General features: G+C 44.3%; 2 protein-coding genes across 4 annotated transcripts; one reads left to right on the forward strand and one right to left on the reverse strand.

The window, feature by feature from the left end:
• Positions 1 to 17,080: 17,080 nt before the first annotated feature.
• On the reverse strand, positions 17,081 to 74,857 carry ALDH7A1 (aldehyde dehydrogenase 7 family member A1). Its single transcript, XM_077291183.1, has 18 exons — positions 74,462 to 74,857; positions 70,196 to 70,249; positions 66,647 to 66,712; positions 64,703 to 64,783; positions 63,887 to 64,010; positions 58,226 to 58,358; positions 57,359 to 57,403; positions 53,201 to 53,278; positions 48,814 to 48,911; positions 42,290 to 42,331; positions 39,061 to 39,155; positions 38,880 to 38,964; positions 36,264 to 36,370; positions 36,076 to 36,192; positions 34,421 to 34,518; positions 23,172 to 23,245; positions 19,373 to 19,448; positions 17,081 to 17,460 (listed from the first exon to the last, which is right to left on the reverse strand). The coding sequence occupies exons 1-18, from the start codon at positions 74,651 to 74,653 to the stop codon at positions 17,406 to 17,408; spliced, it is 1,620 nt and encodes a 539-aa protein (XP_077147298.1). The 5' UTR covers positions 74,654 to 74,857; the 3' UTR covers positions 17,081 to 17,405.
• Positions 74,858 to 107,732: 32,875 nt separating this feature from the next.
• LOC143808475 (uncharacterized) lies at positions 107,733 to 117,269 on the forward strand. Of its 3 annotated transcripts, none has more exons than XM_077291198.1 (2): positions 107,733 to 108,081; positions 113,970 to 117,268. In XM_077291198.1, the coding sequence occupies exon 2, from the start codon at positions 113,978 to 113,980 to the stop codon at positions 116,099 to 116,101; it is 2,124 nt and encodes a 707-aa protein (XP_077147313.1). In that variant the 5' UTR covers positions 107,733 to 108,081; positions 113,970 to 113,977; the 3' UTR covers positions 116,102 to 117,268. The 3 variants fall into 3 exon arrangements, with proteins under 3 accessions (XP_077147313.1, XP_077147320.1, XP_077147329.1); XM_077291205.1 differs by lacking the exon at positions 107,733 to 108,081 and adding an exon at positions 108,928 to 109,069 and having other exon boundaries at positions 113,970 to 117,269; XM_077291214.1 differs by lacking the exon at positions 107,733 to 108,081 and adding an exon at positions 108,977 to 109,080 and having other exon boundaries at positions 113,970 to 117,269.
• The last annotated feature ends 26,910 nt before the right edge of the window (positions 117,270 to 144,179 follow it).

A 144,179-nucleotide genomic window follows, 5' to 3' on the forward strand; every position in this document is an offset into this window, starting at 1 on the left:
ATCCAAACCTCTATTTGCCCATGATGTACAGCTCTGTAGCCGGCACCTGATATCTTGGGATCTTTGTATCACTGACCCAGTGTTTATTTTTAGTCCATTTGACTGTTTTACACGTGCTCCTTTTATATTTATCTGTTTTTGTGTACTATTTGGCATTAATAAAAACAATTTTGTATTTTCTATAATTAGCTATGACTCAGTTCTTTTTTTCTATATATTGCTAATGTTGAGTCGCTAAAATTTCTAATATGCAATTAGCATATAGGTGTAGATTTGCACATCGTCCTGCATACTTATAATAATGGTTTGGAGAGGTTATATATTATTCCTGTCATCTGTGTTTTTCACAGCTTCTGGCTCCAAAATAACCATGGACTATAAAGCACGTGAGCAGTCGTGGCTTACACGTATTGATGAGGTCTTTTGTGATAAGCCCAAGTTACCGGTGGCAGGTGGTGGCAGGGACACACATATGGCAATTAAAAAACTCAAAGACTTATTACACAGACGCACCCGAATTTGGTGGAATAGAGCATTTTTATCTAAATATATAGAAACAGGCCTTATACCTAGGGGCCTAAGGGTTCAGGTGTTCCCTTCATTTGAAATAGACGACCTAGTTTTCCGGCAAAAATGGGTAGAATGTGCCAACTTGTGCTCTAAAGGATATATGGAATTATTGGCCCAACTTAATAAGGATACTATAGACCAGCTGGATAAAGAGATTGAAATAGCTCAAAATAATCTCAAGCAGGATTTATCTGAAGCTGAACTACAGGCACTAAATCGGGAAATAGACAATGATTTTCAAAAATGGGAGAAGGAAATATGCACAATAAAAACTACAAAATTCCAGAGAGATGTGGGAGATAGACAGACCAATACGGTGTATAAGTGGAATCGTAAATCACGCCGGCCAATGCGTGGACAGAGGAGAAGGTCAACAGCATCGATATCTGCGACATCTTGTGTGTCGAGTGAGGAATCCTCCAAATCACTAAAATCCATGTTGGATCCCCACAATATGATCCCTAACAGAGAGGCCTCGGTGACTAAACGAAAAATCACACAACCCAACCAACAGGATAAGAGGAATAGGAATACTCATTTGCAGGTAATCAACCTGTCCACTCACATACTTACACAACCTCAAATTGAGGTCCTTTCAAAGGGCTTGACATTTTCTCCTGTTAATAACTATAATTCGTTTACAGCCATAAAGGATCTCTTTCTATTTTCAAGAAAGTTGATCCTCAAGAAACTGCATACAAAAGGGATGGGTGAGCAGTCTGTGGATGAGAGGGCAGAAGAGGAGGCTCTCCATGCCCTTGAGGAATTACTTAATGAACAAGAGCCCACGTGCACAGGTACGTTCCCTCAGTCAGTCTACCCGCGCTCCACCCGATTTCCCCCTTTGTCAGCCTGCCCAGCGGTTGACATCTTTACAAGGCTGGTAATGGAGGACTTCAGACATATATCTGAAACATGGGGTCGTGATAACCTTACCAGCCTTCAACATGCCGCCCTTGTGGAATTGAAAAACTACAAGGATGTGGTTATAAAGCCGGCTGACAAGGGGGGAAACATTGTTATTTGGCCCCAACATTTATATGAGAGAGAGGCATCTAGACAGTTGAAAGATAAAACTACATATTCTCGTCTTGATCGTAACCCTGTTGTGGCCTTTAGTGCGGAATTGGAAATGATATTACAGCAGGCATTTGACAAAGGAATTATCCCCAAAAAAGTTTTAGAGGGACTATTAATCAAATTCCCTAGGATCCCAACAATCTATTTTATACCTAAGATCCACAAAGATCCATCTGAGCCACCTGGTCGACCCATTGTCTCCGGCATAGGGGGGCTGTGCGAACCAATATGTAAATTCATAGACTATTATCTTAGACCACTTGTTGAGTCGCTGCCCTCCTATGCCCGGGATACGATGGATGTCCTTGCCAGGATTGATGGTATGACTCTGGATCAGGATATGCTGTTGGTTACAGCTGATGTGGAGTCGCTGTACACGTGCATCCGGCATCATGATGGTCTTGAGGCCTGCCGCTTTTTTCTCTCCACGAGCAACTGGGGTGGCCCTATGTGTGATCTTATACTTGAACTGCTGCAGTTTGCCCTGTCACACAATTTTTTTGTATTTCGTGATGTGTTTTATTTACAGAAGTGCGGCACTGCCATGGGGGCGGCCTGTGCGCCCTCGTTCGCTAATCTCTTCCTGGGATTCTGGGAGAGGAGCGTTTTTGGCGGGGAGGGTGCCCAGGCCGCGGACCATGTGCAGTGCTGGCTTAGATATATTGATGATTTATTTATAGTCTGGCAGGGCACTGAACATCAGCTGCAGCAGTTTATGGATGGCTTGAATTCAAATGCATATAACATCAAGTTAACTTACAAACATAGCAGGACCGAGCTGGACTTCCTTGATATCAAAATATTGGTGGATGAACGTCTACAATTACAAACTGACGTTTATCGGAAGCCCACCTCGGTCAATGCGCTTTTACATGCGGGATCGAGCCACCCAGTGAGCACTATTAGGGCCATACCGGTGGGTCAATTTTTGCGCATTAGGCGCATCTGCTCGTCGGAGGAGGGATTTGAGCGGCAGGCGGATGACCTGAGTGATAGGTTCCGGATGCGCGGGTACAGCGGCAGGAACATCAAAAAGGGATATATGCGTGCTAAGAGAAGCAGCCGTGCTGCACTCCTACATCCACAAGTGAAGATCAAAACAGGACAGGACCAGATTAGGTTCATCTCAACATACAACGGGCGGTGGGGACAGATGAGGGAGTGTCTCCAACGCCATTGAAATGTATTACATACTGACTCGGTCCTTGCTGGATGTTTACCCAAAAACCCTCTTATGACGGCAAGGAGGAGCCAAAATTTGGCTGATATCCTTGTCCATAGTCACTATGCCCCAGAAATTCCTAATTTCTTCAACTCCCGAGGTCCCCCTCAGGGATGCTTTCCCTGTGGTACATGCGTTGCCTGCAAAAATATCTTAAGGACCACCACTTTCACCTCAGCTGATGGTGCAAAAAACTTTTCTATTAAACAATATATCACCTGTGCTACTACACAGGTGATATATTATGCCACGTGTGGATGTCCCAAAATTTATATCGGCCTGACATCACGCCAATTAAGAATACGCACACGGGAACATGTGCGTGACATTCAGGTGGCAGCCTCTATAACGGATCTTACTTTACTAAAAACTATCCCTAAACATTACAAGTTATTTCATCATTGTAATCCAAAAACCTTCATGGTCAGAGGCATTCAACACGTCCGCAGTGGCATCCGTGGTGGAGATATAAAACGACTTTTAGCACAAAAGGAATGCAGGTGGATCACCATTTTGGGGACAATGTCCCCTAACGGACTTAATGAATCACAGGGATTTGCTTCTTTCCTCTAGTCATATTTATGCGTCTTTTTGCCTGAGTGTGTGCCCTGCCACCTTCTCTGCCATTGGTTTGTTTTTAAAGGCTGGTTTTACTTTTTTGTTTTGGTTTACTTTTTTATTTCCTGTTTAACTACTATATTGTTTTGTCTTTTTTCTATTAAGTGATGATATCCTGTTATATTTCGCCTGTATGACTCCAGTGGTGATCGCCATGATGGCTGAAAAACTACCTTATCCATATTTACCGGACTTTGTTTGCAAGAGCCTGAAGCCGGAAATTCCATATATTGGTGTCCATACTTTGGACTAGAAAAATGGACTATATTATGATTCTCTATAATTGAACTATCGGCATTCGACTCTGTTAATTGCTAGATATATGATAAGTATAGAAACCAATGCATGATATATGTAACTTCTTTTTTGCATACATCACTTGTATTTCCTTGATATGGAGATATTGGATTTCTTGCTGTAATATCCCTAATTTAGCCCCATCATAATATAAACCGCTGTGCGTTTTGTAATTATACGCACCATATAATGCCGCTATTCAGCTTCACTTGGCCCGGCTTGGTTGCCTGGTAACGCGGTGACGCTGGCCGTCCCGTGTGGCCGGATCCGGATGGGCGGGGCGGGGGCGCAGCGGCGCCGGCTTCTGTATACTTGGTTGCCTGGTGACGGCTAGACGTCGGCCGCCCCAGCTGACTAGGTCCGGATGTCCGGTGCTGCTGCGCGCCGGTCCCGCCCTCTGTGTATCTGGTCGCTGGGTAACGGCGAAACTCCGCCCGCTGTATGTGACCGGATCCACTTTGATTAATCCGGTGTATGATGTATATGGTTGCGCACATGCGCGCAAAGTCTATTCACATTGGTGCTTATCATCCAGGTGACTGTGTGTCACCAATATAAATACAGGAACCATCACCTTTGCTAGCCACACCCCCTGAAGAAGGTCATCTCGTACTGGAACGTGCGTTGGGGAATTGGTCCCGGCTCCAGTGCTCTGCATCATGACGGGTAATGTAATTTGACTTAGACCTTTTACATTCTGTTTCTTTGTGCCACCAATGTTTACTGTTTTACCAGAAATATGAAGGCAGTATAGGTGTTGTGATTTATCCAGGGGTAGCAATTAAGCACCTATAGGAATATCCTGTTCTTTAAAGCACCTAGTTACATCTGCCCCCTTTTTCTTATTATTACCTATATGGTGACACATCCAAACCTCTATTTGCCCATGATGTACAGCTCTGTAGCCGGCACCTGATATCTTGGGATCTTTGTATCACTGACCCAGTGTTTATTTTTAGTCCATTTGACTGTTTTACACGTGCTCCTTTTATATTTATCTGTTTTTGTGTACTATTTGGCATTAATAAAAACAATTTTGTATTTTCTATAATTAGCTATGACTCAGTTCTTTTTTTCTATATATTGCTAATGTTTAGTCGCTAAAATTTCTAATATGCAATTAGCATATAGGTGTAGATTTGCACATCGTCCTGCATACTTATAATAATGGTTTGGAGAGGTTATATATTATCCCTGTACCTTTTGCAGAATATCAGTCGGTCCCTGATGTTTTTTCTGGAGAGAAGTGGCTTCTTTGCTGCCCTCCTTGAAACCAGGCCTTGCTCAAAGTGTCTCCGCCTCACAGTGCGTGCAGAAGCACTCACACCAGACTGCTGCCATTCCTGAGCAAGCTTGGCACTGCTGGGAGTCCGATCCCGCAGCTGAAACAGCTTGCTGGTCTTTCTTGGGCGCCCTGGAGCCTTTTTGACAACAATGGAAGCTCTCTCCTTGAAGTTCTTGATGCGATAGATTGTTGACTGAGGTGCAATCTTTGTAGCTGCGATACTCTTCCGTGTTAGGCCATTTTTGTGCAGTGCAATGATGGCTGCACGTGTTTCTTTAGAGATAACCATGGTTAACTGAAGAGAAACAATGATACCAAGCACCAGCCTCCTTTTAAAGTGTCCAGTGATGTCATTCTTACTTAATCATGACTGATTGATCGCCAGCCCTGTCCACATCAACACCCACACCTGTGTTAATGGATCAATCACTAAAACGATGTTAGCTGCTCCTTTTAAGGCAGGACTGCAATGATGTTGAAATGTGTTTCGGGGGTTAAAGTTCATTTTCTGGGCAAATATTGACTTTGCAAGTACAGTAATTGCTGTTAAGCTGATCACTCTGACATTCAGGAGTATATGCAAATTGCCATTAGAAAAAATGAAGCAGTAGACTTTGGAAAAATTAATATTTGTCTCATTCTCAAAATTTTTGTCCATGACTGTATACTGTGTCCTGACAGGCACTGCTGTGCAACGCCAGAACTCCATCAGTGGTCAGGTGTCTGATACTGAACACCAGCTGTCAGGACCCAGCTTAGCTTACAAGTCTGTTACTGTGAGGATGGATGGCCAGCTCCCAAACAGGAGAAGGTGCAGGGCCTAGTACACACCTGACTGCTTCTGCCTCCCCGATAGAACTTGCTATACCAAAACTGTGCTCATCTCTGCCTCTCCTCCTGCCGAGTGCAGCACTGATTGTAGCTGCATAGTGGAGGCAGAAGTCAGTCGTGTACTACAGACCCACTCAGCATCTTCTCTGTCTGGTCACCAGCTGCCCGCAGTGTAAGCAAATGTACAATGGTAGACTAGAGTGGACACAGCAGGGAGCCCCTCTATGGCTGGGGGCCCTGGGCAACTGCCCAGTAGTCTACCCCTAACGTCGGCCCTGATCTCTTAATCCAGAATTATATTCAGATGCCATTGGTGTTGTGTTAAAGGGGATGTTCAGGTTGAAATGAAAGGTCTGCAGTCGACTGCCGAACTGTGACAGTGTATGATGTGCACAATCTCACACTTTCCCTGTACTTCCCATGCCGGTGGGCGATCCGATGACAACTAGCCTCATCTCAATTCTCTACTGAGAAAAATATGTAAGAGCAGGAATCTAGTCAGTACATGAGCACATGAGGAGCACAGACACAAACACTGCAGACTTTACACTTTTGCCCATATAATCCCCTTAATGAGATTTTAATTTGCATTTACCTAAAGCCATTCCTATACAAAAAAAAAAGGAAAAAATAAAAATCAGAACAAAAAAAAGAAATGAACATTGTCCCCCAAAGGGAAAAAAAATGTGAAATAAGTAATGCTGTATTTATTTTCATAGAAAAATATGAAGCCCACCATGACACATTCATACCGTATGTGCTGGTCATTTATTTGTAAGTTGATATCAGGGAGTGAAGAGCTGTAGATACTTTTCCATTATATTCTAGAGCAGTTAGTACATAAATAATTTTTTTCATACAAGTGCCCTAAAAGTTGTAAGTGGCATTTTTAGCATACAATAATGGGTAACAATTTGTCGTTGCTCATCTGTGGTACGGACGGGGTGGTGGAGGGGGAGATCAGGTGAATTGGCCTCCGGGCAGTGAAAATAAATTCCCTTCTTTCTAGACCTGTGGAAGAAGTCGTTCTAGCTTTACCACCATGTTACTGCACAGGTTGCAGTTCTTCCTAGTCAAGCACTGCAGACAATTGCTCTGTAGAGTGGAGGCTTCCTATCCAGAGGTTATTATTTGTTATTTATTAAATGAAGGTGTAACAATATAATGGAAGTAAATATCATCTCTTCTCTAGATCTTTTTGATAGCAGCATGTAATTGTAAGATTTAACTCCTTGGCACTATCTGCTGAATTTATAAGACACTAATGAAAAGCTTGTGTGTTAATCTGCTATGTACAGTACAGTGAGGCATAGGAGGCTACAGGACTGTCATGGCTGGCAGGGGCATAACAGAATGCCTGTCTGTAGGACCCCGACAGACAGAGAATGTTTTCCCATTTTCAATTCTGTGGATTATTCGGATGCTGAGTAAGACTCATGCAGTGAGTGGAGAACAACACAGCTTTCCAGGAACAGTGTTTTTATCCTCTAAATGAATATGCTGTAATTAGAAGTGGTGCAGAACGTTTCACAAAATGTCAATTGCAGGGCTAGCACTGTAAGGGTAGCTTAACAGTATGGTTTTGCACCATGTCAGGCACATAAGTTCGGAAGGTGTGTACTCGACTGTTGGCATCCATCCTGACTATATCATATAATATACTTTTTTTTTTTGCACTGGACCTTTCTATAATCTGTTGTGCTTTCCTATACAGTTAAATGGTATGCAGTCACATAGCAGGAATATGGAGGCCAAAAAAGCCAGATTACTTACCGCCGGTAATACTCTTTTGAGTCCACGACAGCACCCACTGAGAGAGAATCCACCCCTAGTAACAGGAAACCTACCTAAATAAAAGGGGCAGTCCCCCTAGCCCCCTCAATTGGATGACAGAGAATGAGAGGAACCGCCAAGCAAGATTTAGTCCATTGCCATAGCAGGACATTCAATGTAAAATAAACATACACATACATACACACACACACACATATACACACACACATTCACACACCTGTGTACAAACATACAAATCACCACCCAGAGTGAGCTATGCTCAACCATAAAAACTAAGGGATGGACGTGAGTGGGTGCGGTCGTGGACTCCATAAAATAGTATTACCGGTAAGTAATCTGGCTTTTTATCCTCGCCACGACAGCACCCACAGAGACTTTCAGAGGACCATCACCTGGGAGGGACCACCGTGTTGAGGACAGATCTCCCGAAAACCAAGTCAGAGGACGATAAATCAAGCTTATAATGACTATAAAATATAGATGGCGAAGACCATGTTGCAGCCTCACATATGAGATCAATCAGAATTTCTGCCTTCTCAGCCCAGGAGGATGCCATAGCCCATGCTGAATGTGCCTTTATCCCATCCGAAGGACTTTCACCCTTTGCCGAGTAGGAGAGACAGATTGCATCTCTGATCCATTGGGACAAGGTGTTCTTCGTGACCCCAGGCCCCTTCTTGTGGGCCCGAAAGGACACAAAGCCCTGCTCTGCCTCCAGGGATGAGCCATGTCTATATAAATCAGGACAGCTCTCCTCACATCTAAGGTGTGAAATCTCTCTTCCTCAGGAGTTGAAGGATTATCAAAAAAGGAGGGAAGATCTCCCGACTTCTATGAAATCTGGAGGCTACCTTAGGGAGGTATGAAGGGTCTGGCTTCAAAACTACCCTATCCTGAGATACTAACAGGAAGGGAGGATCAATCGATAGAGCCTGAATGTCGCTCACTCTTCTAGCAGAAGTTAAAGCAACTAATAAGGCCGTCTTCAATTAAATGTTTTAAAGAAACAGTCTAAGGGTTCAAACGGAGGCCCTGTCAGGGCATCAAGGACTAGGTCAAGTCCCAAGGGGGCGTGTAATGTGCACCGGGTTGCTACGCTCACATGCTGAAATAAAACGTACAACCCACCTATCCCCTGTAATATTGTGACCATACCGGGCTCCAAGAGCTGAGATCTGAACCTTTAGTGTATTAACTGAAAGACCCAGCTCCTGTCCCCCCTGCAGGAACTCCAGAATGGCAGTAATAGGTACCTCTTTAGAGAAGGTCCTCATATGAAAATTAAGGAACTTCCTCCACACTCTACTATAAATCCGAGAAGGTCCTCATATGAAAATTAAGGAACTTCCTCCACACTCTACTATAAATCCTTGTCATGGATTCCTTCCTACTCTGCAGAAGGGCATCAGACTGCTAGAGAACTACCTTATCCTTTCAATTGCCTCAAGTTCCACGCCGTCAAGAGTAGACCCTTCACCTGAGAATGAAGGAATGGGCCCTGAGAGAGCAGGTCCGGATCTGATGGGAGGATCCACAGGTCGTAAATGGGCATGGCTCTGAGCCATGAAAACCTAGGCCTCTTGGGCCAAAACGGAGAGATGAGGATCACCCTCGCCCTCTCCTCCCTGATGACCAATGGGAGTACCACCATCGGGGGAAACGCATATGCCAGATGAAAAGGCCAAGGGGACTGGAGGGAAATCGACTATTTCCGGCCGGTCTGCTCTGTTCAGAGAGGCAAACCTTCTGACTTCTGTTTGCTCGGGTAGCGAACACGTCTATTTCCGGAAGCCCCCACAAGTCCACTATCTTTCTGGAGATGCGATGACAGAGTCCATTCCCCCTGATGCAAGGTATGGCGACTGAGGAAGTCTGCTCTGAAATTGTCCACTCCTCTGATGTGAAGGGCTGATCGAGATAAGAGATGGGATTCGGCCAGCTCGAGGATCCCCTGTGCCGTAGACATCAGAGCCCATGATCGCGTTCCACCTAGAAGTCATTGGTTTTTTCTATGGATCCCTCCCTGGACTAAGCTATCACCTAAATAAGCCCCCCCAACCAAAAGCGACTAGCATCAGTGGTTACCACCCTCGAGGGTCTCACCACCCACGGAACCCCATCTTGATCTAGCCACCATAATAGGGAGTTAACTACCTCCGATGACAATGTTATCTTGTCATCTAGTCTACCCTGCAGCCACTCCTTCCTCTTGAGCACCTTATGCTGCAGATGTCTAACATGAAACTGGGCCCACTGGACCACCGGAATGCAGGATGTAAGGGAGCCCAGGAGGGACATAACCTTCAGATGTCTCTGAGAGAGGCTATCTATTGCCGTCCTCACATTGCGCATTATTGCCAACATTTTTACCTCTGGGAGGAGGCATTCTGGCTTTCAGAATCTAGATGCAGGCCCTGGATGGTTTGAAGAGTTACCGGGACCAGTCTGGACTTGACCCAGTTGATCATCCATACCAAAGCCTGCAGGGATGAAATTGTGTCAGCAAGTCGATTCTCACATTGGGAGGCAGATCTTCCTACCACTAGGAAGTCATTTAAGTATGAAACTATCAACGTGTCCTTCAACTGCACAAAAGCCATCACTTCCAGCATTAACTTGGTGAAGATCCATGGATAGACCAAAGGGCATAGCCATAAACTGAAAATGACGGATGTGACCCTCCATGATGACTGCCACTGAGAAATTGCTGGAACTCGGCATGAATTGGCAGATGATAATAAGCATCCTTCAAGTCAAGCATCTGGGAAGCAAAAGTTTAATGGCTGATCTTAAAGATTCCATCTTGAAGGTATGGGACCGTATGAAGCTACAGTATTTAACTTCTTTAATGATGGTTCTATATGAACCACCTGGCTTAGAAATCAGAAATAAAGGAGAATAAAATCCCCTCCCCCTCTGATGCCCAAGGACCTCTACAAGCACATGTTTAGATAATAGACCCCTAATTTCCAACTCCAATGCCTCCTGTTGTGCAGGAGACTTTAGAGAAGTCAATGTAAAGGAGTCCGGGGGAATTTGTCCAAATTCTGACTCCAAGCCAGATGAGATGAGGCTTAGGGCTCAGGAATTAGATGTTATTTTTCCCCAATCACGGTAGAAGAATGACAACCTGCCCCCCCACTGGAGGGCCTGGACTAGTGGAACTTGTCTCCGCCTTTGGAGGAAGACCCCCCACAGAGGGCACTTTTCTGTTTGGTCTCTCTATTGCTCCAGCGATCCTGGTTCCTATAGGCTCTCTTCCTACCAAACGGCTGCTTCCTGAAGGCCCTCCTGTAGGATGGGAGAAACTGGTTAGAGAACCCCTTCTATCTTTCTTTGGCCTTGGTGAGGATATTATCAAGCACCTTGCCGAACAGGTACTCACTCTGGCACGGAATTGCGCATAGTTTTGACTTAAGACTGTGCATCCCATTTCCAGCCCTTTAGCCACAAGGCACGGCAAGCAGCATTAGCCAGTCCAGCTGATCTGGCCGCCAATCGTAAGTAGCTTGCGGAGGCATCCGCCAAATAAGCTGTAGCCTCTCTGATCAGAGGGATAGAGGACAGGGACCCTGTTCTTTATCTGCTCCTCCAATTGATCCACTCAAAGCAGCATCGATCTTGCCGTACAAGTGCTTGAGATAGCCGGTTTGAATGTTACAGAACACGTCAGGAAAACCTCCCAATGCATACTGTGGGCTAGGTCCACAGACACAGTTTGGCCCTAGCCCAATATGTAGCACATTTTTAACATGCCAAGCCACGTAGCAAAGTATGCTGTGCACCCGATCTGTGAGAACATGCAAGAGTTTAGTTAAGTAACTCCAAAGATCAACCAAAAGATATTTTTACCTTTGCTCGCTTTCCTGGAGGAAGTAAACTGTCATACACTATGTAGGTTACCACAACATGCATTGCAGTTATTAAAACTGGCTACAATTAGCTGTAACTGCATAAACTTGTTTTACCTAACTAGTTGTAAGAAAGATATAACTAATAAAAGTGCTTTCAATTCCTATCCTTGTAATTGTAAACTAAAGCAACATCCAGAATAGGAGATCTAAGTGGGCTTCCTCTGTCACCCCAGACACACTGCATTATAACTCTGTGGCAGAGTATTGTATTATACGTGGGAGCAATCTCAGTCTATCCCATCTCAAAGCCGCGACATGTCAGCTGTTTTGTACAGCTGACACGTGCGCGCAATGAGCCCATTAACTAGTTAAATGCCGCTGTCAATCGCTGACAGCGGCATTTAACTAGCGCTCCCGGCCAGAAGTACTCACACCGCTGACCCCCGTCACATGATCGGGGGTCATCAGTGCATTGCCATAACAACCAGAGGTCTCCTTGAGACCTCTATGGTTGTTGATGGCCGATTGCTTTGAGCGCCACCCTGTGGTCGGCGTTCAAAGCAACCCTGCATTTCTGCTACATACAGGTGATCTGTGCTTCACCTCTATGTAGCAGAGGCGATCGAGTTGTGCATGCTTCTAGCCTCCTATGCTATTGAAGCATGCCAAAATTTAAAAAAAAAAAAAAAAAGTGTTTAAAAATATATATATATAAAAAAAAAAAAAAAAAAAATGTATACAGTGCCTAAAAGTAGTATTCAACCCCCTGCAGATTTAGCAGGTTTAATAAGATGCAAATAAGTTAGAGCCTTCAAACTTCAAACAAGAGCAGGATTTATTAACAGAAGCATAAATCTTACAAACCAAAAAGTTTTGTTGCTCAGTTAAATTTGTATACATTTTAAACATAAAAGTGTGGGTCAATTATTATTCAACCCCTAGGTTTAATATTTTGTGGAATAACCTTTGTTTGCAATTACAGCTAATAATCATCTTTTATAAGACCTGATCAGGCCGGCACAGGTCTCTGGAGTTATCTTGGCCCACTCCTCCATGCAGATCTTCTCCAAGTTATCTAGGTTCTTTGGGTGTCTCATGTGGACTTTAATCTTGAGCTCCTTCCACAAGTTTTCAATTGGGTTAAGGTCAGGAGACTGACTAGGCCACTGCAACACCTTGATTTTTTGCCTCTTGAACCAGGCCTTGGTTTTCTTGGCTGTGTGCTTTGGGTCGTTGTCTTGTTGGAAGATGAAATGACGACCCATCTTAAGATCCTTGATGGAGGAGCGGAGGTTCTTGGCCAAAATCTCCAGGTAGGCCGTGCTATCCATCTTCCCATGGATGCGGACCAGATGGCCAGGCCCCTTGGCTGAGAAACAGCCCCACAGCATGATGCTGCCACCACCATGCTTGACTGTAGGGATGGTATTCTTGGGGTCGTATGCAGTGCCATCCAGTCTCCAAACGTCACGTGTGTGGTTGGCACCAAAGATCTCGATCTTGGTCTCATCAGACCAGAGAACCTTGAACCAGTCAGTCTCAGAGTCCTCCAAGTGATCATGAGCAAACTGTAGACGAGCCTTGACATGACGCTTTGAAAGTAAAGGTACCTTACGGGCTCGTCTGGAACGGAGACCATTGCGGTGGAGTACGTTACTTATGGTATTGACTGAAACCAATGTCCCCACTGCCAAGAGATCTTCCCGGAGCTCCTTCCTTGTTGTCCTTGGGTTAGCCTTGACTCTTCGGACAAGCCTGGCCTCGGCACGGGAGGAAACTTTCAAAGGCTGTCCAGGCCGTGGAAGGCTAACAGTAGTTCTATAAGCCTTCCACTTCCGGATGATGCTCCCAACAGTGGAGACAGGTAGGCCCCTCCTTGGAAAGGGTTTTGTACCCCTTGCCAGCCTTGTGACCCTCCACAATCTTGTCTCTGATGGCCTTGGAATGCTCCTTTGTCTTTCCCATGTTGACCATGTTTGAGTGCTGTTCACAAGTTTGGGGAGGGTCTTAAATAGTCAGAAAAGGCTGGAAAAAGAGATAATTAATCCAAACATGTGAAGCTCATTGTTCTTTGTGCCTGAACTACTTCTTAATACTTTAGGGGAACCAAACAGAATTCTGGTGGGTTGAGGGGTTGAATAATAAATGACCCTCTGAAAAGACTTTTCCCAATTTAAAAAAAAACAAAACAAAGAAAGAACATTCTTTTTTGCTGCAGTGCATTTCACACTTCCAGGCTGATCTACAGTCCAAATGTCACAATGCCAAGTTAATTCCAAATGTGTAAACCTGCTAAATCTGCAGGGGATTGAATACTACTTGTAGGCACTACCCCCCTTTCGCCCCAATCAAAATAAAACAAACAAAAAAAAAAAAATCAAACCTACACATTTGGTATCACCGCGTTCAGAATCGCCCGATCAATAAAAACAAAGGATTAACCTGATCGCTAAATGGCGTAGCGAGAAGAAAAAATCAAAACGCCAAAATTACGTTTTTTTGGTCGCCGCAACATTGAATTAAAATGCAATAATGGGCGATAAAAAGAACGTATCTGCACCAAAATGGTACCATTAAAAACGCCAGCTCGGCACGCAAAAAATAAGCCCTCACCCAACCCCAGATCACGAAAATTGGAGACACTACGGGTATCGGAAAATGGAGCAATTTTTTTTTTTTTAAGCAAACTTTGGAATTTTTTTTACCACTTAGATAAAAAGAGAACCTAGACATGTTTGGCATCTATGAACTCGTACTGACCTGGAGAATCATAATGGCAGGTTAGTTTTAGCCAAACAACCAACAAGTGTGAGATTGCACTTTTTTTGCAATTTCATCGCACTTGGAATTTATTCCCATTTTCTGTTACACGGCATGGTAAAACCAATGGTATCGTTCAAAAGTACATCTCGTCCCGCAAAAAATAAGCCCTCACATGGCCATATTGACGGAAAAATAAAAAAAGTTATGGCTCTGGGAAGGAGGGGAGTGAAAAACGAAAACTAAAAAGCGGAAAAAGCTCCGTGGGTGAAGGGGTTAATAGCTAACGAAGAGGCCATGGAAATTGGCCCTCCTCCCAGGCTAAGAACAGCAGCCCTCAGCTGCCACAGAAACAGCACATCAATAAGATGCACCAAATCTGGCGTTTAGCTTCACTCTTCCAACTTGCCCTGTGGCAGTGGCAAGTGGGGTAATATTTGTGGGGTTGATGTCACCTTTGTGGAGATTAGTAATGGAGAAGCGTCTAATAAAATCCTTTATTTGAAATAAAACTCAGCACTTTAAAACATATAAAAATAAAAATCAAAAGGTTATACTCACCTTACACCTAATCCACTGATGCCTATGTCCCCTGTAAAAAATAAAAAATAATAAACAACCATATCCCTCAGCTGTCCCACAGGGATCCAGATTATTTGATAGCGGTCACATCAGTAATGCGACCACTAACCCCGCCAGCCAAAACACACTGACAGGAACATAAATCGCTCCTGCTGTATCTAGAACTGAACTTCCATGAGAAAGTTCATTGGAGTTCATAGCTGAACCACAGTGAACTCACTTACAGCACAGCTGCGTAAGAACTTTCTCACGCAGTGGGCGGTACCATAAGTGAGGTCACCAGGGTTCATCAGCTTTGAATTTTGCTTTACTTTCTCACATCAGCTCAGCACTTACATGCTGCAGGAGAGATTCTGGTCCTGTCTGTGTTCCGGCTGGGGTGGATAGCGGTCATATCACTGATGTGATCACTATCCAAATCATCCTGATCGTTGTGGGACAGTATGGATTATCTTCACATTGGCTAGGTCAGGGATATGGTTGTTTTTTATTAATTTTTTTTTTTTAAGGGGAAATGGGCATTGTTGGATTAGGCATAAGGCGAGTACAATGGCTCTTATTTTTACTTCAAAATATAAGGAGTGTATGTCTTTCTTTCAAATAAAGGATTTTATTAAGGCTTATAGACGCCTCTCCATTACGATCCTGTGGGCTTGATGCCAGTGGCCATAAATCAGCTGACATTTACCCCACTACCATTACCCCACTTGCCACCGCACTAGGACAAGTGGGAAGATCCGGGCAAAGCAACAGAATTGGTGCATTTAATACATGCACCTTTTCTGGGGTGGCTGTGCGCTGTCATTTTTAGGCTGCCATGGTGGGGAGGGGGCAACATCCTTGGCCCCATAACAGCCTGAGAATACCAGAACCCAGGTCTCTGCTTTAGCTTGGCTGGCAAAAATTTTGGTGGTGGAGGGTTTAACGCATGCCATTTTTAAAATTCTTTAAAACAATATGAAAAGAAAAAAAAAAAAAACCGGCATGGGGACATGGGGACCCCTCTATTCTTGATAACCAGCCATGATGTAGCTTGCACTGTTTATAAAAAAAAATAGAAACAGGAGTTCATGTTTTAAATGTACTTATAGCACAGGCGCCGATAGTAGTGCCTGCTCTTGCTGTTTTCAGTGAGAGCAGGCAAAGGCTGATGGGAGTAGTACTCATCAGCCGACACCAGTGACCGAAGGTAAACTTTTTACTGCTGGTTGCAGCGGCTGTCTCACGCTGTTTTCTGACAGTGTTGGAACCACAGCTCTCTGACCTGCGGTAATGATCTTACCGCTGATCAGAGTCAGTGTATGCCTAGCTGTCATGCAGATGACAGCGTGGCAAACAGATGTCTGGGCTCCCCACTCATCTGAATGGGGTCCAGGTACCTTTCTAGTACTCAAATCGAATGTCAATTTAGTTGTTTGGCCGATCCCACTGGACCCAAACATCCACGGGTTTGCCCATCACTACTCCTGATGCTGCTTTGTTACATCAACATGCAAAGTGTTGATTCTTCTCCTCAAACAAGTGTCTGTTTGGGGTTGACACGGAGAATGAGTGGCCCCTGTGCGCAGCTCCTCCCTATTCACAGACAGCCCATAATTGTGACAATCCGGTGACCTCAAAGATTCACTGCTACTCCTTTGGCAAAAAGGGTTGCCAATTCCAAATTTATCTGGACGGGTAATCAAAAAAATAAATAAATAAAAAAATCGGCTAGACAAATATTTTTTATTGATTCATTGGAGAACAATTATCAGAATTTTCAGCTGTAGAAAAAGGTCTTCTAAATTAAGATATCAGCTGCAATCACTATATTTTGACTGCAATTATTTTAACCTGTATGGTTTGTTGAGCTTTAAAAAAAACAAACAAAAAAAAACACGGATTCCGCAATTTGTTTTTTTACACTTTTTTTTTTTGCAGACAAGGCAAAAAGTGACCAGTTTTTAAAGGACTGTCCTGCAATTTCTGGTTGGTAGGCAATCCTGATTATGCCACCCGTCTGGAGTACATAGTCTTTCTGGTGATGGAGGTTTATGCTGGATCAGATAATTTGTAGCGTTTACCTGTAGACACAAGGAGACGTACTATGGAATTTGCAGTAATCCCACTATAGATTTTAAAAGGTGAATGTGCACTTATAAAAAAGGACGGTTTGAGAGGAACAGGAAAGAAACACCACACCAAACATAAGCCACAAAAGAAATGTTTTATACTAAAAGTTCAATTTGTAATGTACAAACTGTTGACTATGGAACAGAAAGTGATCCGGCAGTCATCGAAAAATCACTGATCAAGTTAAGCGATTGCTTCTAGCAGGATTCCCAGCGAATATGTCGTGTACTGTAGCTGTGGTAATGCTGATGAAAGAACGGGTGCTAATCATTTTCTTGTCGCTATACATACTCATTTCAAGGTTTTATCTAAGAGATCAATACTGAATTCATGGCTCCACATTATGGCTGATTGTTGACCATGACTCCTGAAGGTTGTAAGAGCGTCATCTAGGGATAATTCACTGGAACTTTATGCCTTGAGCTAATGGCAAATCCTTGCTGTAGTTGATTGTACTGGAAAGAAGATAGAAAATAGTTTTAAAAAATGCTCAATCATAAGCTTTGGAGCCTCAGCCCAATTACTGTAAAGACCCCAATTCTATTTCATTAATCCTCTGTTCTCAGCACATTTAATTGACAAATTAAAAAAAACAAAACAAAAAAAACACCACTTAGGCTGCTTTCACACTAGCGTCGGTACGGGGCCATCGCGCTGCGTCGGCCCGACGTACCGACGCATACTGTGCAAAAAAATGCCCGACGTTGGCAGTGAAAGCAGTCTTAAGACGCTTCCGCTGCTTCATTGTAAGGTCCGGGGAGGAGGGGGTGGAGTTTTGGCCGCGCATGCGCGGTCGAAAATGGCAGTCTCGACGCACAAAAAAATGTTACATGTAACTTTGTGGCGGCGGCCGCCAAAACACGACGCAACCGTCGCACGACGGATGTGACATGTGGCGATACGTCGCAATGCGTCGGTAATGTAAGTCTATGGAAAAAAAACGCATCCTTCAGACAACTTTGCAGGATGCGTTTTTTCTCCTAAACGACGCATTGCAACGTCCGCCAAAAAAAGCTAGTGTGAAAGTAGCCTTAAAAGATATTCAGATCGGCGCCGTTATACTGAGCAATATGATACCCTAGTTGATGAAATCCATCTTATGGTTGTTTCATTGTTATTAATTTTGTGCTAATGAGATTCTCGTGTCCCAAGGTGGGGTTGAGGTATGTGGTGCTCTGAATAGGTATTCATAATGCAGACTGCTGACAGGGCACTGATCCCTCACTGATCTGCCCCCTAGTTTGTATAAGGAATATACTAATGGGTGTATTTAAAAGAAAAATTAAAAAAAAAAATCATGTCACTTCACCAAAATGGTGGTGCCTGCACACTATCACTTGTCAATTAGTGCCTATCAAATTGCTGTGCTAAAAGGAAAAAAAAAAAAAAACACACCTCAAAATGGCGCCATCAGCTGCGCCTGCGCATTAGCATCTATCAGGTTCTGATGCAGCAACAAGGGGCGGGCGGAGGTGCTTGCGCTGAGACCTCATCTCCTCAGATCTTGGTGCCGAGACCTCCATTTGTGCACGCACCGTCCCCGGTAGCCATTTTCAGGAGTCCACCGAATAGTGAACTATGGAAGTGCGGCGGCTCCGGGCTTCCATAAAATGTCGGCGGAGCCCCCACACCACCGAACTGCAGCACTTAACACCCCCTCATCCCAGCCTGCCTCCTCCAGCAGCAACCCTGGGACCCTGCTCCACAGCGGCCGGCATGATATATTCGCATTATTAGACGCACCCATTTTACCCCAAAATTTGGGAGAAAAAAAAGTGAGTCTTATAATCCTAAAAATATGGTAAATGCTATAATTCTCTGTATTTTAATGCAATACATGAGCAGCCAGATGGCATTCATTTATATACTTGTATTTATGTATGTAAATAGTAAGCTAATGAGAATACCTACAGTGAATATTTTATTTGATTGGCAGCATGTATTAAGCACTAGCTGTATGAACTCAGCCAGGTAGGTTTGACTCTGAAATGTTGCCGTGTTTCAAGGAAAAACACACTTTAAAAACGGGTGGCTTCTCCCAACCCACTGCCCTGGAGTGACAGCTCTCAGAACTCTCCCTATCATTCAGGGCAGGGGATGATGCCTGTCCGCCCAGTCTGCAGCGCGGCTCCGTAACTCACGGCTTTTAAAGTAGGTTTTTCTCAGAAACACTGCAGTGCTTCAGAGTCAAACATGCCTGGCTGACATCATACTGCCGGCGCCAGATACGTAAAATGTCCTTTACGAGTCTGAAATCTACTAATCTACCGCACCTGTACTATTGTATATAACCACTGCACTCCATTTTGTGGGTTCTTCTTTTTATTTTATACCTTGCTAAAATGTAACAGAATTTAAGCCACGTACCATGTAGATCTTCTCATATAATGTTTCCAGGAATCACTGCCAGACTCTCGTCCACCTCCTGTGTGCTTTTCACCACCTAAGAGGAGTAATGTAGAAGTAAATAAATATAAATGAAAGTACAGATGCCCTTGTAGGCCCAGTGCATGCATTCTTCCATTAAAACCAATAGGACTACTAAGGAAAAGAAAAATGTTTGCAATCAAGGCGTGTACTTCTTCCCCTACATGAGGCTGACCAATCATCAATAGGCAGAAACACTAGGGAAATAAGAACGTCCCCACAATAGCTTAGATTAGCATTATCAGTGGGATTCATGTAATGGAGACAGTCAGATCTCCTCCCTGGTCTCACTGCAGAGCGGCGTGTGAATACAAAGTGCTGAGTCAGAGCGGTGCAGCAAGTCAGGTACTGATAGTGTCCTTGGGCTATAGATCTTATATCTATAGTATAGGACTATAACAAACTAGATTAGAGGTGTTAAGCTGTAGACTTGGACTGGGAAATGGTAATTGAAGTTTAATATAGATAAATAGAATAAATTAGCATATAAATTATACATTTTATTTCCATGCTCAAAAGTAACCCTTGGTGAAACTAAAAAAATAAAGTAAAAAGACTTGAATGTATGCAGCGGACAAGTGTAGTTACCAATGCCAGCCAGCTGCTTAAAAGCATAAATATTCATAGGATGCATTTAAAGAGGAATCGATGCTGTGGACAAAAATGTAGTTTTCGCTCTATCCAAGTCAATAGTGTGGCCACACCTAGAATACAGTACACAATTTTTTGATCCAATGTAAAAGGACATGGCTGAATTAGAGTGGGTGCAGAGAAGAAGGATCAAAGTTATTAAGGGTATGGGTGAACTGCAGTATCAAGCATGGGGTTATTCACTTTGTAATAAGATCTCCAATAAGCCTTTATTTCTCCAATGGACAAATACACTGCTCAAAAAATATATAAAGGGAACACTTACAACAGAATATAACTCCAAGTAAATCAAACTTCTGTGAAATCAAACTGTCCACTTAGGAAGCAACACTGTTTGACAATCAATTTCACATGCTGTTGTGCAAATGAAATAGACAACAGATGGAAATTATTGGCAATTATAAAGACACACTCAATAAAAGGAGTGGTTCTGCAGGTGGGGACCACAGACTAAATTTTAGTACCAATGCTTTCTGGCTGATGTTTTGGTCACTTTTGAATCTTGGTTGTGCTTTCACATTCCTGGTAGCATGAGACGGACTCTACAACCTACACAAGTGGCTCTGGTAGTGCAGCTCATCCAGGATGGAACATCAATGCGAGCTGTGGCAAGAAGGTTTGCTGTGTGTCAGCGTAGTGTCCAGAGGCGGGAGGCGCTACCAGGAGACAGGCCAGTACACCAGGAGACGTGGAGGGGGCCTTAGGAGGGCAACAACACAGCAGCAGGACCGCTACCTCAGCCTTTGTGCAAGGAGGAACACTGCCAGAGCCCTGCAAATTGACTTCCAGCAGGCCCCAAATGAGCATGTGTCTGCACAAATGGTTAGAAACCGACTCCATGAGGAGGATCTGAGTGCCCGAGGTCCCCATATGGGGGTTGTGCTCACAGTCCAACACCATGCAGGACGCTTGGCATTTGCCACAGAACACCAGGATTGGCAAATTCGTCACTGGCGCCCTGAGCTCTTCACAGATGAAAGCAGGTTCACACTGAGCACATGTGACAGACGTAAGAGTCTGGAGACACCGTGGAGAGCGATCTGCTGCCTGCAACATCCTTCAGCATGACGGTTTGGCAGTGGGTCAGTAACGGTGTGGGGTGGCATTTCTTTGGAGGGCTGCACAGCCCTTCATGTGCTCACCAGAGGTAGCCTGACTGCCATTAGGTACCGAGATGAGATCCTCAGACCCCTTGTGAGACCATATGCTGGTGCAGTTGGCCCTGGGTTCCTCCTAATGCAGGACAATGCCAGACCTCATATGGCTAGTGTGTCAGCAGTTCCTGCAAGATGAAGGCATTGAAGCTATGGACTAGCCCGCCCCTTTCCCAGACCTGAATCCGACTGAACATATCTGGGACATCATGTCTTGCACCATCCACCAACGTTACATTGCACCACAGACTGTCCAGGAGTTGGCGGATGCTTAATCTAGGTCTGGGAGGAGATCCCTCAGGAGACCATCCGCCGCCTCATCAGGAGCATGCCCAAGCATTGTAGGGAGGTCATACAGGCACGTGGAGGCCACACACACACAGTCAGAATAATTTCCTTGTCTTGAGGCATTTGCACTGAAGTTGGATCAGCCTGTAACTTCATTTTCCTCTTTGATTTTGAGCATCATTCCAACTCCAGACCTCCGTGGGATATTAGTTGTGATTTACGTAGATCATTTTTAGTTTTATTGTTCTCAACACATTCCACTATGTAATCAATAAAGATTAACAACTGGAAGATTTCATTCAGTGATATCTAGGATGTGGAATTTTAGTGTTCCCTTTATTTTTTTTGAGCAGTGTATATATATGATGGACAGTGCAGAGATTTTGCCAATGATTTTTTTTGCATGTGGGCCTAGAACTAGGGGGCACACTGTGTCTAGAGGACAGAAGGCTAATCACACATGGATGATATTTTTACTGTAAGAGCAGCGAGTCTGTCAAAGCATGTTAGAATGAATACACAAATCCTATAAAGAGGCAAGACACCCACAGAGAATATATTATTCCATGAATAATATATATGGGTGAAGGGATTAGTGTGACAGGTGCAGTGCCAAAATCATTGAAATCATATAAAAAAGGAATAGCACCAAAAGAACCATGAACAAAAAGTTAAAGCTTTCACAAACATATAAGGCGGCGGCACTGCGCCGAAACGCACGTTGGGGCATCGGCACCACAAGCTCCAGGTAACACCAGGCATTTCTTTACCTCTTTACTTTATATCTTTGCTCAAGCGCATGTATTGATTCTTTACACAGCCCTATTGGACTCCATCCACTATAGTATCTTTGACTCTTACATGATCATCTGGTCCATGGGATTCTTAGTTTTGCACAATGGCACTTGTACTTTTGAGCTAGTTACAATGTGTTTACTCTGCCTGTCTGTTATCTGTCCAAGTTGTGGTTCCATTTCTGTGGCTTACCATTGTCATCACCCCACTACCAGTGTTTATACATTTTTTTTTATTTTTTTTATTTGTTTGTTCAATAAAGCTTTAAATTTTTATTAATGGTTGCTTTGGTGCTATTCCTTTTGATAGGATATCTATGTTAGAATGAATGAATGATTTATTTAAAAAGTTCAAGGAGGGACTGGACCATTTTCTTGTAAAATATATTATAAGTTAAGAGCACTAAAGTTTGGAGATGGGAAACTGATCTAGCAACTAGTCTGCAATAAGGAACTTTTCCCCTACTATTCGGCAATTCGCATCTGACTCATTGGGTTTTTGCTTTCATCTGGAACAAAATGTTAGGTTATTGGGTTATAGGTTGAACTCAACGGACCTGTGTCTGCTTTCAACCTTAAAACTATGAAGTTATGAAACTGTTGAACAATTTAAAAAAAACAAAAACAACGCCACCTAGTGGAGAGCCATATAACTGCAATCATGGCTTCACAATCAAATATTTAAAATGTATATTACATTATCACTGTAGTAAGTAGGTATTGATTCCTCAAGGAATAAAGGTTACACAGTATTAGGTGTCCAGAAACAAACACACATGCGATCTTTTGTACTTCAAACTTTTTATAGAAGGTTAGGCTTTTACATTGCAGGAAAGAAATTACGTTACGTACCAAAGGCTCCGCCAATCTCCGCTCCGCTAGTTGGAATATTAACATTCACCACCCCACAGTCAGATCCTTTTGGCCTTATTTGAGGAAAACATGAATGTATAGGTATAAGTGAATACACAGAACAATGATAAATGCAGCACATTTGGAGGAATAGTTTTAGGCCAAGTGAGAAGACTATAATATATATATATATATATATATATATATATATATATATATATATAATGTTGTCACTAAATGCTTGTAGATCGGTGGGAGTCCGGGTCCACAGACCCCCACCAATTGCTCAAAAGATCACAGAGGTGCTCAGCTCACAAGAGATAGGCCCAAATTCTGCCTGAATGAATGAATGAATGCCCTGTTGCAATAAAAACCCAAAGGCTTCTTTTGAACTATTTTTGGAGATCTAAGGGTCTGGATCCACACACACACACACACACACACGCATACATACACAGTACAGACCAAAAGTTTGGACACACCTTCTCATTTAAAGATTTTTCTTGACTATGAAAATTGTACATTCACACTGAAGGCATCAAAACTATGAATTATGAACTATGTGGAAATATATACTTAAAGTGTGAAACAACTGAAAATACCGTATTTTTCACTTTGTAAGACGCACTTTTTTTCCCCCGAACTTGGGGGGAAAAATGGGGGTGCGTCTTAGAAAGCGAGCATGCCTTACCGAGATCGTGGGTGCAGGCCGCAGGCTGGGATGAGGGGATGTATGGGTGTCTCCGGGTGCTGGCCTGTGCTGCGGTGGGGCCTCTGGAGCCCAGTGGTTCTGCGTGGGTGTCTGGCGCTGCCCGGGGCTCTGCCGACATTTTGCAGCAGGCCAGAGCTGAAATCTCACCTCTCGAGATCTTGATCCCGAGATCACCATCTGCGCATGCGCCACCCCCGGCCATATTCCCAGAGACCAACGCACGTGGAACCCTGGCAGCGCCGGACACCCACGCAGCACCGCAGGCCCCCTGCAGCACAGGCAGCAACCGCCGGGCACCCAGAGACACCCCTGCAGCAGCACCGGACACCCCTGCAGCAGCGTACCGCACATCAGAACACCCCCTCATCCCAGCCTGCGGCATCACCCCACTCCTGCCTCCTCCAGCAGCCTGGGATCCTGCTTCACTGCAGCCACCATCCCCAGTAAGCGATAAGATACAAAGATTATAAGAAGCACCACCATTTTATTTAAAAATTTTATTTGCTTATTTTTCTTCTCAAAATGTGGGGTGCGTCTAATAATCCGGAGCGTCTTATAATACGAAAAATATGGTATGTCTTGTATTCTAGGTTCTTAAAAGTAGCCACGTTTGCTTTGATGACTGCTTTGCACACTCTTGGCATTCTCTTGATAAGCTTCAAGAGGTAGTCACTGGGAATGGTCTTCCAACAATCTTGAAGGAGTTCCCAGAGATGCTTAGCACTTGTTGGCCCTTTTGCCTTCACTCTGCGGTCCAGCTCACCCCAAACCATCTCGATTGGGTTCAGGCCTGGTGACTGTGGAGTGTCATGTTCCCAATGGCAGGGAATGTAACAAATAACATGGGCAAAAACAGGACGAGCTCTAGGGTGATGGAACCTGAGCTGACCGCGATCCTGAACCTTAACACTCAACTAACAGCAGCCGGGGAGCGTTCCTGGGGGGACTCTAGACGCCTCGCGCCAGCCGGAGATCTAGCTTCCCCTATCACAAGAATCACAGACCTATCTTGCCTCCAGAGAAATATTCCCACAGAAACAGCAGCCCCCCACATATAATGACGGTGAAATGAGAGGAAGGCACAAACGTAGCTATGAAAATAGATTCAGCAAAATGAGGCCCGCTTTAAGCTAGATAGCAGAGGATACAAAAGGTGCACTGCGCGGTCAGCTTAAAAACCCTTCAAAATACCATCCTGAAATTACTTGAACTCATGTGCCAACTCATGGTACATGAGTGGTAATTTCAGCCCACCAGAGCAACCAGTAGCAGAGAATTACATATCTGCAAGCTGGACTAAAAACATGAAAGCAAAAATGAAACAGGGAAATCAGAACTTAGCTTGTCTTGAAGGCTTTAGGAGCAGGTAACAGAGACACACTAATACATTGATAGCCGGCAAGGGAATGACAGGAAAGCCAGGTTAAATAGGAAACACCCAGCCTCTGATGGACAGGTGGAAACCAGAGACCGCCACCCACCAAAGTCACCCAGTACCAGTTGTAACCACCAGAGGGAGCCCAAAAACAGAATCCACAACAGTACCCCCCCCCTTGAGGAGGGGTCACCGAACCCTCACGAGAACCCCCAGGGCGATCAGGATGAGCTCTATGGAAGGCGCGGACCAAATCAGTCGCATGAACATCAGAGGCGACCACCCAGGAATTATCCTCCTGACCATAACCCTTCCACTTAACCAAATACTGGAGTTTACGTCTGGAAACACGAGAATCCAAGATCTTCTCAACAACATACTCCAATTCTCCCTCCACCAGCACCGGAGCAGGAGGCTCAACCGAAGGAACAACGGGCACCTCATACCTCCGCAATAACGACCGATGGAACACATTATGAATAGCAAACGATGCTGGGAGTTCCAAACGAAAAGATACAGGGTTAAGAATCTCCAAGATCTTATAAGGACCGATGAACCGAGGCTTGAACTTAGGAGAAGAGACCTTCATAGGGACAAAACGAGAAGACAACCACACCAAGTCCCCAACACGAAGTCGGGGACCCACGCGGCGACGGCGATTAGCAAACTGCTGAGCCTTCTCCTGAGACAACTTCAAATTGTCCACCACCTGATTCCAAATCTGATGTAGCCTGTCCACCACCACGTCCACTCCAGGACAATCTGAAGGCTCCACCTGACCAGAGGAAAAACGAGGATGAAACCCCGAATTACAAAAGAAAGGAGAAACCAAAGTAGCAGAACTAGCCCGATTATTAAGGGCAAATTCGGCCAGTGGCAAAAAGGCAACCCAGTCATTTTGATCAGCAGAAACAAAACACCTTAAATAAGTTTCCAAGGTCTGATTAGTTCGCTCCGTCTGGCCATTCGTCTGAGGATGGAATGCAGACGAGAAAGACAAATTAATGCCCATCTTAGCACAAAACGTCCGCCAAAATCTAGACACAAACTGGGATCCCCTGTCAGAAACGATATTCTCCAGAATCCCATGCAAACGAACCACGTTCTGAAAAAACAAAGGAACCAACTCAGAGGAGGAAGGCAACTTAGGCAAGGGTACCAAATGAACCATCTTAGAAAAGCGGTCACACACAACCCAGATAACGGACATTTTCTGTGAGACAGGGAGATCTGAAATAAAATCCATGGAAATGTGCGTCCAAGGCCTCTTCGGGATAGGCAAGGGTAACAACAACCCACTGGCCCGAGAACAGCAAGGCTTAGCCCGAGCACACACTTCACAAGACTGCACAAAGGTACGCACATCCCTTGACAAGGAAGGCCACCAAAAAGACCTGGCCACCAAATCTCTAGTACCAAATATTCCAGGATGACCAGCCAACACAGAAGAATGGACCTCGGAGATGACTCTACTGGTCCAATCATCCGGAACAAACAGTCTTTCTGGTGGACAACGATCAGGTTTATCCGCCTGAAACTCCTGCAATGCACGTCGCAAGTCTGGGGAGACGGCGGACAATATTACCCCATCCCTAAGGATACCAGTAGGCCCAGAGTCTCCAGGAGAGTCAGGCACAAAACTCCTGGAAAGAGCATCCGCCTTCAAATTCTTTGAACCTGGCAGGTATGAAACCACAAAATTGAAACGAGAAAAGAATAACGACCAACGAGCCTGTCTAGGATTCAGACGCCTGGCAGACTCAATGACGCCACTCCTCAAATGCCCACTTCATGGCCAAAAGCTCCCGATTTCCCACATCATAATTGCGCTCGGCGGGCGAGAATTTTCTAGAAAAGAACGCACATGGCTTCATCATCGAGCCATCGGAACTTCTCTGTGACAAAACCGCCCCCGCTCCAATCTCGGAAGCATCAACCTCAACCTGAAAGGGAAGTGAAACATCTGGTTGACATAACACAGGAGCAGAAGAAAACCGGCGCTTAAGGGTACCGTCACACATTGAAATTTTCATCGCTGCGACGGCACGATTCGTGACGTCGCAGCGTCGTATGATCATCGCTCCAGCGTCGTAGACTGCGGTCACACGTTGCAATCACGGCGCTGGAGCGATGCCGAAGTCCCCGGGTAACCAGGGTAAACATCGGGTAACTAAGCGCAGGGCCGCGCTTAGTAACCCGATGTTTACCCTGGTTACCAGCGTAAACGTAAAAAAACAAACAGTACATACTCACCCGTCGGTGTCCTTCAGGTCCCTTGCCGTCTGCTTCCTGCTCTGAGTGCAGCCGTACAGTGAGAGCAGAGCACAGCACCGCTGAGCCCTGCTCTCACTTTCCGGCCGGCACTCAGAGCAGGAAGCAGACGGCAAGGGACCTGAAGGACACCGACGGGTGAGTATGTACGGTTTGTTTTTTTACGTTTACGCTTGTAACCAGGGTAAACATCGGGTTACTAAGCGCGGCCCTGCGCTTAGTTACCCGATGTTTACCCTGGTTACAAGCGAAGACATCGCTGGATCGCTGTCACACACAACGATCCAGCGATGTCAGCGGGTGATCAAGCGACGAAAGAAAGTTCCAAACGATCTGCTACGACGTACGATTCTCAGCAGGGTGTCTGATCGCAGTAGCGTGTCAGACACAGCGATATCGTAACGATATCGCTAGAACGTCACGAATCGTAACGTCGTAGCGATGGAAATTTCAATGTGTGACGGTACCCTAAGTTCCTGAAAGGCCTCCACAGCCGTAGGAGACCAATTAGCAACATCAGCACCCTTTTTAGTCAAATCAGTCAAAGGTTTAACAACACTGGAAAAATTAGTAATGAACCGACGATAAAAATTAGCAAAACCCAAAAACTTCTGAAGACTCTTAACAGATGTAGGTTGTGTCCAGTCACAAATCGCCTGAACCTTGACGGGATCCATCTCAATAGTAGAAGGAGAAAAAATGTACCCCAAAAAAGAAATCTTCTGAACTCCGAAGAGACATTTTGAGCCCTTCACAAACAGAGAATTGGCCCGCAGAACCTGAAACACCTTCCTGACCTGTAGAACATGAGACTCCCAGTCATCAGAAAACACCAAAATATCATCCAAATACACAATCAAACTTATCCAGATATTCACGGAAAATATTGTGCATAAAGGACTGAAAGACTGAAGGAGTATTAGAAAGTCCAAAAGGCATTACCAAATACTCAAAATGGCCCTCAGGCGTATTAAATGCGGTTTTCCACTCATCACCCTGCTTTATCTGCACAAGATTATACGCACCGCGAAGATCTATCTTAGTGAACCACCTAGCCCCCTTAATGCGAGCAAACAAATCAGTCAATAATGGCAATGGATACTGATATTTGACTGTAATCTTATTCAGAAGGCGATAATCTATACAAGGCCTCAGGGAACCATCTTTTTTAGCCACGAAAAAAAAACCTGCTCCCAGAGGGGACGAAGATGGACGAATATGTCCCTTTTCCAAGGACTCCTTAATATAATTCCGCATAGCAGTATGCTCTGGCACTGACAGATTAAATAAACGACCCTTAGGGAACTTACTGCCAGGAATTAATTCTATAGCACAGTCACAATCCCTATGAGGAGGGAGCGAATTGAGCTTAGGCTCCTCAAAAACATCCCGATAGTCAGACAAAAACGCAGGGACCTCAGAAGGAGTAGATGAAGCGATTGAAATCAGAGGTGCATCATCATGAACCCCCTGACATCCCCAGCTTAACACAGACATTGTTTTCCAATCCAGGACTGGATTATGAGTTTGTAACCATGGCAGACAAGCACTAGTACATCATGTAAATTATACAGTACAAGGAAGCGAATCACCTCCTGATGAACGGGAGTCATGCACATAGTCACTTGTGTCCAGTACTGCTGTTTATTCATAGCCAATGGTGTAGAGTCAATTCCCTTCAAAGGAATAGGAACTTCCAGAGGCTCCAGACTAAAACCGCAGCGTTTGGCAAATGACCAATCCATAAGACTCAGGGCAGCGCCCGAATCCACATAGGCATCGACGGAAATGGATGACAGTGAACAAATCAGAGTTACAGACAAAATGAACTTAGACTGCAGAGTACTAATGGCAAAAGATTTATCAACCTTTTTTGTGCGTTTAGAGCATGCTGATATAACATGAGCTGAATCACCACAATAAAAACACAATCCATTTTTCCGCCTATAATTTTGCCGTTCACTTCTGGACTGAATTCTATCACATTGCATAGTCTCAGGTGCCCGTTCAGAAGACACCGCCAACTGGTGCACAGGTTTGCGCTCCCGTAAACGCCGATCAATCTGAATGGCCATAGCCATAGACTCATTCAGACCTGTAGGCGCAGGGAACCCCACCATAATATCCTTAATGGCCTCAGAAAGACCATCTCTGAAGTTTGCAGCCAGGGCGCACTCATTCCACTGAGTAAGCACCGACCATTTCCGAAATTTTTGACAATATACTTCCGCTTCATCTTGCCCCTGAGAGAGGGCTAATAAAGCCTTTTCAGCCTGAATCTCCAGATTAGGTTCCTCATAGAGCAATCCCAGTGCCAGAAAAAACGCATCCACACTGAGCAATGCAGGATCCCCTGGTGCCAATGCAAATGCCCAATTCTGAGGGTCGCCCCGCAGGAAAGATATTACAATCTTGACCTGCTGAGCAGGGTCTCCAGAGGAGCGAGATTTCAAAGAAAGAAACAATTTGCAATTGTTCCTGAAATTCAGGAAGGTAGATCTATCTCCAGAAAAAAACTCTGGAATAGGAATTCTAGGTTCAGACATAGGAGTGTGAACAACAAAATCCTGTATGTTTTGAACTTTTGCAGCAAGATTATTCAGGCTGGAAGCCAAACTCTGGACATCCATGTTAAACAGCTAAGGTCAGAGCCATTCAAGGGTTAAGAGGAGGTAAGAAGCAGCTAGACAGCAATTAAGGGCTAGGCAGCAAAACTCTGAGGGAAAAAAAAAAATATTACCCTTAAACACTTTTCCTCCTTAATGACGGTGAAATGAGAGGAAGGCACAAACGTAGCTATGAAAATAGATTCAGCAAAATGAGGCCCGCTTTAAGCTAGATAGCAGAGGATACAAAAGGTGCACTGCGCGGTCAGCTTAAAAACCCTTTAAAATACCATCCTGAAATTACTTGAACTCATGTGCCAACTCATGGTACATGAGTGGTAATTTCAGCCCACCAGAGCAACCAGTAGCAGAGAATTACATATCTGCAAGCTGGACTAAAAACATGAAAGCAAAAATGAAACAGGGAAATCAGAACTTAGCTTGTCTTGAAGGCTTTAGGAGTAGGTAACAGAGACACACTAATACATTGATAGCCGGCAAGGGAATGACAGGAAAGCCAGGTTAAATAGGAAACACCCAGCCTCTGATGGACAGGTGGAAACCAGAGACCGCCACCCACCAAAGTCACCCAGTACCAGTTGTAACCACCAGAGGGAGCCCAAAAACAGAATCCACAACAGTGGAGGCCAGGCCATCTGGCGTAGCACCCCATCACTCTCCTTCTTGGTCAAATAGCCCTTACACAGCCTGGAGGTGTGTTTGTGGTCAATCTCCTGTTGAAAAATAAATGATGGTCCAACTAAACGCAAACCAGATGGAATAGCATGCCACTGCAAGATGCTGTGGTAGCCATGCTGGTTCAGTATGCCTTCACTTTTGAATAAATCCCTAATAGTGTCACCAGCAAAGCACCCCCCACACCATCACACCTCCTCCTCCATGCTTCACGGTGGGAACCAGGCATGTAGAGTCCATCCGTTCACCCTTTCTGCGTCGCACAAAGACGCGGTGGTTGGAACCAAAGATCTCGAATTTGGACTCATCAGACCAAAGTACAGATTTCCACTGGTCTAATGTCCATTCCTTGTGCTTTTTAGCCCAAACAAGTCTCTTTTGCTTGTTGCCTGTCCTTAGCAGTGGTTTCCTAGCAGCTATTTTACCATGAAGGCCTACTGCACAAAGTCTGTTCTTAACAGTTGTTGTAGAGATGTGTCTGCTGCTAGAACTCTGTGTAGCATTGACCTGGTCTCTAATCTGAGCTGCTGTTAACCTGCGATTTCTGAGGCTGGTAAGTCGGATAAACTTATCCTCAGAAGCAGAGGTGACTCTTGGTCTTCCAATCCTGGGGCGGTCCTCATGTGAGCCAGTTCCTTTGTAGCGCTTGATGGTTTTTGCCACTGCACTTGGGGACACTTTCAAAGTTAGCCCAATTTTTCAGACTGACTGACCTTCATTTCTTAAAGTAATGATGGCCACTCCTTTTTCTTTACTTAGAATTTGTATTATGGCAAGAAAAAAGCAGCTAACAGTCTATTCAGTAGGACTATCAGCTGTGTATCCGCCAGACTTCTGCACAACACAACTGATGGTCCCAACCCCATTTATAAGGCAAGAAATCCCACTTATTAAACCTGACAGGGCACACCTGTGAAGTGAAAACCATTTCTGGTGACTACCTCTTGAAGCTCATCAAGAGAATGCCAAGAGTGCGAACTCGGCTTCAGGAAAATGGCCGCCGCGATCTCCATCTGCACACGCGCGGCATCCCGCGGCCATTTTCCTGAAGCCCCGGGAAGCAGAGCACTCCATCTGTGCACGCGCGGCCTCAGGAAGATGGCCGCTGCCACGATACACCGGTGAATAGCGCAGATCGCGCTTTTTCTGCCGCTGCGCAGTGCATTCGGCAGTTGCGCATGGCCGAACCACTACGCCAACGCCGGGAAGAAAAGCAAGAGGAGGGGGAGAAACAGCGATTTCACCACGCCCATTTGACCAGACCTGCGTGATTGACAGCCGAAAACGGCGACTTTACGAAGGTATTTTGGCAGCAAAGGTGGGGAATCAGGGGATAATAAAGGCACTGTTGTACAGCACAGCTCAGGCCCTATCGAACACTATTTTTACCTCATATTGAAAAAACGGGGTGACAGGTTCCCTTTTAAGGCAGATCCTTCAATCGGTCAAGTTCCAGGCAACGCAACAGACCGCCAATGCTTTTAGAGATTTTACATCTTCAACGGTCTCCCAAGAAGCCTACCTCCTTCATTAGAGTTTACCCCAGTGGGCGACGGGTCAGATCAGACATCTGCGCTCTTCTACATTTCCACATATCAGAGGAATCTGGTCTTTTACCATCAGGTCAGGATTTTTCTTCCCCAACTTGGATGGAAGATTTTGAATGTCTACAAAGCTCAGGATTCAGGTGCCTCTTCTGAAGAAGCCATGCAAAATGCCCGTCTGAGGGTTCCTGCCTGTATATGCTGGATGGTAAATGCTCTTCTGTATCTAATGTGTAATTTGCACATATGTTCCAGTTTTTCTACAAGATGAGTTTTACTTAATGCACATTTTGTACGTTTTCACTAGGTATAGCCTAGTGACATAATATCGACCTCTACAGTACTTAACTTTCTGACAAAATGCCAACTGCAGGCAAAATAAATTATTGCGAAAGGGAGAGATTGGTCCTCTTACCATTGATACTGATGTTACCTACTTCCAGAGATTGATATAATTGTCTACATTGTATCTTATTCTTTGAAACCTGCACCTGAAATATTGTAATTACTCATTATTTTGCATATTAATCGCCAGGCCCTTTGCTCTGCACCACTTGACATCCTCTTGTTTTATATATATATTTTTATGCTACATTGCGAATTTAGTATTTAAAGCTTCCTGATGAAAATACTGTTAAGGGTCTGTTTTATTCTTTCGGATTTAAGCTCAGGATTCTTTAGATTAAGTCCAGAACTCCTGTTCTTTATTGCAGATACCCCAGGGAACCACTGATGGCATCAAAATAGACCTTTCCCAATGGTCTCTTCCCCAATTTCTTGATCATTTAATTTACAGAGAGGACTATTTAGTCCAAAGCTTGAAAAGCTTTGGGTCTTTCTGATCACGTTTGTCTGACTAAGATTAGGGAACAAGTGCCTTATACACTACTTTTCTACCATTACATTTATTAAGACTCTTGTTGTTAGGCGAGAACCTAATGGCGGCAATACAATCCTTTTTAATTTTTATTTGCCTGTCTCGAACCAGGGTTGCCTCACAAGGGCAGACTCCTGCTTTGGCCATCCTGATCCTGCAGAACTTGACTTGTAAGCCATAGATTAGGATTGCCCATCTGGGCGATGTCTGGTTCATCATATTAGCCGCCCTGATCTGGGGAATCTCCAGTGCTCTCCTTTCACACCAATCAAAGATATCCCTTCATTTTGGCTTTCCAGCAGGGCAATCTTTTCCATCAGGCAGGGCTCCGAAGTGGGCACTCATCAGTGTCTTCTTCAGGAAAGTGTAATCTGGCGTTTGCCTATCCCCCTTTCACGTTAGCATGATTCTCCGCCTTTCGCCTTAAGGAGGAGCTTGCTCTCCTTCCTTTATAAACTTTGTCTCATCACAATCTGACAGACAGATCTGTGCAGCTTTACCTGTTTAGTCCAGCTCGGTTGGGACTTTGTCGCCTTGTACCTTGCAGATGTTAGACCACCACTAGGGCTACCATTGCTTTCTGGTGTTGATCAGTCAATGCAAAAGGTATAACTGGGTGTTAGTGGCCCAGGTGTAGCCTGGAGGAGGTTGTTTTAATAAACTATATACATATATTTCTATACGTGTGTGTCTTTTAGTGTCTGCATATTAACCCATGGTCCCCGTGTTCTCCAAAAATAGATTTTATGGTGAGCATATAAACTGCAGAAAGTAACCATGTGTTTCTACAAAGTGCTTCAGGTGTGAAGGTGCTTTTGAACATGTCTTTTTGGTGCATGCATTCAGTAATTTTTTTTAAGCCAAATCTAGAAACAAAAAAAATGTTTTATAGAATTCCCCTTCATTATCTACCCACTACTTGATTTATATTCAAGAACTGCATACAGATCACATTGCAATGGAGAATGAACCACCAAAATTGAAGCACTAATTACCGCCCGCACTTTATTAAAAAAAAAACAAAAAAAACACACCAGAATGAGACAGTGCGCTTACTCAGTCTCAAACTGGCTGAATAGTAATCACATGAAGTCTGAAAGATCTATGGAATAATGTGTGCAGAAATCTAATTACATGGCACCAATGTAGTAAAATAAACTTTAGTTACCCAAGCCAGCGGAAGATTCTTCCGAGGTCCTTAGTAAAGATGCTGCTTGAAAGACCTTGCTTCACTTCATTATTCCATGCAAATGCTTCCTCCTCAGTCTAACAAAGAGAATATGTCCCATTATGGTCAGCCTAACAGGACACAAGCCTCACAACACAATAGGTTTTCTTTTTAGATTTTACCACTCTGCTTATGGAAGTCGAAATGAAAAAAAAAATAAATAAAAATAATGACATGGACTTTAACCCCATTACAAACTAAGGTATTTTCGTTTTTGCGGTTTCCTTTTTTGCTCCTTAACCCCAGAGCCAGAGCTTCTGTGGATCCCGGTGGGTGAGTATATCACTATTTTTTATTTTACTTTTTTTTTTTTTAACAGGGATATGGTGCCCACAATGCTAAATACTGTGTGGGCTGTGTGATATACTGCGGGGGCTGTGCTATATACTACATGGGCAGTGTGATATACTACGTGGGCTGTGTTATATACTGCGTTGGTTGTGCTATATACTACGTACCCTGTGTTATATACTGCGTGGCCTGTGTTATATACTGCGTGGCCTGTGTTACATACTGCGTGGCCTGTGTTACATACTGCGTGGCCTGTGTTACATACTGCGTGGCCTGTGTTACATACTGCGTGGCCTGTGTTACATACTGCGTGGCCTGTGTTACATACTGCGTGGCCTGTGTTACATACTGCGTGGCCTGTGTTACATACTGCGTGGCCTGTGTTACATACTGCGTGGCCTGTGTTACATACTGCGTGGCCTGTGTTACATACTGCGTGGCCTGTGTTATATACTATATATATATATATATATATATATATATATATATATATATATATATATATATATATATATATATATATATATATATATATATATATATATATATATATACACTGCGTTGGTTGTGCTATATACTACGTGCCCTGTGTTATATACTGCGTGGGCTGTGTTATATAGTACGTAGGCTGTGTTATGTACTGCGTGGCCTGTATTAACGCATCGAGTATTCTAGAATATGTATGTATGTATATAGCAGCCAAAAAGTATATAGCACAGACCACGTAGTATTTGTCTGCTATATACTAGTGCTATATACTATGTGGCTGCTATATACATACATATTCTAGAATACCCGATGCGTTAGAATCGGGCCACCATCGTGTGTGTGTGTGTGTGTGTGTGTGTGTGTGTGTGTGTGTGTGTGTGTGTGTGTGTGTATGTGTGTATGTGTGTATACACACACACACACACACACATACATATACTCACACACACACACACACACACACACACACATGTACTGTGTCAACTTCTGTGCATGTTGTCAGGCCAAAATCACCGGGGTATGTGAACTTTTAATCAGGGTCATTTGGATGTTTTGGGTTGTCATTATGATTTTAAAAGAAAACACAGTAGTTTGCCAATAAATCGCTTCACCCAACCACCAACCATGAGTGGAGAAGAAGTTTTGGCGTTAGGCACATTCTCTGAAGAAAAAAAAAAAAAGGACAAGAAAGAAAAATTCTGCAAGGGTATGTAAACTTTTGAGAACAACTGTACATACATATACACACAGTAATGTAATTTTTTGGCATGTGCTCCATGTTAAAAACCCCCATTATGGAACGTAAAATAACTTACCTTAAATTTGATGATGTAAAGTATTGGAGCAAATGTTTCCTTATGAACAATAGGTGAATCGTGTGCAAGACCGGTCATGATGGTTGGTTCCACAAAATTACCTGGACGATCAATAGCCTGCAAAAGAGATCGATTGTCAACCAAAAAGATTTCACACTTCGCTGCACCGACTATCCACCTAAACGTACCTTACCACCACAAACAACTGTGCCTCCTTCACATTTGGCTTGTTCAACGGCAGACAGGAACATTTCCACAGCCTGCTTTGTGTGCAGAGGTCCACATAACGTGCCCGCTGAAAAAAATAAATAAAAAATACAGTAAGTGTGACTATACACCACGGGAAGAAGTAGGTGAGACAACTGCAACCCCTTAGGCTATGTGCACACGCAAGGATTTTGAGGCGGATTTGACGCTGCGGATCTGCAGCCGTTTTCCATGAGTTTACAGTACCATGTGAACCTATGTAAAACAAAATCCGCAGTGCACGTGCTGCGGAAAAAAACGCGTGGAATCTGCAGGTGTAAAACCGCAGGTGGAATCCACACAAATACAGAGATAATTCCGCAGTGCGGTTTTCCTGAGGATTTACTAAAATCATTGCGGAAAAATCCGTACACCTTTGTGCAAGGTGCACATACCCTAATGGCTACATCCCCATCACAATTATATGGCTCATGAAGCAAGATTATGGTTTTGGGTTTATTCATTCTCAACTAATTTGTACCGAAAATTTCAGTGACTGTTCCAATCACTATCTGAAAGTGGTTTGCAGAAAGTCCTGCTCCTGCAGCCAATCCAACTTCATTTGGATGAATGTAACCGATGTACAAATCTGAATATACCCTTCAAGCCATTGATATCACCATCTCATCCAATTCACCTTCTGTTATGCATTGGCAAACCTTATACGCACACGTGGCCAAAATTGTTGGTACCACTCGTTTAGTGACAGAAAAACCCACAATGGTCACAGAAATAACTTGAATCTGAAAAAAGTAATAAATAAAAGATCTATGAAAATGAACAAATGAAAGTTAGACATTGCTTTTCAACCATGCTTCCACAGAATTAAAAAATAAATTAAACTCATGAAATAGGCCTGGACAGAAATGATGGTACCCCTGAAAAAAAATGTGCCAAAAGGGACATGTTAAAACAAGGTGTGTCCACTAACTAGCATCACAGGTGTTTAAAATCTTGGAATCAGTGAGTGGCCTGAATATAGGGCTACAGATACTCACTGTGCTGTTTGGTGACGGTGTGTATCACTCAACATGGACCAGAGGAAGTGAAGGAAAGAGTTGTCTCAGGAGAATAGAAAGAAAATTATAGACAAAAATGTTAAAAGATAAAAGTTATAAGACCATCTCTAAGCAGCTTGATGTTCCTGGGACTACAGTTGCACATATTCAGAAATTTATTATATTATACGTATATATTATTATATACATTAGTCAGAAATTTAAGATCCATGGGACTGTAGCCAACCTCCTATCAATTTTCAGGAGGAAAATTGATGACAAATCAAAGACGGATAATACGAATGGTAACAAAAGAGCCCAGAAAAACTTCTAAACAGATTAAAGGTGAACTTCAAGCTCAAGGAACATCAGTGTCGGATTACACCATCAGTCGTTGTATGAGCCAAAGTCGACTTCATGGGAGACGACCAAGGAGGACACCTTTGTTGAAAAAAAAAAAAATCATAAAAAACAAACAAACTGGAATTTGCCAAACTACATGCTGACAAGCCACAAAGCTTCTGGGAGAATGTCCTATGGGCAGATGAGACAAAAATGCAACTTTTTGCCAAGGCACATCAGCTCTATGTTCATAGATGAAAAATGAAGCATATCAAGAAAAGAACACTGTCCTTACTGTGAAACATGGAGGAGGCTCTGTTATGTTCTGGGGCTGCTTTGCTGCATCTGGTACAGGGTGTCTAGAATCTGTGCATGGTACAATGAAAGCTCAAGACTATCAAGGGATTATAGAGAGAAATGTGCTGCCCAGTGTCAGAAAGCTTGGTCTCAGTCGCAGGTCTTGGTTCTTGCAACAGTATAATAACCCAAAACACACAGCTAAAAACACCCAAGAATGGCTAAGAGGAAAACATTGGACTATTATGAAGTGGCCTTCTATGAGCCCTGACCTAAATCCTATTGAGCAACTTTGGAAAGAGCTGAAACATGGAAAAGGCACCCTTCAAACACGAGACAACTGGAGCAGTTTGCTCTTGAGGAGTGGGCCAAAATACCTGTCGAGAGGTGCAGAAGTCCCATTGACAGTTACTGGAATCATTTGATTGCAGCGATTGTGCAACAAAATTTTAACTAAAGGCAGTGTTCCCCAATTCTGGTCCTCAAGAGCCAGCAACAGGTCATGTTTTCAGGATTCCCTTAGTATTTCACAGGTGTTGGAATTCCTGCCTGTGCAGGTGATGCAATTATCACCTGTGCAATACTAAGGAAATCCTGAAAACATGACCTGTTGGTGGCTCTTGATGACCGGAGTTGGGGAACACAGTTTTTTTTTGTTTTTTTTTTAAGTCTATGGAAGCATGGTTGAAAAGCAATGTGTGACTTTCATTTGTTCATTTTCATAGATTTTTTTTATTACATTTGTCAGATTCAAGTTATTTCTGTGACCATTGTGGGTTTTTATGTCATTAAAAGAGGGGTACCAACAATTTTAACCACGTGTGTATGATCCAGTGGGGATGTATCCAGCATATTTAAAAGGTTAAAATTGGTTGCCACTGGAAAAACGAAAAATCATTCTTGTAAGTAAATTCTACTCACGTTCACATGGGTCTCCTATTCGGACTTGAGTATATGCTTTCGAGAGTTTTTCTACAATCTGATCATGAATGCTCTCATGTAAAAACTATTGAAAGAAAAACGACAATTTTAGACACTAGTACCATAATTGTTGCTTAGAAATGGCCACAGGAGTCCTAACGTACAACTAATCTCCTCTTACCAGCCGCCTAGCTGTCGTGCACCTTTGACCGGCAGTGCCCACCGCAGCAAACAGCACAGATGGGGTGACCAGATTGAGATCAGCATCTTCAAACACTGATGGGGTTAAATCACATAATTTCTGCATTAAGGTCAAATAAAACCAATGTGACATCATAAAAGGTAGAGAAAACATCAGACGAAAGGCTCATGTCCGGCATTTCAACATCCCAAGATTACAAGCAGACTATTGAGCCAGATGTCAAAAACAGAAGAATAGAAGCCAATGGCCTGTTATGGATTTCGGATTTATTAGAAAAGAGAAAAAAAAAATAAAAATATTCACATAGCATATTAAAATGGACTAGTATTTACCCAATATACACAAGCCGTCACAAAGTTGCATACATGAAAAACTGATCTATTTTAACCTGTGTTTTTTTAGACCATATTCTACGGTCGTATTTTTGGTTTTTAGGTCAGTTTTTACCATGAATGTGGTAGCTTTTTTTTATCTTTAAATAAAAAACCCTAAGAATAAAGATTTCCATGCCTCTCCTACTCTTTAGGGCTCATTCAGATATCAGTTTTTGACTACTAATTCTATCAGTGTTTTTCACATTTAGAACTCGTACCCATCAGGGTATGAGCAGATGACATATTTTTCAGGCCAATTCAGCTGCAAAAACTACCATAACAATCAGAATGTGCTGAAAGGAATAAACTATAAATATGTGCAGACTTTGAGTTTCAAGTTTCTAAAAATCCCAAGGGGTTAAAACAAAATGCAACTTTTAAGTTTTCCATTTGGAAGCTGCTCTGTACTTTTCAGAATAAACCAAATCGGAAAGCACAAAAAAAAGACGGAAGGTAAATAAAACAAACTAAAAAAAAAAAAAAAAAAAAAGACACACCACAGTAAAAAGAAAAATTACAAAACCATGTGAAAAACACTCCCAAATAACATTGGTTTCAAAATGCTTCTCGGTCGGATGACAAGGCACAGGGTGCCAAAACCACCTTGGAGGAGGGACGGAAGAAGTCTCAACACTACCTTACCCTGGTGCAGGACGAGGTAAGGAACGCGACAAGAGAACCTTAAGCTCCGACACTCTCCTAATAGAGATGATGGCTATAAAGAAAGCTACCTCATTTGCAAGATGATGTGCTGAAATCTCTGAGGGACTCAAGTGGTGTAGACTGAAGATTAAGACTAGATTAAAGGTCCCACGGAACAACATGGGGTCAATAGAAAGGTCTAGAGGCCACATGCCACTGAAACAAAAACAGCCCAAGCAGACATCTGTCCCTTGAGCCAACCAAGCGCCAACCCAGACTCCATCCACAACTGCAAGGAGAGTAGTACAGGCAGAGAAAAAGACACTGGAGAAATTCCAGAAGACTCACACCAGCGAAAGTAGGTCTTCCAAATGCGGTGATAGATGCGCAGCGAGGAAGGCTTTTGTGCCCCGATCATGATGTGGATAACAGATTCTGACAAACCCACTGCCCTCAGAATCACGGCTGCAACAACCATGCCATAAAATTGAGCAACTGTAAATTTTGGTGGAAGAACGGACACAGAAGATCTGGATAGTGAGGGATTTTGCCAAAAGGTTGATCAGGTTCATGTATGAGGCCTTCCAAGACCAGTCTGGTGTGATGAGGATAACTGGAATCCCCTCTGCCTTAACTTTTTGAGGAGTCTGAGCAGAAGAGGTAGAGGCGGAAACGGGTAAGGTAGGGAGAGCTGAGACCAGGGAATTGACAGTGTGTCAATTGCCAAATGTGTGTGACGAATCTTGGTATCACCTTGTTGCCATCTGCTGGTGGCTCAAGAAGTCTGCCGCCCAGTTGTCCACACCAGGTATATGATCCACTGAGATTAGAGGAACTTCAGTATCTCCACCACCTTTGAAATGGCAGATAGACTCAGTGTACCTCCTTGAAGGTGTGACTGGATCCTGATTGGCAGTACCTAGTTCTAGGATTGCCAATGTAGAAGAGACAGAGCTCACATTGATCGGAAGGAGTCTCTCCATCTGTTCCAGGATCCTTGAACTAAGTGGCAGAAGAGGGTCCCCCATCTAATAAGGCTGGCATCCATGGTCAGAACGTTCCACTGGATTGAGATGACTGGCGACAGTGAAGTGGAAGGAGGACTGTATGGTCTAGAGATTGTACTGACCTGACCCTACAGGCCAAAAGAGTGTTCTGTATAGGTTTTAAATAAAACTCTGCAAACAGGACTGCCTTGAATGTGGATACCATGTTTCCCAAGACTCATGCAAATCAGAAGAGAATGTCTCATTGGAAACTTCAGAATTCAGACAGAAAGGATTGTAGTGCTACCCTCTACTCTGGAAGGAAAATTAATACCTGAACAGTGTTGAATATCATCCCTAGAAATAGAAGCCATTGCGTTGGAATTAACACAAACTTTGCCCTGTTGACAATCCGTCCGAATTTTTCCAGGGACTATAGAAAAATCTGAAAAAACTTACCAGATTCTGAGGAAAGGAATGCGCCTTGGCCAGAATATTGTCCAGGTAATGGATTAGCTCCACTCCCTGGTCCAGAGAAAAGCCATAACTGGGGCCAGACCCTTCGTAAATACTCTGGCATGGATGCCAGCCCAAGAGGAAGGGCTCAGAAATAAGTGATCCTGGTTGGCTGCAAAGTGGAGAATATGAACAAAAAGTGATAAAACAAATTCACTGACATTTGAAGGAGTCCTTAGAAAAGGAAAAAACTGGAAGCATCAAGGATGAAAAATTGTGAAGGCGATCTGCAAAAACATCCATGTGAAAAGACCATTGAATATAATGGCTACATGCCTTATCCATGAAAAACACGGAAAGAATACTTATGACAAAAACGGATGTCAGAATGAGGTCATACTGATCAACTTCTAACATTGTTTGTCAACCTAATCTTTTCATCTCTTTCTGTGGTCTAAATCAGGAGGAACTGAGGTCATGTCCTGTTAACAGTATACACTCCAAAGCTGTACAGTGTCAAATAAAAGACCCAAGTCAAAGACCGCAACATATCAAGATCAAGCTGTAGCCTGCCTTTTTATTAACGGTATAAACATTATAACACAAAGGGAGTTTCCCATTACAGCCCCAGCAGTAAGAGCAGAAGCTTACATATAATTTTCTACACTTAACAAGGAGAAAAAAACAAACAAAAACAAAACAAAAAAAACCAAAACACATGCATGTATCATTGTCAGCTTATATACTTACCAACGATAGCATTGTTTCCTCCAAGTTCAAGCAACTTCCGTCCTAAGGAAAAATGAGCAGTCAAATGGAAGCTAAGACAGCAAAACAGTACATCTTGTAGAATGCTTATATGGACCCATCATGCTGAATATGGTGTCTGATCTGCAAGCAGGATGTTCTTGAGGCAGGAGCTGCTGATCAGATTGATCTACAATTTGTGGGGAAACTTCTTTAAAAATGGAAACATTTACATAACATCTTTTAACCTGTGCTTTATTAAATTGTATTTATGTTTTTTTTTTGTTAAATACATTTTTAATGCAGCCACAGGGTGCGGCCATTTTAACTTTGAAGATCTGTAACGGTCGCTGCAAGACACTACAGCAGCCCTTGGGTATAGGGGACAGTGGTCAGACGCAGATCCCCCATTTTCAACATTGTAGCTGCATCAGGTGTGAACTAGGCACACCACTGTGAGCTGCCAATTCAATATGGCTTGGCACCATTTCCTAATAGCAAGGCACCATCCGCTGATCTCCACATACCCTCTATTATCAGGACCTGTAACGAAGCTGTACTGTTCACCTCCGTTCCTGGGTTGCAAGGAGGACAAGCTGCGGAGGCCAGAGGAGCGTGGCAGTGACTTCATCCATTCACGAGTATCATGGCTGATGCGGCGATGGGTCAAGCATGATGCTTTTGGGCAGAGGCCAAAATAGGAGGGGGGAAAGACATGGCATATGATGGTAAGGTAAGAGGCCAGTAATGCGCTGGAGGGGGGTAGAGACGTGGAATGTGCCAAACGGGGTAGGGGGAGAGACATGGAATGTGCTGGAGATGGGAAAGACACGGGACTCCGCTCCATCCATTTCCATGAGAGCAGTAGTGTAATGCATCACCCCGCTTCACTCACTCCAATTGGAGTAGTAATCTAGTGGACAGAGCGGGGTTACAAATTGCACCACCACTCCCATAGAAGTGGATGAAAGGATGGGGGGGGGGGGTTTCACATTACATACTCGTATCTAATCCGGTCATGTGTGATACACTCTGCTGTGCTCAAGATCTAATCCCATCATGTGATAAACTACCGTGTATACTCAAGTATAAGCTGAGATTTTCAGCCCACATTTTTGGGCTGAAAGTGCCCCTCTCAGCTTATACTCGAGTAATGATCGGTGGGTGGGTCGGCGGGTGAGGGGGAGCGAGGACTATCATACTCACCTAGTCCCGACACTCCTGTCCCTGCCTGTCACACGGTCTTCGGGTGCCGCAGCTCTTCCTCTGTTCAGCGGTCACGTGGCACCGCTCATTAAAGTTATGAATATGGACTCCACTCCCATAGGGGTGGAGCCACATATTCATTCCTGTAATGTGCAGTAACGGTGACCGCTGACAGAGGAAGAGGCTGCCATGCCCGGAGACCATCTGTCCGGGAGAAGAAGCCAGGGACCGCGCCGGAGCAGGTAAGTATATCATATTTACCTGTCCACGTTCCACACGCCGGGCGCCGCTCTGTCTTCCCGTCCTCTTGCAGTGACTGTGCAGGTCAGAGGGCGCGATGACGTACTAGTGTGCGCGCCGCCCTCTGCCTGGTCAGTGCGGAGAGACGGGACGCTGAGGAGCTGCGGTTAGCAAGAGAGGTGAGTATGTGTTTGTTTTTTTTTATTACAGCAGCATTATATATGGCACAGCTTGAGATGGAGCATCTTATGGGGCAATAATGAGCGCTATAGAGCATTATATATGGCACAGCTTGAAATGGAGCATCTATGGGGCAATAATGAATGGTATGGAGCATTATATGTGGCACAGCCTAGGCTTATACTCGAGTCAATAAGTTTTCCCAGTTTTTTGTGGCAAAATTAGGGGGTCGGCTTATACTCGAGTATATACGGTATGTGGTAAGCTTCTACAAACTCACGTCAATACGCTCCAGTGTATAAATCTAATTTATAAAAAATTACCTGAGAAAATGGATATATTAGAGAAGTCATAAACAGCACTGGTTTTCAATACAACACTGTGAAACCAATGGGCAGAGTTCACACGGTGAGAACTGTCTGGATTTTGTTGTGGATTCCATATCTGAATCCAGACAGACGCCATTAAGCCCAAAGCGTTTGCTGACAAAGTAAGTAAAGGGCGGATTTTATACCAATGCTCAGGAAATAACTTTGCGGAATAACTAATAATGCAGATAATATACACTGTGTTCCAAATTATTATGCAAATTGGATTTATGTGTCATAAAGATTTAATTGTTCTGTTTTTCAAATAAACTCGTGGATGGTATTGTGTCTCAGGGCTCAATGGATCACTGAAATCAATCTTAAACACGTGTGATAATTGGTTTTCCAGGTGATTCTAAATAAAGGAAAACTACTTAAAAATGATGTTCCACGTTATTAAGCAGGTCACAGTTTTCAAGTAACATGGGAAAGAAAAAGGATCTCTCTGCTGCTGAAAAGCATCAAATAGTGCAATGCCTTGGTGAAGGGATGAAAACATTAGAAATTTTCCAAAAACATAAGCGTGATCATCGTACTGTTAAGCTGTTAAGAGATTTGTGGCTGTATCTGAGCACAAATGTGTTTGTGCTGATAAAGACATAATGAGGAAGATTTCTGCCAGGCAAGTTTCGGATTAAGAGAGCAGCTGCTAAAAAGCCATTACAAAGCAGCAAACAGATATTTGAAGCTGCTGGTGCCTCTGGAGTCCCTCGAACCTCAAGGTGTAGGCTCCTTCAAAGGCTTGCTGTGGTGCATAAACCTACTATTCGGCCACCCTTAAACAGTGTTCACAAGCAGAAATGGTTGTATTGGGCCCACACATACATGAAGACTAATTTTCAAACAATCTTGTTTACTGATGAGTGTCGAGCAACCATGGATGGTCCAGATGGATGGAGTAGTGGATGGTTGGTGGATGGCCATCATGTCCCACCAAGGCTGCAACGTCAGCGAGGAGGTGGAGTAGTCATGTTTTAGGCCAGAATCATGGGAAACAGCTGTTAAGGCCCTTTAAGGTTCCTGAAGGTGTGAAAATGACCTCTGCAAAGTTATAGAGTTTCTGACTGACAACTTTCTTCTATGGTCTAAAAAGCAGAAACGTGCCTTCAGGAGCAAAATCATCTTCATGCTGACAATGCCCCATCTCATGCTGCAAAGAATACCTCTGAGTCATTGGCTGCTATGGGCATAAAAGGAGATAAACTCACGGTATGGCCACCATCTTCCCCTGACCTCAACCCTATAGAGAACCTTTAGAGGATCATCAAGCAAAAGATCTATGAGGGTGGGAGGCAGTTCACATCCAAACAGCAGCTCTGGGAGGCTATTCCAACTTCATGCAAAGAAATACAAGCAGAAACTCTCCAAAAACTCACAAGTTCAATGGATGCAAGAATTGTGAAAGTGACATCAAAGAAGGGTCCTATGGTAACATGTAACTTGGCCTGTTGGGATGTTTTGGCGTTAAATAGCTTTTTTGTTCAGTGAATGTGACCTCCTAATGCTGCAAATTCCACAAATGAGCATTTTCAGTTCTTTAAAACATATCAAATGTTTCGAAATTCTACTGTGCATAATAATTTGGAACAGTGCATTTTGAGTTTTTATTCATTTTGTAGATTATACTGTTATCATTGGGAGGTTTCTTCAATAAAATTCGATGTATAATCTAACGGGTGATGACTTTTATTGGACTGACTGTCATTTGCACCGACCATTTAGGAAAATCTGATAAAAATGTAATTTGCATAATAATTTGGAACATAGTGTAGTCCCCCACCTGCACCTTACTGGTGAAAAGACATGGATTAGATACATTAATAAGGATCTAATCTGCCCATGGATTCAGTGGCCAATCCAAAGCACAAACCTTACTGCTACAGGGAACCCGACAGAAGGATTGTGCACAGCAACCTACACACAGGATCAGTTCGGCGCCGTTATACTGATTACAATGATACCCTGGTTGATAAAATCAGTCTTGTGGTTGTTTAATCTTTATTTTCAGTTTTGAGTTGATTTGCCCGTGCTGCGGGGCCGCCTGTGGGGGTCTGCATGTGGTGCTGCATAGATACTCAATGCAGCTAGCTGACAGATCACTGATGCCTTACTGACCTGCCCCTAGTTTGCATGAATAAAAAAAAAAAAAAATTACATACACATATATATATATATACACATAATCAAAATTGAAACAGCATCCCGTATTACCACAATTGCAGTGCAGCGCTTTCCCAACCAATGTCCAAATGGCTTCCAATAATAGATGTAGGGAGGTGGAGCCGCATATTCATCACTGTAATGAGCGGCACCACGTGACCGCTCATACAGGACAAGCTGCGGCGCTGAGGAAGCAGCGAGGGAGCCAGGTGAGAATTTTATTTCCAGTGGGCAGGCGCACAGGGGGTGGGAGGGGGGTGGTGACAGGGATCTTTATGTTAAACAAAAAAAAAAAAAAGATTTTTCATTCCTTCTCTCAGCGAACGCTGCTGGAGAGAAAAAATGAATGGTGGCTTCAGCACCACAAGCTGGGGGGACTGCGCTTACTGTAGCGCTGTCTCCTGCACGGCACACGGACAGCATCCGTGTGCGGTACGTGTTTTACACGGACCCATTGACTTTAATGGGTCCGTGTGATCCGTGCGCTCCCACGAACACTGACATGTCTCCGTGTTTTTCAAACGGACACACGGTCCGTGAAAACACGCTGACATGTACAGAGACACATTGATTTTAATGTGTCTACGTGAGTCAGTGTCTCCGATACATGAGGAAACTGTCACCACACGTACCGGAGCCACTGACGTGTGAAACCGGCTTGAGGTGTGCTTAATTATTAGGCAACTTCCTTTCCTTTGGCAAAATGGGTCAGAAGAGAGATTTGACGGGCTCTGAGAAATCCAAAATTGTGAGAGTCTTGCAGATGGATGCAGCAGTCTTGAAATTGCCAAACATTTGTAGCGTGATCACCGAACAATCAAGAGTTTCATGGCAAATTACAAACGGGGTCGCAAGAAGCGTGTTGGGCAAAAAAGGAGCAAAATAACTGCCCATGAATTGAGGAAAATCAAGCATGAAGCTGCCAAGATGCCATTTGCCACCAGTTTTGCCATATTTCAGAGCTGCAATGTTACTGGAGTAACAAAAAGCACAAGGTGTGCGATACTCAGGGACATGGCCAAGGTAAGGAAGGCTGAAAAACGACCGCCTTTGAACAAGAAACATAAGAAAATGTCAAGACTGGGCCAAGAAATATCTTAAGACTGACTTATCAAAGGTTTTATGGACTGATGAAATGAGAGTGACTCTTGATGGGCAAGATGGACGGGCCAGAGGCTGGATCAGTAAAGGGCAGAGAGCTCCACTCCGAAGCCAGCAAGGTGGAGGTGGGGAACTGGTATGGGCTGGTATCATCAAAGATGAACTTGTGGGACCTTTTCGGGTTGAGGATGGAGTGAAGCTCAACTCCCAGACCTACTGCCAGTTTCTGGAAGACAACTTCTTCAAGCAGTGGTACAGGAAGAAGTCAGTATCGTTCAGGAAAAACATGATTTTCATGCAGGACAAAGCTCCATCACATGCCTCCAACTAATCCACAGCGTGACTGGCCAGTAAAGGTCTCTAAGAAGAAAAAATAATGACATGGCCCCTTGTTCACCTGATCTGAACCCCATAGAGAACCTGTGGTCCCTCGTAAAATGTGAGATCTACAGGGAGGGAAAACAGTACACCTCTCCGTGTAAAATATTATATATATATATTAAAAAAAATGGATGCGATTATGCTGCGGCGCAGGTGCCATGGTTGGCACCAGCCGAAGTTTTTATATTTTTTTTATTTTAGTATGTGTATATATAATATTCATCATGTAAACTAGGGGGCAGGTCAGTGAGGGATCAGTGACCTGTCTGCAGGCTGCATTATGAATAAATAATCAGAGCACCACATGAAGACCCCTCACAGGCCGCTCACAAGCACGAGCAGATCATTAAGTCAAAACTGAAAAAGATTAAATAACTACAAGACGGATTTCGTCAACCAAGGAATCATTTTAATCAGCATAATGGCGCCGACCTGACAGTGTCTGCAGGTTACTGTGCACAATCCTGCTGACAGGTTCCCTTTAAGTGCAGATGATCTACAAAATCAATAGCTATCCTTAGGCACATACACCCCATGTGAATGCTGACCTAAGGGAGACCATGAAAAACATGAAAAGAAAAGTACTAGTGATGAGCAAACGTGCTGCGATAAGGTGTTAGCCGACCATGCTCGTGTGCTAACCCAGTGTTTTTGGCAAGCTAGAAAAATATGTTCGAGTCCCCGCGCCTGCATGTCTCGTAGCACATGGAGGGATTGCCTAACGAACATGTGTTGTTGCTGTCAAGCAGCGAAGACATGCAGCTGCGGGGACTCAAACATATTGTTCTAGCATGCCTAAAACACTGGGTTAGCACATGAGCATGGTCGGATAACACCTTATCACAGCACGATCGCTCATGTCTAACGAGTACATATTTCCCAATAACTCACCAAACCGTTCTTGAACCTTCAGAGCAACCTGTTTTCCCACATTTGTACTGCCAGTGAAGGAAACGAGATCAACACGCTCATCTTTGGCTATGGCATTGCTTTAAAAAACATGAAAAAAGCAAAGTTGGCTAAAAGAGAATTAATCAAACAGCAATGGCAATACATGAAGACAAATGGGGAAATACTACAGAAAACTATTACATCCGAGTATGTCAGGACTTGCACATCATCCGCTTTAAGTCCAGAAAAAAAAATTACATTTTTTCATCCATGTGTCCATTTGTTTAAGTCAGTTTCTGATTCATATGTCCGCTTGGCATCAGTTTTTACGTGAACGCAGTTTCCCATTTTTATAATTTTAATGTATCCGTGAAAAGCGCATGACATACGGATGGGAACCCATATGAGTTTTTGTTAAAATGCACCCATTGATTTATAATGATCCAGAAGATGGATCAAAGTAGCGCAAGCTGCAGTTTTCCCCATGCAGACCATCGGCCGGTGTGTAATAACGTTCATGTAAACTACAACATTGACTGTCATTTGTCCTCGTGCCATCACTTTGGCATATGGACAGCACACAGACGTTTAATACTAGATGTGGCACGCGGCCTATAGAGCACCTAGCAGAAAGGTAGATTGGCGGTCAATATACGCTGCAGACAATCTCTAGTGTGCGCTGTGTAGAAATCTTGTGTATGCACCTTGTGGGAACATGACTCAAAGTTAATCAGAAAGATTTTCAGGACCCCGAACTAGCAGCAATGGTGGTAGTTACAGCATGACATCGAGTAGGACCTACGAATCAGAAGAGGCGGAGGTTCGCTGGGCTCTGGTCTGGTGGCCACGGACTGCTGAAGTGGCCAATGGATCAGGGTCCTGCAAATCTTCTTCGTCAAATATAGCACCTGAGCAATAGCAGGGTCAAAAATCTTAGCACAGTCACGTCCCAAACATAAAAGGGAAATCAAGTGATCTTCTGCGATTTGGCAGTAAAATGGCAGGTGGGATAAGTGGGGTTTATTAATACTAGAAAAGCGAAACATAGAACAGTTGAAATGTATGTGATCCAGAATGTAAATTCTATTTCTCTGCAGACCCTGCACCAACTGCTCCATGGTCCCCTGAAAGCCTTTGCTTATTGGGCAGAAAGTAACATTGAAGCATTGATGTCAGCGATCGGCTGCCACAGTCACTTAGTAAATATAGAACATCATTGATGCAGTGTGGTAAGCAAAGAGATGGTTGTCAAAAATGAAATTGTCGTCAGGGGGCTTTTTTTTTTGCTATACCCCATTATGGACCATACTATGGAATTTATATATGCAAAAAGACTCTTCATGGAACAAGAAGACTAGACCTCTAACGCCACCTATTAGATGTAGCAATTAGTGATAAGCGAATATACTCGTTAGGCCGGGATCACATATACGCGAGATACGGCCGAGTCTCGCAGGTGAAATCCCTCCTCTGGCGCCGGCACTCTGGAGCGGAGTGAGCGCTACAACACATGGAGCTGCACGCTCCGCTCCCAAGTGCCGGAGCCAGAGGAGGGATTTCACCTGCGAGACTCGGCCGTATCACATATTCCCAGAGGACCAGTGCGTGGCCGATAAGTCTCCTTACACCGGCTTGGCACTGTCCACAAAGAGTTATGTATGGGCAGTGTTTGAATCGATCTTCTGCGCAGATTTCAGAATTTTTTTAAATATACATTAGCTTCAATGCATCAGCCCTTTCTACACCGGCTGGATGAGCGCCAACATCCTGAACATGGCCAAAGGATGAAACCCGTGCATCGGAAACTGGTAACTCAGTTTTTGATTGGAGACGGCTAATGGAAGGATCTGATCATGTGCCTCTTCTTTGACGGCCATTTTCAGGATGCAGCGATGTCACAGTTTGTGGAGAAGACTTTATTAACAAGTGGTTGTCGCACCACACTAAAAGATCACCGTGACATTTCTCTTAGGAAGTCACCCACACAAAATAGTTTAAACTTTAAAAACCAAAAAATGTATTATATTCCCAATCCTATACATCTGTTTTTTTCTGATTATAATACCATAACTTTTCTATTATATCACTCACTCTACAACCCTCTGGGCGAACCCCTGGATGTTTGGGTCTAAAGGGTTCGGCCGAACAGTTAAAAAAAAAAAAAAAATTCGGTTTGGGTACAAGAACAGTACCCGAACACCTTTCACTTCAATGTGAGGCCCGAACATCCAGTGTTTGCCACGCTGTCATGTGCATGACAGCATGGCAAACACTGCCTCTGATCAGCGGTAAAATCATTACTGCTGATCAGACAGCTGCGGTTCCCACACTGACATGATGCAAAAAGTTTACCTCTGGTTACTGGAGTCGGCTGATTGGACTACTACTCCCATCAGCCTATGCCTGCTGCCGCTAACAGCGAGAGCAGGTGGGACTGATGGGAGTAAAGGTTACCTTTAGTAGCCATTCAAACCCATTTGTGTCAACTTCTGTGCTTGTCATCAGGCCAAAATCACCAGGGTATGTGAACTTTTGATCAGGGTCATTTGGATGTTTTGGGTTGTCATTATGATTTAAAAAGAGAAAACACAGTAGTTTGACAATAAATGGCTTCACCCATCTACTAACCATGAGTGGAGAAAAAGTTTTGGTGTCATTCATATTCTCTGAAAAAACGCCAAGAAAGAAAAAATTCTGCTGGGGTATGTAAACTTTTAATCACAACTGTATATTGTAAATAAACACACAGCCAGACTGAAGTCCTTTATTTGAACTATAGTCCCATCAGCTGATGCCAGTCGCTGGAGAAACTTTTTACCTCTGATCACAGCTGCAGGCTCACGCTGTCATTTAACAATGTGGGAACACGTGCTGTGTCACCGGTGGTGATAATCTTACCGCCGATCAGAGGCAGTGTTTTCCCATGCTATCATGCACATGACAGCGCAAGAAACACCCGATGTTTAGGCCATGTGCACACGTTCAGGATTTTTCGCGTTTTTTTTCGCTATAAAAACGCGAAAAAAACGCTTACATATGCCTCCTATTATTTACAGGGTATTCCGCATTTTTTGTGCAAATGTTGCGATTTTTTCGCGGAAAAAAATGCATCGCGGAAAAAAAAGCAACATGTTCATTAAAATGCGGAATTGCGGGGATTCCGCACACCTAGGAGTGCATTGATCTGCTTACTTCCCGCACGGGGCTATGCCCACCATGCGGGAAGTAAGCAGATTATGTGCGGTTGGTACCCAGTGTGGAGGAGAGGAGACTCTCCTCCACGGACTGGGCACCATATAATTGGTAAAAAAAAAAAAAGAATTAAAATGAAAAAATAGTGATATACTCACCCTCTGATGGCCCCCGAAGTGTTCCCGCCTCTCCGGTGCATGCTCCCTCTTCCGTTCCTATAGATGGTGTGGTTCAGGACCTGTGATGACGTCGCTGTCTTGTGATTGGTCGCGTGACCGCTCATGTGACTCACGCGACCAATCACAAGCCGCGACGTCATCGAAGGTCCTGAACCACACCGGCATCTATAGGAACGGACGCCGCTGAGGAGATTGGCTGTCTGCAGAGGGTGAGTATAACCATTTTTTTATTTTTTTTATTATTTTTAAACATTCTATCTTTTACTATAGATGCTGCAAAAAATGCAGATTTCTTGCAGAAAATTTCCGGTTTTCTTCAGGAAATTTCTGCAAGAAATCCGGACGTGTGCACATACCCTTAGGGTGACATACCCAAACAGTAAGAAGGACTTCCTGGTGAAGTCCATGTTCGTCGTTCGCCCATCTCTACCCCTCGCCACTCTCCCTATTTTCATTAATCCCTTTCCCCTCATCTTGTTCTACAGTCGTTTATTGGATGTTATTTTATAAAGATTGTATACAAGCCCCCTAGGTGTGGAACTTTTATATACTGAATTTTATGAATTAAGCTCGACCAGAAAACATGTGTTCAATAAAATAAGTGAAGCTAAATAGACAAAAAAAAAGGACCGACCCCTTTAACAAGCAAAGAGTAGTCATTTTCTGATTAAACATTAATTTTAGATAAAAGTATAACCTTAAGTATCTAAATAAGTATATGCAAAACCTAAAAAGGCTGTACAGTAGTGCTTTACCAGATAAAACAGACAGTACTTAGCTGACCAGTGTATTCCCAGGTTCAGATGGTCATATTTCATGGACCATTAGTGTTAACAAGGTCAGCGTGTTTGACAGACTGGCACAGCCTTGTTGTCAATTTCTTCATACATTTCCATGAGGAATAAGAGAGAAACGTTACTATAGAGAGTTATTAGTAAGGAGCAGTAGCTGCAACTTCAAGAGTGAATACAAGTATTAACTAAAACATGTCCAGAGAGACAACATCCTTCACTCACCCAATGTCAGCGCCTCCGCAGGTTAAGGAGCAGATTGCACCTGGCAAGTTATTGTGTTCGAGCACTTGAGCGACAATTCTGTAACACAAACGTAATATTAATGTACTGCACATGACCGCAAAGTGCAGCTGGACTGATTGGCACAATTTCAGCCCGCAGTCAATATACTGGCCACAGTCTGGGCTGAATTACTGATTTGGCAAAGTACATGGAGTAAAATGGATTCAGACACTGGAGAAAGATGCAAATAAATAAATAATAAGAAAAAAAAAACCAAAAAACGCAAAGAACCCAATAGATGCAGACATGTTGCAGAAAGTCTGCAACTTCAAAAGTCACCAAATACTCATTGTGGGAATGTAGCCTTAAAGAGGATTCATCAGTTCTCCATAAAACAATTGTGGAGAATCTTTTCTTAGAAGTTTATTCCTGGGCATCACCACTTCCATTGGCAAAAAGGTGCATCTGTTTAATACTACCGCACTTTACTGGACACTGCCAGGAATACAACCAAAATTGTTAACAAATAGTATCAATGTATTCATAACATTTGTAGGAGAAATAGCAGAGGAACTGCCCAGCAAAGTTTTAAAGGAAAAAAAGTATTGGGATTTGGGATTTTTGGACAAAATATATACTAAAAACATCTCATGGGAATTGACAAATCCCCTTTAACCCCCAGAGCTTTTATCGGTTTTGCATTTTTCGTTTTTCACTCCCCTCCTTTCCAGAGCCATAACTTTATTTTTCCATCAATTTGGCCATGTGAGGGCTTATTTTTCGGGATGAGTTGTACTTTTGAGCGACATCATTGGTTTTACCTTGTCATGTACTAGAAAACGGGAAAAAAATTCCAAGTGCGGTGAAACTGCAAAAAAAGCGCAATCCCACACTTTTTTTTTTGGTTTGGCTTTATTACTAGGTTCACTAAATGCTAAAACTGACCTGCCATTATGATTCTCCAGGTCATTACGAGTTCATTGACACCAAATATGTCTAGGTTCTTTTTAATGTGGTAAAAAAAAAATTGCGGCATTTTCCGATACCCGTAGCGTCTCCATTTTTCATGATCTGGGGTTGGGTGAGGGCTTATTTTTTGCGTGTCGAGCTGATGTTTTTAATTATACCATTTTGGTGCAGATACGAATCTTCTGATTGCCCGTTATTACTTTTTAATAAAATGCCGCAGCGACAAAAAAAAAAAAAGAAAAGTTTTGGCGTTTTGACTCTCACTACGCCGTTTAGCAATCAGGTTATTTATTTTTTTATTTTTTATTGATTGAGCGATTCTGAACGCAGCGATACTAAATATGTGCATGTTTGATTTTTTTTTTTTTTAATGGGGCGAAAGGGGGGTGATTTGAACATACATACATATTTAAAAAAAAAAAAAAGTATATTTTTAAAAATTACTTTTGGCATGCTTCAATAGTCTCCATGGGAGACTAGAAGCTGCCACAACCCGATCGCCTCTGCTGCATAGAGGTGATGATCAGATTGCCTCTATATACAGTGGGGCAAAAAAGTATTTAGTCATTCAGCAAAAGTGCAAGTTCCACCACTTAAAAAGATGAGAGGCGTCTGTAATTTACATCATAGGTAGACCTCAACTATGGGAGACAAACTGAGAAAAAAAAATCCAGAAAATCACATTGTCTGTTTTTTTTAATCATTTTATTTGCATATTATGGTGGAAAATAAGTATTTGGTCAGAAACAAAATTTCATCTCAATACTTTGTAATATATCCTTTGTTGGCAATGACAGAGGTCAAACGTTTTCTGTAAGTCTTCACAAGGTTGCCACACACTGTTGTTGGTATGTTGGCCCATTCCTCCATGCAGATCTCCTCTAGAGCAGTGATGTTTTTGGCTTTTCGCTTGGCAACACGGACTTTCAACTCCCTCCAAAGGTTTTCTATAGGGTTGAGATCTGGAGACTGGCTAGGCCACTCCAGGACCTTGAAATGCTTCTTACGAAGCCACTCCTTCGTTGCCCTGGCGGTGTGCTTTGGATCATTGTCATGTTGAAAGACCCAGCCACGTTTCATCTTCAATGCCCTTGCTGATGGAAGGAGGTTTGCCCTCAAAATCTCACGATACATGGCCCCATTCATTCTTTCATGTACCCGGATCAGTCGTCCTGGCCCCTTTGCAGAGAAACAGCCCCAAAGCATGATGTTTCCACCACCATGCTTTACAGTAGGTATGGTGTTTGATGGATGCAACTCAGTATTCTTTTTCCTCCAAACACGACAAGTTGTGTTTCTACCAAACAGTTCCAGTTTGGTTTCATCAGACCATAGGACATTCTCCCAAAACTCCTCTGGATCATCCAAATGCTCTCTAGCAAACTTCAGACGGGCCCGGACATGTACTGGCTTAAGCAGTGGGACACGTCTGGCACTGCAGGATCTGAGTCCATGGTGGCGTAGTGTGTTACTTATGGTAGGCCTTGTTACATTGGTCCCAGCTCTCTGCAGTTCATTCACTAGGTCCCCCCGGGTGGTTCTGGGATTTTTGCTCACCGTTCTTGTGATCATTCTGACCCCACTGGGTGGGATTTTGCGTGGAGCCCCAGATCGAGGGAGATTATCAGTGGTCTTGAATGTCTTCCATTTTCTAATTATTGCTCCCACTGTTGATTTCTTCACTCCAAGCTGGTTGGCTATTGCAGATTCAGTCTTCCCAGCCTGGTGCAGGGCTACAATTTTGTTTCTGGTGTCCTTTGACAGCTCTTTGGTCTTCACCATAGTGGAGTTTGGAGTCAGACTGTTTGAGGGTGTGCACAGGTGTCTTTTTATACTGATAACAAGTTTAAACAGGTGCCATTACTACAGGTAATGAGTGGAGGAAAGAGGAGACTCTTAAAGAAGAAGTTACAGGTCTGTGAGAGCCAGAAATCTTGATTGTTTGTTTCTGACCAAATACTTATTTTCCACCATAATATGCAAATAAAATGTTAAAAAAACAGACAATGTGATTTTCTGGATTTTTTTTTCTCAGTTTATCTCCCATAGTTGAGGTCTAACTATGATGTAAATTACAGACGCCTCTCATCTTTTTAAGTGGTGGAACTTGCACTATTGCTGAATGACTAAATACTTTTTTGCCCCACTGTAGCAGAATTACTCACTTGCTATCAGTGCCAACCACTGGGTGGCGCTCACAGCAAGCAGGCACTGACAACCATAGAGGTCTCCAGGAGACCTCCAGTTGTCATGCCAACACACCCATGACCCATGATCATGTCACGCAGGAAACCGGTGGGTGGATTTCCAGCGCTATTGCCGGAAGCGCTTGTTAAATGCCGCTGTCAGCATTTGATAGCCATGGGTGGATCACGATTCCACCCGCGGCTATTGCGGGCATATGTCAGCTGTTCAAAACCTGGAAAGGTGTGGGGTCACCTCCGAAGCCCACTTCAAAGGGAGGGAGTCCGGCATCAGCGTACTATTACGCCAGATGTCGGAAAGGGGTTAAAGGTCATTAGGAGATGCGAATACTTAAAATGGGTTTTTCACAAAAAAAGTAATTTAAATCAATAGATCTTGGAATATTAATAATAATTTCCACAATTGGATGTGTTTAAAATAATGTTCCTGTGCTGAGATAATCTTATAAATGTGCCCCTGCTCTGAACTGTGTAATGGCGGGGTCTGACCGTACAGGAACATGGTCTGGTCATACCACAGCTCCTGGGCGGAGGGAGAAAAAAGAGTATACAGACATTACAGCACAGGATCACTGAGGGTTTCCCCCTTTAGAGGTAAAATGTTTTTGTGTGTGTTTTTTTTTTTTTTCGTTTTTTTTTTTTTAACCAGCAGGAAATGCTTTGTCTCAAAAAGAATCAGATGTGAGCCCCTGCTGTAATGTCTGCATACTCTTGCTTCCTCCCCTGCCCAGGAGCTGTGGTACGATCAGACTGTACTGTACGGTTAGACACAGCCATTACACAGTAGGGACATTTATAATATTCTCTCACCTCAGGACTTTTTTTTTTTTTTTTAAAGCACATCCAACTGTGGAACTTATTATTCCAAGATACAGGGATCAAAAACAACTTTAAAATGAGCTGTAACCACCCCCCCCCCCCCCCCACCAAAAAAAACAAAAAAACAAAAAAACCACACACACACACACACACACGACAACCTTACTTGGTCACTGCCACGCTAGTCAGAGATGTGGTAGGAGCGCCCTTCCTAATTGAACCAAACAAAAAAATAGTTTAAATCAAAACAGTAAAGGCAAACATCTAATAAAAAGCATGAAAAAAAATTACATCTAGCGCAAAGAAAAAAAATATACATAATATAATATATATATATGTATTAATATATATATATATATATATATATATATATATATATATATATATATATATATATATATATATATATATATATATATATATATATATACACACACACGTGGGATGCCATTCAGCGGTCATAGTGAACCAACAGTAGGCGAAGACTTAAAGGAGCTGTCTAGTTGACAAGTCCGCAGTTACTGTGTGTGACTACAGACTTACGAATACCCCCTACCCCAGCACACTGTGCACTGCGAGGAGTAGCCGATTTCTGAGACTGAACTGGTGGGAACGTACGAGTTGTACATACTCCCAGCCAGAGCCCAGCTAGTGAACGAGGCCATGCTCCTGACACTTGCACAGAACTCTATAGAAGTGTATGGAGCGAGGCCGGACAACCACTTTAATGTACTTTAAGCTGGTGAACTAGAAGCTCTGCTCCACATTAATATTGGCATTTCATACAACAGTCTGGTCCGTTTCCTCTAGCCTAGGCCATTAAAAAAAAACAAACAAAAAAAAAACACAGACCAGCTGGATTGGAGTTATATGTTAGAGAGTTTAGGAGAAAGGAACTGATACTGTATCCCATACTGAATCGTATTTCCGATTGTTATCCCACAACAGTAACATTACTGGACATGTGAACAGAGCCCGAGCAAGCACTTGTATTTCTGCAACAATCACTGGACGCCATGTAGTCTTTTCTTACCATAGACAAACGTCTCCACAGATCAGAGCCAGAGCGTTGTTCCAGCCGTATACAGCAACGGGGAAATTGAAGGCAGTGATAATTCCCACCAGTCCTACAGGATTCCACTGTTCTATCAGCGCATGCCCAGGCCCTAAATTAAAATATAAAAAAGGCTATTAGTGCATAGAAACAAGCAGTTGTAGAACATGACTTTAATTAGATATCACTAGTCTGTAGCTCTCCCCTTTTAAAACACTGCTCAAAAACAATAAAGGGAACACAAACACCACATCCTATACATCACTGAATTAAATATTCCAGTTACAAATCTTTATTCATTACATAGCAGAATGCGTTGAGAACAATAAAACATAAAAATTATCACTGTAAATCAAAATTAATATACCATGGAGGTCCGGATTTGGAATGATACTCAAAATCAAAGTGGAAAATGAAGTTACAGGCTGATCTAACTTCAGTGGAAATGCCTCAAGACAAGGAAATGATGCTCAGTAGTGTGTGGCCTCCATGAGCCTGTATGACCTCCCTACAATGCCTGGGCATGCTCCTGATGAGGCGAAGGATGGTCTCCTGAGGGATCTCCTCACAGACCTGAATTAAAGTATCAGTCAATTCCTGGACAGTCTGGTGCAATGTGACGTTGGTGGATGGAATAAGACACTATGTCAGGTCTTGGAAATGGGCAGATCAGTCTATAGCATCAATGCCTTCATCATGAAGGAACTGCTGACACTTCAGCTACATGAGGCCTAGTATTGTCATACATCAGAAGGAACCCAGTGCACCTGCATGGTCTGTCAATGGGTCTGAGGATCTCATCCCAGTATCTAATGGTAGTCCGGATACCTCTTGCTAGCACATGGAGGGTTGTGCGGCACTCTAAAGAAATGCCTCACCACACCAGTTGCAGGCAGAGCGTTCTCCACAGTGTCTCCAGAAGGTCACATGTGCTCAGTGTGAACCTACACTGATCCGTGAAGAGCATAGGGTGCAAATGTCGAGTCTGCCAATCTTGGTGTCCTCTGGCAAATACCAATCACCCTGCATAGTGTTGGGCTGTAAAAACAATACCCACTTGTGGACGCTGTGCCCTCATACCGCTCTCATGGAGTCTTTTTCTGACAGTTTGAGCAGACAAGGATGCTGCTCCATGCTCTGGACACTGTGCTGACAGACATAGCGACCCTTCTTGCCACAGCTCGCATTGATGTGCCATCATGGATGAGCGACACTACCTGAACAACTTCTATGGGTTGTAGACACGTGCTAGTGTACTTCTAGGGGTGAGAGAAATGATAAAAATGCTACAGTGATCAAAACAACAACCAAAAAGGATGAGCACAGCAGCATGGTCTGTGGTCACCACCTGCAGAACCACTCCTTGATAGGGGTTGTCTTGCTAATTGCCTATAATTTCTACCTGTTGTCTGTTCCATTTGAACAGCAGCAGGCGAAATTGATTTTCAATCAATGTTGCTTCATAACTGGACAGGTTGATTTCACAGAAGTGTGATTGACTTAGAGTTACATTGTGTTTAAGTGTTCCCTTTATTTGAGCAGTATATGTAACCCCTTAGTGACAGAGCCAATTTTGGCCTCAACGACCTGGCCAAATTTTTTAAATCTGACCAGTGTCCCTTTATGATGTAATAACTTTGGAACGCATCAACAGATCCCATCGAATCGGAGATTGTTCTTCATGTTAGTTCTAAATTTAGGTTGGTATGTTTGGGGTTTATTCGTGAAAATATCCGAATTTTGGGAACATTTTAAAGAATTTACAATTTTCAAACTTTGAATTTGTATACCCTGTAATCAGTGTGTCTGCTAAACAAAATTAAACAACATTTCCCATATGTCTACTTTACTTCTGCAACATTTTTTAAATGTCATTTTAAATTTTTACAAAACCTTCAAGAAGCAAAATAAGCAAAAACCCTGCTGTAACTAAATACCGTATATACTAGAGTATAAGCCGAGATTTTCAGCCAACTTTTTTGGGCTGAAAGTGCCCCTCTTGGCTTATACTCGAGTCGTTGTCCCAGGGGATAGACGGGGGGGGGGGGGGGGGGGGGGAGCGGCGGCTGTCACATACTCACCTGCTCCTGGCACGGTCCCTGCATGTCCGATGGTCTCCGGGCAGCTCTTCCTGTGTTCAGCGGTCACGTGGTACTGCTGAACATAGGAAGATGCCGCCAGCTCCCAGAGACCATCTGACAGTGAGACGCTGCCAGGGACCGCGCCGGGAGCAGGCGAGTATGACGGGGGAGGTGAGCATTGTGCGATGTTCACCTCTCCCCGTTCCACGCCGCTGTCTTCCGTCCTCTGGCTGTGACTGTTCAGGTCACGATGACGTAGTTAGTGTGCGCGCCGCCCTCTGCTTGAACAGTCACTGCGGAGGAGGGAAGACAGAGTGGTGCCCAGTGGTGGAACGGGGAGAGGTGAATATCCAAGTGTTGGGGGGGCCTGAGAGAGGAGAGTATGTGATTTTTTTTTTTATTTTAGTGTACTTTCACACTAGCATCGTACGACGCACGTCGCAATGCGTCATTTTGGAGAAAAAAAAATCTCATCCTGCAAAGTTGCCTGCAGGATGCGTTTTTTCTCCACTTGCATTAGCGACGCATTGCGACGGATTGCCACACATTGCATCCGTCGTGCGACGGATGCGTCGTGTTGTAGAGGACCGTCGGCACAAAAAACGTTACATGAAACTTTTTGTGTGCGTCGTGTCCGCCATTTCTGACAGCGCATGAGCGGTAGTAACTCCGCCCCCTCCTCCCCAGACTTCACAATGGGGCAGCGGATGCGTTGTAAAACTGCATCCGCTGCCCCCATTGTGTTTTTTTTATTTTCACAGTATGCCTCGGTACGTCGCATTGCGACGTGCATCGTACGACGCTAGTGTGAAAGTAGCCTTAATCACAGCAAAGCATATGGGGCAAAATGTATGGAGCATCTTATGGGGCCATCAACCTTTATGCAGCATTGTATGGGGCAAATATTTCTATGGAGCATCTTATGGGGCGTATTTTGTATGGAACATCTTATGGGGCCCATCATGAACTGTGTGGAGCATTATATGGGGCTCCTGATTCAATATGGATATTCAAAAACACTTAACCTACTGATGTCTCAATTAATTTTACCCCCTAATTTTGCCACAAATACCTGGGAAAACTTATTGACTCAAGTATAAGCCTAGGGTGGGAAATGCAGCAGCTACTGTTAATTTCAAAAATTAAAATAGATACCAATAAAAGTAAAATTAATTGAGATATCAGTAGGTTAAAGGTTTTTGAATATCCATATTGAATCAGAAGCCCCATAAGATGCTCCATACAAAATACGCCCCATATAATGCTCCACATCTTGCTGGATAAATACTTTTTTTTTTGTGAGGGATCGGCTCTGTGGTAGACACTGATTCACACATAGGACTTAGTTCAGTGATTCAAGACAAACAAGCGGTTTATTAAAAGTTCATAAACCATCAGTTAACAAAAAATAAAGCAGCCTCCTTCCAGGTAAACAAAAGGATACAGTGGGAAAAAAAAAAAAAAAAAAGTATTTAGTCAGCCACCAATTGTGCAAGTTCTCCCACTTAAAAAGATGAGAGAGGCCTGTAATTGACATCATAGGTAGACCACAACTATGAGAGTCAAAATGAGAAAACAAATCCAGAAAATCATTGTCTGATTTGGCAAGATTATTTAGCAAATTATGGTGGAAAATAAGTATTTGGTCATTAACAAAAGTTCATCTCAATATTTTGTTATATATCATTTGTTGGCAATGACAGAGGTCAAATGTTTTCTGTTAGGCTATGTGCACACGCTGCAGATTCGTGTGCGGATTTTTCCACACAGATTTTGAAAAATCCGCAGGTAAAAACGCACTGCGTTATACCTGCGGATTACCCGCGGTTTTACACCTGCGGACTCCTATTGAGGAGCAGGTGTAAAACGCTGCGGAATCCGCACAAAGAATTGACATGCTGCGGAAAATATAACGCAGCGTTTCCGCGCCATGGGCACAGTGGCTTTGGTTTTCCATAGGTTTACATGGTACTGTAAACCTGATGGAAAACTGTTGCCAAGCCGCAGCGGCCAATCCACTGCGGATCTGCAGGTAAAGCCGCAAAGAGTGCACATACCCTAAGTCTTCACAAGGTTGGCACACAGTGTTGGTGGTATTCCTCCATGCAGATCTCCTCTAGAGCAGTGATGTTTGGGCCTGTCACTGGGCAACACGGACTTTCAACTCCCGCCAAAGGTTTTCTATGGGGTTGAGATCTGGAGACTGGCTAGGCCACTCCAGGACCTTCTTATGCTTCTTACGAAGCCACTCCTTCATTACCCTGGCAGTGTGCTTGGGATCATTATCATGCTGAAAGACCCATCCACGTTTCATCTTCAATGCCCTTGCTGATGGAAGGAGGTTTGCACTCAAAATCTCATGATACATGACCCCATTCATTCTTTCATGTACACGGATCAGTCGTCCTGGTCCCCTTGCAGAGGAACAGCCCCAAAGCATGATGTTGCCACCCCCATGCTTCACAGTAGGTATGGTGTTCTTTGGATGCAACTCAAGCATTCTGTCTCCTCCAAACATGACGAGTTTTGTTTCTATTAAACAGTTCTACTTTGGTTTTTAGGTGACCAACTACTTATTTTCCACCATAATTTGCAAAATAATTATTGCCAAATCAGACAAGGTGATTTTCTGGATTGGTTCTCTCAATTTTGACTCTCATAGTTGTGGTCTACCTATGATGTTAATTACAGGTCTCCCTCATCTTTGTAAGTGGGAGAACTTGCACAATTTGTGGCTGACAAAATACTTTTTCCCCCACTGTATAATGGAACAAAAGGAAAATAACCAGTCCATATAACACAAGGGCTCAGACGTTTAAATGTGTGCCTTTTGCATTAAGACTCAAGCAGGGTCAAAGCAGCACATAAGGTTTCCTCACCTTGCTAAACCCACAGACAAAGTGAGACAGCTCCAATTGCGTTAAATCAGACAATCCAAAACCTGGACTGCAGGTAAGTGAGCAGCCCATCCTACCCAGCTCTTTCAGCTGCTTATAAAACCTGGACCCATAGTCCGGGCTAATAAAAACACCTCTCTGCACTATATAAGCCAGAGCCTGCGTCTCCGGGTCCTACATCACCAAGGCATGGCACCTCAGGGACACATACCTCCCATCCACCTTACAATATGTACACTTGCCTCCAAGACGACACTCTCAGCCCTGGGCCTCTCACTGGGTCTCATGACAAAGTCATGTGGCCACTGATCTGCTGCAATGCCAGGTGAACACTTTTTGTCTGGTAAACAAAATTATTATTTTTTTTTTGTTAATTCATCTTGCAACTTGAGCCATTTGATAAAGGGACATGTCCAGTAGTGAATTACTTCAAGTAAAGCAAATTTTCCAGCTATAATGTGGCAGTTATGAAGTGCACGTCAGCCCTACCATAGTGCTTTCCACACTTCTGCCATATAGGACATGAAAAGTATAGGGCACCAAACAATACCAGGGTATATCCCCATGCAGGAAGCTGTTTGGCAACACAAAGTCTTCATGTGCAACCATACAGTGCTCCACATTATATATATTTTGATATATTGCCCCTTAGAAGCACTTACTTTCAGATGGTAAAATAGGTCCACCAATAATACGGGACAGGCCGACAGCATAGTCACATATATCAACGTATTCTTGGACTTCACCAATACCTTCCACCAAAATCTTCCCCATTTCCAAGGATTCCTGAAAAAAATATTTGCCTACATGAAAAATAGCAGATAACAATAGTCAGACACCAGAATAGATTTTTTAAATTGTTTTAGGGACTAAAATTCGAACACCTTCAAGTTTGTTACAGGCTGAAGAAGGTGTTGCATCTATGTGGATTAGACACCAGAAGCAAAAGGCGGTCAAGTCTACAGAGTGGTGCCTAGCAAAAAATATAGGTGACACTGCATTCACCACAGCACCCTTGGTCAGCTAATGGGCTGGGATGTCAGAGCTGATATTTTTAGTTCATCTAAAAGATAGGTCATCAATATTATAGTGCCAAAACTCCATTAAAGATATACAGTATTACAGACAATTAAAATATCATCCACCTATACCTAATTTGAGAGAGGTGTGCCCAAATCATACTGAAGCTAAATGGAGAACCATAATACAAGCAACTACAGGTTCAAATCCAGTATAAATGCAATAGTGCAGCGTTCCTGACACAGATTAGGTCATAATTAGTATCACATGAAGGCCATAGGCAGAATCATCATGCAACTGCTTTTCTAGTGACAGCCAGGCATACAAGTTGGCCCTGATACAACCTCTAGTCTGAAATTTTCACTATTAGGATACATGGGGAGTCTGTACAACCCCATAACCAAGAATTTTCCTCCATGTCAAGTCATTCCTATATGCACTGTAGACAATTTCTGTACCAAATGTCCTAACACTTTGATCTTCTTCCGCAGAGCATCGCCAATTTGGCGTACTATTTCCCCACGCTTTGGAGCAGGAACCTAGGGAAAATAGAATAAAATCTATTATTACATTAGTTAGTATTATTGGAAAAAAAGAAAAACGTAGAAAGAAGCTAAAACACTAATATTTCACAAGCATCAGTACATTTTAGATTGTTAAGAAACTTTTACTTGGGGCCTCTAGGCAATCAGTTGGGTCAGGAATTATAGTCATAATAAGAGTGTAAAAAACGCGCTGATATTAGACTAGCATGAAACCGTCAGTAAATTATAGATTAATTTAATACATAAACGGCAATTAACGTATTCAGAAATGCGAGGTTTGGCTTGCTTTAAATGCAGAGCTGGACAGTATTTTGCATTTATTTAAGCCACAGCCAATAATAAAAACATGTAGGCCAGCGATAAACACGTCCTATCCCAACTCACGATTTCATATGGTGTCACTTTGTAAAATACTGCAACTATGACAAAGTCACAAATGTTTTCAAATATATTCGATTTTCTGCTGCTGGTCGCAAAACACGTGCCAAAGACTTTAGCGCAAGTTGATTGTAACTGGTCTCCAGCTTGTCCGCTATAACTACTCGCAGGAAAGTTATTCCCCCCCCCCCCCCCAAAAAAAAAAAAAAAACACCCACAAAGGTTATAAATTTGATAGGCTAACAACTTGCGGATTGCTTTGGCATAGGCCAACTCAGAGATCTGGTCTCTGGAATGGAAAGAAAGTGAGCATGTGCAAAGCACCATTCTTGGGGTTCCAGAGCCCAGATCTTAGCTTCAGGCCGGGGTCACACTTGCGAGTGTGATGTGACCGGAGAGTTCAGCTGCACAGAAATACATGGAGCCGGTACGCTCCGGTCCGAGTGCCAGGTATTGATGCGAGTTTCTCGCATTACACTCGCAAGTGTGACCCCGGCCTCACTGAGGGATTTAGCATTTGGTCTCCAAGTAATCATCAAGTTCTATCCTTCCCATTTGATAGGGGATAAAACATTGTTCCCCAAAAACACAAATTGGCTTCAGAGCTGAAGTAGCCTTGCCATTTCAATATCTACACAGAGATTATTCTGGTAATTAACAGTTTGGGAAGTGCAGACATATAAATCAACGCTCGATTCTGAAACTAAGGCCACGTGCTGAGTATTTTGGTCAGTATTTTATATCCATATTTGTAATCCAAAACCGGGAGAGGCACAATCTGAGAAAAAGTCAAATAGAAACACGTCACCACTTCTGTATTAATCACCCACTCCTGGTTTTGGCTTATAAATCCCGAAGTTATATACTAACAAAATACTGAAGGTGAGAACGTGGCCCAACTGTCCCACAGATATACAGAAGCTAGTCAAGGATTACACTGTATTCGGAACAGAATAATTCATGGGTGAAAAATAAAAAAAAAAGAAAAAGAAATAGAAACAGTGACAATTCAACAAACTTTCACCAGATTTCTAGTGAAAAATGCTTTAAAAAGTTGCAGCTTTTCTGCACAATGCAAGGTTGGGCATAAGTAAATTGTGACTTCTGGAGTTTTCTGGCCATTCAAAATAGGCAGAGCTGTGGTAGGACGGCCCCGCTAAACAAATTCATGACAAGAAACAGCGTTCGCTACGCGGCTGGAGTAAGCCTTGTGGTGAGGCGCACACAGACGCATGTACCACTACACACCGGGCCTGATACACTAAGTGGCATGTGCCTCTTAATGCATCAGGAACGCCGGCTCCAAAACACCCCCCATCAAGACCAGCAAGAGAATCACCGGTCTTGATAAATCGCCCCTATATTTTCACATACTGAAAAAATTTATCTCTGGTGGAGCCTCCTAATAAAGGCTTTAACGCTGATAGGGGTCTCTCTTACAATGGTTTCCAACAAGCAGAGCTTCTTTTTGCTACTCACGTCTGCCCAAATCTTCCAAGCGTCTTTTGCTTTTGTGACCGTTTCATTATATTCCTCAAGAGTGGCCTGAAATAATAAAGTATACAATAGCTATAACTTAGGATGACTTCGAACTAAAATGCAACTATTGGTAAAGGTGGTCAACTAAGGGCAAGTCCTATGCACCTATGCCTGTCCAACGACAAAGAAAAAGGGACTAGAAAGGAGACATGATTTATTAAGCCAGATATTTACTATAATGCACACAAGAAACAAATACATTATTGTTTATGGTTGCACGTAAGCATACATTTCAATTTGCGGCACACGGACAGACAAAGATAAGAAACTCAAGAGCTGTATACCTTTTTCCACTGATGTGGTTAAAAATGAATTTGTCAGCACAATCAACTAAGCCGTCTATATGGGCATGCAGGTCATAGGAAGCTGAATAAAATTATATCTCGATATCTACGATTTAACGTATTATTTCAGATAAATCAATGTTGTTCATGTAAATGAGCTGTTCAGCACTATGGGCCAAACATTGGCCTGCATGAGAATCTGCCTCCAGTGTTTTGTTTTTTTTGTTTATAAAAGGAACAATACCAGTGTGAGACATGTAACGACTGACAGTCTGCTCTCAATCGAACACAGATCTACTGTGAGATCTGAGCCAAAACACAGCACAGCAGAAATGAAGTTTGCCTCACTACAAAACATTTGTAGCTGCAGTCACCTCCTAGTGCTTCAGCTTCTATCTCACAGGCAGCCAGTGTGGGGGAAGGGCAGTACAGCAGAGCTGACAGCTGTGTGAGAAGACAACTGAAAATGTGCTGGTCTTGTTTGCAATGAGACAAGGTTCAACTCTGCCTTACTGTTTTGGTTATAATCAGGGAGAACTCTGCAGCAGAGCTGATAGCACTATGAGAGGACAAGTGCTGCTGCTGCAAGTGGTTGTAATCAGGCAAAGCTTACTTCTGCTGTACTGCGCCAGTTCTGATCTCACGGCAGAGCTGTGTGTGATTATGAGAGCAAAGGGTCAGTCATTACACTGGAAATACCCCTTTTCATTTACAATGAGTTATGGGAGGCAGATTGTCAGGGAGATCAGTTTCCGGACCACAGATCTTAGCTCATTTACATATAAAATAAATGTGGATCTCTCTGGAATAAGACATCAGATTGAATAAAATAATATTTTGATCTCTGCAATTTCCTATGACCTACATGTCCATATAGACAGATTAAGAGGGTTGATCTTATTGATAGATTCCCTTTAAGAATGGTTTATGAAATGTCATTGTAAGAAAGATTGCATTATCATCAACTCAGATAGTAAAAGGGGTCTGTAAAGAAGCTACTGAAGCATAACTGTCTCTAACAAGGTCTTAGGACTAGTTTTAAACTTCAAAAAAGATGTAAAAAAAAATAAATGCAAAACTGTGTGGGCAAATTGCACTGAACACATTACAGGTACAGTATGTCACTTTGCAAGTGAAAAAAAAAAAAGTTGGTCTACAGTCCCCTGTATACATTAGGCTAATGTTGGCCAATCTCTCCGATGTCGATAGGGCTCTGCCGACATTATTGCATTGCGTATGGTGACGCCTGCCAACTTATTGATGGGAAAGAGGTCAATCGGGCACGTTACCCAGCGGAAATAAGCCACCACTAGACATGTCTGGCAATGGCTTTTTCATAGAGAACATAGAAGTGATCGGCCCGAGCTAGCACTCCTGTGTATGAGAGACGGCCAAGTTGGCTGCTGGCCAAAGCAGAGTTTGTCCAGCAGCCATCTAATGTGCAACCTATAAGAGAATAGGAGGAAGCAAAGTCCAGAGAGCTTTTGTTTAGAAAAATATCAAGTTTATTACAGAAAAGGGGGTTACAAAAGCAATAATAAAAAGGAAGGTAAAGAAAAAAAAAAATATGGAGCAGTAAATGGTGATGGCACAGGATGTCACAATGCTGCAATTCCACAATTAAGTAAAGGGTACAGGCTAGAGTTAAGGCCTATATATGCATGTACAACACATGCAAAACCTGTAGTGTCCACAGAGCAATGATATCTACAGCAAGGTAACAGATCTCACAACTGTCGGGCAGACTACACGTTCATCAACTAATCTCCAATGTAAAGTAACTAAAAGTTTGCAGGTACAAAACAGTCAATCTTGTGTAAAAATAAGAAAAAGGAAAGCCACATGCAAAAGTAGGATAGAGGAGAATAGATGCATCATAAAAAGGTCATCTTACCCATAGTAACCCATGTGAAAGTGTGCAAAAACTGGAAGACGCGTGGGCTTCCACGGGGGGGGGGGGGGGGGGGCACTTAATATAATGTAATGTGTATGACCATCATAGGATTTTAAAAGGAACTTGTCACATCCAGAAACACTACTTACCTACAGATTAACCCTAAATCTACAAGTAAATAGTACTAAAATGCTACCTGGCCACTGTACTGTAAGCCATTGTAAGAAAATGCTGCTTGCCTCCATTCATTAGGGTTGTGCAGAGAGCAGTTACAGTCACTATACAGAGAGCGGGCTGTAATCACTCCATTACACAGCGACTGACAGCCTGCTGTGCACACACGCTGTATAACAGTCACTCACTGAATGGAGGAGGAATTACAGCGAGATCACTGTATGGTGAACAGTCAGTAACAGCTCCGTGCACCACCCAGATGCCTGGAAGCGAGTGGCAGCAGGAACAATAAGCGGCTGCAGCAGTGAGCTGACTACACAGGATTCAAATGTCACTTACCTTCAGATTACCACTAGATCTACAATGTTTCTGGATGGGACAGATTCCCTTAACGGGGCATTTCAGTCTACATAAACCATTATTATTCACTGGCCAAAATTGTTAGATCAGTGCGAGTACCAGTGCTGGTATGAGTAACTGTGTCCTTTTTCCTCCTCTTTTGCACAAGGCCACAATCCGGAGAATTAGGTGGTACGTGCACCCTGAGGGTAAATGGTGGAGGTACGAGCACACAGTGGATAGGTGATCATTAGTGATGAGCGAATATACTCGTTACTCGAGATTTCTCGAGCACGCTCGGGGGTCCTCAGAGTATTTTTTAGTGCTCGGAGATTCAGTTTTCAGCGCCGCAGCTGAATGATTTACAGCTATTAACCAGCTTGATTACATGTGGGGATTCCCTAGCAGCCAGGCAACCCCCACATGTACTTATGCTGGCTAATAGCTGTAAATCATTCAGCTGCGGAGTTGAAAACTGAATCTCCGAGCACTAAAAAATACTTGGTGGACCCCCGAGCGTGCTCGAGAAATCAGTATATTCGCTCATCACTAGTGATCACCTATGCAGACAGGATTACTCCTGAAATACTGCTATTAACAGTATACATGTTAATTGTAAGAATTATATTACTGAACTGTATATTTTCCTTAAGGGTCTTTTTTATGCTAATGGGGTCATCATTAAGCACACCCACCACCAATATATAGTACGGATGGACTCGCCACACAAAGCGGTATACAAAATGTACAGCATTACCAACCCATAAACACTGATGAAGACCACTTCATCTACATTACCTGTCTAACTCTGGCAATTGGCAAATTGCTTGCAGGACAATAGGATGTCACAACCTGGAACAAACATGGAAAAAAAAAAATTATTAAAATTATGTAGAGAACAATCTACATACATAATTGCCTAAGGGGTACTTCCATCTGTTTCTAACTTCCGTCTGTCGCGGAAATCCCAGGTCGCTGATTGGTCGCAGCCCCTTGGCCGCGACCATTCAGCCACAGGCACAGTCCGGCCGCGAATTGGCCCCTCCCTACTCCCCTCCAGTCAGCGGCCACACAGGGTTTTAGCACTCCGTTAACGCTGCTATTAACCCTGTGTGATCAACTTTTTACTATTGATGCTGCCTATGCAGCATCAATAGTAAAAACAATGTTAGAAATAATTAAAAAAATACAAAATTATATTCTCACCTTCCAGCGCCTTTCCCGCTCCTTGCGACGCTCCGGTCCCAAGAATGCATTGCAGCAATGACTCGAGATCACGTAGCGGTCTCGCAAGACCGCTACATGATCACAGGTTATTGCCGAAAGGCATTACTGGGAATGGAGCGTCGCAAGGAGCATCGCTAAATGCCTGGGCTGGATCCGGGGGCCGCCGGAAGGTGAGTATATAACTATTTTTTATTTTAATTGTTTTTTTTTTTAACAGGGATATGGTGCCCACACTACTATATACTATGTGAGCTGTGCTATACACTACTATACATATTCTAGAATACCCGATGCGTTAGAATCGAGCCACCATCTAGTACAGGCATAAAATTCTATTATTATTATCCATATTGGAGAACAATGTATAGTATGAAGATCCCTCAGTTACCATAACATGGGCCATGTAGGAATTTGCTCAGGAAAAACTCAAAACGTTCACCATTATTAATTCTGGTACAAAATACGGTACTGTGGGTACAAATAAGTGTTGGTTCCACAGACCAGGCGCATATGGCTGACAATGATATCCAATGAGTGCACGGTGACTAATTACAATCAACAGCCCCGTCAGCGGGGAAATCGCACTCTGCTACGCAAGTCAATGAGTCCCTGGAAACCATCAGCCTGTTTTCGGATGATATCTGTGCAAAGTCTCCATCTTTGCCTCCCAGTGTGCTCAGATTCTCACTGTGTTTGATCAGTCATTGAAACAATTAAAATTGGCCGAATCTCACGGATGAGAGAATCTACCGCCATTGGCACCTGTCCTAAGACCTCATTCGTTTGAAACGTACGAATGCTATCCGGGGTTTTCCACATTCACACTTTTACCCCATCACGACCTCCTGGTTGGGAAGGACTTCACGACCTTGGACATATGGATATGTCCTGGTGATTTTCAACGCACAGGAGCTGTGCACACACACACACACACAGTCGCTGCTTGGTGTTCAGCGAATCTGACAGCTGACACTCGGCACTCACTGCCAGGACTGTGCCTGCACCACTCATGGCATTTTAACCCCCTAAATGCTGCAATTTGGAAGGCAGAGAGAGGGAGGGGGCACCCCCTCTCTCCTCCGATCAGCACCCCGTGTGACAATCATGAGGGGCAGATCGTGCTATGGTGACCTGGTCACCAGGGCTAAAAAGCTTGAACAGAGCATGGTTTAAGTAGCATGTATCAGCGCAGGTCTGTCCGCAGTTATAAAGCATAGCAATGCCCCTGCATTCATTCATGTGAAAGCACTTGCAAGGTTAATAACAGTCTTGACTGCGGTCTGGAGCACCTTAAGGGGTGCAGTTTTTATAACGGTGTCACTTTTGGGTCGTATAAGCCCCTCTAAAGTCACTTAAAATGTGAGGTGGTCCCTAAAAAAAATAAAATAAAATTTATGGTTTTGTAAATTTTGTTGGTAAAATGAGAAATCAAAAGGTCCACGGATACATTTCAAAGATTAACCTAGGAAACGTTTTCTGATCATGTACATTTGTTAATGAAGCACGCCCATGAATATTCTCCCTGCAGCCGGCCTACACTGGGAGGTGGCGACTGATCTGTGACTTCTGGTCAGTCAGACAAGTCACCCAGACACCCACCGCAGGCAAAAACCTTCCGAAAAACACTCCTGAAGTGACAAAATAGGATTCAGGTACAATAAAATGCCAAAGTGCATTTTGCCTGAAAAAGCTGGCATATTTGCCTGAGATTAAGGGTATGACTCCACGGTACGGATGGGCGGCGGTATCGCCGCAGCTCGGCGCTAAGCCCCGCCCCCTTAATGGGACGCGATCATGCCGGATGTGTTAACTCTTCACATCCGGGATGATCGCTCTGTCCCATAGGGCCCTGTGATATGCCCGCAAGGTGTACGGGCATGCTGCGATCTGAAAAGACACGCAGCATGTCCGTAGTCGCAGGGTCTGCCGCGTGCGGGTTTCCACGCATAGTGGAGACGGGATTTCATAAAATCCCCTCCACTATGCTGGAACATCTGGACGCTGCAGCGCTGCGCAGCGTCAAACAAGCAGCGTTTCCTGAGCGTGGAAACATACCCTAATAGGTGTCGTGTGCAGATAATCCTACAGAGCTAAATAACAGTTTTTATTTTCACCTGGAGTTAAAATGTAACATTAAATTAACAATTTAATGATGACTGTGAAATAGTGTGGTCAAGAAATCATTTATTAACCTTATATCTGAAAGCTCAGCAAATTAATTACACACAAAAAAAAAAAGTTTTAGCTCTAATGGCCAATAGAGTGACACTGGCAATGAAGCAACTCAGGATAGAGAATATTATAATATATATATATATATATATATATATATATATATCTGCCCTCAGTGACTGAAAGCGTAAAGCCCTCAGCATACGGATGGTATAAATAAGAATTTTGATTCTTCCAATGTAACCCACGTATCAGAAGATATAGAGGGTACCTGGGCATATTTGCAGCACCGGATTACCCTTTCAGTTTAGGCCTCGGGTACTAACATTTCTGGAAGCCGTCACTATGAACCAACTTTTGTATTTTTCAATTGACATAGCTTTATGAGGGCTTGAGTTTTAAAGTGGCGCCATTTCATTTCCCACTTACTGAACTGAAGATATTTTTGGGAGGCAAGGTTACTTAGGTCAGGCCATCACTGGAGCACAAAGTAGACACATGGGACCTTCTGTAGGCCCGAGGCTGCCATGACAGCCAATGCCCATCTTCCACAAAGAAAACAATGTTTCATTAGTCAGCATGTAGTGCATCAAACAAGCAAATGGGCGGGCACCATCCACTAGCAATACTGTATAATGTAGTTTCAATACGTATGATGGGGGATCACCTAATGCACATCAACATGAACTAAAGAATATAAAGAAAAAGTACATGCACATAACAGGGATCACCCAAACCAATCAATATATCAAATTATACATTGCGCACACAGAAATATGTTTTTGTGAGCGCTGTCAGCACAGAATGACTATTCCCACCATGTACAGGAGCTCAGTGCACCCTTGGGGTGACTAAACATTAATTACACTTTCTCACCTACTGTTTTCCTCATATATGGCTGCCCTTCTTTGGTTCTATAAAGCCAGAGGGGTCAATTAAAAAAAAAAAAAGGGGCGGGGGGGAGGCGTGGCAATAGAGGAAAAGTACGGTATGTGGGAAGGATAAATGCTTGGCCACACCAAGGGTGCACTGAGGGCCTGTCTTAGGTTTGAACAGTCCTGACAGAGGCCTGGTAAGTGGTCACTTGTGGTCTGCGTTCATAGTAATCATAGAAGGCAGAACATGACACGAACATGTCTCTTGTAGAAGATCCTTGTGACAAGTATATGGTCATAAAGATTCTTGGATGGTCCCAAGCTCTGAAAGAATAAGGCTGGGGCTGAACAACAGACGCTCAGGAAAGATGTGCGATCAAAACCATCTCTGCAACTTGCTGTCGTGCGACTATTTAAGAGCGGCGATTTTTGCAAATTGCAGACAAGTCACAAATCAGTCGCACGTGACTCACAATGAAGTCTATGGCATATGAGTCGCGTGCAACTTGGAAACGTCGTTGGCGACTGTGTGAAAACGCGACTCTATGGACCATCATTGGATGAAGTGTCGCTAGTCTGAGGCTCTGTTCACATCGGTGTCAGGACGATAGAGAATATATATATATATATATACACATACACACACATACATACATACATACTACATACATACACACACACACACACACACACACACACGTGATCCTCTCCGGTCACGTGTGTAGTGACATGACCTGCCAGCACTTGCATCCTCACTTCTGGGCATGTACCCGAATGTGGCAGCACCTACCTCTCCTTTTCCTCCCCAGACACCATTGTACACCCCGTCGTTCTCCTCCTGCAGGCCCAGCTCCTTCAGCCATGCATACTGCGGCTGGGTGATCAGCAGAGTAGACATAGCCGAGCTCTGTCTACAGCAGGAAGAAAAGATTTTCCTCTTGAGCACAAAATGTCTGGCTAGTGGGAAGGATGAGAGCAGCATGGTGGAGTCAGGCTGAGGAGGCAGCTGGCTAATGAGCGCTGTAATACGAGGAGCCTCCTCCGGCGCCGAGAGCCCGGGATTGGTGAGAGGCGGCTCTGCCCCCACATGGGCTGTCAGCCAGCACACAGCTCCGGCGCTGCAGCTCTGCTCAGTGCACCAGTGTGACGAGGGCTCTGCTTCCTGCTCTTTCCCCTTTAGTGAACGTTTATTATTATCGTCTCCTTTTCTACTCACTTTTCAAAACTGCTGAGGAGCAAAAAGTGTCTAAACACGGACTAAATCTGGAGGAGTATGTGGACCCCAGTTTTGGGAGCACAAGTTACCACCATTTAAAATACATATCATTACAGACACACGCAGACAGGCACAAACACGCAGACACGCACAAACACGCAGACACGCACAAAGACGCTAATACATGAATACGTCATCTGAACCACCATCAGTACATGGTGCATCAATTGTAGTGTCAGGTCTGCCCCATTTACCTTTGTATCGCAGGAACCTACAACTCCCAGTATGTCCTTAACAATCGAGATACTGGGAGTTGCTGTCAGCAGTTATCATCAGACTGCGGACCATACAGGAACCACAATACTGATGAGACGCAGGATGGATCACAAATAAGTATTCACATCCAGGTATCTTACCTCAGACATCTCTGATTAGAGTCTCTCTCTTTCTTTCTTTTCGTCTCCATCTTGTCCAGACTCCATGATGACTCTTCTCATCCACAGCTGTTCTCCGCCGTCCTCCATCTTCTCCGGTCTTCTGCAGCACATCCCCACACGACGTCCCTAAAAATAGCAGAGTCATTACAATGCTCCAGAATAAAAATATCTGCCCTACACTGAGCCCCTGTACAAACTATTAACACTCAGGCCATGTGCACACGTAGGTTCGGGTCCCTGCGGGTTCTCCAGCAGCGGATTTGATAAATCTGCAGAGCAAAACCGCTGCGGTTATCCCTGCAGATTTATCACGGTTTGTTTTGCAGTTTCCGCTGCGGGTTTACTCCTACTATTGATGCTGCATATGCAGCAATATGCAGCATCAATAGTAATGGTAAAAATAATATAACATGGTTTATACTCACCCTCTGACATCCCGATCTCCTCGCCGCTGCACGCGGCGGTCCGGTTCCAAAGATGCTGTGCCGAGAAGGACCTTCGTGACGTCACAGTCATGTGACCGCGGCGTCATCACGGTCATGTGACCGCGACGTCATCTCAGGCCCTGCTCGCACAGCAACCAGACCGGATGGCCGCGTGCAGCGCTGAGAGGTGAGTATATCATTATTTTTTATTTTAATTCTTTTTTTTACCACAAATATGGTTCCCAGGGCCTGGAGGAGAGTCTCCTCTCCTCCACCCCAAGTAGCAACCGCACATTATCCGCTTACTTCCCGCATCATGGGCACAGCCACATGCAGGAAGTAAGCCGATCAATGCATTTCTATGGGTGCAGAATTGCTGCGATTCTGCACAAAGAAGTGACATGCTGCGGGTTGTAAACCGCTGCGTTTCTGCGCGGTTTTTCCCGCAGCATGTGCACAGCGGTTTGCGGTTTCCCATTGGTTTACATGTTTACTGTAAACGCAATGGAAACTGCTGCGGACCCGCAGCATCAAAATCGCTGCGGTTCCGCGGTAAAGACCGCAACGTTTGCACTGTAACAAAACACTCCGGGATTGCCTTTGCTGGGGTCAAAGGTCACGTGGTTTGTGCATTGAACTCTGAGGCGACAGCAGGTTTCCAAGTTGACTGACCTCAGGTCAGGTTTATTAAAGTGAAAGTGTAGCGCCCCCACTGCCGCAGGGCCGAGGGGTACCCGGTACCGGGCCTCTGAGTCTCTGCTCTGGGGTTGTCACGGTGGCTAGGCCCGGTCCGTGACCCTGATGAGGGGCGTACAGTGATAGATGTGGATAATGGTGGTGGTGTGGTGTAGTAAATAACGAGGACACCAGGTTGCAGTCTCTTTACTGAAGGTCTCTGGGTCCTCAGTCCGGAATACGGTTCACCAGGCTGCGCAAGTCCGGCCGGTCCAATGGCACCTCCAGAGTTCTCTTTGCAGGTGGAAATCTGTGCCTTCCTGCTAGCGCTATGTGTTGTGGTCCTCCCCTGCTGTGCTTACGGGATAGTACCCCACAACTGTTGTGTCTGTTTCTCGTGTTCCCTCACAACAACTCAATTAGATGATGTTCTGCTAATCCTCCGTCCCTCCCGGTGTTATGGTTGGGACGCACCCGTATGACGGGTAGGCTTGGAGCTCTTCCGGGACCCTAGAGTCGCCCCTCTCCACAGGTTGCCCCCCATGTCTGCATAGGTGATTTAGGTGAGACAGCCCGCCTGTGACTGACTGTCCTGCCGTTGGTTTGAAGTATTGCTTGGAGCTAGATATATAAATACTTCCTCGGCGTTCCGGCCGCCGGTTGTGCGCCTCAGTAGGATGTTGCCTCGGTCTTACAGCACGACTCCTACTGGTATTCTCCTTCTTGTTTTGATCTCGTTTCTCACTCAGCACAATATATCTCGCTTCTGATCCTTTCTTAGGGCACCGCCGCTATGCTGAGCAGGCACGGTCCCGTGACGTTCTTTCTCGTTGCCAGGCCTCTGTCAGGGTCCCAAACCTGACAGGGACCCTACCCAATCTTCCCCCACAACACCCTCTGCCACCAGGTGTTGCCTGGTTCCAACCCAGTCAGCTTTCTGACTAACTTCCTGCCTGACCCCCAGTTTACCCACACGGTGAGGAGTGGCCTAATAAATAGCACCCTTAGCTCCCCCTGGAGGCCCGACTGTGAAATGTATTGGTGTATGTGATACCTGGTCAGATGAACTCCTTCAGTGCCATCAGACGTACCATAGCCCCCCTTAGCGGCGGAGCCACAGTACTGCAACGACCAGGACTCTGGGGCGCTGCACTCCCCCCCGGTTAAATCCAGTACTCCGGGACTGGGAAGAAAACAACAATACATGTCAGCAAAAATACATACAATTTTTGTGAGTGCAATAACAATAAGCATATTCGAACAGGCTTCCCTTTATGGGAGGTGAGGACACTTAAACGTTACAAACATGGTTAAATACTTTTAAATAACTTTACTATAAATAACTTTTCTTACCCAACCGGGTATTCTACTAAGTGCAAAATTTTTAAACATTAATTCAACATTGCCTTTAAGGATGTACACTCTGAATCCACTAAAGACCTTCTTATAACACATTATAAGGCTTAAGCAACTGTGCTACATTCTCCTACTTTACGTCTGCAGGACCGCCTGTCCTAAACGCTCCAGACCTACTGCCTCTCCTTTCTATTACAGGACCGCTCCTTTCCGCCCGAGCCTACTGTCCTTCCACTACTATACACAGTATAGAACATGTTTTTCTTTCAGTTTGAGATCACTGAGCCATCTCTATATGGCTCCTAAGAGGACTCACCACTAACCCCTACGGGTTCACTTCCTGTCCTCATTCTTCTATTAACATTATTGAACATTTCTTACAATCAACTAACTGGTTACATTTAACTTTCACATATCAACATTATTACTTCTCCTTTTAAAGCATCATCATTCCTTAAGTGCTATCGATGGACATCCCCTTTAAGAGGGGACCAAGTCTCTATGAGGTAGTGCAACTTCTCAAGCTGCAAATCCGTATGCAGCAAGGACTCCAGTACAAGTTCCAAGAACCGTATCTTCGCAAAGAGTCCGTCTTTTATATAAAACCAGTAGGGAGCACCTTTAAGAAGGTGCAACTATATACAAGAAGTTTGTATCATGCATTGTTCATGATCCAGCAGTTTCTTAGTAACGGAGCAAAAGGTAAAAAAACAACCAAAAAGCAATAGGGATCGCGGGTCAACAAAGGGATCCCTTTAAGAGTTAACCCTGGACGACGGGTTTTAGCAGCAACATAGCAGAAGAACAATGAACTATTTACATGTTATGCAGAGTTTTAAGGTCTTACTCTTGTGGTGCAGAAGGTGGTTTCCTTCCGGGCCTCACCAGACCAACGGGTCGCGCTGCCGATCCAAGGAGCGGTTCCTGCCCCAGCAATGACAGGATCCCTCGCCGTGATGCCCTTCTCACTGATGGACCAGCACGCCCCCAAGGTACATGGTGGGTCCGGGTTCTCCGCTGCTCCGCAGGGACAGGTTCCGTTGCCTTTTCAGCAGGAGGTTCGTCTTCTGATGTTCCGGCAGCAGCCTGGAGTGCGACGCACCGCTGGACGCCCCGAGCTATCCAGCCAGCTTCACCTGTTTCCCTCCTCCACCTGGTGTAGGTCACAGCGTCACCTGGCTCCAGGTCGCGAGCGAACCTTCCTCCGCAGGGCTCCACTTCCTCCCGGTCTACACGGACCTGTAGCGGCTCCCCAATCTCCTGTATAACTCCCCTTCCGTGTCGGGAGTTAAAGGACACCACTACACCCCAGTGTGACGGCGGGGTTTCTCCCACGCGGGTCAGGTCAATCTGGGCTGCAGGCTGGGGCCGGCTCCGCCATGCCGTCATCAAGCACCGCAGGTGTTCGGCCTCCGGCAGGATTCTCATGCCCTGTGTCTGCAGCGTACCTTCAGCCGTGGCCGGGTTGGGAGGAGCAGGGGACACCGGAGACAGGCGGACCTCCGTGGGCTGGCCCAGCCGAGCGAGCACGCGGGCGTCAGCCTCCAAGCGGCGTGCTATCTGTCGGGCCTCGGCTGCGGCCACACACTCCTCGGACATTTGCCAGTTAGGTCGACCCATCGGTGGTTCCGTGAGGGCCAGTCCCCGCAACGATGGTGTCTCCGAGGCTGTGTCCGGTGATGCGGCTCCATGCCGAGTCGGGTCATCCCCACGCGGTGCTCCCTGCGTCGCCATCTTTATCTCCTCCCCAGCGTCTTCTTCCCGCGGTCTCTTTCGTGGGCGGCCCCGTCTCCATGGTCTCCACCCTCCAAACAGGATCAGGAGGCGGACCTCGGCTGTTGACAGACACGTCCTCAGGACACAGAAATATTTAGACTGGGCGGCCATTGTCTTTCGCGCTCTCCAGCTTGTCTACGCCCACTCCACGCCCCTCTTCTTCTCCTGCGCTCTCCTCAGCGCTATAATGGCGGCGGATTTTGGCGGTAAATGGCGCGGCACAGTCTTTGCAATAAATCACAGTCCAAGTATAATAAATCACAGTTCCAAGGCACACATGACCTGATTCTTCAGGCTTAAGTAGATCCTGTTCGTGACGCCAAGTTGTAGCGCCCCCACTGCCGCAGGGCCGAGGGGTACCCGGTACCGGGCCTCTGAGTCTCTGCTCTGGGGTTGTCACGGTGGCTAGGCCCGGTCCGTGACCCTGCTGAGGGGCGTACAGTGATAGATGTGGATAATGGTGGTGGTGCGGTGTAGTAAATAACGAGGACACCAGGTTGCAGTCTCTTTACCTCTTTACTGAAGGTCTCTGGATCCTCAGTCCGGAATACGGTTCACCAGGCTGCGCAAGTCCGGCCGGTCCAATGGCACCTCCAGAGTTCTCTTTGCAGGTGGAAATCCGTGCCTTCCTGCTAGCGCTATGTGTTGTGGTCCTCCCCTGCTGTGCTTACGGGATAGTCCCCACAACTGTTGTGTCTGTTTCTTGTGTTCCCTCACAACAACTCGATTAGATGATGTTCTGCTAATCCTCCATCCCTCCCGGTGTTATGGTTGGGACGCACCCGTATGACGGGTAGGCTCGGAGCTCTTCCGGGACCCTAGAGTTGCCCCTCTCCACAGGTTGCCCCCCATGTCTGCATAGGTGATTTGGGTGAGACAGCCCGCCTGTGACTGACTGTCCTGCCATTGGTTTGAAGTATTGCTTGGAGCTAGATATATAAATACTTCCTCGGCGTTCCGGCCGCCGGTTGTGCGCCTCAGTAGGATGTTGCCTCGGTCTTACAGCACGACTCCTACTGGTATTCTCCTTCTTGCTTTGATCTCGTTTCTCACTCAGCACAATATATCTCGCTTCTGATCCTTTCTTAGGGCACCGCCGCTATGCTGAGCAGGCACGGTCCCGTGACGTTTTTTCTCGTTGCCAGGCCTCTGTCAGGGTCCCAAACCTGACAGGGACCCTACCGAATCTTCCCCCACAACACCCTCTGCCACCAGGTGTTGCCTGGTTCCAACCCAGTCAGCTTTCTGACTAACTTCCTGCCTGACCCCCAGTTTAACCACACGGTGAGGAGTGGCCTAATAAATAGCACCCTTAGCTCCCCCTGGAGGCCCGACTGTGAAATGTATTGGTGTATGTGATACCTGGTCAGATGAACTCCTTCAGTGCCATCAGACGTACCATAGCCCCCCTTAGCGGCAGAGCCACAGTACTGCAACGACCAGGACTCTGGGGCGCTGCAAAAGCAAATACAGAAAACAAAACATAAAAATAAATCCTAGCCTGTCCGGCGCTAACTAAACAAATACGTTGCTATCTAACAACTGGGGGGGCTTCTCCCTCCCAGCTAACATTACACAGATCATGAGCACAGCTCTCACTCACGTTTGTCTCACACAGACAGGCATTCTGTGTGCCCCAGGCTGACGCTGAAAACCCCCAGCTGGTCATCCTTTATTCCTACACTTATTAACCCCTGAGTATCCTGAAAATACTGAGCGGCCTAATTCACATAGGACAAGTACCTGGGCGATATATACCTGCCCCCGACTACCAGACCGACATGACTCTTACAGCACATAGCCTCACAATGCTCCTTGCGCTAAATATAACCCACACACTCTATACTTCTTATGGTACATGCCCTCCTCACTGTCCTACCTTTACTATACTGGGTCTCCTCTTCACACTGTCCTCTCCCTCGGTGTCCCCCCTATACTGCCCAGTCTCTATACTGTGCCCCGTCATCACACTAGATCTCTACAGCATACTATTCCCTCCTTGCTGTGCCCTCACACTGTCCCCTCAATACTACCACATCTATATACCTCTTCCCACACTACCTGGTCTCTGTTCTGTGTCCCCTCACACTTTTCTCCCCTATGCTGTCTCCTCTCACTCTCCATATAGTCTCCTCATACATCCCCCTTCTGTTCCCCCACCCATTCCCCCCTCCCCTCATTCACCAGACTGTTTCTTCACACAGTCTCCCCTTACTGTCTCCTAAAATTTCTCCCCCCATCTCTCCCCAATTATGATAAATATTTGAAAGAGCACAAAGACATACTGAAGCACACATACACACACACGAAGGCCCGCAGACATGCATTAGCAGACACACACACATACACTTGCAGATCGCATACATGTGCAGCGCCCCAGAGTCCTGGTCGTTGCAGTACTGGAGCTCCGCCGCTAAGGGGGGCTACGGTATGTCTGATGGCACTGAAGGAGTTCTTCTGACCAGGTATCACAGTCACCAATGCACTTCACAGTCTGGCCTCCAGGGGGAGCTAAGGGTTCTATGTATTAGGCCACTCCTCACAATCTGGTAAAACTGGGGGTTAGGCAGAAAGTTAGATCAGAAAGCTGACTGGGTTGGAACCAGGCAACACCTTGTGGCAGAGGGTGTTGTAGGGGGAAGATTCAGAGGGGTCCCTGTCAGGGGTGGGATCCTGACAGAGGCCTAGCAAACAGAGAAGAACGTTACGGGACCGCGCCTGCACGATATAGCGGCGGTACCCCAAGAAAGGATAAGAAGCGAGGTTCATTGTGCTGAGTGAGAAACGAGATCAACGCAACAAGGAGAATACCAGTAGGAGTCGTGCTGTAAGACGAGGCAACATCCTATTGAGGTGCATAACCGGTGGCCGGAACGCCGAGGAAGTATAGAGCTCCAGGCCAAACTTCAAACCTACGGCAGGACAGTCAGTTATAGGCGGGCTGTCTCACCCAATTGACCTAGGAAGACACAGGGGGGTAACAACAGGAGTGGGGCGACGCTAGAGTCCCGGAAGAGCTCCGAGCCTCCCCGTCATACGGGTGCGTCCTAACCATAAGATCTGGGGGACGTGGAAGAACATCAGAATCGAGTTGTGAGGGAACACGAGAAACAGACACAACAGTTGTGAGGACTATCCCGTAAGCACAGCAGGGGAGGACCACAACACACAAGCGCTAGAAGGTAGGCACAGATTTCCACCTGCAAAGGGAACTCTGGAGGTGCCATCGGACCGGCCAGGCTTGCGCAGCCCGGTTAACCGTATTCCGGATTGAGGATCCTGAAGCCTTCAGTAAAGAGGTAAAGAGACTGCAACCTGGTGTCCTCGTTCTTTACTGCAACCTGCACCGCACCACCACAACATCATCACCATCAAACATCACTATTCCCTCCACCTTTATTGTACGCCCCTCAGCAGGGTCACGGACCGGGTCTAGCCACCGTGACAACCCCAGAACTCAGATGCCCGGTACCGGGTACCCCTCGGCCCTGCGGCAGTGGGGGCGCTACACATGCAGAAATGGGGACGCAGACATATACACACAGGCAAGCGCACTTAGGGGATGTGCACACGTTGCGGATTTGCCTGTGGAATTTTCTGCGCAGATTCTGCATCTCTTGGCAGAAAACACAGTTAAAAATCCACACTTTTTTATGCGTTTTTGATGCAGATTTTCCTGCGTTTTTTCCTGCGGATTTGTATGCGTTTTTGTAAGCTAAATAAAGTTATCCTATTTAACAAAAAAAAAAGAATTGTGATGTAATTTGCTTGTCCAACCTCTTCTTTTACATACTCCATTGAAGACTAATCTTTACACACACAGATAGATAGATAGATAGATAGATAGATAGATAGATGATAGATAGATAGATAGATAGATAGATAGATAGATAGATAGATAGATAGATCTATAGATAGATAGGTAATACCAAGCCCGATGTTTAGTAATAAACATAATAAAATGGTACATAAAGAGTTAAATAAAGACACACACACACACACACACACACACACGCACAAAAAATCAGGGTAAGGCCGGGGTCACACTTGTGAGAAACTTGCACAAGTCTCGCACCTCAGTACCCGGCACTCGGACTGGAGCATTCAGCTGCATAGAAATACATGCAGCCACACACACCGATCCCGAGTGCCGGCGGCAGTGCCGGGTAGCTCTATAGGCCTCCAGTGACACACTGACAGGAGAAAATGGCTCCTGCAGTGTTATCACTGAGGGTTCACTGGAGTTCATGCTCTCACTTTACGGCACTGAGAATTTTCCCATGCAGCGGTGCCGCAAGCGACAGCATGAACTCCAGTGACCTATGACGGCAGACTGATCCCCTGCGGGAGGATACCTGCCATCATTGTATCACTGAAGCCCCTGGAGAGTGGTCACATCTCTGATGTGACAGCTCTACACGGGAGATCGTCGTGGGACACTCGTTATTAAATGGATTACGTCGGGACAGGGAGTATACTATTGGTTTATCATTTTATTTATTTTTTTTTACAGGTGATTGAGGTTGTCGGGGATTAGCTGTATGGTGAGTATGTACTGTATGTGTGTATGTGTTTTTTTGTTTGTTTTTTACACTTGAACACAGTAGCCGGATGATGGGACTACTGTCCCATCGTCGGCTAGCTGTCACTGTAGGAGGCATAGCCGGATGGGACTAGTAGTCCCACCAGACGATGCCTGCCTACATACAGACCCACACACACACACACACACACAGCCCCGCACACACACACATACACACAGATACACACAGACACCCGTACACAGACACGCATATGTTTTCCACTCACATACAGTCTCTGCCAACACACTCTTCCTCCTCCCGATCTGCAGCGTATCTTTTTAAACCTGTGGTTTTGTTGTGGATTTGCCTGACTCAATGGTAGTCAATGGGTGCAGAAATGCTGCAGATCTGGAAAAGAATTCACATGCTGCGGAAAATGAAACACTGCAAATACGTGCGTATTTTTCCACAGCACGTGCATAATTCTCAATTTCCCATTGACTAACATTGGTGGTGCGCTACACTGCGGATTTGATGCAATTATGTACGTCCAAAAATGCTGCGAATCAAAATCCGCAACGTACGCACATAGCCTTACGCAAGCAGACAGTCATGCTCATACACATAGATATGCACACAGAAATTCACGCTCAGACAAGCACACACAGAAATGTGGACACGTGCAGGGAAGCATGCACACATACAGTCATATGAAAAAGTTTGGGCACCCCTATTAATCTTAAGCTAAATGTTTTATAAAAATTGTTTTTTTTGCAACAGCTATTTCCGTTTCATATATCTAATAACTGTTGGACACAGTAATGTTTCTGCCTTGAAATGAGGTTTATTGTACTAACAGAAAATGTGCAATCTGCATTCAAACTAAATTTGACAGGTGCATAAGTATGGGCACCCTTATCATTTTCTTGTTTTAAATACTCCTACCTACTTTTTACTGACCTACTAAAGCACTTTTTTTTGTTTTGTAACCTCATTGAGCTTTGAACTTCATAGCTAGGTGTATGCAATCATGAGAAAAGCTACTTAAAGTGGCCACTTGCAAGTTGTTCTCCTGTTTGAATCTCATCTGAAGAGTGGCATCATGGGCTCCTCAAAACAACTGTCAAATGATCTGAAAACAAAGATTATTCAACATAGTTGTTCAGGGGAAGGATACAAAAAGCTGTCTCAGAGATTTAACCTGTCAATTTCCACTGTGAGGAACATAGTAAGGAAATGGAAGAACACAGGTACAGTTCTTGTTAAGGCCAGAAGTGGCAGGCCAAGAAAAACATCAGAAAGGCAGAGAAGAAGAATGGTGAGATCAGTCAAGGACAATCCTCAGACCACCTCCAGAGAGCTGCAGCATCAACTTGCTGCAGATGGTGTCACTGTGCATCGGTCAACTATACAGCGCACTGTTTTTTTTTGCCGCCATGCATAACGCCTTTTTGTATTACCAAACAACTCAATCTTGGTTTCATCAGTCCACAGGACCTTCTTCCAAAAAGAAATTGGCTTCTCCAAATGTGCGTTTGCATACCTCAGCCGACTCTGTTTGTGGCGTGCTTGCAGAAACGGCTTCTTTCCCATCACTCTCCCATACAGCTTCTCCTTGTGCAAAGTGCGTTGTATAGTTGACCGATGCACAGTGACACCATCTGCAGCAAGTTGATGCAGGGGTGCCCAAACTTTTTCATATAACTGTACGTGTGAAGACACATATATATGTGTGAAGACAAATATACACAGATACACAGAAATGCGCAAATAGACACATACAAGCACACTCAGGAAGACACGCGCGCACACACACACACATAATCACATGCACACACTCACTCGAGCACACACACATATATACTGTACATACAATCCATATATAACCATACACACATTCGGGCTATTAGTACCCTACTGTGCCTTGTCTTTAGTCCGGCATAGGCTTTGAAGCACTGCACTTCTATACCTGGAAGCAGCAGTGCAGGGCGCGCGGAGTGATGTCACTTTTAGCAGACCCAGCTCCGGACGTGTCTGCTAGCTGTGACGCTGCTGGGCATGCGACACCTGCTGCTCTCCTGCTTCCTGGCCCAGCTCTCCACTGTCCTCTGTGTGTCGGGGCCGTCCAGCCACATGCTCGTGCATTTAAAGGGCCCGCAACCCTTTTTTTCCTTGCTCCCCTCTCCTGCTCTTCTCCAAGGGCCCACCGGGAATTTCCCAGGCATCCCGCCAGGCCAGTCCGACCCTGTATACATACAAATGAGAGATATCTTCAGACTGCCCAGGCTGCATCCTGCCAGGCCAGTCCGACCCTGTATACATACAAATGAGAAATGTCTTCACACTGCCCAGAGCCGACAAGAAGGACGTCATCCTATGAAGATGGGAGGCCCCGATCCGTGACGCCCATCGGACCGGACCGCAGCGGAAACACCCCTGGGTGAGTATAATCTAACCTCTTTTTCTCATCTTTCAGGATACATTAGGGGCTTATTTACAGCATTCCAGAATGCTGTAGATAAGCCCCTGATGCCAGTGGGCTTAGCTCATCTTTGATTTTGGAGGTGACAGGTTCCCTTTAAAATGTGGAGCCAAAACTGGATCCCATATTCTAGATGTGGCCTCACAAGTAATTTATAAAGGGGTAACAATTTGTTGGGATCGCGGGATTTTATCATTCATTTTCTACATCCTAAAATCTTGTAACCAGAATACCCAAGTCCTTCTCCTGATCAGTAGTCCCGAGTATCAAGGGTGGACACACCACATGTGCAGCCGCTGCAGCTGCACCGAGGCCCGGAGGTGGAGGGGGTCCCCTGCAGGGAAGCTAACACTGTGGGCAATCTGGCCAGAGGGGTCCCTGGCCAGATTGTCCTCATGTGCGACAGGCAGGGAGTGATCCTTGCAGCTCCGCTGCCTAGAAAATGGCAGCGGAGCGGAGCTGCACGGATCTATCCTGCTCCCTGCCCGCGCTTCCTGTCTGATACAGCAGCGCTCCTGGATGACGTCATCATTCAGTGTGCGGCTGTGCCAGAGAGAAAGCTGCCGGCAACGAAAATGCTGCGGCTGCCCAGGAACGTGCTGAGAGGTGTGTGGTGCTGTCTGTGTGTGTGGCTGCCCAGGAATGTGCGGAGAGGTGAGTGGTGCTGTGTGTGTGTTTGTCTTCTGGGAACGTGCGGAGAGGTGAGTGATGCTGTGTGTGTGCGCGCGCGTGTGTGGCTGCCAGGAACGTGCAGAGAGGTGAGTGGTGGTGTGTGTGTGTCTGCCGAGAATGTGCGGAGAGGTGAGTGGTGGTGTGTGTGTGTCTGCTGGGAATGTGCGGAGAGGTGAGTGGTGCTGTGTGTGGCTGCCAGGAACGTGCGGAGAGGTGAGTGTTGCTGTGTGTGTGTGCGTGTGTGGCTGCCAGGAACATGCGGAGAGGTGAGTGGTGCTGTGTGTGTGTGTCTGCCGGGAACGTGTGGAGAGGTGAGTGGTGCTGTGTGTGTGTGCGTGTGGCTTTGGGGAACGTGTGGAGAGGTGAGTGGTGCTGTGTGTGTGGCTGCCAGGAATGTGCAGAGAGGTGACTGTTGTGTGTGTGGCAATGATGGAGAGGAGGCAATGGTGGTGATGGTGGAAAGCACAATGATGGGGGTGGTGGGGGAGGAAAACAATGATGAAGGTGGTGGAAAAGGCAATGATTGTGGTGGTGGAAAGGGCAATGATGGGGTGGGGGGGAGAAAGCAATGATGTACAGTATACTGAACCTCCTGTATACTGCCCCACCTGTATATTGCCCCTCCTCTATACTACACCTCCTGTATACTGCTCCTGTAAGGGACGGCATATATACATCTTAAAGCATTTTATGTAATATATATACACATGTTTGTGTTTGTGGCTATATATATATATAGATATATATATATATATACACACTGCTCAAAGAAATAAAGGGGAACACTAAAATCCCACATCCTAGATATCACTGAATGAAATATTCCAGTTGTAAATCTTTATTCATTACATAGGGGAATGTGTTCCTTCCATCTCCAACTGTTTTTATGATGATTTTTTAAAAAAGTGTGTCATTTTTAATAAAATTATGTTGTTTTGCAAAATTATGTTTGGAGGACCTTTGTCTTTTCATATTCGGTTTGCCTCAGGGTCCTCTGCGTTTTGGTGATTTAGGGCTATTTTTTGTGGTCTAATAGTTTAGATAGATCAAATATGGTGATAGATTCCCTTTAAATTCTTCCTTAGACTACCAGCACATGCAGGGCCGGCCCGAACGTATAGGCGAACTAGGCGGCCGCCTAGGGCGCCGACCCTAAGGGGGCGCCAGAGAAAAAAAAAATATATATAAAAAATCTTTTCAAAAGGCAAGAGCTGAATGTGAATGAGGTGTATGGAGCGGAGCCGTGTGTGTATGAGGTGTAGGGAGCGGAGCCGTGTGTATGAGGTGTACGGAGCAGAGTCGTGTGTGTATGAGGTGTATGGAGCGGAGCTAAATGTGTACGAGTTGTACGGAGCGGAGCCGCGTGTGTACGAGGTGTATGGAGCGGAGCGCGTGTGTACGGAGCACAGCCGCGTGTGTAGGAGTAGCTATTTGTGGCCATTATACGGTACGAAGTATCATGTGCGGCCAATATACAGTATGGAGCATCATGTGTGGTCATTATACAGTATGGAGCATCATGTGTGGCCATTATACAGTATGGAGCATCATGTGCGGCCATTATACAGTATGGAGCATCATGTGTGGCCATTATACAGTATGGAGCACTGTGTGGCCATATTTTTTTGTTTATAATTATTCTTTATGAAACAGTGTGATCAGCAGTGCTAAATGGGTGTGGTTGGGACGTGGATATGGGGGTGTGGCTAGTTATGAATGGGTTTGGTCAGAGGCGTGGCTTAAAATTTGCCGCGGCGCACTTCGCGCGCCGCAAACTTTGTCCCTCTTTCCCATCTTCAAAAGTTGGGAGGTATGTTAAAAGTAGTAGGGGCACAACAAAATAGTTTCGCCTAGGGCGCCGTAATCTCTCGGGCCGGCCCTGAGCACATGCACGCAGCATTCATTACTGTTTTGCCAAGTATTCAAAGGGGTCGTATACAGCTTTAAAGAAGGTGATTCATTTTATTAGAATAATTAAATGATTACAGAAAATAGGAAATAGGGTGATATTGTGTACACTTTTGCATAATACAGTATAAATCACAAAGATAAACTTACATTGCACACTACACAGGAAAAACTTCACCAGGAGTAGCACATCATCCGTCCAGGAACATCAGCTGTGAGTAACAGAACAGCAAAGACAGAGAAATTTCTGGGATCCACACTGCGGCATCATGGGCGTCCCCTTTTTAGTCCACAGGTTAACAGGGCTTCTGTCTTAGCTGAAGTCTTCCCCAACTTATATCTTGTTGAGAAACAAATGCTTGCGTAACCAAATATTACACAAGCCCTACCAAGTTCTATTTGTCCAATATAGTATCCCTCTGGCGGAGTGGCCAACTCTTTAGGCGTCAATCAACATCGGACAAATACATCACCGAATAAATATATCAAAGGCTCTCTTGGTACCAATTGTTTTACCATACTATAAACACGACATTTCTCACTAAACATGGATAACGAAACTATGCAGTAATTGGATGATACTATAAACATATGCTTTCTCACTAAAGATTGATAAAGGAGCTACGAGGTCCAGGTGTTGGGAAAATTACAGAAAATACAAGGCTAATATAAGCTGAACTGTTACTGTCTAATATCTTAAAAGTTCCTTAAAGACAGGCTACCAATATGGATTCCTGATGGCCATTAACATCTTAGCACTACAACTACTGAAAGGCTGTGGCACATGCAATACTGGATTATGTCCTGATGCTGGACAGTGCCAGGACATTCTTTGAGGCAGTTAACACACTCTGCACTCCTAGCATGGAGGCAGCAGTTACAGTCTCCTATGTGATGTAGCTGCAGTGTACTCTATGTGATGTACAGTATATACACCTTCCCCAGTGCCTCCTATCTGATGTGTGTATACCAGCCTTTGTCTCCTATGTGACGTATACACATCAGTCTCAGTGACGCCTATCTGATGTATATATAGCAGCCTCACTGTCTCCTAACTGTTGAATATACAGCAGTCTCAGAGTCTCCTATGTGTTGTGGATACACGAGTCCCAATATATTCTATATACGGTATATACAGCAGTCTGTGTATTCTTCTATGTGATGTATATACAGCAGTCCCAGTGTCTCATATGTGATGTCTCTGCAGCAATCCAAGTGTATCCTATGTGATTTATATATATCAATCCCGTTGTAGCCTACATGCCATATACTGCAGTTGCAGGGTCTCCTGTGATGTATACAGCAGTCTCAGAGTCTGTGTATCTTATGTGATGTATATTATTATTATTATTTACTTATATAGCACCATTAGTTCCATGGTGCTGTACATGAGAAGGGGTTACATCAAAATACAAATATCACTTACAGTAAACAAAACTAACAATGACAGACTGATACAGAGGGAAGAGGACCCTGCCCTTGCGGGCTTACATTCTACAGGATTATGGGGAAGGAGACAGTAGGTCGAGGGTTGCAGTAGCTCCACTCATTACCTGTAGTAATGGCACCTGTTTAAACTTGTTATCAGTATAAAAAGACACCTGTGCACACCCTCAAACAGTCTGACTCCAAACTCCACTATGGTGAAGACCAAAGAGCTGTCAAAGGACACCAGAAACAAAATTGTAGCCCTGCACCAGGCTGGGAAGACTGAATCTGCAATAGCCAACCAGCTTGGAGTGAAGAAATCAACAGGATGGACTGGAGGGGTGCAAGAGTGTTAGAAGGTAGGCCACAGAGGAGTATGTTGCAGTAGTCGAGGCGGGAGATGATTAGGGCATGCATGAGCATTTTGGTAGAGTGTGGGTTGAGGAAAGGACGGATTCTGGAAATATTTTTGAGCTGGAGGCGACAGGAGGTGGCTAGAGCTTGGATGTGCGGTTTGAAGGACAGGGCAGAGTCAAGGGTTACTCCGAGGCAGCGGATTTTGGGGACAGGGGAAAGTGTGATTTCATTTATTTTGATAGATAGATCAGGTAGGGAAGATATGCGTGATGGAGGAAACATAATGAGTTCAGATTTGTCCACATTGAGCTTGAGGAAGCGAGAGGAGAAGAAGGAGGATATGGCTGATAGACACTCTGGGATTCTGGAGAGCAGAGAGGTGACATCTGGGCCAGAGAGGTAGATCTGAGTGTCATCAGCATATAGATGGTACTGGAAGCCATAGGACCTTATGAGTTGTCCCAGGCCGAGTGTATAGATTGAGAAGAATAAGGGTCCTAGGACAGAGCCTTGGGGGACTCCAACAGAGAGGGGGCGAGATGAAGAGGTAGTATGGGAGTAGGAAATGCTAAATGTGCGGTTGGCAAGGTATGAGGAGATCCAAGATAGGGCAAGGTCTTTGACCCCAATGGAAGAGAGTATCTGTAGTAGGAGGCAGTGGTCAACTGTGTCAAAGGCAGAGGACAGGTCTAGGAGGAGGAGTATAGAGAATTGTCTGTTAGCTTTGGCTGTAAGTAAGTCGTTAGTAATTTTGGTCAGGGCAGTCTCAGTGGAATGGAGGGGACGGAAGCCAGATTGTAGGTTGTCGAAGAGAGAGTTAGATGCAAAGTGAGAGGAAAGTTGAGCATGGACATGCTGCTGAAGGAGTTTGGAAGCAAATGGGAGCAAAGATATGGGGCGATAGCTGGACATACCGCTTGGGTCAAGGGATGGCTTTTTGAGGATAGGTGTGATTGTGGCATGTTTGAAGGCAGAGGGGAAGGTACCAGAAGTTAGTGAAAGGTTGAAGAGATGGGTTAGGGATGGGATTAGTGTGGTGGTGATGTTGGGGAGGAGGTGGGATGGGGTCAAGTGCACAAGTGGTGTGTGATTTTGAGAGAAGATGAGCAAGCTCCCCTTCAGAGATTTTGGAGAGTGAAGTTATGGGGTTTGGGTATTGGTCACTCATACAAAGGGGTTGTGGTGGTTGGGCAACAAAGACTTGCCTTGTTTGGTCTATCTTATTTTTGAAGTGCATGGCAAAGTCCTCGGCAATGATTAGGGAACTCGGAGGGGGCAGTGGTGCGCGGAGGAGGGAGTTAAAAGTGTTGAACAACTGTTTGGGGTTGTGGGATAAGGAAGATATGAGGGTTGTGAAGTAGGCCTGTTTAGCAGAGGTGAGAGCTGATTTGAATGCCAGTGTTGCTTGTTTGAGTGCAGTGAAATCATCTTGCGAATGCGTTTTCTGCCAACGCCGTTCTGCAATTCTGGATACTTGACGAAGCTTTTTAGTGGTGTTATTGTGCCAGGGTTGTCTATTGGTTCGTCGCACTCTGCTATGCATGACAGGGGCGACCGTGTCAATAGCTGATGCAAGAGTGGCATTGTAAAAAGCAGTGGCAGTGTCTGTGTCATGGAGTGAGGATATGGAGGACAGTGGTAGGATAGAATCAGAGAGTGTGTTGGTGTCTAGGTGTGCGAGGTTCCTGCATGGGTGCAGGTGTATATACAGCAGTCTCAGTGTGCCCTATGTGATTTATATACAGCAGTTTGTGTATCCTATGTGATGTATACCAAAAGTCTCAGTGTCTCCTATGTGATGTATATAAAGCAGCCGTTGTCTCCTATGCAATGTATACAGTAGTCTTGACATACCCTGTGTGAGTATACTACAGTCTAGGTGTCTCCGTATTGATGTATATAGCAGAGTCTCAGTGTATCCTATGCGACTATATACAGTGATATTTCAGTTGTTTTTTTTATAAATTTACAAAAATTACTACATTTCTGTTTTGTTTTTTTCAGTCAAAATGGGGTGCAGAGTGTACATTAACCCCTTCACCCCCAAGGGTGGTTTGCACGTTAATGACCAGGCCAATTTTTACAATTCTGACCACTGTCCCTTTATGAGGTTATAACTCTGGAACGCTTCAAAGGATCTTGGCGATTCTGACATTGTTTTCTCGTGACATATTGTACTTCATGATAGTGATAAAATTTATTCGATATAATTTGCGTTTATTTGTGAAACAAACGAATATTTGGCGAAAATTTTGAAAATTTCGCAATTTTCCAACTTTGAATTTTTATGCCCTTAAATCACAGACATATGTCACGCAAAATACTTAATAAGTAACATTTCCCACATGTCTACTTTACATCAGCACAATTTTGGAACCAAAATTTTTTTTTGTGACGGAGTTATAAGGGTTAAAAGTTGACCAGCAATTTCTAATTTTTACAACACCATTTTTTTTTAGGGACCACATCTCATTTGAAGTCATTTTGAGGGGTCTATATGATAGAAAATACCCAAGTGTGACACCATTCTAAAAACTGCACCCCTCAAGGTACTCAAAACCACTTTCAAGAAGTTTATTAACCCTTCAGGTGTTTCACAGAAATTTTGGGAATGTTTAAATAAAAATGAACATTTAACTTTTTTTCACAAAAAAATTATTTCAGCTCCAATTTGTTTTATTTTACCAAGGGTAACAGGAGAAAATAGACACCAAAATTTGTTGTACAATTTGTCCTGAGTACGCTGATACCCCATATGTGGGGGTAAACCACTGTTTGGGCGCATGGCAGAGCTCGGAAGGAAAGGAGCGCCATTTGACTTTTCAATGCAAAATTGACCGGAATTGAGATGGGACGCCATGTTGCATTTGGAGAGCCCCTGATGTGCCTAAACATTGAAACCCCCCACAAGTGACACCATTTTGGAAAGTAGACCCCCTAAGGATCTTATCTAGATGTGTGGTGAGCAGTTTGACCCAACAAGTGCTTCACAGAAGTTTATAATGCAGAGCCGTAAAAATAAAAAATCATATTTTTTCACAAAATGATCTTTTCGCCCCCAATTTTTTATTTTCCCAAGGGTAAGAGAAGAAATTGGACCCCAAAAATTGTTGTGCAATTTGTCCTGAGTACGCTGATACCCCATATGTGGGTGTAAACCATTGTTTGGGCGCAGGGCAGAGCTCGGAAGGGAAGGAGCGCCATTTGACTTTTCAATGCAAAATTGACTGGAATTGAGATGGGACGCCATGTTGCATTTGGAGAGCCCCTGATGTGCCTAAACATTGAAACCCCCCACAAGTGACACCATTTTAGAAAGTAGACCCCTTAAGGAACTTATCTAGATGTGTGTTGAGCACTTTGACCCAACAAATGCTTCACAGAAGTTTATAATGCAGAAACGTAAAAATAAAAAATCATATTTTTTCACAAAAATGATCTTTTCGCCCCCAATTTTTTATTTTCCCAAGGGTAAGAGAAGAAATTGGACACCAAAAATTGTTGTGCAATTTGTCCTGAGTACGCTGATACCCCATATGTGGGTGTAAACCATTGTTTGGGCGCAGGGCAGAGCTCGGAAGGGAAGGAGCGCCATTTGACTTTTCAATGCAAAATTGACTGGAATTGAGATGGGACGCCATGTTGCGTTTGGAGAGCCCCTGATGTGCCTAAACATTGAAACCCCCCACAAGTGACACCATTTTGGAAAGTAGACCCCTTAAGGAACTTATCTAGATGTGTGGTGAGCACTTTGACCCAACAAGTGCTTCACAGAAGTTTATAATGCAGAGCCGTAAAAATAAAAAATCATATTTTTTCACAAAAATGATCTTTTCGCCCCCATTTTTTTATTTCCCCAAGGGTAGACCACAAAAGTTGTTGTGCAATTTGTCCTGAGTACGACGATACCCCATATGTGGGGGTAAACCACTGTTTGGGCGCATAGCAGAGCTCGGAAGGGAAGGAGCGCTATTTTACTTTTCAATGCAAAATTGACTGGAATTAAGATGGGATGCCATGTTGCGTTTGAAGAGCCCCTGATGTGCCTAAACATTAAAAACCCCCACAAGTGACACCATTTTGGAATGTAGACCCCCTAAGGAACTTATCTAGATGTGTTTTGAGAGCTTTGAACCCCCAAGTGTTTCACTACAGTTTATAACGCAGAGCCGTGAAAATAAAAATTCTTTTTTTGTTCACAAAAATGATTTTTTAGCCCCCAGTTTTGTATTTTCACAAGGGTATCAGGATAAATTGGACCCCAAACGTTGTTGTCCAATTTGTCCTGAGTACGCTGATACCCCATATGTGGGGGGAACCACTGTTTGGGCGCATGACAGAGCTCGGAAGGGAAGGAGCGCCATTTGGAATGCAGACTTAAATGGATTGGTCTGCAGGCGTCACGTTGCATTTGCAGAGCCCCTGATGTACCCAAACAGTACAAACCCCCCACAAGTGACCCCATATTGGAAACTAGACCCCCCAAGGAACTTATCTAGATGTGTTGTGAGAACTTTGAACCCCCAAGTGTTTCTCTACAGTTTATAACGCAGAGCCGTGAAAATAAAAATTCTTTTTTTTTTCACAAAAATGATTTTTTAGCCCCCAGTTTTGTATTTTCACAAGGGTATCAGGATAAATTGGACCCCAAAAGTTGTTTTCCAACTTGTCCTGAGTACGCTGATACCCCATATGTGGGGGGGAACCACTGTTTGGGCGCATGACAGAGCTCGGAAGGGAAGGAGCGCCATTTGGAATGCAGACTTAAATGGATTGGTCTGCAGGCGTCACGTTGCATTTGCAGAGCCCCTGATGTACCCAAACAGTACAAACCCCCCACAAGTGACCCCATATTGGAAACTAGACCCCCCAAGGAACTTATCTAGATGTGTTGTGAGAACTTTGAACCCCCAAGTGTTTCACTACAGTTTATAACGCAGAGCCGTGAAAATAAAAAAAATTTTTTTTCACAAAAATGATTTTTTAGCCCCCAGTTTTGTATTTTCACAAGGGTATCAGGATAAATTGGACCCCAAAAGTTGTTGTCCAATTTGTCCTGAGTACGCTGATACCCCATATGTGGGGGGGAACCACTGTTTGGGCGCATGACAGAGCTCGGAAGGGAAGGAGCGCCATTTGGAATGCAGACTTAAATGGATTGGTCTGCAGGCGTCACGTTGCATTTGCAGAGCCCCTGATGTACCCAAACAGTACAAACCCCCCACAAGTGACCCCATATTGGAAACTATACCCCCAAGGAGCTTATCTAGATGTGTTGTGAGAACTTTGAACCCCCAAGTGTTTCACTACAGTTTACAACGCAGAGCCGTGAAAATAAAAAATCCTTTTTTTCCCACAAAACTTATTTTTTGGCCCCCAGTTTTGTATTTTCCCAAGGGTAGCAGGAGAAATTGGACCCCAAAAGATGATGTCCAATTTGTCCTGAGTACGCTGATACCCCATATGTTGGGGTAAACCCCTGTTTGGGCACACGGGAGAGCTCTGAAGGGAAGGAGCACTGTTTTCCTTTTTCAACGCAGAATTGGCTGGAATTCAGATCGGATGCCATGTCCCGTTTGGAGAGCCCCTGATGTGCCTAAACAGTGGAAACCCCCCAATTATAACTGAAACCCTAATCCAAACACACCCCTTACCCTAATCCCAACAGTAACCCTAACCACTCCTCTAACCCAGACACACCAACCCTATTCCCAACCATAAATGTAATCCAAACCCTAACCCTATCTTTAGCCCCAACCCTAACTGTAGCCCCAACCCTAGCCCCAACCCTAGCCCTAACCCTAGCAATAACCCTAGCCCTATCACTAGCCCTAACACTAGCCGTAACACTAGCCCTAACCCTAGCCCTAGCCCTAACCCTAGCCCCAACCCTAGCCCTAACCCTAGCCACAACCCTAGCCCCAACCCTAGCCCTAACCCTAGCCCTAACCCTAGCCCTAACCCTAGCCCTAACCCTAGCCCTAACCCTTGCCCTAACCCTAACCCTAGCCCTAACTCTAGTCCTAACTCTAGCCCTAACCCTAACCCTAATGGGAAAATGGAAATAAATACATTTTTTATTTTTTTTATTTTTCCCTAACTAAGGGGGTGATGAAGGGGGGTTTGATTTACTTTTATAGCGGGTTTTTTAGCGGAGTTTTATGATTGGCAGCCGTCACACACTGAAAGACGCTTTTCATTGCAAAAAATATTTTTTGCGTTACCACATTTTGAGAGCTGTAATTTTTCCATATTTGAGTCCACAGAGTCATGTGAGATCTTGTTTTTTGCGGGACGAGTTGACGTTTTTATTGGTTACATTTTCGGACACGTGACATTTTTTGATCGCTTTTTATTCCGATTTTTGTGAGGTAGAGTGATCAAAAACCAGCTATTCATGAATTTCTTTTGGGGGAGGCGTTTATACCGTTCCACGTTTGGTAAAATTGATAAAGCAGTTTTATTCGTCAGGTCAGTACGATTACAGCGATACCTCATTTATATCATTTTTTTATGTTTTGGTGCTTTTATACGATAAAAACTATTTTATAGAAAAAATAATTATTTTGGTATCACTTTATTCTCAGGACTATAACTTTTTTATTTTTTTGCTGATGATGCTGTATGGCGGCTCGTTTTTTGCGGGACAAGATGACGTTTTCAGCGGTACCATGGTTATTTATATCAGTCTTTTTGATCGCGTGTTATTCCACTTTTTGTTCAGCGGTATGATAATAAAGCGTTGTTTTTTGCCTCGTTTTTTTTTTTTTCTTACGGTGTTTACTGAAGGGGTTAACTAGTGGGCCAGTTTTATAGGTTGGGTCGTTACGGACGCGGCGATACTAAATATGTGTACTTTTATTGTTTTTTTTATTTTATTTAGCTAAAGAAATGTATTTATGGGAATAATATTTTTTTTTTTCTTTATTTATTTAGGATATTTTTTTTATTTTTTTTTTACACACATGTGGGGAATTTTTTTTTAACTTTTTTACTTTGTCCCAGGGGGGGACATTACACATCATTGATCTGACAGTGTGCACAGCACTCTGTCAGATCGACGATCTGCTGTGCAGGGCTGCAGGCTTACCAGCGCCTGCTCTGAGCAGGCACTCGGTAAGCCACCTCCCTCCCTGCAGGACCCGGATGCCGCGGCCATCTTGGATCCGGGACCTGCGGCGAGGAGGGAGGTAGGAGACCCTCGGAGCAACGCGATCACATCGCGTTGCTCCTGGGGTCTCAGGGAAGCCAGCAGGGAGCCCCCTCCCTGCGCGATGCTTCCCTATACCGCCGGTACACCGCGATCATGTTTGATCGCGGTGTGCCGGGGGTTAATGTGCCGGGGGCGGTCCGTGACCGCTCCTGGCACATAGTGCCGGATGTCAGCTGCGATAGTCAGCTGACACCCGGCCGCGATCGGCCGCGCTCCCCCCGTGAGCGCGGCCGATCGGCTATGACGTACTATCCCGTCGAGGGTCAGATAGGCCCAGGTCACCTCGACGGGATAGTACGTCTAAGGTCACAGAGGGGTTAATGAAAAAAATGAACTTTTTTGAATTTACCAAATGGATGCAATGAAACAAAGAGTGAAAAATGTAAAGGGTCTGAATACTTTCCGTACCCACTATATACTGTATATATGTAATTTCTATTGCAGACCTCTCACTGAGTATTATAACATTACATCAGTAGTGTTGTATTCTCCACTTTGAAGAGACATGCACTGAAATATGAATCTGTGTTTACAATAACTTAAATAACTTATTGCTGAGTTCTTTACAAAACTTGGCATTGCAAACAATTGACTGTTTTTCAGACCGACGCAAGCCTGGATAAACAGTTGTGAGTAGCAACATTATCAATGCCAGCTAACATTACATGTGTCACCAAAGAAAAGCAGCTCCAGACATCACATTATTAATTATATTATTAATATTACCATAGTTAAATAAATGTTTGAACAAATATAGCAGGATCATTTTAGTTTGATGATTTTGTATTGCCTGCGAATGATGGTATAATTATCCAAATGGCCGTTAGCAGGAAAAGGTTCCCCACCCCTGCTTTATACATACAGGATGAGCCTGAGTCATTGTTGTAGGCCTTGAAGTAAAAAGATAATTAAAAAGATCTCTGTAATGCCACACGCGCACACATGAAATTGTCAGCCTGAGTACAATCCTTGGATTTTTATGGCTACATTCTTAGGCCGGCGTCACACATAACGTAGAAAAATACGGTCCATTTTTTACGGCCGAGATACGCAGAAACGTTCCCGAACAGTGATCCATATGTGATCCGTGTGCAATGCGAGGATGCGATTTTTTTCTCAAAAAAGTATCCGTGTGTCATCCATACGTCATCCATATAGTATTTTTTTCTCGCAGCCTTGCAAAATGGACATTTAGCAGTTTTTAGGCCTGAAAATAATTTAAAACATAATCAGCAGCCCTATTTATTGGCTCTACAACAGGTGTCACATTCCAATCTGGGCATTTTCTGGCAGTGGTTTTGTCAGGGTGTCACAATAATGTGAATATCATATTTGAGTATCTACCTAAACATACATTGGCTTTTCAGACACACGCTGTGGGTCTTTCCGACCCCCTCCTCCCACTCTGCCTGTGTGTGTAACCCAAAACCCCTCATTTCTCCCCCTCCCTCAAGAATTTCTTCAAAGTGAAAGTACAAGTAGATAGCACTTGGGAAAAAAAAGTTTCCTTGTCTTTGCTAATGTAAATATCATAGCATTGATTAATGATAGAGGTGGGACAAATACATTTTTGACATGGGCTTCGGTAGACCTATCAGCCAGTGAGTTTTCTAGGTTCCAGAACCAGCACAATTGAGAAACGGATTACTACGGAACTGGGTCACCCAACCACCCCATGTCTATTCTTAAATGAATCTCTATGGCACGCTGAGCATAACGACACGGGTGTCGTCTTTCTACGAGGTTCCTATGCCAAGATATATGGGATGATTTTTCATACTGCTAAGACAGGGGAGTATTCAGCCTCTAAGTGAGGTCACCACAGGGGAAGGGCTTTGGTTTTAGGCTTGGAAATAACTGAGTGAAGCAGCAGTCTTCATGGGTCCTTGTCCAGGGTCTAGCTGCTATACAGATATGCTATGCATCTAGATGTGTCCCCTCCTCCACAGCATACGGTCGGCCATGAGATAATATGACATAACAAAATGTAAGCATTTATTTTCAACCTTAATCCCATTTTATTTGTAATTGTATTGTACATATGATATTTGTCTTCTTTATAATATCTTTTCATACCTCTGTAAACACTGCCTACCTTTTTTGTGTAAAATATAAAATTACTAGCTTGTCTCTCTTTGCTCTATAACGTACGGCCGTGTCCTCTGAAGTGAATTACGCTACTAATATGGGTTGGCTCCGGACCCGCTAATAATTAGGAAACCGGAGCTGGTGGCAGCAGAATTTGTCCTGTGCAATTGGGAGTCTTTGCAGCGTCCGGCGGAGTTGATAATTATTGTTCCCGTCTGAGTGGGTGTAGTTATATCGCCCTCGCTGCAGGGTACCCAATAGCCAGTACATAGCAGGCAGCCTTTCTGGCGACTAATTACCCTAGGTGCATTACCCTGACCGACCTGAGGGTAAGGGGGCACTAGAGAGCTGCAATTTCCAAACCGGAACTGGGAAGTGGGATATAGATAAATGCCCTTCAGAAAGAACCAGGGGAAACCAAACAACCCCGGTTCATGACAAATTGGTGTGAGTGGTGGGGATGATAAGGGTATCCTCCCCGTGAACCGTGACAAATTGGTGGCAGCACGGTGGGATTCCTGACATGGTGTATTTCTGATTAGTGGGAAACATGTCAGACTTCATTTCACCCCAACTCAGTGAGTGCTTTACAAATGGGTTTTGTCACGACGCTTTGGGCAGCCATACCCAGTGATTGTGGATATGAGAAGACGAATGTGTCCATCCGCTTTTGAGGCAACGCCTCACTAAAGGTCATTTCCACCGTCTCTATGCATCTCTGCAGACACATCCTGACAAGTTTTACCAATATCGTCGCATGAGCCTTGCCACCTTTGATGTTTTGTTGAAGAAAGTGCGCCCTGGGATCACCTTTAAGGAGATCAGGATGCGCAAGTGTATTTCTGCCGAGGAGCGCCTTATCCTTACATTACGGTATGTGTTTCTCCTCCTCTATGTTGATGATGTTTAGACATTTATTATTGGTGTGCTTACATAATACCTTTTTTAATTTTTTAAACAAAAAAACTCATTAATCATGTTTTGCTTGTTTAACAATCACATAGCCATTGTAAATATTTTAATGTTGTTATGGCATGGCTTGTTACGAACAGGCTCAAACTTAGATTAATGTAAAATTCTTTTAAGATGTAAAATGGTATCTAATTTTTTTCTTTGTCATTTTACTTTTAGCTTCCTCCCAACTGGTCTTTCATATGCGGCACTGCATCATGAATTTTTAATCGGAAAATCAAATATATCAGGCATAGTCTGCTCTACCTGTTCCAAAATCTGGTCACGACTTCAAGTGGTCATGCCTGAGCCAAAAATGGAAGACTGGGTGCGGATAGCAAATGGTTTTGAGGAGACCTGCCACTTTCCACATTGTATTGAAGCCCTGGATGGGAAGCACATCCGTGTGCATAAGCCGCCAAACTCTGGGTCCAAATTCTATAATTATAAACAATATTTTTCTGTAGTGTTGTTGGCCCTAGTTGACAGTCACTATAGGTTTATAATTGTAGATATTGGGGCCTATAGACAAACAGGAGACTCCAGAGTCTTCAATTCGTCCATTATGGGTCGGCGGCTGCGCAATAATCAGTTGGACCTACCACCACGTCTGCTTCCAGGCTCCAATACGGAACCTGTGCCTTATGTTCTTGTTTCACATGAGGCCTTTCAATTAACCCATCATGTCATGAGGTAATATCCCCGAAGAAAGCTGGACCACCGGCGCCGAATCTTTAACTTGCGCCTATCCCGCGCACGGCGACTGGTGGGAGTGTGCCTTTGGCATTCTTTGTGCCAACTGGCGTGTCCTGCAGTCAGCCATTCAGGTAATAAAAGCATGTGTGATCCTACACAACTTCTCCAGAATACATGATTGCTCATCTAATGATGCTGAAGTTGTGTTGGGAAATGTTGTGATGCCTATTCCACATGTGATACCTTCCCGTCATCCGCCCTCTGGACTCAAAGTGCGGGATGCGTTCACTAATTACTTTGTTTCACCTGAGGGTGCTACTCCATTGCAAGAGACTGCTATATCTATGTTGTAATTTTTTTTATATGTAAAAAGCATGTTTGGTATTAAAGTGTGTGTTCTGTTTCCCTTAGGCTATGTGCACACGTTACGGATTCTCTGCGGATCCGCAGCGTTTTTTGCGGTGTAGAAACGCTGCAGATCCGCAATTGATTTACAGTACAATGTAAATCAATGAGAAAAAAAAAAAGAAGCTGTGCACACGTTGCGGAAAATCTGCTGCGGAAACGCTGTGGTTTAAAAGAAGTAGCATGTCACTTCTTTTTTGCGGATCTGCAGCGTTTTTGTACCCATTCCATTATAGAAAACCACAGGGGTAAAAAACGCAGCAAATCCGCAAAAAAAAAAAATGCCGCAAAAACGCACAAAAATGTTGCGGATCCGCACAAAAAAAACGCGATAAATCCACAGCTGCGTTTTCTGCCAAGAGAGGCAGAATCCGCACCAGAAATTCCTAAGGCTAATCCGCAACGTGTGCACATAGCCTTACATTGTTTAAAACGTTTAAATCTTAAGCTGATCAATATTGGAATTAAAAAGCAGACACTATTCATATTGTTTCAATTGTTTATAATGTCAAAAAATTACTTTTGCAAACAATAAACCATATTAGTTGCATATGGCTTTTGGGCCCAAATTTAGGCAAGAAATATTTTACCCATTTTGTAAAAACAAAATTACAAACAAAAAATTATAAATTATGGTAGGTTGGTGGTGGGGATGACGGCAGGCTGTGGTGAGGTCTCCAGAGGCTCGGTAGGGCTGCTGCTGTTTCCCTGGTCCTCCTGTTGCTGTTCCTCCTGTCTTCCTGATGCCACTGCTGGTGGGATGCAGCTGGAAGGTGCAGAAGATGGGCCAACCACCTCTTCACCTCCCCCGACTGGGTCGATAGGGGCCTCGGAGTCTGAGCATGTTTCCCTCTCAGTGAGGTTGGACTGAGTGCTGTTTTTTATTAAATAAAAAAAAATGAAGCTATGACCCTAACAGCATATGTAAAATGTGGTGCGATGTATGTACTTACAGTCTGAGATCCAGAATGGGAGCCAGAAGAGACAGGCGATCATAATATAAATATACTTGCATTTAGTCGATGCTGCATCACCACTCCTGGCCCTCGGCTGACATTCCCACCAGTACTGATTCCTGATGCTGCGCCAGCGTCTCATGACATCATCCACCTCAACGTAACATAATAATTACATTGAAATTTTGATTTCAAATATTTAACATAAATTTTTCACTGTCATGTGGCCATATAATGTTAAATTTTAACATAAGAAATATTAAACATATTCTTAAAAATCATTCACAAATTATGATTTTATGGTCTAATGGTAACACGTGTTAGTTTGCTCAATAATATTAATAAAGGATAGTACTTACTAATTTGTTGCTGGCCCTCACGTGGTCTATCCTCAAAGTCATGGAACATCTGGACACATATCCTCCTCCATGCCGCCTCTTTTCGGGCCCAGTCAGCATAATGGGCGTCCCTCTGATCCCACAGTTCTTGCCTCTCTTGGACCAGAACTGGCAGCAACTCCACATTTATGTATGTTGACATACTGGACTCCGTGGAGGCGTTCTTCCGGGATGTTTGGAATGCTTTCTAAGCTAGTTAGCATGTCAAGGCTTCCTGATAATGGAGGATTCAATTTCCTGTCACCTGGAGAAGTCTTGAGTATTTCTCACAAGTCACACGTATGGTCCGTGTGTAATCCGTATTTTTCTCGCACCCATAGACTTGCATTGGCGCATTTCGGGTGTAATACGGTGACAAACGCAGCCTGCTGCGATTTCAAACGCATGTATAATACGGTCGAGAAAATTACGCATGATGCGAGATGCCCCATAGATTAACATTGGTCTGAGTGCTATGTGATTTTTTATCACATAGCAGTCGTCCGTATTTCCGTACATAGGAAATTGTAATTGGGCTTGGAAATACTAAGTACTGATGTACAAAACAGATGCCATACGGATGTCATACGAATGACAATACAGATGAAAACTGGACTTTTTTTATGCTCTCGTGTGAACTTAGCTTAATGTCCATTCATATAGCCTTAGTTATAGATTTAGTTTTTCCTTTATACCCTTGATAAAGCTGTTAGCATTTTTGGTGCGGATATTGCAATTGAGTTTACTGATGTGTTTAGAGGGGTTAAAAAACTACTTAACTTAGCATAGGTCAACATCAGATCAGATGGGTGCAGGACGCTGGCGTTCTCACCGATCAGCTGTTACAAACGCAGTCGACAGCCGGATATAAGTAATGTATGGAACAGAAAACCAAAGCTCTGTTCAATATTTAGTGGCTGTTGCCTGGTACTGCTGATCAGGAAACATTCCCTGAGCTGATCTTCAGTACCCGGCAGAAGCCACTACATAAGGGCGCTTTACTGTTCAGCTCCAGTCATTTTTTACATCCGGCTGCCAGCTGATCATGGGGGCGCTGGGTGATAGCTGATATGGATGACCTAAGGCTAGATCATTAATATTTTAAGGCTTTGTAAAATTGGTGGGTGGCTGAATTTTTTTTTTGTAAAAAATACCTCATATGCATTATAACAATGGTGCAGATTTACAATAACTGTTGTGTGAGAATTCCAGCAGTTGCCCAAAAATTCAGACACAAATTTTCAATACATTAACCCCTTCCCGACATCTGACGGTATAGTACGTCACATGTCGGGACCCCCGCTTTGATGTGCGCTCCGGCGGTGAGCGCACATCAAAGCCGGGACATGTCAGCTGTTTTGAACAGCTGACATGTGCCCGCAATAGGCGCGAGCAGAATCGCGATCTGCGCGCGCCTATTAACTAGTTAAATGCCGCTGTCAAACGCAGACAGCGGCATTTAACTACCGCATCCGGCCGTGCGGCCGGATATGAGCGCATCGCCGACCCCCGTCACATGATCGGGGGTCGGCGATGCTCCTCCATTGTAACCATAGAGGTCCTTGAGACCTCTATGGTTACTGATTGCCGGTGGCTGTGAGTGCCCCCCTGTGGTCGGCGCTCACAGCACACCTGCAAATCTGCTGTGTAGCAGCGATCTTATGCTCACTGCTGCATAGCAGAGGCGATCGGGCTGTGCCTGCTTCTAGCCTCCCATGGAGGCTATAGAAGCATGGCAAAAGTAAAAAAAAAAAGTTTTTAAAAATGTGAAAAAAATAAAAAAAATATAAAAGTTTAAATCACCCCCCTTTCGCCCCAATCAAAATAAATCAATTAAAAAAAACCCCAACCTACACATATTTGGTATCGCCGCGTTCAGAATCGCCCGATCTATCAATAAAAAAAAAGCATTAACCTGATCGCTAAATGGCGTAATGAGAAAAAAATTCGAAACGCCAGATTTACGTTTTTTTGGTCGCCACGACATTGCATTAAAATGCAATAACGGGCGATCAAAAGAACGTATCTGCACCAAAATGCTATCATTAAAAACGCCAGCTCGGCACACAAAAAATAAGCCCTCACCCGACCCCAGATCACAAAAAATGGAGACGCTACGAGTATCGGAAAATGGCGCAATTTTGTTTTGTTTTTTGCAAAGTTTGGAATTTTTTTTCACCACTTAGGTGAAAAATAACCTAGTCATGTTAGGTGTCTATGAACTCGTAGTGACCTGGAGAATCATAATGGCAGGTCAGTTTTAGCATTTAGTGAACCTAGCAAAATAGGCAAGCAAAAAACAAGTGTGGGATTGCACTTTTTTTGCAATTTCACTGCACTTGGAATTTTTTTCCCGTTTTCTAGTACACGACATGCTAAAACCAATGATGTCGTTCAAAAGTACAACTCGTCCCGCAAAAAATAAGCCCTCACATGGCCAAATTGACGGAAAAATAAAAAAGTTATGGCTCTGGGAAGGAGGGGAGCGAAAAACGAAAATGGAAAAACGGAAAAAGCTCTGGGGGTGAAGGGGTTAGTAATTTGCACCAAAAAGAAGTCTCTTTGCTAGACACGTAAAAGTTTTGCCTATCAGTAAGATGTGCCAGATTCATCATTTGCGTGCAGCACATTTTGGGCACAAGATACTGGTCTAAAACACCCGAGATGTGAAATAAAATAGAACACCAAGTGTTACTTGCATCAATCTATCAAATAGCTTGAGCCACTTGTGACAGATTGGGTCACATTTAACACGAGCAGGGACCACCTGTTTATTAGGCAGTCCCTGCATGTGTTGCGGCTGTTGACCAGCCATGAGACATGCAGCCGCGGGGACCTGAACATAGTATTCGAGCACGGTGAAGATACTGTTAGCACCTGAGTATGCTCGGATAACACCTTATCCCAGCACGTTCGCCCATCACTAGGCATGATACCTTTATAGGATGTAATATCAGTGATAGGCCTTATTCACACAACTGTATAGCAGCCATATTGTATGGTCTCTGCCGTGGACACGATTCCCGGGCTGTTTGTCAGTCTCCTGACCTGAAATAACAGCTTCATAGGCATATATTTACTGCTGTGTTTAAAGGGACTGTGTCACCCCCAACACTGGATCTAAACTATTTAGGCTACGTTCACATTTGCGTTGTGCGCCACAACGCAAACAAAAACGCAGCAAAACGCATGCACAACGCTGCGTTTTGCGACGCATGCGTCCTTTTTTTGGTTGATTTTGGATGCAAAAATGCAACTTGCTGCGTCCTCTGCGCCCAGACGCGTGCGCCGCAGTGACGCATGCGTCGCAAAACGCAAGTGCAACGCATGGCCATGCGCCCCCATGTTAAATATAGGGGCGCATGACGCATGCGGCGACGCTGCGGCGCAGACCGCAAATGTGAACGTAGACTTAGGAAAAATTGAGAGGACAGCGGCACAGCACTGATGAAAAAAACTTTATTCAGGTATAGCAAGCCATATTAAAAACATGAAAATAATTTCTTGAGTTCATGCCCATCGGATACCTCGTGCCCAGCTTTAGAATCCACAATGCCTTCCTTGGAAGTCAATAGTTTGTTTGTTTCCACCACGAATGGGATTAAAAATATTTTCAAATGCATAAAAAGCAAAACACAAACAGAAACTATTGACTTCAAGGGAGGCATTGTGGCTTCTAAAGCCGGACACAGCCAATAATGAGCGCAGGAGAGGAGGCGCTGGATCCATGATGGACGGTCTGAGGGAACAACGGGCAGGCAGCAATGGTCTGTAGTAATGGCGCAGAATATATGGCACAGGCGGCCCAGGACGGAACATGGCGGCCCCCGCCTGAGAGGTCCGCCTCTTGTCATGTGAGTGATATGTACCCCCCCACATATAGCCACCAGGGCTGGAGACATGCAGGCGCACTACAGCTCCCAGCAATATCTGACAGCACTTGTCCTAGTGACCCCTGAACACTACAGGTCACTGGGTCACCTGCGGGCTACGTCTCTCTAAAGAGGGGCACATAAGCGACATTTTGTATTTGCCCAAATTTCCAGCACGTGTTTATGAACAGCCCCATAGGGAATAATAGAAGATAAATAAAGCCGGAGCCTGCTTGCTGCACCAGCGGAAGAACACGGCATTGGACGGAGTGAGCCCGTCCGTCATGGCTGTATGTGCGGCATGGGACTCGCCGTGGTGGTGTCCACACGCTGACATGCGCAGTATAGTCTCGAGCGGCATGTGCCATCTTTATAATCTCCCGCTCACTATTGCCCCATCACGTGACCACACAGCTCCGCCCCTCCTTGTCTCGGCGCATCCGCGCAGCTGTGCACTTCCTGGCCGCCAGCTGGGAGCACCGGAAGTCAGCAGACACGGGCTCTGCTACCGAGTGTGATTGGCGGAGGGTTCGCGCGGCTCTGCACACCCTGGTCCGGCTGCTGTCTGCACACAGTGCCGCCGCCATCTGCTGCACAGTAAGTTGGAGTGTATTATGCAGAGCAGTCCCGCACTTAAAGCAGTGTGTGACTGCTGCTCACTCATATTATGGGCGCCGCTCACACTGCGCTCCACATCATTGCCTCCTAGTTCTAGAATCATTTAAAGGGAACATGTCACCGGTTTTCCCAACATAAACTACGGCCACCACCTTTAATGGGTCTTCCAGCAGTCTGGTGAGTTGTGGAAGTCCCCAACCCCCTCTCTCTTAGGGTGTTTCCACGGTCCGTAAATGCTGTGGGTTGGACTCTGCGTACAGTGTCCAGACTCCAGATGATACAGCATAGAGGATGGACTTTCATGAAATCTCATGTTCACTATGTGTGCACGGACGTCTCCGGCTTCCCTGCAGAGACGGACATGCGGCGCCTCTTTCCAGACTGCAGCATGTCTATTTATCTTGTGGAGACACTGTCTCCTCAAGATAAATATCACAGTCCAATGTATTGGGCGCGGTGATTCTGCACGGTTCAGTGAACACATGCGGAATCACTGCGTGTACGAAACCCGGCAGCGCTTTGGATAGAGCCGACATGTGCTGTGTCCAAAGCGCTGCCGGTTTCTGCCCATGGAAACATACACTTACGACCCCCGTACGGTCTGGTCCCATAGGCGTCACTGGTCTTGATCTGCCTCTTCTAGCCCCACAGTCACAGTCCCTGCTTCATGTGTGTGATGCATCTTACGTCGTCCACCCAGTGTCCCCAATCTCGCTCCTGTCTGCCATGTTGAGTCCTGTCACTGGCATTCGCCGGCTTTACTTCCAGGTCACTGGCGCTCTTTGGCCTTTCCTGGCATGTGCATTACAGTATTTTTGCCGCTATGCAGAGAGACTGGGATGCTATGAGGATGATGTCGGACGTGGAATCCACATGAAGCAGGGCAGGAGAATGGCAACTCTGGGAAGAGAGGAGGCGCCGAAGCAAGACCAGTGATGCCGACTGGAACTGACCGTGCCGTATAGGGGTATATAAATGGTATTTTTGGGGCTATGCAGAGGGGGTTGCAGACTTGCAAACAACATGCTAGACTGCTGTAAAATGGGCATTAAAGGGAGTGGCTGTAGTTCATGTTCGGGAAAACCTGGTGACCGGTTACCTTTAGTCTTCACATTATTTTCCTATGTGAAAAGAAAAAAATGATAGAAATGGAAATGCAAAATCGTAATGCAAAAAGTAAGATCTACTTATAACACTTTTGGCAAAAAAATAAGTAACATCTATCTGAATATGGCAATGCGAAAACAAATACATTTTAAAAAATATTTCTGTAAAATTAGCAAACCATAAAAACCAATATAAATCTGGCATCACTATAATCATAATGACCCGAGCAACAAATCTCTTTATTACTATTACTGCATGTTGAACCACTGCAAAAAAATTATAAAAACTAACTGAATTGCTGGCTGTTTGTAAAAAGCATTTTACTGTGATAGTAGCAAAAAACATAAAAAAATATAAATCTGGGTATCACTGTAATGCACCGACCTGAAGAATAAAGCAGTCTTATCACTAATACCTCACAGTGAACCGTGCAAAAAATAAGAATTATTCTTGTACTTCTGTTTATTCAGATTTTTGCAATGCAAAATGAACAAGGCTCAGTTCACATTTATCCTGTGCTCTTTGCTGATTGCCTAAGTTGGGATTTCAGTAAAATCGCAAAAATTACGATTCATATAAAACCCCCAATGGAACCATTCACCATTATTATTAAGACAGATGAGGTCACTTTAGACTTTATCATATCTCTGTTCCGGCGGTGTCCCATCATTTCAGCGCACAAGTGAGGTGGACCACAGTTCTGTGCACGCCTAAGGGTATGGCTCCACGGTCCGGAGGGGCGGCGGTATCGCCGCAGCGGCGAAGCCGCTCGACGCTAAGCCCCGCCCCCTTTCTGGGACGCGATGGTGCCGGATGTGTACAGTACACATCCGGGATCATCGCACCCCTCGCCATAGGGCCCTGTGATATGCCTTGCGGGGACGCTGCGATCTGAAAAGACGCGCAGCATGTCCGGAGTCGCAGGGCCGCCGCGTGCGGGTTTCCACGCATAGTGGAGACGGGATTTCATAAAATCCCCTCCACTATGCAGGAACATCTGGACGCTGCAGCGTCAAACAAGCAGCGTTTACTTACCGTGGAAACATACCCTAAGGGTATGTGTCCACGTTCAGGATTGCCTCAGGATTTGGTCAGGATTTTATGCAGGTAAAATCCTGGCCAAATCTGCACCTGAGGTCACTGGCAGGTCACCTGCGTTGTCCTTGAGTTTTTTCTGCAATGTAAGGACATGCTGCGTTCTTAAAAGATGCGCCGCATGTGAGTTTTCTCGGGTCTGCCGCATGCGTCTTTTACTGCATAGTGGAGACGGGATTTCATGAAATCCCCTCCACTATGCTGTAACATCTGGACGCTGCGTTTTTTATGCATGCTGCTCAACGCTGCGTCAAAAACTCAGCGTTTCCTGAACGTGGACACATACCCTTTGTGCGGATTCTGCAGCGTTTTACACCTGTTCCATAATTGGAATCCGCAGGCATGAAAACGCATGTGAAAACCGCAGGTTAAACGCAAGGGCGTTTTACCTGCAGATTTTTCAGAATCTCTGCGGAAAAATCCACACACGAATCCGCAACGTGTGCACATACCATAAGACAACACACATTTATTGAGTATTTGAGTTTTTTACCTCAGTATTTGTTAGCCAAAACCAGGAGTGGAACAATCGGAGGAAAAGTATAATGGAAACACGTGAACCACTTCTGCATTTTTATTTTTTAACCCACTCCTGGTTTTGGCATACAAATATTGAGGTAAAATACTGACCAAATAATCAAAAATGGCCTTAAAAGATGACTACCACCGGAACAAACATAGTCCAAAGTGTATTCATCTGCCTCATAGTGGTTCCGTTCAGTTTTTGGGAATTTACACGGAAACCCCATTGTAAGTGATTAGCATAGAACATAAAAATATGATCCAGCCTTAAAAGTGATGAGAAAAGGTTATGTACCTGGGTGGTAGCCCAGATTGCCCTTATTATGAAGTACATATGTGTGCAGTTCATGCTGTGAGGATTCCCCGTTGTCGGCGAGACCTAGCAGTCAGGTAGCTGGAAGTATGTGATATGAACACTAATGTGCACAATCCGATTAGATGTGTGTGGCCTCGGTCAATGCACCACCGGAGCATCCTCGCGGCGTGTGCTGCACCCAATGCAGTCACAAGTCTGCAGTCAGTGACAGTAACCAAATATGTCATTTAAAGATGAGATGAAAATGGTCTAAAATGACTTAAATGGGTTGTCTGGTTAAAAACAATAAGTCTGCAGTCACTGTGTGACTGCAGACTTATGAATCCCCCCAACGTGCACACTGTGTGCACTGCGAGGGTTTGCTGGTTCTTGAGCTGGGAACGTATGCGTTATACTTACTCCCAGCCAGAGCCCGACTAGTGGGTGCAGCCTCGCTCCTTATACTTGTATTGAGTGAGGCAGTGCCCGCTAGATGGGCCACAGCCTCGCTCTATAAAAGTGTGTGGAGTGAGGATGGACAACCCCTTTAATGTACTCTAAGCTGGAAAAATCAAAATTCAGGTCCACATTAATACTGGCAATTTGTACAACAGTCTATTATCCATTTTCCCTAGCCTTGACCATTTAGGAAGAAATGCAAAAAAAAAAACACAACTGGATTGGAGTTAAACTGTTTCAGACCTGAGACCAGAGGGTGTGTATGAGTTATAAATGCCCCTGGCCAGTGGGTGCGGCCTTGCTCCATACACTTATATTTAGCCGAGGCTGCTCCTCAACCAGTGATGTGGATGTAACTGACTAGAGGGTGCGGCCTCGCTCTCTACAAGTTTATCGAGCGAGGCTGTGCCCACTGGCTGGGGGTATGTATAACTCAAACATACCTTCCTGTCCTGGGTCTGAAACTGGCAAATCCCTTCAGCGTGCACCGTGCATGCACTGGGGGGATTTATAAGTCTGCAGTCACACAGTGACTGCAGACTTATTGAGAGGAAAATGCCTTTATACATCTCAGATGCTGACTAGGGATAAGTGAATAGGTTCGGGTAAGTCCTAATCCGAATAGCTATAGCGCTTACTGAATAGCTGCCTGGAGAACCCGGATACCTGGAGCGCTCCCGGTAATCAGCTGTTCAACACCGCAGCTGCATGTGCCGCGGCTGTGGGACAGTTACAACACATGCATGGAGAGTCTGCGTGTTGTGACTGTCACACAGCCGCGGCACCGATCAGCTGGAGCGCTCCAGGTATCTGGGTTCCCAATGCACCTATTCGGTAAGTGCTATAGCTATTCAGATAAAGACTTTTCCGAAACTATTCACTCATCCCTAATGCTGACCAGTGGTTGATATCTGAAAATTTTAAATCTCATGTTGGGTTTATTTCTCCCAGTAGCTGCCAGTTTTCAGTTATGCAGGCAGATTAGTCACCACTCACAACACTCAGAATGCAGACTGTAATTACACCTTGCACAGACTGACAGCCGGTCCAGCAATGCATCAGTACAGTGCCAACTCTCAATGCTGAGGCACAATTACAGCCACCACTCCATGCTGGGATCAGTGACTAATTGCTCTGGGCACTCCTGTATGTCTGAATGCTGGCAGCAGATTATCCCCTTAAAGGGAACCTGTCACCCCCCCAGGCGTTTGAAACTAAAAGAGCCACCTTGTGCAGCAGTAATGCTGCATTCTGACAAGGTGGCTCTTTTAGTTCTGGGTGCTGTAACTGCAGAAATAATCAGTTTTGTAATTTGTCAGAAAATACCTTTATTCAGTCCTGGAGTCAGGCCTTCCCCCCCCCCCCCTGCTGCAGACGCCACACAGCCGTCACTCAAGTCTTCTTGGCGCCGGGCGCCGCCTCCTCAGGGCTGTTTTGAAATCAGCCGGCGCCTGCGCTCTTTTCTCCTGCTTTGGGCAGGCGCAGTCCGTCTGTCCTCATATGCAGTCTAGCTGACTGCGCCTGTGCGGCCGCCCTGCCTGTGACTCCCAGCCCCGCAGTGTCTTCTGATTTATTCACATTGCGGGGCTGGGAGTCACAGGCAGGGCGGCCGCACAGGCACAGTCAGCTAGACTGCATATGAGGACAAAAGACGGGCAGCGCTCACTGCACCTGCCCAAGGCAGGAGAAAAGAGCGCAGGCGCCGGCTCATCTCAAAACAGCGCTGAGGAGGCGGCGCCCGGCGCCAAGAAGACTTGAGTGACGGCTGTGTGGCGTCTGCAGCAGGGGGGAAAGGCTTGCCTCCAGGACTGAAGACAAGGTATTTAGGACAAATTACAAAACGGATTATTTCTGCAGTTACAGCACCCAGAACTAAAAGAGCCACCTTGTCAGAATGCAGCATTACTGCTGCACAAGGTGGCTCTTTTAGTTTCAAAAGCCTGGGGGGGTGACGGGTTCCCTTTAAAGGGACTTGGTTTGAATAGTCATCCTGTGCTGACAAAGTATTTGTGCTCGGTGCTTCATGGCAGGGCCAATCATTTAACTCCACCTTCCCAAATGCTTGTTTTCCCTCCATCTCCACTCCCCCCTCTTTTGACAGCTCGGGCTTCCTGGAGGCAGAGAATGGGATACAATGTATTTAAATATTTGGCCACACCATGGTGCACCAAGAGCCTGTACTTGTCTTGAACAGTCACTCTGTGATGATAGTTCCTTTCAGACTTGATGGATATACCCCAATTGCTGAAATGGAAAAGCCAGAGAAGAAAAGCGTTCGGGCCAATGATTTTTTTTTCCAGAACTTGTACAAATGTACTAGCTTGCGCCTTTATTTGTATAATCTCTGTTGGTCAGTTATAACTTTTTTTTTTTTTTTTCCCCCCATCAGATTCAGTCATGCCGTCTTGTATAGTGAATGGCTGTATTCATAAGACTACCAAGAAGCATTGCAACGATGACGGGATCATAATGCATGCGTTTCCATCTAGTCTTTCTAGAATAAGGCTGTGGCTCAGAAGTATTGAGAAATGTAACTATCAGTACTTTGGAAATATTGATGCTTTGTCCGAGAGCATCTTTTATAAAAAGAATAATAGTTCTTTTCGGATTTGTTCGGACCACTTTACCTCAGAATCCTATGCTCCAGTGAACAGTAGGAGACGCGCCCTGAGACAAGATGCAGTACCCTCAATTTTCAGCCCACCAGCTACCTTGCCTGCTGTACAAGACGCTACTGGTTCACACCCAGTTCCTTTCATGGTGGATGCCATCACACAGACAGATCCCTATACAAACACCGAGGACAAAGGTGCTCAATGGCCAGAGTTTGAGTTTAATATTGGAGGGCAGCCTTGGAAGATAGAGCATGACCATTTGTACCACGCTTCTCGACTTCCTGCCGCAAATTCTCAACGAGCTATGAATGCTAGCTCCCATGTAACTACCAAAGGCAATTCTATGATTTATGAGTTAAAAATACAACAACCAACTCTGGAAAAAGAACCAGTGGTAGTGAACGTCTCTAACTCCTCTCTGTTTTCAGACAGAGTCAGATGTATGCGACAAAAAAATGCTGATGATAACTGTGTAAATGAACGTAAGTTTATTGTATTTGAGTCATGCCTTGATGTTCTGTTTGAAAGTGTTAGATGTAGGATTGGAGACTGTAATGCCCCCATTTTTCGTACACAGAAACATGTTTTGGGCTCTTACTTGTCGGTGGCGGCTCAGTGCCATAAAGGACACTCTTTTCATCTATGGCACAGTCAGCCTACCAGAGGGGAAGTTGCTCTTGGAAATGTCTTGAGTTCAGCTGCCATCTTATTTAGTGGATCACATTTTCACAAAGTACAAGAGATGTGCCAGTTATTGGGATTGCAGTTCTTAACACACAGTTTATATGACTTGTATCAACAGAAATATCTGATTCCGACAGTGGACATCCACTGGAAGCAGGAACGTCTGAGACTCAATGATGCTTCTTTAGGTACTCGACTATGTCTTGTGGGTAGTGGTCAATGCACTACATATGATGATGGTGTAAAGTATGGCATATACACTTTCCTTGATGTTGCGACCAAGAGAATTGTTGACTTTGAATCTATTGAGGGAACCAAAGCGAACTCCAGTGCAGCTTTGAAACGAAAAGCTTTTGTAAGGTGCTTAAACAGAATTTTACGGGACCAGTTTGATGTAGCAACTATAGCTACAGACTATCATCCAAATATAAAAAGAACTTGTGAGCACAACTCTAGGATCCCACATGAGTATGATGCTTGGCACTATACAAAAAGCATTGAAAAACGTCTTCGAGCAGCAAGCAAGAAGGAAAACTGTTCTGTCATAGCAGAATGGATTCCTAGCATAAAAAAACACTTGTTGTGGTGCTCCAGTACCAGCAAGGGAAATACTGAGGTGCTTCGTGAACTGTGGCAATCATTGCTTATGCATGTGACTGACCGACACTTATGGCATCATGGTGGTATGTTCCATGCCTGCGCACATAGACCGTTAAAAAGACTTGACAGTCTTCGTCGACCCTGGATTAAAGAAAACTCCCAGGCGTATCTTGCATTGTATGATGTGGTGATGAATCCCAAAGTCTTAGAAGACCTCAATCATCTCTCCCAGTTTTTGCATACAGGAGAAATGGAGGTATATCACCATTTTTTATCAAAATACCGTCCCAAAAAGGTTCACTTCAAATTAAATGCATTAAAGGCTCGCGTAAAGCTTGCAGCATTGGCACACAATGCAAATGTTCACAAACCTCGTGTAAATGCCAGTTCCATACATCAAGGGAAAGCTGCCATCGGAACACTGAGACTTGATATGGGTTCCACATCGAAACAATCATGCATCTCAAAGATACTCTGTGCATCATCTACTTATTCACACATGTTGCCCATGATGACCTATGTCTTAAAGTACTTTGACTATCGGCTTATAAGTAGGCGTTCCTTGTGGACATCTGTATTAAAAGACTTTCTAGAGCCAAAATTAAACAAAAGAAGTTACTAGCACTAGTATCTTACTGTACTTGTACATTTGTATGGGAACATTCTCTTTATTACTTTTTTAAATAAAAAATTGAGAAAAATCCTTAACAAATGTTGTCTATAAAAATGAACAGAACTTGCTTAAACATGTACCTTTTTCATGGCTTAGAAATAATCTGGTGGCCGAACGTTTAAGTATTTATGTATTGGCTGGACCTTTTAAATTCCTTATGTCCCTACACACTATCCAATCAACATGGTGTACTATTGGGTTCAGATGGACTCTTGTGATTGGCATATCACTCCGATACCCGAGTGTTGACGATATATTGATATGATGTATTACAGTGAAGGGATTGTCTGAGAATTTCTATAGATTTTTTTTTTTTTTTTTTAATAAGAATTGGCTATATTTTTCTTGGAGGCCCAAAATCCGGGCATGTTTCTCAGAGCTGACACTGCTACAGATAAGCATTGCAGGGGTGCTCACACCATACAGTGTCTTACCCACTCTCACTTGTGCAATGTAAGTGACAGTTAGAATGGGTTTCTTTGCTGTGGCTCTTGTGTTAAGGCACAGATCAGCACTGGGTAAACCCTTTCTGTGCAATGTACAGCTGCCATGTATATTGCACAGGCTCGTTAGTAATATATGAAATGGTGCCCGGAGGCAGAAATTTGTCTTATATTTAAAAGGAATATCAGCAAGATTTTCCACATCCCCAGTATTTATATGCGCATGTAGCTCTTTCAAATCCAGCAATACCTTCACATGTTCAGTCCATTACTGAGAAATTAGCGTTTGCGTTGTTATGCAAATGAAGTGTAGATGTATAGCCTCTGACAGTCCAGCTCTGCTCCATGCCCAGCACAGTATCCTACTTGACTGACAGCTCCTTTGCATGAAGTCACACAAAATAGAGGCTCAGTCATACAGGAGGTCGTGGTGGCACTGGGCAGGGAATAAAGCTGGGTTGGCAGAGGCTTCAGATTCACAGCTTCATTAAAGAAGTTGTCCACTACTATAACCTTCTTTTTTTTTTTCATAAATCTTGCTATTATGTGCCACTGAAAACATCTACTGTGTTTATTTAGCAATATTACCTTTTATCATGCTGTAGCAGCACATCTTCAGTGCTGGATCCAGCTCTCATGGGGTTAATCGACAACTTCCTTTCTCCTGACTTATTGTGCTCTAATACTACAAGTTCCATGATGCATTGCACTCGCCTGTAACTCTGCACCTGGCACACCCACTCCAAAACACACCCCAACCCCTCCTCTATCTTCAAAAAGATTTGTGATGTCATTTCTGTCCAACCTCCTCTCTTACATTTGTCCAACCCACACTCCATTACACACAGATAGATAGATAGATAACAGATATAGATATATCTGTATGTATTCATCTATGTCTATTTCCTTAGATATGTCCATATCCATGTTTCTAAACCCCTTCACCCCTGGAGCTTTTTTCGTTTATCGCTCCCCTTCTTTCCAGAGCCATAATGTTTCCGCCAATATGGCCATGTGGGGGCTTATTTTTTGCGGGACAAGTTCTACTTTTGAACGACACCATTGGTTTTACCATGTCGTGTAACAGAAAATGTGAAAAAAATTCAAAGTGCAATGAAATTGCAAAAAAAGTGCAATCCCACACTTGTTTTTTGCTTGGCTTTTTTGCTAGGTTCACTAAATGTTAAGGCTGTGTGCACACGTTGCGGATCTGATTGCAGATCCACAGGGTTTTTTGCCGCACAGAATTGCATCAAATCCGCAGTGTAGTGCACAACCAATGTAAGTCTATGGGAGCCGCAGACTTGTTCTGCACATGCTGCGTAAAAAGCCGCACCGAAATGCAGCTTTTTTTTCCCGCAGCATGTCACTACTTTTGTGCGGAACTGCAGCGTTTCTGCACCCTTAGACTTTCATTGAGTCGGGCACATCCGCAGATGTAAAAAAGATCTGCAGTTTTGCTGCGGATGTGGGTCCGAGAAACGCTGCAGTTCGGGAGGAGGGAAGTGTGTGAGCGGTGACTGTGTGCGTGTATGTGTGTGCTGGGTCTGCGGGCTGTTCGGATGTGTGCAGTACTGTTTAGGTGTGTGCGGGGCTTTTCAGGTGGGTGCCTGGTTGTTCGGGTGTGTGTGGACACACACCCTACGCTATCCATACATCTATCAATAGGTATATCCAGATATATCTATAGATAGATATATGAATAGATAGATGTATGCATCTATAGATCTATCTATATGTAGATCTGTCTATCCATTTCATCTATCTGTCTGTGTAATGGAGTGTGGGTTGGACAAATGTAAAAGAGGAGGTTGGACAATAATGACATCACAAATCTTTTTTGTTCAATAATACATCTTTATTTAGCTTTCAAACGCATAAAAACCGCGCAAAAACTGCACCCAAAGGGAATTAAAATACATCAAAAACTGCACCAAAAGCGCATCAAAACCGCACCAAAAACTGCATCAAAACCGCACCAAGAACTGCATCAAAACTGCACCAAAAACTGCATCAAAACCTTGATGCAGTTTTTGGTGCAGTTTTGATGCTGTTTTTGGTGCGGTTTTAGTGCAGTTTTGGTGCGGTTTTGATGCAGTTTTTAGTGCTGTTTTTGCGCGGTTTTGATGCAGTTTTTGGAAATAAATAAGTAAACGGAAAATGTGCATGATTTGAATGGAAGCATGCATGAAAAAACAGATTTGGAGGCCGGATTCATCATTTTGCATCTCAGTTTCATACGTTTTTCGCCGGATCCATCGCTGTGGGTTTTTTCGCCGGGCAGAAAAAACGATCCTCTGTATGTGTTTTCCGTCCGGCGGGAACAGCTTTTTTGACGGAAACAGCAGAAAACGGATGAAACGTGTGGCAATCAGGCGCAATCCGGCGCTAATACAACTCTATGAGAAAAAAACGGATCCGTTTTTTTCAAAACTCGCCGGATTGTGCTTGACGGCAAAAACCTGATGTGTGAAAGCAGCCAGATATATGGATAGATAGATATATCTATAGATACATAGATGTATCTATAAATATATCCATAGATAGATATATCCATAGATCTATAATAGAAAGGCCGATGTTTCTAAGGCTACTTTCACACTTGCGTTTTTAGCAATCTGTCGCAATCCGTCTTTTTGAGGAAAAAAACGGATCCTGCAAATGTGCTCGCAGGATGCGTTTTTTACCCATAGACTTGTACTAGCGACGGATGGCCACACGTCGCATCCGTCGTGCAACGGATCCTTCGTGTTTTGGCTGATCATTGGAACGAAAAACGTTAAAGTGAACTTTTTTTGACCGTCGCGTCCGCCATTTTCTACTGCGCATGCACGGCCAAAACTCCGCCCCCTCCTCCCTGGACTTCAGAATGGGCAGCGGATGCGTTGAAAAACTGCATCCACTGCCCACGTCGTGCACAAATTTCTCAACGTGCGTCGGTACGTAGGCCCGACACATAGCGACGGACCCGTACCGACGCAAGTGTGAAAAAGGCCTTAATGAGCGTTTAATTTAATAAAAAAACAGCGTGGGATCCCGCGCAATTTTCTGCACCAGAGGGGGAAAGCCGACGGCCGGGGGCCAATATTTGTAGCCTGCTATGAATATCAGCCCGGAGCATCTATAAGATGCGCCAATTCCGGCACTTAGCCCCTCTCTTCCCACTCCCGTGTAGCGGTGGGATATGGGGTAATAAGGGGTTAATGTCACCTTGCTATTGTAAGGTGACATTAAGCCGGGTTAATAACGGAGAGGCGTCAATAAGATGCCTATCCATTATTAATCCAATACTAGTAAATGGTTAATAAAACACACACACATTAGGAAAAAAGTATTTTAATAATCTTCATTTAACCATACTTACCACACTTCAGCGCCTGCAAAAAACGTAAAATAAACCGTATACTACCTGTCTGCCGTAGTCCAATTAATAACGAGTGTCCCACGACGATCTCCCCTATAGAACAGTGACATCGGGTGATGTCACTGCTCTATAGGACCTTCAGTGACACACTGACAGGAGACAATGGCTCCTGCAGTGCATCACTGAGGTTACTATAGTTCAGAGTCTCACTTTATGGCAATTGCTGCGTGGGAACATTTCTCACACAGCAATGCCATAAGTGAGACTAGGGACTATTTCTCACAGGGGCGTAGGAATACATTGTGGGGAATACATTGTGGAAGGATACCTTCCTCCCCTCATTGTATTCCTGGAGCCCCTGGAGAGCGGTCGTATCAGATGATGCTCCTGCTCTCCACGGGAGATCGTCGAGGGACACTCGTTTTAACTGGATTTGTGGCTCAGGGAGTATAGTGTTTAATATTTTTTACAGATGACACTGGCTTTGGGGATTAGGGTGACAAGTGATGGTGAGTATGTAATCTGTTATATGTACTGTATGCCTATATTTATGTTGTATGTATGTACTGTATGTGGCATGTTGCATTCGCATGCTGCATGTCGCCGCATGGTGCATGTCACATGCTGCATTTCGTCGCATGGTGCATGTCGCCGCATGTTGCATGTCATCGCATGGTGCATGTCGTATGTTGCATTTCGCCGCATGTTGTCGCATGGTGCATGTCGCCGCATGTTACATGTCACATGCTGCATGTCATCACATGTCATATGCTACATGTTATCGCATGCTGCATGTCATCGCATTGCACATAGTACATCACCCAGCTTTGCGCATAGACTTTCCTCTGCTCCTAGCATTGTGATGGTATGTTCACCCACCCAGTCCACCCAGCTCTCCTGCTGTCTGTCTGTGAAGTGCACATAGTACATCACCCAGCTTTGCGCATAGACTTTCCTCTGCTCCTAGCATTGTGATGGTATGCCTTTCAGCTAACCCCCAACTTACCCTGTGTTATTTATGACCTTGTTTACTTAGGATTGATTGTATGCATCTGGTCCACCCTTAATTCTCTGACCAAGATGAGCAGAAACCACTCCTCTCTGCTCCACACCTGAACGCACTTAGTTTTCCATATATTGCATAGCACAAGTCTGCTAGACTTCAGTCTGCAGTGTGATTTCTAGAAGTGTGGATTACATTAGAATTAAAACCTGAATTGAACCTGAAGGGAACGGAAGGTAACTGGCCAGTCACTGCAAACAATGTTTCTGTTTGTTGTCACTTTTACCCCTATAATCTTTCACTTTCTGCTACCTCCCCCAATCCCCACACCAAGTAAGGAACTGTTCATCTCCTCTTCAATCCTCCCCATCCATCTCACCTCCTCCTCAGAACTGTTCCTTAACATACAATCCTCTGTCTCAAAGCACAGGCAGCCCCCTCACACTCTCTCCTGCTCCCACCTGCTAACACTATCTCTGCTCCTTCTAACTGCTGGTGATATCTCTCCAAATCCTGGTCCTCCTCACCACATTCCCACAGTCATTTCTACCTCCCATCCACGCTCCATCACAAACTTCCGTAACCTCTCTAACCTTATACCCATTCGCCCAGCCCCCGCTTCCCCAGTCCCACTAACAGGAGCTCTGTGGAACGCTCGCTCTGTCTGTAACAAGCTTTCCTACATCCATGATCTTTTTGTTACTACCAAACTTTCCTTCCTCGCCATCACCGAAACCTGGCTCACCCCTTCTGACACAGCCTCTCCTGCTGCACTCTCTTACGGTGGCTTCCACCTTTCTCACACACCCCGCCCCAGCAGCAAGCATGGTGGAGGAGTTGGTTTTCTCCTGTCAGATAACTGCTCCTTCACCCCAATCCCACTGCCACCCTCTGTTACCCTCCCTTCCTTTGAGGTGCACTCTGTGCGCATCTACTCCCCCTCCAACTGGCTGTCATTTACCGCCCCCCAGGGCCAGCCACCATCTTCTTTGACGACTTCACCACCTGGCTACTTCATTTCCTTTCTGCAGACATCCCCACTATCATCATGGGCGATTTCAACATCCCCATTAACACTTCCCTCTCAGCTGCCACTAAACTTCTCTCTCTCTCTTCCTCCTTCGGCCTCACTCAATGGTCTTCTGCAGCCACTCACAAAGATGGTCACACACTGGACCTCATCTTCACCCGCCTCTGCTCCCTATCTAACCACTCTAACTCACCTCTTCCTCTCTCTGACCACAACCTTCTCACATTCTCATCTCTCTCCACTCCATGTCTAGAGTCCCCACCCCACAAACTTTCACACCCTCGCAGAAATCTTAAACATCTTGACCTACATTCATTCTCTGAATCCCTCCTCCCTCTCACAGACATAAGTTCCATACACAATGCGGATGACGCTGCCGCTCTATATAACACCACAATAGCTGTAGCTTTGGAATCTGCTGCCCCACTTACACATACCAAAGCTCGCAAAATCAACAGACAGCCATGGCACACCAGCCTGACCAAAGAACTGAGGCGAGCTTCCAGGGCTGCTGAGCGCAGATGGAAAAGATCCCACTCCAACAACCACTTAATCGCATTCAAACAGTCCCTCACTACTTTCAAGACCGCACTCGCCACAGCTAAACAAACCTACTTCTCATCTCTCATATCCTCCCTGTCTCACAACCCTAAACAGTTATTCAACACCTTCAATTCTCTCCTCCGTCCCCCAGCACCTCCTCCCTCCTCACTTATCTCTGCTGAAGACTTTGCCTCATTCTTCAAGCAGAAGATTGATAACATCAGAGACAGTTTTGGTCAACAAGCCCCAGAGCCCTTCCTCCCAACTTCCCTACCCTCCACCTCCAAAACCAACTACTCCACCATTACAGAAGATCAACTCGCCACCCTACTCTCAAGATCGCATCTCACCACCTGTGCACTTGACCCGCTCCCATCCCACCTCATCCCAAACCTCACCACAATCTTCATCCCAACCCTAACCCATCTCTTCAACCTATCACTAACAACTGGTGTTTTCCCCTCAAGCTTTAAACATGCCTCCATCACACCTATCCTCAAAAAGCCCTCTCTTGACCCATCCTCTGTATCTAGCTATCGCCCTATATCACTTCTCCCCTATGCCTCAAAACTACTGGAACAACACGTCTACCTTGAACTGTCCTCCCATCTCTCTTCTTGCTCCCTCTTTGACCGCTTACAATCTGGCTTCCGGTCACACCATTCCACTGAAACTGCGCTAACTAAGGTCACCAATGACCTCTTAACCGCCAAGAGCAAGCGACACTACTCTGTTCTCCTCCTCCTCGACCTGTCGGCTGCCTTTGACACAGTGGACCATTCCCTATTATTACAGACCCTCTCATCCCTTGGCATCACAGACTTGGCCCTATCCTGGATCTCATCATACCTAACAGACCGGACATTCAGCGTCTCACACTCACACACCACCTCCTCACCTCGCCCCCTATCTGTCGGAGTCCCACAAGGTTCAGTCCTTGGGCCCCTGCTCTTCTCCATTTACACCTTTGGCCTGGGACAGCTCATAGAATCTCATGGCTTTCAGTATCACCTCTATGCTGATGACACACAGATCTACATCTCTGGACCAGATATCACCTCCCTACTAACCAGAATCCCTCAATGTCTGTCCACTATTTCATCCTTCTTCTCCACTAAATTTCTGAAACTTAACATGGACAAAACAGAATTCATCATCTTTCCCCCATCTCACGTGACCCCCCCAACGAACCTATCCATTACAGTAAATGGCTGCCCACTCTCCCCAGTCCCACAAGCTCGCTGCCTCGGGGTTATCCTTGATGCTGATCTCTCCTTCAAATCACATATCCAAGCCCTTTCCACTTCCTGCCGACTTCAACTCAAAAATATTGCACGAATTCGTTCATTCCTCAACCAAGAATCTGCAAAAACCCTAGTCCATGCCCTCATCATCTCTCGCCTCGACTACTGCAACCTCCTGCTCTGTGGCCTCCCCTCAAACACTCTCGCACCCCTCCAATCTATTCTAAACTCTGCTGCCCGACTAATTCACCTGTCCCCCCGCTATTCTCCGGCCTCTCCCCTCTGTCAATCCCTTCACTGGCTCCCCATTGCCCAGAGACTCCAGTACAAAACCCTAACCATGACGTACAAAGCCATCCACAACCTGTCTCCTCCTTACATCTGTGACCTCATCTCCCGATACTTTCCTACACGCAACCTCCGATCCTCACAAGATCTCCTTCTCTACTCCCCACTTATCTCCTCTTCCCACAATCGTATACAAGATTTCTCTCGCGTATCACCCCTACTCTGGAACCCTCTACCACAACACATCAGACTCTCGCCCACCATCGAAACCTTCAAAAAGAATCTGAAGACCCACCTCTTCCGACAAGCCTACAACCTGCAGTAACCACCGATCGACCAAACCGCTGCATGACCAGCTCTACCCTCACCTACTGTATTCTCACCCATCCCTTGTAGATTGTGAGCCTTCGCGGGCAGGGTCCTCTCTCCTACTGTACCAGTTATGACTTGTATTGTTCAAGATTATTGTACTTGTTTTTATTATGTATACCCCTCCTCACTTGTAAAGCGCCATGGAATAAATGGCGCTATAACAATAAATAATAATAATAATGTAACATGTTGCATGTCGTCGCATGGTGCATGTCGTTGCAACATATGACATGCATGTCGTCACATGTTGCATGATGTCACATGTTACACGTCACAGTGTATGTTGTATGTATGTATGTATGTATTGTATATGTGTATGTAGTATTTTTTTTTACATTAAACACATTAGCCGGATGAAGGGACTACTACTGTCCCATCATTGGCTAATGTGTCACTCACCGTCACTGTAGCAGGCACAGCCCGATGGGACGATGCCTGCACACAGACACACCAATGACACCCCCACCCCCCCGCAGCAGACCCCAGCACATCCCGGCGCCGCCGGCACGCAGACCCCCGCACTCGCACATCACATAGTAATCTGACGTACACGTCCCTGCCTAGCCCCGCCTGCCCACACTTGATGAGTGGCCGCTGACTGTGAGGCTGGGTCACGCCTGCTGCTGACGTCACGTCAACTTCCAGAGTCTCGAAATTGACGTGACGTCAGCAGAAATAAGCGGCGGCTGCAGCCTGGGGGGTCACGTGACCCGGACTCAGCTGCCGGAATAGCGCCGCTCACAGGCGAAAACAGCAACAGAAGGTATTTGCACCATTCATTAGGGGACCCGGGGGGATAGATTGGGGGGTTAATTGAAAGTAGTGGACAACCCCTTTAACATAACAAAACTCTGATTTCTCAGTAGAAGAGCAATGGACTAGCCATATGAAACATGTACATATAGTTTGGGGTGAAATATCGCTGTCAGATTCCCTTTAACACATTTAAAAGTTCTTTTCTTAACTCATAAGAGGGCTATCTAGAATATAATGGTCCTGGCAGTCTCTTTAACCCCTTAATCCCATATGACGTACTATCCCGTCAAGGGGCCCGTCCTACTGCAAGGTGTCCTCCAAAATATAGGACTGGCTGCACAATGATATATGGTAGTTGCCATCTTTAAGATTCTGACAGTGCAGTAGTTAAAGCATGCCTTTTTGCTAAAAAAAAAAAAAAAAAAAAAAAAGTAATAAAGGAATTTTAATTTTTTTTAAATATTTAAATGTGCATTCTATTACATTTCTCGGAGAACCCCCTTTAATGTGGATTTTGTAGCAGAATTTGCTCCAAATCCACATGAGAAAAAAAAAACTGTTAACAATCATTGACTTTCACGAAGGATGAAGGATGAGTGAATAGTGTCTGCCGGACTGGAGCCTTGTAAAATATCTCCTAGATGCATCCCTAACACATACTCTGATAGGCCTGGTTCGACGGCATGCATGTATTACACAATGAAGACATCAGGCCAGACCTATAAAGCTGGAAGGAAATGGGTCACCGGGTCTTTCAAATCGATTAATCATCTCTATTAAGGATTTTACAGCCATACTGAAAAACGACTGGCCCATCCAAACCAGTGTGAATAGGTGCATACCAGGAGCAGCTACCTCCATATACAATATACAAAAAAAGTTGCACTCTATCGTGCCAAAGCATGTCTAATATGGAATACATGAAATATGAATAGCAAAATGGCTTTTGAACATTAGGAAAAATATTTGAGACGCTTTGCACAAAATTTGGCCAAATAGTGTGAGCCCATCAACCATCGTCAAGGTGGCCTCATTAATCTGACAAGCTTACTGACTGAGCAGTCCTCTCTTCACCATGTGGTTTTTAATTACATCTAATCACACTTGGTCCCGGTCAACCCATATATGTAGGCTTTACTGAGAGAGGTGTCCACATTCACCCATGCATACAGACATTAGCCTTCGGTAAGTGTTCACATTTGGAAAGGGAGGTCAGGGACCCATCAGATTAATGAGGCCACCTTGACGATGGTCGATGGGCTCACACTATTTGGCCACATTTTGTGCAAAGCGTCTCATAATTATTTTCCTAATGTTCAAAAGCCATTTTGCTATTCATATTTCATGTATTTCATATTTGGCATGATAGAGTGCAACCTTTTTTTGTTTACAGCCATACTGACAGGGATTTTCAAATCTCACCAGACTCGTGAGGCCTAGCGGATCTATGTAATGACGGATGCAGTCTGTATTCTGAAATCTGCTGTACAATTAATACAGGGCAGAACTTTTTTGTATACATGAAAAGGGGTGTGGGAGTATGTTTTGTGTTTTACTGTGATAAAATAAAGTTTTGATTTAATTTGTCATATAGTTAACTTTTTTGGTTGTTGATTTTAGTCCTCTTAGAGAACATTTAACTCTTTCCCCACTTTTCACATATTGGGCAGATTTACTATGCCAGTTGCATCTGAAAAACCGATGTCCATGCTGTGTGCTACCTTGATTATGCACTTTCACCTATCTGTCAACAGTTTTCTAAACTGGCTAAAATGCACCAAAGTAATGGTTTGTGCTACGATCTCCGTGGACATTGCCATTGCTGTTTTAAAGTACATAGACACAAGTTGCATAAAGTTTGCGTATCACACTGCTTTTTCAGTTTGTAGATGTGCAGGTCATCTTCTGTCTACACCATAATATCGGAGTAGATGCACCTCTTTTATGACAAATGTGTAGTAAGGCGTTGCCTTTTATTATATACTAGATGGTGGCCCGATTCTAACGCATCGGGTATTCTAGAATATGTATAGTAGTATATAGCACAGCCCACGCAGTATATAACACAGCCCACGCAGTATATAACACAGCCCACGTAGTATATAACACAGCCCACGTATATAACACAGCCACGCAGTATACAGCACAGGCCACGTAGTATCGTAGTATATAGCGCAGGCCACGTAGTATATAACAGCCCACGTAGTATATAACAGCCTACGCAGTATTTTGCACAGGCCACGTAGTATATAGCACAGACGTATATAACACAGCCACGTAGTATATAACAGACCACGTAGAATATTGCCTAGCCATGCAGTATATTGCTCAGCCACGTAGTATATAACAGCCACGTAGTATATTGCACAGCCATGTAGTGTATAGCACAGGCCACTTAGTATATAACAGGCCACGCAGTATATAACACAGTCCACGCAGTATATAACAGCCCACGTTGTATATAGCAATGTGGGCACCATATCCCTGTTAAAAAAAGAATTAAAATAAATAGTTATATACCCACCTTCCGTCGGCCACCGGATTCAGGCCAGGCATTTAGCGATGCTCCTCGCAACGCTCCGGTCCCAAGAATGCATTGCGGCAATAACACGTGATGATGTAGCTGTCTCGCGAGACCGCTACGTCCTCTCCGGTCATTGCCAAAATGCATTCTTGGGACCGGAGCGTCGCGAGGAGCGGGAAAGGCACTGGAAGGTGAGAATATAATGTTTTTTATTATTTTTAACATTATATGCTTTTACTATTGATGCTGCAAAGGCAGCATCAATAGTATAAAGTTAGTCACACAGGGTTAATAGCGTTTACTGACTGTGTTACACCACGTTATGCCGCGGTGTAACTTAGTCCGTTTAACGGACTGCTAAAACCCTATGTGGCCGCTGACTGGTAGGGAGGGGCCAATTCGCGACCGGACTGTGGCTGTCGCTGATTGGTCGCGGCCGACCCGGGATTTCCGTGACAGACAGAAGTATCCCTTAGGCAATTATAAATATAAATATATATATATATATATATATATATATATATATATATATATATATATATATATATATACTGAGAGTCTCCTGACCAAGACTTGCAGCCTCATATGGATCTAAGAGGCTGCAATTTCAGGTCTGTAAACTTGTTCTCTGCCAAGACATTGCGTCTGAACCCTGCCTAACACTGTGTATAGGTTTTTCATGGAGTGTTCCTTTCAATTGCTTTGGGAGTTGTAGCTGAGCCGATCAAGTTGTGCCAGCTTGTAATCATGGCAAAAGTGGAAAAAAAAAATGTTTAAAAAAATATAAAAGTTTAAATCACCCCCCTTTCGCCCCACTCAAAATGAAACAAAAAAAAATCAAACCTACACACATTTGGCATCGCCGTGTTCAGAATCACCCGATCTATCAATAAAAAAAAGATTAACCTGATTGCTAAATGGCGTAGCGATAAAAAAAAAATCAAAACCCTAGAATTACGTTTTTTTTGTCACGACATTGCATTAAAATGCAATAACGGTCGATCAAAAGAACGTATCTGCTCCAAAATGGTATTATTAAAAACATCAGCTCGGTGTGCAAAAATAAGCCCTCACCCAACCCCAGATCATGAAAAATGGAGACGCTAAGAGTATAGGGAAATTGCGCAATTTTTTTTTTTTTTTTAACAAAGTTTGGATATTTTTTTCACCACTTAGATAAAAAAGAACCTACACATGTTTGGTGTCTATGAACTCGTAATGACCTGGATAATCACAATGGCAGGTCAGTTTTAGCATTTAGCGAACCTAGCAAAAAAGCCAAACAAAAAAACAAGTGTGGGATTGCATTTTGTTTTTTGCAATTTCACTGCACTTGGAATTTTGTTCCTGTTTTCTAGTAAACAACATGGTAAAACCAATGGTGTTGTTCAAAAATACAACTTGTCCCGCAAAAAATAAGCCCTCAAGTGGCCATATTGATGGAAAAATAAAAGAGTTATGGCTCTGGGAAGGAGGGGAGCGAAAGACGAAAACGCAAAACCAAAAAAAGCTCCCGGGGGTGTTAAGCAAGTTGAAGCTGAAATGATCTCTAAAAGACCTAAAATTAAAGATGCAATATTTCCTTTGTATTTCAGGGAAAAAAAATATTTTCATCTTTTACATTTTAAAAATTACGAAAAAGAAAATGGGCTGACTTCAAAGTTTGGGCGCCCTGCATGGTTAGTAACTAGCAGCACCCACTTTTCAAAGTATCACAGCTTGTAAATGCTTTTTGTAGCCAGCCAAGAGTCTTTCAATTTTTGTTTTTGATGGATTTTCATCCATTCTTCTTTAGAAAATTCTTCCAGTTCTGTGAGATTCCTGGGTTGTCTTGCAGGCACTGCAATTTTGAGGGTCTAGCCACAGATTTTCAATGATGTTCAGTTCAGGGGACTGTGAGGGTCACTGTAAAACATTCAGCTTCTGCCTTTTGAGGTAATCTATTGTGCATTTTGATGTGTGTTTAGGATCATTATCCATTTGTAGAAGCCATCCTCTTTTCAACTACTTTTGCATCTAGAATTTGTTGAAATTTATTGAATCCATTCTTACCTCTACTCGTGAAATGTTCCTCTTGCCATTGGCTGCAACACAACCCCAAACCATGATACACCCCAATGCTTAATGGTTAGTCAGATGTTCTTTTCCTGAAATTCTATGCCTTTATTTCTCCACACATACCTTTTTGATCATTGTGGAAAAAGAGTTCTATTTTAACCTCATCGGTACACAGGATTTGTTTCCAAAATGCATCAGGCTTGTTTAAAAGTTCTTTTGCGTACTTCTGACTGTGAATTTTATGGTAAGGACACAGGAGGTTTTTTCTGATTCTACCATCAAGGGCATATTTGTGCAGGTGTCTCTGAACAGTAGAACAATGTACCACAACTCCAGAGTCTACTGAATATGAATGTCTTTTGCAGTCATGCTTGGGTTCTGATTTGCTTCTCTAGCAATCCTACAAGCAGCTCTCGGTGATATTTTGGTTGGTCTTCTAGACCTTATCTTGACCTCCATTGTTCATGTTAACTACCATTTCTTAATGACATTTTGAACTTCTGAAAGTGCAACTTGAAAACCCATTGCTATCTTCTTATAGCCTTTTCCTGCTTTTGTGGGCCACCACCATTTTCATAGTGCTAGGCAGCTGCTTAGAGGAGCCCATGGCTACTGTATTTTTTGGCACAAGGTTAGAGGAGGCTGGGTTTTTAAATATAAAGCTGGGAAATTTGCAGTCCCTGGCCTTTCGTAACAAAGGAGAAGAAGCCATAACCCTTACAAGCCAATTAACATCTGAAACCTTGGTCAAAGTTATGAGAACACACATCTCCAAAGGTGCTCAAACTTTTTCACTGGCCCATTTTTCATAATTTTCAAAAATGAAAAAAAAATTGTCTAAAGTGCAAAGGAAGTCATCTTTAACGTTAGGCCTTTTAGAGATCATTTCATATTCAACTTGCTCAACTGTTCACAATAACAGTAATTTTGACCAGATGTGCCAAACTTTTACATGCCACTGTATGTGCAGTAGCCGCAATGCATCCTGTGAAAGGTATGTGCAGTATCTATATATACACGTTGTGCATACTTTCCTGACCTGTATACTGAGTGTAATACTCAGTATCTGTATTGTTCTGTATATAGTCACACTGCACAGTACCACTTCTCTTGTTCTGTATATATACACTGCACAGTACCACTTCTCCTGGCTGGTTGTTGGGGAGGCGGCAATGGACTTTGAGAGCGTCAATATTGGTTCATTATTTTCTATAATCTCATGGGACAATAAAATTAAATATTGGAAAACCTCCCAAGTTTGGAAGTTATCCTCCATCTTCTGAATAGGGAATGACTTTCCAATAACTGGGGATACGACTGCCGGGACCCCCAAGATCCAGAGAAACATAGCTTTCAAGAGCACTATGTAAAAGGAGCTGGTGTTGATCTTGCGCACTGATGTGCCATTCAAATATGGCTCTCCAAAGAGTGGTGAGGGGCTCTACTAAGTAATACCAAAATTCACTGATCGGGTCTGATGGATGTTATAGAATGTGGGCTGGTGTGGTTTGTGTGCTGGTGCTGTTTCTGGTTCCGGCCTGGCCCTGCCCTCACCTCGTCTGATGACCCCAGGCTACTGTGGCCTGTAAGATCCTGCTATAAGCGTAGTTGTATCAAACACTGTCAGTGACTCACTGACAGGTCTCAGGCACTGCAGTACACAAGCGATCAAAGTATGAATATGTACATGTCTGTGTGGGACTTGGTGAAAAAAAAAAGTAGAATAAAATGCAGGACAATTAGGCAGGGGAGCGATGTGCTGCAGCAGGGGAAGGATTAGGCAGGGGAGCGATGTGTTGGGGGAGGATTAGGCAGGAGAGCGATGTGTTGCAGGAGGGGGAGGCTTAAGCAGGGAGGCGATGTGCTGCAGGAGGACATGGATTAGGTAGGGAGCAGTGTGCTGCAGGAGGGGAGGATAAGAAAGGGGAGCGGTGTGCTGCTGAAATAACTGTGTAGATGAAGGGAGCAATATACTGCAGGATCGTGCTGAAAAAAGTGATGTACTGTAGTAGTTGGCTGTATATAACAGGGATACGAGAGGTGGTGTACTGTGCCAAGCATTACAACAGAAATCAAATCCTCCAAAAGGAGAGGTATCGTTTGACCATGCCTCTTTGTCCTGCCTTCCCCATCATAAAGTTTATTGGAGACTTTTATATATGGTGTTTTTCTGCCAAAGCTGTATAATATCCGACGTGAATAACACTTAGTCATTGTTCTTGTGAATTGTCACCTTCCAGGTCCGTCACTGTCTTGTTTTCATTGCCAGTCTGACAGCAGTGAAGGTTTTGCTGATGACAGCCGTGTTCCGAATAGAATGTTCATGTCTGTTGTCATGGTGGTAAAATCATTGCTTTATAACATAACGGAATATGTTTATTCCTGCGGTCGGGGACATTCAATTACTGAAGGGGAACAACCCCTTGTAGTTGACATACTCCACCACAAGAAAGGTACATCAGGCAAAAACTGGAGTACATTTCAGTCCTATTTTACACCACTTTTGTGGCCTAAATTTTAATACATTTTCTCCAATAACCCCCCACCCCCCACAACAGCAAACTGGAGGATGAAACCACTCCTTAATAGGGATAGGAAACACAAAGTGGTCAAATAATCCCTCTCACTTCCTCCTTTTTTTTTTCTCCTGTCCTTTTATCGGGGCTGAAGACATCATCCAAGAGTGTGCGGCGTCGGCGGCAGGCACCCAGGGAAATTTAAAGGTTTATTATTTATTATGCTTTGCTTATATAGCGCTATTACAGTCCACTGCTCTTTACATGGATTATCATCGCTGTCCCCAATGGGTCTTGCAATCTAATTTCCCTATCAGTATGTATTGCTGGGCAGCAGGGGACAGAGTCGACTTGTCTCTCCCCGAATGCTGCTCATGTCTCCATGAAGGACTCGTGACTCCCCTCCAATCCGCACCTTTGAGCAAGGTCCAGCCCATCTCCTCCCCTCGGGGAGAGAAGCGCCTGTCTCCTGGGTTGGATCCGGTTCCCGTCACTGCAAGCGCCGGAGGTGATGTCTCTTCCAGAATTTTGCGTTCCATGCTAGAACGCATCGCTGGAAGATGCCTTTGGTGTTGCCTATGATTGCAATCCTGGCTTTCACACATGGACATCAGTGGGAGGAGATCCTCTGAGAGGATGATGCTGTATCTGGTCGCCCATCTAAGAGCCCTGGAGAAGAAAGAAACTTAAGGTAGGACTGATTATGTGTGTGAACATGGAAGGTTCAGGTTCTTCCCTCTCTGATTTGTAGAGCCCAGTGCTGTTCTAGTCCCAGTAAGTAATCTTGCACTGGGGGTCTTTCTCCATGGTGCAGGTATGGTATATGAGAGCTTTTATCCTTCTCCCCTCTTTTTCAGGGGACAAGGAACCTGCACAATGGAACAGATCTAAAGCCTCACAAATATGCAGTCTGTGCAAAGAAACTGGCTTTTTTCAATAAACACATACTTAAAGAATACACTGAGAAAATCATCAAGATGAACAACTTTCCTTAACGGAAGAAATCAAGGCAATAGTCTGCCAGGAGATTAAATTTTCTCTGGCTTCTTTCTCCTAGACCATATCCTCCAATAGTTTTCCTCCAGCGGCTAAAAGAAGGAAGATTAGCCTGGAACAAGGTGACGGGGACTCTCAAGAGGAGATGTCCATTCCGGAAAAGCTTCTGAAGGAAGGCGAGCTAAGCCTGGACCCTGATGCCTCCCATCATAAGAAATATTATTTTTCTTCATAAAACATGGAAGTGCTCCTTATAGCGTTAAGGACGATGGAGGTGGTAGAAGAAGAGAAGACTTCCCAGACAGTACTAGAAGAGATGTTAGGCGGTCAGAGTTCAAGGGAAAAAAAAGGGAAATTAGACTTACTGGTAATTCCATTTCCAGGTAGTCCCTCAGGACAGCACCATGGAGGACGTCCTTCCTTGACCTATAGCGGGACAGGATCATAGAGAGGTTAAAAGGACCCTCCCACCTCCACCCTCCAGTGTTGTTTCAAAGTACCACCGAGGATGGAAATAAATGGTCTAAATGTGCCCTTACAAACAAGTCTGTAATAACCATTAAACTGCTTCATCTTAATTTCGAGCCATGGTGACCCGAAGGATAAACGATCTGCCGGTAGATTAATCCCGAACAATCCTAAAAAACAGAAACATAAGGGAGGGAACTACGGGTGCTGTCCTGAGGGACTACCTGGAAATGGAATTACCAGTAAGTCTAATTTCCCTTTTTCCATTACGTCACTCAGGACAGCACCATTGAGTATACCAAAGCAACTCTCCCAGGGTGGGTACAGAAGCCCAGGAATCAAAGTCCCAGGCAAAAACCAGACTAAATATATAGAGGATCTGAAAGATCAGAAAAACCATAGATATCTAAAGAGATCCGCAAAGAAAATCACCGTAGTGAGTGTCTGATATACATCTATAATGGCCAATTTCAGTATGAATGTGGTAAATGAAATAAGCATCAGGAGCAGAGAGTGAAATTCACCCATTGTACTCCAATACCAATAATGAACCACAGCAAGTTATTTATTGTGATAGATACTTATAGACATCGCAGCCCCAGAATAGGGTTAGAGAACCTTATTGCCCAGCAAAACATGGTGAAAGTCACAGCCACCACACAATGAGGACTGTACCGACCAATAATAAGCGGCATGTGCTTATAACAGGACTGTTCCTTCATCGGACCTTCTGGGCTCAGGTTAGGCCTTGGTTACAGACCAGCTTACCGTACTACAAGGAGACCTGCAGGACAGAGGCCCTGGACTGCGGGAATATCAAACCAATAACAGTTAGTACGTGGATAATGGCAGAGCATTGGGTGTACGCACAGTACTCATCCAGGAGATCACGTCTATTCCAAATCCTTAGATGTCTAACCCCAAGAAGGGTTATATATTATTGAAACTAAGGAATACACCATCCGGCAGGTAATATCTCCTGCCACTACCAATGTCTGGCTTCTCATTAGAAGCTCTGACAGAGAAACGTGGGTCATCACTCCTGTTTTACTGATGTTAGACACAGGGAGTCTGGACTCTGAATCGATGAAGGTGGTGGTAGTGCTAGTAAAAATCTTCCGACACTTGAAATTATTCGGAACTGCATTCATACGAGTCATTAGTCCAGACATTATAAGTATGACAACTTATTTGTCCATATATGCATATTACGCTCATACATATCCCAAGAGGCAATCTTCTCAGGGATCTTTATACACTCAGACTGCCATTGTGGGAGTAACCATATTCCATGGCTAGAGAAAAGTAGGTTTCTTCCTCGTAACAGAGGGAGATTATCTACTGTGAGGCAGTGAGACTATGGGGTCTTAACAGTAAGAGCCCTGGATACAGTTTCATTTATCTTAGGAGCCGCGACTGCTGTAAGAGCCGCAAGTATGGGATCCTCTGCCACACGACACAGTGCTGCTGCTTCACCACAAGGTACAGAAGGCAGTGCTGATGTCCCTGGTAAACATAACGCAACAGACTTATGGGACAAGAATCTGTCTGATTGCCGAGTGCAGAGTTTGGGATGAATTAATAATAATAACAACAATAATAAACTTTATTTATATAGCGTCAATATATTCTGCAGCGCTTTACAGTTTGACAGTTTCAAACACAACGGTCATAAGTAACAACCATATAATAATTAAAGCAAAATAAGACGACCCTGCTCTTGAAAGCTTACAATCTACATTGAGGCGGGGAAGATACAAAGTACAGGTGTGTATCAACAATATTTTATTTACAATGATGGCACAACCATCTCAGGGGGTGGATGATAGATGGATACAGTGAATGGGCTACATGCACAAACATAAAATGACTGATTAGGGAACGTGATAGGCCGCTCTGAACAAATGTGTCTTAAGGGAGCGCCCAAAACTATGCAAATTGTAGATGGTCCTAATATCTTAGGGCAAAGCATTCCGAGGCGGAAGGAATCCTTCCTTTCAACTCATGGGATTTTCCGCTCCCGGGACAGTAGTATGTCCTTCTATAGGATTATAGAATGTATCAAAATGACGTATGTCATCTTTTAAAGCTAATTATGAAATAGACTTGCCTTTAGCACGCAAGGTAGAACCTACCTGAGAGATCTGTTCCAAACAGAAGAAATTCAGATTTTACTAAGCCAATTCAAGCATATCTGTGCTTGACTAAGCCCTGTTGTAAAGAATGAAGTAACAGAAGCTGGATCTGGGTCCAAAACACAAGGACTCCATATCCAGAGTTGAGGCCCAAGACAAAAATGTGAAGTGGTAGGCCAATGATACAATGTGCGGCCACACAACAAGGCACCAGACAGAAGGTCTGATCCAGTGGCTCACAGCCAGAGGCGAAAAAGGCACCAAGCCCGACACTGATACCCCCTGCCTTGCAAAAGGGCACCGAAACCTTATAATACAAAATGATGCATATAGGACCTATGAAACATATAGGAACTATGAAGCAATATAATGCAATATGATGTACAAAGTTACTATGAAGCGCTATGATGCATATAGCAACTATGAAGAAATATGGTGCACAAAGGCAATTTGAAGCACTATGATGCATATAGGAACAATGAAACAATATGATGTAAATAATGAAGCAGTATGATGCAATATGATGCATGAAGTAACTATGAAGCGCTATGGTGCATATAGGAACAATGAAGCAATATGATGAATATAGGGACTATGAAGCAATATGCTGTAATATAATGCGAGTTTATTTCAGTTCAACCACTCTAGGATCAAGTTTGTAATTCCCTTTGTCTAAAGGAAGTTCGATGGCACATTTTTTATGTGAGCAAATGAGGTTATGGAACTCTCTGCCATATGGTCTTGTAATCCTTAATTCTCAAAAATAAATAAACTGCAGGTTAATGGTACTAGATTTTGTTTTGGGACATTGATCCAGGAACTAGTCTGATTGCCATATGTAAAGTGGGGAAGGAATTTTTCCACTAATATGGGGCAATTCGCATCTGCATCAATGTTTTTTTGCCTTCCTCTGTATCAACGCTTTAGGTTTAAGTTAATGGACTTCTGTCTTTCAACCTTAAAACTTTGAAACTACCTGTATTGAGGTTCAAAAGTGAAGGCCAGGGTTCTTTTGGAACCAGCAGAAATGGAGTGTTTTTGTGTCAAGTATGTCCAAGGAAGCCTTTTTGAGCCGGCAGCTACAGAAAAATCCTAACATTTAGGAACGTAGTTTATTTGTCAGGGTTGGGTGAACCATTTTATCCTTAACCTTGGCCCTTCGGTCAGCATCTACTACGTACATGCAATTCTGGCCCTGTGATAAGTCTTCATCACTGTACAGTGATGTAAGGTTGAAGGCCAGGGTTCCTTTGGAATCCATAGGATAGTGTACTGATGAGTGAATCTGTGGATGTTTGGGTTCAACGAATATATAGTAACAAGTTCGGGTCAGAACTTGACCTCGAACTTGAACCCGGACTCGAACTTTGGTGCTTTAAAATGGTTGTAAAATGGTCATAGTCAGGGCTAGGTTGCTGCAAAAGGAAGCTAAGAACCGGAGAAGTGCCCTACAAACAAATTTGGATTGCGAAATTACTTAAAATAACAGAATTTAAAAAAATAAGTAAAAGTAATCTTGAACAGGAGGTAGAAGTGAACGTGGCGGTGTATCAACACTGTTCCGTGTTTTTTTTTGTTTGTTTTGGTTAGGGAACTAACTTAAAAGAACATAGAATTAAAAAAATAAAATAATCTAGAACCAGGAGTCAGAGGTCCAAGTGGAGGAGGTTGAGGTGTAGGTGAAAGAGACGTAGCAGCTTTCAGCAATGATGGATGAGGTGGTGGCACAAGAAGAGGACCATGGATCATTCATACCATTATCAGGCAAGGAGTCCACACGAATTGGAGGATGAGTTCCTTTACCAACAGCGGACAAGTACACAAATGTCCAAACAGAGGACAGTTTTGGAAGAGGATGAGGAACAACCTTGTTCACAGCACGGTGGCACACAAAGCAGCTCACAGTCTTCACTGGAGCGTAGCTCGAGGGATACAAACGAAACACCTCCTACTGAGGACAGCTTGTCTTTGCCTCTGGGCAGCCTGGCACACAAGGCAATACATGCTGTGCTTGCTCAAGGACTGTCGAGTTGGTGAGATTCTTACAAGTGCTGATTACTGTTTGGCCACCTTGCTGGATCCTCACTAAAAGCACAACGTGCCATCCTTATTTTCATCACTAGAGCATTATTGGAAAATGTGGGACTACAAGCGCACGCTGATAGACGCACTCCTGAAGGCATCCTCACCTGACAGCTGGTGCTCAGTGGAAGCACACAGCTGAGGAGGAAGTCGCCAACGCAGCTAGGGAACCGGCACCACTGCAGAAGGGAGGGTTAGCATGGCAGAAATGTGGAAACTTTACTCGACATATCACAACATCCAGCACCACCATCTGATACGGTCCGTATTGTCAAGAGGCAGCGTTTGTTATGCATGTGTAGCAACTCACTCAAGATTAATAGATTAGACATTAAAAGAAAAAACAACTGAGCCTGCATGTTCCTGTACAGGCTAGATATATTGACACCACAGTCTCTAGTGGTGCCTGTGGGTACAGAGATAGCCCTAACCAAAGAACTATTAGATGGCAATACAGACCAGCGAGGACCGAAATTCTGTGTATTGCCTATCAGTGCAGATTTGAGCAGTTGCACACTCACTGATCAGTAAGTTATCACCTATACCATCATTAGGGAAATAACTTGTTTTCACTGCACAACCCCTTTAAATTGACTCTGTCAGCACAGAATGACTGTTCAAACCAAGCACAGGTGCTCAGTACACACTTGGTGTGGCAAAACATTTCAGTGTTCATTCACATCTACTTGTTTTTTTCTCTATCGCCACCCTCCCTCTATTTTGATACACAGCTCTGGCTTTATAGAACCAGAAAGGGTGGAGATAGATGGAAAACAAGAAGGTAGGAAGAGACATTGAAATAATGTTTGGCCACACCAAGAGTGCACAGAGCGCATGTGCTTAGTTTAAACAGTCAATTTGTGCTGACAAAGTACATTATGTTCACACTGGGCGTTTTTGCTGCGTTTTTACGGTAATTTTCAGCTGCTATTTACAGTACCAGCAAAGCCTAAGAGATTTCAGAAATCTCATGCACACACATTGGTTTTTTTCATCAGATTTTTGTGCTTTGCTGTGGTTTTTTTTTTTACACAGAGCATGTCACTTTCAGCGTTTTTTCAACATTTTTCACCAATTGACTTGAATGGATGGTGAAAAAACGCTGCAATACGCATTTTTGCAGCAGATTTGATGCAGAAAAGTCACGGACATCAGGATGTGACCTCACAGTCTGCTCTGCTACATTTAGATGGTAGGCTGTATGGTCGCATCATGCAACCTGTCATCCAGCAGACACTGGGTAGCGGACCTGAACCCCATGAATGAGGGGCCCAAACATAGTGTTTGCTACGCTGTCATCTGCATGACAGCCTGGCAAACACCGTTTCTGATCGGCGGTGAAATCCTCACCACCAGACAGACGGCCGCGGTTCCCATGCTGTCAAATGACAGCTTGAGCTTGCAGCTGTGAATGGAGGTATAATGTTTACCTCCGGTCACTGGTGTCAGCTGATGGGACTACTGCTCCCATCAGCCGACTCCTGCTGCCGCTAATAACAGTGAGAGCAGGAGCGGCTGATGAGAGCATACATCAGCTGACTCCCGTTCTATGATTAAAAAAAAAACAAAACCTGCGTGGGTTCCCTTGTACGTTTAATAACCAGCCAGGCAAAACTCACAGCTGGGGGCTACAACCCTCGGCTGTTAGCATTAGCAAGGCTGGTTATCAAGAATAGAGGGGTCCCCACGCTATATTTTTAAATTATGGGATCTCCCCATTTTTGACAACTAGCCTTGCTAAAGCAGACAGCTGGGGGCTGGTAAGGGTCTACGGATATTGCTCCCCCAGCCTAAAATAGCAGCCTGAAGCCGGCCAGAAAAGGTGCATCTATTAGAAGCACCAATTCTGGCGCTTTGCCCAACTCTTCCCACTTGACCTGTAGCTGTGGCAAGTGGGGTTCATATTTGTGGGGTTGATGTCACCTTTGTATTGTGCGGTGACATCAAGCCCATGGATTAGTAATGGAGAGGCCTCTATTAGACACCTTTCCATTACTAATCCTATAGTTACATGGTAAATAAAGACATAGCAAGTGTGTAAAGTCTTTTATTAGAAACAAAATAAACTTTTCCTTTTTCATTTAAAAATAACAAACATAGGTGACTATAACTAACGCCTAATTCCACTGAATCCCTCGTCTACTGTAATAAAACAAAAATAATAAAACAATATCCCTCACCTGTCCATCATTCTGTCCCACGCCGTAATCCATGTCTGGGGGATAACTAGTTTTCAACCTGGACGGTGCCAAGATGTGACCGCTCAGGCTGAGAACCAGTGGTGAATGAGCTGCTGCTTTTATTTTATTATCTTACAAGGGACCATGGCATCACTGGAATGGGTTATGTTGGAAGTATGGTATAATTAAGATATATTAAAGGAGTCAGTGTCATTCTTTCAATTAAAGGAATATGTTCTTGGTGTGTGTGTTTTTATACAATATGACTATTGGGTTAGTAATGGGGGCATCTTATAGATGCCTCTCCATTACTAAATTCTGAGCTCAATGTCACCTGACAATACAAAGGTGACAACAACCCCCCACCCCAACTATCATCCTACTTACTACCGCTATAGTGAGGTGATAGATTCGCCTTTTCTGGGGCGGCTGAGAGCTGATATTATTAGCTTCTTAGGCTATTAATATCAGCCCACAACTGAATGCATAGCCTTTGCTGGTTATTAATTATAGGGAGACCCTATATCATTTTTTTTTTTCGGGGGGGGGTCCCCCATTTTAATAGCCAATAAAGGCTATGTATACAGCTGTTAGCTGATACTAATAGCCTGGATAGCTGCACCGATATTACCCCACGCTATAAACAACAGCTCCCACTCTTCGGCTTTCCCTCTGCTGGTTGAGAAAATTATGCGGGAGCCAACGCCATTTTATTCAGAAAAATAAAATACATATACAGTAATCGGCAAACACTGTACAAATTGTATATGTCAAAATAAAGCATCATGTAAAATGCAAAATTAAATTTTTGTGAAAAAATATAGGACAAGAAATTATGGTTCTACACCACCAGATAGAAATCATTTAAAAAAGGTGTTAATAACCAAGATACAAAAAGTAGTAAATTAAAAAGTAATGTAATGGGTTGTAGAGTCTGTCTCATGCTACCACGAGTGTGAAAGCACAACCAACATTCAAAAGTGACCAAAACATCAGCCAGAAAGCATTGGTACTGAGATGTGCTCTGTTGTCCCCACCTGCAGAACCACTCCTTTATTGAGTGCCTGTGAGCATAGTAACCCGGTGCGTATTGCTAGATTCCCTCCATGGGACTTAAACCTAGTACTTGATGCCTTAACGGGCCCCCCTTTTGAACCCCTGGCTTCGGCCTCTGCTAAAGTACTGACCCTTAAGACTGCCTTGTTAATAGCCTTAACCTCAGCAAGGTGAGTCAGTGGTACTCAGGCTTTATCAGTAGATGCTCCTTTTTTGAAGATCAGGATAAAAATAGTTTTAAAGCCCGACCCAGCGTATTTACCTAAAGTCGCTTCAAAATTTCATAGGAGTCAGATCTATTTACCATCCTTCTATGATAACCCTACAACACTAGGAGAAAAAATTCCACACTCTAGATGCTAAAAGAGCAGTGCTAGAGTACTTGGGAAGGACGCAGGTGTGGAGACAGAGTAGGGCGCTGTTTGTCTCTTTTCAAGGTCAAAGAAAGGGGTTCAGTGTCATAAAGAACACTATCGCCCTTTGGATAAAGGATGCAATCAACCTGGTGTATTTAACCAAAGGGGAGTCTCCACCAGTGGAAGTCAAGGTGCACTCAGCGCGAGCCATGGCGTCATCATGGGCCGAAAAGGAGGATGTCTCCATTGAATCAATTTGTAAGGCGGCAACATGGTCATCACCGTCCACCTTTTATAGACATTACCGTCTTGATCTTTCATCCTCCTCTAGTTTACAGTTTGGGCGATCAGTGCTTAGTGCTGTGGTCCCTCCCAGTGATAATCTCTGAAAGTCTCTCCGTGGGTGCTGTTGTGGCGATAGGAAAACGTACCAGTAATAGGATTTTACGGAGTCCATGACAGCACCTGCACGTTCCCCCCTTCCTCCCCGTAATTAATTGCTAAATTTCCTGCACTCTTTGTGGAAGTGTGATTAAAACTTTCACTCTATAGTGGTGGTGGTATTATAGTATGAACAAGATAATTTTTGTGTACTAATCCTGGGAGGTTCCTCACATACTCTGAAACACGACTGAGGAGGTGAGGGGGACCGCCTCCCTTTTTATTCTGTAGGTTCCTGTCCCGACGGTGGGCGGATCCCCTCTCTCCGTGGGTGCTGTCGTGGACTACGTAAAATCCTATTACCGGTGCGTAATAACCGATTTTGGGGGTGTTTCTCTGCTAAGGGCACAGGACTACTTCACTGCATCAATGTTAGAATGGATGGAGCCATGTACCATAAAATACTGAGTGACAACCTCCTTCCCTCCGCCTGGACATTAAAAATGTGTTGTCGCTGGGTCCTCCAGCAAGACAATGACCCAAAACATACAGCCAAGACAACAAAGGAGTGGCTCAAAAAGAAGCACATTAAGTTCATGGAGTGGCCTAGCCAGTCTCCAGACCTTAATCCCATAGAAAACTTATGGAGGGAGTTGAAGCTCCGAGTTGCCAAGCGACAGCCTCAAAATCTTAATGATTTAGAGATTATGTGCAAAGAGGAGTGGACCAAAATTCCTTCTGACATGTGCGCAAACCATATCAATTGCAAAAAAACGTCTGACTGCTATGCTTGCCAACAAAGGTTTTGCCACCACGTATTAAGTCTTGTTTGCCAGTGGGATCAAATACTTATTTCTCACTGCAAAATGCAAATAAATTTATATAATTTATCCAATGTGATTTTCTGGATTTTACTTTTGATATTCTATCTTTCAATGTTAAAACTAACCTACCCTTAAAATTATAGACTGTTCATGTCTTTGTCAGTGGGCAAACTTACAAATCAGCAAGGGTTCAAATACTTATTTCCCCCACTGTAGCTCTCAAAATATGGGGATATGAAAACTAGTTTTTGCAATAAAAAGCGTCTTTTAGTGTGTGACAGCAGCCAAACATAAAAACCCGATATACAGTTGTGCTCAACAGTTTACTTACCCCGGCAAAATTTTTGCTTTCTTGGCATTTTTTCAGAGAATATGAATAACACCAAAACTTTTTCTCCACTCATGGTTAGTGGTTGGGTGAAGCATTTATTGTCAAACTACTGTGGTTGCTCTTTTTAAATCATAATGACAACCCAAAACATCCAATTGACCCTGATCAAAAGTTCACATACCCCATTTCTTAATACCTTGTATTGCCCCCTCTAACATCAATGACAGCTTGAAGTCTTTTGTGGCAGTTGTGGAGGAGGTTCTTTATTTTCTCAGATGATAAAGCTGCCCATTCTTCTTGGCAAAAAGCCTCCAGTTCCTGTAAATTTGTAGGCTGTCTAGCATGAACTGCGTGCTTGAGATCTCCCAAGAGTGGCTCAATGATATTGAGGTCAGGAGACTGACAAGCCCACTCCAGAACCTTCACTTTGTTTTGCTGTAGCCAATGGCAGGTCGATTAGGCTTCGTGTTTTGGATCATTGTCATGTTGGAACGTCCAAGTACGTCAAATGCCCAGCTTCCTAGGGGGTGCATTATACTATGGGACTGCTGCATTATACTATGGGGTGCATTATATTGCTATGGGTGCATTATACTCATATGGGTGAATTATACTCCTATGGGTGAATTATACTGCCATGGGCCTGCTGCATCATACTATGGGGTGCATTATACTGCTATGGGTGCATTATACTATGGGGGTGCTGCATTATACTATGGGGTGAATTATACTATGGGGTGCAATATACTGCTATGGGGCTGCTGCATTATACTATGGGGTACATTATACTGCTATGGGTGCATTGTACTCTTATGGATGCATTATACTATGGGGCTGCTGCATTATACTATAGGGTGCATTATACTCCTATGGGTGCATTATACTATGGGGTGCATTATACTGCTATGGGGCTGCTGCATTATACTACGGGGCTGCTGCATTATACTGCTATGGGTGCATTATACTGCTATGGGTGCATTATACTATGGGGTGCATTATACTGCTATGGGGCTGCTGCATTATACTATGGAGCTACTGCATTATACTATGGGGTTGCTGCATTATACTGTGGGGCTG

The sequence above is a fragment of the Ranitomeya variabilis genome, chromosome 1 (assembly GCF_051348905.1).
Source record: "Ranitomeya variabilis isolate aRanVar5 chromosome 1, aRanVar5.hap1, whole genome shotgun sequence".
Taxonomy (NCBI): domain Eukaryota; kingdom Metazoa; phylum Chordata; class Amphibia; order Anura; family Dendrobatidae; genus Ranitomeya; species Ranitomeya variabilis.

Bases quoted from the DNA above. Each gene is read 5' to 3' on its own strand.
- ALDH7A1 (XM_077291183.1), bottom strand. From the start codon at position 74,653: ATGCTGCTCTCATCCTTCCCACTAGCCAGACATTTTGTGCTCAAGAGG. The intron at 64,784-66,646 runs GTGAGTAGCAAA...TATTTTCCCTAG, and splicing joins CTTGGAAGATTTGGGCAGAC to GTTCCTGCTCCAAAGCGTGG. The intron at 48,912-53,200 runs GTGAGTGAAGGA...TGTTTTTTAAAG, and splicing joins TGCGGAGGCGCTGACATTGG to CAATGCCATAGCCAAAGATG.
- LOC143808475 (XM_077291198.1), top strand. From the start codon at position 113,978: ATGCCGTCTTGTATAGTGAATGGCTGTATTCATAAGACTACCAAGAAG.